The sequence below is a fragment of the Stomoxys calcitrans genome, chromosome 2 (assembly GCF_963082655.1).
Source record: "Stomoxys calcitrans chromosome 2, idStoCalc2.1, whole genome shotgun sequence".
Classification (NCBI taxonomy): domain Eukaryota; kingdom Metazoa; phylum Arthropoda; class Insecta; order Diptera; family Muscidae; genus Stomoxys; species Stomoxys calcitrans.
Window position 1 is genome coordinate 158,400,299 of NC_081553.1, and position 107,316 is coordinate 158,507,614.

The window sequence follows — 107,316 nt, forward strand, 5'->3', positions numbered from 1 at the left end:
ATTTCATATGATTTCTTATACTTATACAATTCAACATAATTCACAATATAATTCAATTTGTTTTACGATAAGTACTTAACTACTAAAATACTTAAATTAAAGGACAAATTCAAATTTGTCCAACCGTAACCAGACCAATACCTTCCTACGCCTTAGGTATTTGGTGGACTGCGTTGGAGAAAAAGTGCAGCGTAAGGATAATGCAACTGGTTCAGGGAACATGTTGTTTTGGCATAGGCGGAGCGATGAGGACCACGCCCACTTAGGCACTGGAGACTAATTTAGAAATCCTACCCATTGGCATACAGCTTAAGTGTGAGGCAGCCATTGCGGCTATGAGACTTAAGGCGATGGGAGAATAGATTGAAGATGGGAGCAGCTCATACCATCGCAATATAATCGAGGTGACGATAGGAAGCCGGGAAGGATGGGAGAGGTTTCCGATCGGATACCTGAGACGACACTTGAGGTCGAGTGGGAGGCACTGCTGCCTGCGGCACAGTCTTGGAATGACATTTGGAAGAGAATGTTACACGGATAGATCAAAGCTAGGGGACAGAGTGAGCCTAGGGGTCTACATTAAGAACCCAGGGACTGAGATCTGCAGGCAGAGATTAGGGCGATCACGTAATGCGTGAGGTGGTGTGGTAATAACGCGAGCACGGCGAGTGTGAACATCTTTACGGACAGTAATATGGCCATAAGCGCAATAACAACCAGGAAGGTAAGGTCACTAAGGCACTGGAGACTAATTTAGATATCCTACCCATTGACATACAGATTAAGTGTGAGGCAGCCATTGCGGCTATGAAACTTTAGGCGATGGGAGCTGTTTTGAGCAAACTATGTGTTCTCTCTTTATAATGCTCTGAAAACGACTCGATTTTCCTTTACAATTTATAAGGCCAAAACGACTCGTTTGCCACAAAAAGTACTCATAAGAAGAAGATTAACGCGTTCTCTGAGGATGGCATAATCCGCATCGGAATGAAAGGTCAGACGATTTGGCAGTAAAGTCCAGAGAACTGCCGTCAATAAACTTGGTTAAGGGCTTGGGCGACGACAAAATGCAACACTATCGAACAGCGAAACGTCGGTAGGACGGCGAAAATCTTATGGGGTGATCCAGATCGTGAGAAGACGAGACTGAAAAGAAATAACAAGGAGGTCAGTATTGCTTTTAGCATCATAGCTGGGCACATAGGTCTACGAGCTCACTTATGCAAAATCGGTGCGGTAAGTGATAGCATGTGGGGAAGACGATGAGGCGTTGCTGCATTTTGATGAAATTTTCGAGAAATGACGCAGTGTGATATTATACATTGTCTTTTTATACCCTCCACCATAGGATGGGGGGTATACTAATTTCATCATTCTGTTTGTAACTACTCTAAATATTCGTCTGAGACCCCATAAATTTTGGGTTGCCCAAAAAGTAATTGCGGATTTTTTAAAAGAAAGTAAATACATTTTTAATAAAACTTAGAATGAACTTTAATCAAATATACTTTTTTTACACTTTTTTTCTAAAGCAAGCTAAAAGTAGCAGCTGATAACTGACAGAAGAAAGAATGCAATTACAGAGTCACAAGCTGTGAAAAAATTTTTCAACGCCGACTATATGAAAAATCCGCAATTACTTTTTGGGCAACCTAATATATTCTTGATCGTCGCGACATTTTATGTCGATCTAGCCATGTCCGTCCATCTGTCTGTCGAAAGTACGCTAACTTCCGAAGGAGTAAAGCTAGCCGCTTGAAATTTTGCACAAATACTTTTTATTAGTGTTGGTATTGTAAATGGGCCATTTCGGTCCATGTTTTGATACAGCTCCCATATAAACCGATCTTGGGTCTTGACTTCTTGAGCATCTAGAGTGCGCAATTCTTATCCGATTAGGATGAATTTTGGCACGTAGTAGTTTGTTATGATTATGTTTATCCAACAACTGTGCCAATTATGGTTCAAATCGGTCCATAACCTGAAATAGCTGTCATATAAACCGATCTTGGGTCTTGACTTCTTGAGCCTCTAGAGTGCGCATTTCTTATCCGATTGGAATGAAATTTTGCAAGACGTATTTTATTCGTACTTTCAACAACTGTGTCAAATAAGGTTCAAATCGGTTTATAACCTGATATAGCTGCCATATAAACCGATCTGGGATTTTGACTTCTTGAGCCTCTAGAGGTCGCAATTATTATCCGATTTGGCTGAAATTTTGTACGACGAATTCTCTCATGACCATCAACATACGTGTTTATTATGGTCTGAATTGGTCTATAGCCCGATACAGCTCCCATATAAATCGATCTCTCTATTTTACTTCTTGAGCATTTCTTATTCGAATTGGCTGACATTTTACACAGGTCTCCAACATATAATTTAATTGTGGTCCAAACCGGACCATATCTTGATATCCCTCTAATAGCAGAGCTAATCTTTTCTTGTATCCTTGTTTTGCCTGCGAAGAGATGACGGGAAAAGAACTCGACAAATGCGATCCATGGTGGAGGGTATATAAGATCGGGCCCGGCCGAACTTAGCACGCTTTTACTTGTTATCTGTATGAACTTACTATTTCCCCTAGTTCAGTGGATTTTCACATTTAACCCCAATGTATAATACAAAAAAAAAACAAGTAAAAAGGCGTTAAGTTCGGATACCCGAACTTTGGATACCCACCACCTCGGGTATATATGTAAACCAACTTTCATAAAAATTCAGTGAAAATGTCACACTTTATACTCATATACCTCATACCGATCTGAACTATAGACGACACGGTTGTCGAAAAGCCGAACATAAGTCACTGTGTCAAATTTCAGTGAAATCGGATTATAAATGCGCCTTTTATGGGGCCAAGACATTAAATCGAGATATCGGTCTACATGGCAGCTATATCCAAATCTGGACCGATTTGGGCCAAGTTGCATAAACATGTCGAAAAGCCTAACACTAAGCACTGTCCCAAATTTCGGCGAAATCGGACAATAAATGCCTCTTTTATGGGCCCTAAAGCTGAAATCCAGAGATCGGTCTATATGGCAGCTATATTCAAATCTGGACTGATCTGGGCAAAATTGAAGAAGGACGTCGAAAAGCCTAACCAAACTCACTGTCTCAAATTTCAGCGACATCGGACAATAAATGCGTCTTTTATGGCCCCAAAACCTAAATCCTAGATATCGGTCTATATGGCAGCTATATCCAAATCTGGACCGATCTGTGCGATATTGCAGAAGTATGTCAAGGGGCTTAACTTAACTCACTGTTCCAAATTTCGGGGACATCGGGCAATAAATGAGCATTTTATGGGCCCAAAACCATAAATCAAGAAATCGGTCTATATGGCAGCTATATCCAAATTTGAACCGATCAGAACCAAATTGACGAAATATGTCAAAGGGCCTAACACATCTCACTGTCCCAAATTTCAGTAAAATCGGATAATGAATGTGGCTATTATGGGCTTTACACCATAAATCGGAGGATCGATCTATATGGCAGCTATATCCAAATCTGGACCGATCTGAGCCAAATTTACGAAGGATGTCGATGGGCCTTACACAATTCACTGCCCCGAATTTCATCAAATTCGGATAATAAATGTGGCTTTTGTGGGCCTAAGACCGTAAACCAGAGGATCGGTCTATATGGCAGCTATATCCAAATCTGAACCGATCTGGACCAAATTGAAGAATCAAGTCAAAGGGCTTAAGACAACTCACTATCCCAAATTTCAGCGAAATCGGACCATAAATGTGGCTTTTATGGGCCTTAGACCCTAAATCGGAGGATCGGTCTATATGGCAGCTATATCCAAATCTGGACCGATCTGAGCCAAATTGACAAAGGATGTCGAAGGGCCTAACACAACTCACTGTCCCAAATTTCAACAAAATCGGCAGATCGGTCTATATGGGGGCTATATCAAGTTATAGTCCGATATAGCCCATCTTCGAACTTAACCTGCTTATGGACAAAAAAAGAATCTGTGCAAAATTTCAGCTCAATAGCTCTATTTTTAAAGACTGTAGCGTGATTTCAACAGACAGACGGACGGACATGGCTAGATCGTCTTAGATTTTTACGCTGATCAAGAATATATATACTTTATAGGGTCGGAAATGGATATTTCGATGTGTTGCAAACGGAATGACAAAATGAATATACCCCCATCCTTCGGTGGTGGGTATAAAAACAATAAAATAACAAAAAAGTCTATGGCTTGGATTTGATGGAATATTTTGCCCTAGCTGATTTTCTTCATTAGAGCATGTGTAGCAGTCTCGCTCCATTGGAGGTTTATCTGGGTGACCTTAATCATTGGTCCTCCAATAAATGAGTTTATTGGGAGTGGGTGATGGTTTCATCGTCGGCTCCCTGTTCGGTAGGCTGCATTGAGATTTCCATAAATGCGCTGCCTGATGTTTCAATATTAGGATTTTTTACCTTTACTAGTTTTTCCAATAAATGGGTTTATTGGGAGTGGGTGATGGTCTCATCGTCGGCTCCCTGTTCGCTAGGCTGCATTAAGATTTCCGTAAATGCACTGCCTGATGCTTCAAATTAAGATTTTTACCTTTTCTAGTCTTTCCAATCTTTAAGTTAGTCGTTAAGCAGTCTTGGGTCTCTCTCCCCTGCACAACCTGTTGTTTTAATATTAAGATCTTAGCTTATCCTAGTTTTCTCAATATTGTCTCGTCGTAGGCCCCTGTTCGTTAGGTGATATTGAGTGAGCTGCAGCTCCACCGCCTGAGGATATTTGCATGTCCCAGTCTTCCTTATCATGAAAAAGACGGCCTTGGTCCCGTAGTACGCCATGCTTTAAGCCTTAGCCAAACTTGTCACGGAGACTTGATCAATGCCCACCACAAGGAGAGTTCCTTCTTCCTTCTCCTCCCTGTGGAAGACCTCCCATTTGTCCACGGCCAACTCTTCGTTTTGCTTGTTTCAGACTTCCATCATGCGTTCCGTAGCAAATACACCGCTCTCATCCTTGATGAAGACCGTTACCTTTGTGAGCTGGGGGATGTCCATTTTTCTTTGCAGGTCGTACTTTGCGCCACAGTGAGTGTAGATACTTCCGACGATCTTTTTGACGGTATCAATACATTCTGCTGACGCAAAGATGTCCCCTCTACACTCGCAGGTCATCATTTGTATGGATGGACCCTCTTCAGAGTTCCACTCATGTTCGAAAATCCGCTCATTAACCAGATCCTCCACTTGAGACCGATGATCTGGTGGAATCCTACCGGATGCACTGCCGATATTGATGGCTGCATAAGTCATCTCATCTCTGTTGTCCTTCTTTGCCTCTCTGGCGTAAGAAGGCGGCTCCTTGCCTTCTTCAGAGACCATCTTCCCCTTCCATGATGGCTGTGTAGTTCTTTTGGAAGTCACAGTGCTCCATAAAGACTCAGGGTCCGTGCGGGCATCATTCGTTGCTATTCCGCACTGACACTGTCTGGAATCTCCATTGCGTGAGGGCTGACTTGGTCTTCCCAGAGTACTTGAAAGCGGGGAGAGCTCTTCTTCTTTTGCAGCATTTTAGCAGTAATATGCTCTTCGGGATATCTCTTCCCAGCTTCCGAAGAAGTGCCTGGAACGTCAGATCTATCCCTCCCAGCATCCTGCACTTTCGCCCGATTGCATTGACACTGTCGAAGTCTGAATTGGAATCGAAAATACCACCTTTAAGTACGGTTTGAAGCCATCGCCACAGCTGTTAGGTCTTTAAAGACCATTTTGAGCCTACTCCTGAGAGGCTTTAAAATTGTTCGTAATAGGTACCTATTCCGAGATACGGATATTTTTTTCGAGGAGCGAATTGAAAACACGTACGCTCCACTAAACGGTTACTTTAAGAACAACAAGGACCATTAAAGCAACAGACAAATGGCTTCAGGCACACGAAAACACATCAGGAAATTTGTTGAGGCCGTAAATTGTTTGGTGTATACCAAAAATTGTGAAAACTACAACTCCCATAAATAATTTTTGCTTTACTTATAGCACAAGAAATAGAGCAGATCACAAAGCAATACAAAACCATAAGTTGTTCAAAAATGGATGAGAGGCTTAAAATTTAATTATGTATAATAACATCGAAAAAGAATCTAAACACGTGCTTAGATCGGCTAAGCCGAATCTTGAATACTCACCACCTTGGATTCCACCAAAAATTTGTTTTTATTAAATCAGTTCGTATTTGACTTATTTTACAACAATCAAATCGGGAATTGTTTGCGGCGGCAGCTATGGTCTCAAGTAGTCATATCGGGGAATTGGAATTTAAAGGGTCTACATTAGTATATAGACCGATACTTGACACGTAACGAACGTTGGAATTCATAGCAAAAGTATCTGTGTCTAATTTCCGCCAAATCAAATGAAAATTGAGGCCCCCAGGAATTCAAGATGTCGAATCCGAGTATCGTTTACAGAGGGCTTTATCAGTATACGGACCGATTCGGTGTTTGTGTCAAATTTTAGCCAAATCGGATGAATATTAAGGCTTCCAGAGGCTCAAAAAGTCAAACCCAGGAATCGGTTTATATGGTGGAATACCAGTGTATTGACCGATTCGGATCATACTCGGCACTGATATTGGCGGTCAAAACCCAAATCCTTTTGCCAAATTTCAGCTAAATCGGATGAAAATTGAGGTCTCTAGGAGCTCAAGAAGCTATATCCAAATCTGAACCCATATGACACATTTGCAAAATTTTGCAAAACTTCAAGCGGACATCTGTATTTGTTAGAACGCTTTCGTGATTTCAACAGACGGACAGACGGACATGGCTTGATCGACTCAGAATATCAAGATCAAGAATATATATATACTTTATAGCTCAGTTCAATATTTGGCGGTGTTACAATTGGAATGACTGCGTTAGCAATCATGCTAAGTTCGGCCGGCCGAAACTGAACCGATATGACACATTTGCAAAATTTTGCAAAACTTCAAGCGGACATCTGTATTTGTTAGAACGCTTTCGTGATTTCAACAGACGGACAGACGGACATGGCTTGATCGACTCAGAATATCAAGATCAAGAATATATATATACTTTATAGCTCAGTTCAATATTTGGCGGTGTTACATTTGGAATGACTGCATTAACAATCATGCTAAGTTCGGCCGGCCGAATCTTGGGAACCCACCAAACTGCTAAAATTTTACATAATGGGTTTGCACATTATGTACAAAATTTCAGCCCCATCGGATAAAAATTGAGGATTCCAGGGGCTTGAGATGTCAAATCAGGAGATCGATTTATATAGGAGCTACACCAGGTTATACACCCATTTGGACCATATTTGCCACGGTTCTCGGATGTAATGTAACGGAACACTATGTGCAAAATTTCATCTCAATCGGTTAATAACTGCAGCTCCTAGAAGCTCAAAAAGTCAAATCGAAGGACCACTTCATATGGGAGCTATATCCGAGACTGAACCGATATGGACCATTTGCAATCTCCAACGACCCAGCGGCTAAAAGAGGTGTGCAGCAAGCTTTTATAATGCTTGCAAAGAAATCTGGAGGCATTCCAAAGACATACGCGCTCGCTTCCAAATTTACTCGGCGTGTCATTGGTGAATAGGGCATCACCTTTCAGTTCTACTATTAGTACTTTATAAGGCCTGTTGAAAGAGTGCATAAATAATGCCTTCTAAAATACCTCTGAAATTAGGCCTCTATATCTTCATTTTTAAAATTTCAAAAATTACAAAAAAAAATTTACTCGGATTCTTTTTTTTTTGTTTATTTTGCATTTAATGTTGTTGTTTTTTATTAAACTCTTATTTTTTACCAATTTTCCATATAAGTGCTACATTTACCTATTGCCGCCAGTTTGGTGTGAACATGGGTCCTCCCATTTGCTAGTCAGATGCGCTCAACTCAGCCAAAAACTTGTTTATAATGTAAGCCGCTAAAGGCAAACAAAACAAATTGTCTTTTTTTTAGAACAAACAGCATCGTCCTTGCCTTATCCTGCCAAGTAGTTATGAATTTGGATTTACTCTCACTCTTTGTGTTTGGGTTGTACTTACATCCAACATATCCTTCATGTGAAGAGTATTGAACCCATGAAGAGTATTTTTTAACCGATTTCGATGAAATTTGAAACAGTGAGTTTTAGTAGATCTCTTCACCTTTTTGTTGAATGTGGTCCAGATCGGAACATATATGAATAAAGCTGCTGTATAGATCTATCTCCCGATATATGGTATTGAGCCCATAAAAGGAGCATTATTTATCCGATTTCGATGAAATTTAAAACAATGAGTTTTAGTAGACCTCTACACTTTTTTGTTTTGCCGTATATCCCGATATAGAGCGTTGAGTCTATAAAATTATTTTTCATGCGATTTCTATGATATTCGGCACAGTGTGCAAGCACAAAAATAAGAAAGAAATTCCAATTTTCTGAAAACGCAATTGAGTAAGAGTAAGAGTAAAAAGTCCTTAATCGACAAAGGAAAAAATAGCCCAAGATAGCAATTTTGCAAAGATGGTTGCCAAATCTCCATTTTTTTACTAAATTAATTGCGGAGGCTACAAATATTGTTTGGTTCCAAGAATATTTTGCATGAGTTTAGCGAACATATAAAGTAAAACATCATAACCCAAATCAGGGGTCTGGGCTTTGAGTTTTGAGAATTCGAGGGGGTTTTCCAATTTTTCATAAAAATAACTAAAATACACCAGTTAAAGTGATATTTTGTTTTTTTTTTTTTAATTTCACTTAAAACGAAAGTTGGATACCCACCAGCATGGATTCCGCTAACATTCTACCTTTACAAATTCATGTCATATTTGAATTATTTTGCAACAATTAAATCAGTAGTTGATTGCGATGTTTAGGGGGCTTATATCAGTATATAGAGCCATTCAGATTATACGTGGCACAGAGGATTAAAGTCTTAACATACTTGGCACAGAGGCCGGTAGTCTTTACCCAAATGAGGTGAAAATTGAGGCTGATCCGGGGTCGGTTAATAGTGGCTATATCAGTATACCGATACGGGTCATTTATGGCACAAATTTTGGAAGTCGGGACAGACGTCGTTGTGCCAAATTTCAACCAAGTCAGGTGAAAACTGAGGCTTCAAGGTGCTCAAGAAGTCAAATCCGTGGGTCGGTCAATATGGGGGCTACATCTGTATTAAGACCGATTTGAATCATACATGGCACAGATGTTGGAATTCAAAACAGGAGTACTTGTGCCAAATTTTTGACAAATCGGATGTAAATTGAGGACTCTAGGGGCTTAATATCTCAAAAATGGGGATCAGTCTATATGGGTGAACATTTTCAAGCGCTATCGTGATTTCGACAGACGGACATAGCTTAATCGAATCTGGAAATGATTCTAAGCCTATCAATGGTGTAGCTTATTAGAGTTGCATACAAATGCACAAAGTTAAAATACCCTTTACCACAGTGGTGTAGGGTATAAAAATCAAATTAAAGAGACTAATGTATTACATCTCATTCATTTAGCCATATTCTGAGCAGTTGTCACGGAATATGTATGTGTTAAAGCTCTCTTGTAAGGCCAACTTTGAATAGTATTTTAGAGAACGGCTACTGTCTTTCGCCGCTGGGAACCTACATCAATACTGAGGAAGAGTGGTTCGACAGCTTTCTCATCTGACCCTGGATGCGTACAAAAGCTCATCATGACAAGTTCTAACGAATCTTGTGAGGATGAACTCCTGGTGGAGTCAGAAGATGAGGCTAACACAATAGTGGTGAAAGTTCTGAATCCTGACTATGGTCCAGTTTCTACAAATAAATCTCCACGATTGTAAGGCCGCTTCGGCGTCACTAAAGGTCCTCCTGATAGCAGGGGAATTTTACGTGGTTCTTATACAGGAACCATGGTTGTGTAGAGGAATGGTTCGTGGACTAAGAATTCCGGGACTTAAACTTCTCTCAAGGGTATGGGGAATGGGAGACACAGACCTTGTATTCTTGCATGCATATAGTAAAGGCAATCCACTGAAATAGCGCTGCACTACCTAGTCGGCTACATAGAAGGTTCTTTCACTGTCAAGGAATATACAATGGTAGCATTTCTTGATATTGAAGGTGATTTCATTAATATAAAACCGACGTCAATCATGAAGGAATTGGAGTTTCTAGGCATCAAAGGGCAAGAAAGGCAACTCTTGCCTTATACAAGAGATCCATTAGCAAAAGTTGGGGGGTTTAGACAGCGAGACATGCATTGGGTATTTATTGCAGTTGTAAGACCTATAATGCTATATGGTGTTGCGGTCTGGTCGACGGCGCTTTAAAAGTCCACCTACTGCTCTATACTTAACCAGATCCAAAAAATGGCTTGTTTGTGCATCACAGCCGTACTGTGGACGACACAATCTGATGCACTGAATTTAATGATACATCTAATGCCTCTGGACATTGTGGTTGTCCAAATTGCAGCGAAAACTCATTGTTCATGTGGCGGCTATAGAAACTGTGCAATGGCGTATTCTATGTTCCAGGCAGTGTGGATTACACCTTACCTGAGCCGCTTTTTGATTGAGAGTACTGTACCACTATTCCTGATAGAACATCGACTTCTATACGGATGGTTACAAACTAAACGACCAGGTGGGCTTTGGGGTGTACTCTAAAGATCTAGAACTGGTCATATCGAAAAGGTTACCCGACCACTGTAGTATGTATCAATCGGAGATCCTTGTAATTAAGGAAGTGGTGGAATGGCTTAGATATTATGTCATAACGACGATTGGCATAAATATCTTCTCCGACAGCCAGAGAACGTATTTCTGAACACAAAACCTCTCTGGAGAACGTATTTCTGAACACAAAAACTGCCCTCGACTGTCGCAGATCTCTCAATGAGATGGCTGAACAGCTCGAAATTCAACTGGTCTGGGTACCGGGCCACAGAGATACCGCAGGGAATTGTTAAGCGGACGAGCTGGCGAGACTTGGAACTACCCTATACATTCCAGGGATACTGAAATCTGTGGGTATGCCTCTAGCGACATGTAAGCTATGTTTTCAGAATCAGGCCCGAAGGACAGCGAATGATAGATGGTCACTAAGAGGAGGCTGTGTGGCCTAATCTTGACTTGAAGAGGTCTACTGCTTTTCTGTCATTGGCTAGAAAAGACGTCTCAGCCATTGTGTCCGTCATGACAGGTCACTGTCTAATCGGAAAACATGCTGGCGGACTGAAGGCTGCCAGCAACGACTTTTTCAGAAGCTGTGAGGACATCGAAGGAGAAGAGACTATAGACTATGTGTGTGTCCCGCACTAGCAGTCAGAAGGAGTTCCACTTTAGGTTCTCATTTCTTTGAGAACTTGTCTGGTTTAGCGGATGTGAACATTCGCAAGTTATTGGGCTTCTTAAAGCGATCTGGATGGTTCAGCGGTAGGAACTAGAAGGTATCTTCCTTCTTCTGTTCCTGTGGTATCACAATGGACGAAAACGTCTAAGTGAGTCTGATCGCAGACTGCCACTTAAACCTAACCTAACCTAGTGAAAGCTTTGTCTACCAAAGGATTTTTTTACTTATTGAATATTGGTTTTGGTTTAGTCAAATTACTTTTCAAAGTTAAGTTTATAAACTATTTGCCAGAAACTTAAGAGTTGTAAAATTTATATAACACTTGCAATTTTTCCTTGTTTTATGCTAAATTTTTTCAAATTATATTAAAATTGACAACCTAAACGGAATTAATTTTTTAATTCATTTTATGAACTTATTCCATTAAATACAAGAGGCTTCGTTCACACATGATTCATTATATACTGATAAAAGTAACGAAGAGTATGGGAAGACAGTCTTATAGACAACCATTTTCAATAGGCTATAAAGAATAATTTATTTGATAATTCAGCATGAAATTGGATCATGTTATGTTAATAGCTTTCAGTATATGTTACGAAATCTAAATTGCAATGAGAAAGTTTTAGGAGGAAGTGCAATGCAGGCGGGAATAGTTTCAACAGAAGACAAATTGCACGAGCTTACATTGAATCTTTGCAGGATATTGGCAAGTAGAACAAAACCAAAGCCGCGTACTAAGCTTTGACCGATACATGTCCGTTTACCAATGCCGAATGGGAGAAAATGTGGAATGTTTTTTTTCAGTCGAGGCGTTCGTTTGCTTGAACTCATGTTACTTATTTGCGTGGATGAACGATGTTTTGTTGAATTCTTTTTAAAAACAGCCAAGTCCTCTTTATCGAACTCAATTCCAGAATCTGAGCCTTCCGAATTTCTTCTCTTTGCAACCATTTCTGATTTTTCAATGTTGGTATTCTCCAAAAACCTTTCCGGCTGGAAGAAATCTGGATTTTCCCAATATTGGGCAGACCTATTCAATTTATAATTGTTGATGATAACAATTGTATCCTTAGTGATTCCATAACCGGCGACAACTGTGTCTTCTGTAGCAACATGGGGTACAATTGGTGATGATGAAAATCTTAACACTTCAGATATAGTAGCCATTGTGTATGGCATTTTTTCCATGTCATAAATATTTATTATTCTTCTTCCGTGGGAGGATATTTCATCGGCTTCTGCTTGAATTTTTTTTGCAACATCTTGATTGTGAACAATGTGAGCAAAAGCTGCCATTAACAAGTTTCCAATCGCCGAATGTCCACCAATGAAGTCTTCCAGCATGTATATAATAGTATCCCTGGAAACACTTTTATCTTCTATCGAATTTTTAAGTAAAGCATCCGCAAAATCCTGCTCAGGTTCGCTCACATCAATCATGTGTTCACGTTGACTTATAATACGTTCGATAATAAATTTTCGTATTGCTGTAGACCAACCGACTATTGTATTTAGATGCTTTTTGTAAAACGGCGCCAACCATGGCAAAAAATCAAGTGCATATCCCTTGTTAATATCCCAGAATATTTCGTCGAAGCACTCCACAACTTTCTTAAAATCATTATCATTATAATCGAAACGAATTGAGCACATGTATTGAAGGAACATATTAGCGCTCGTTTGCTGTATAAGAGATTTGATTTCGCACTCACCGTGGGGGCTTAGTCTTTCTCGCAGTGCATTCATAAAAACGCAGACCTCGTAACATGCGACATTTGACATTTTTGTAAAAAGGAGCGAGGAATTTCTTGGGGAACAGTGTCGGCGAGCTAGATTTCGCCGTTTTTGTTGGAGAGAGGACCAATCGCTTAGTGCCAATGCTAGAAAATAAAACAAAATATAATAAAAGAAAACAAGATTGGAACAATATTCTGAACATTATTAATTAATAGAAAAGTTGTTAGCCACAAATATGATGTAATGAACGCATGCATGTAAGCAACTGCTTTGTACTTTTTATATTGAATATTAATGTGAATATCAACCTACTGTGTAAGTTTATCTCCCAGTGAATACTAACTAAAAGTACGTTCACATTGGCCACTAAATCCGGATTTATGGTCTTTTCGAGGTTTAAGTGCTAAATCCTGTGTTTTTTGCAGGTTTTACCATACAAAAATAAATCCCATTTTTGAAGGATTTATTTTTGAAATCCCAAATAAAGCCAATTTCATAGCTGAATAATCTATAAAAGTACCAAAATATACAACTGAAGTATTCATGCAGTGTCACGTGCCTCAATACGGCCTTACAAACAGGGGGCTGACGGCGACCCCATAGCTCGCTGTCTCAATAATGGGAAGACTAGGACAAGCGGAGATCCTAATACTAAAAAGTCAGGCAGTGCGAGAGACCCAACACAGCCTAACAAACAGGGACCCGACGACGGACCCATCACCGACTTCAAGATTCGGAATACTGGGATAGGTAAAGATCCTAATATTGAAATATTAGTCAGCGCATCGATAGGAGTCTCAATGCAGCCTAACGAATAGGGAGCCGATGATGGTACCATCATCTGCTACCAAGAACACCATTTACTTAAGATTTGGAAGGCTGAGATAGGCAAAGATCCTAGTATTGAAACATCAGGCAGTACAGGGAATGACAACTCAATACAGCCTAACGAACAGGGACCCGACGATGGAACAATTACCGACTTTATAAAGAGTCGAAAGACTTAGATAGGCAAAGAACCTAATACGACGACATTAGGCAATGCAGTGACAGGAAAGTCAATGCAGTCTAAAGAACAGGGAGCAGACGATGAGATCATCACCTACTCCAAAAATGCCCATTTACTGGTGGATAGGTAAAACTCCACCGGAGTGAGACTGCAACACACACTCTGATGAAGAAAATCAGCAAGGGCAAGATTCATATTGCCTTAATTCAGTAGCCATTGACTACCAGGAACAAAGTTTCTGGGCTGAACCATATCAACTAACAATTAATCTATGCTGAAACTGGTAGTCGGCCGAGGACCTGCGTCATTTGTCATACAAATTTGAATTATATATTTTCCCCAGAGTTGTCAACGTCGGATGCAACAGTGGTTAGATGGGGAGATGGTGGAGCATACCTGACATCACTTTATCTGCATTTCGACTATCCGACACCGCCACAAGTCGGAGCTGCAACCGCTTTTGGGGAAATAAAAACAGACAGGCAATGAGGTATTAATAGGGTGCGATGCTCACCACATTTCGTGGGGTAGTACCAACAATAATAAGCGGGGCCAAACCCTGGCAAAATTATTGAATACTAATGGCCTTATAACACTTAATATTGGCAACACAGCTACCTTTGTTAATTAGATAAGGGAAGAGGTATTATTGTAGATGTGACGATATGTTCGGAAAACCTAATCGATGAGGTTCAGGATTGGAGGGTCTCCATGGAACACTTTTTCTCTGATCATCGCTATAACCCGGCCAAGGCCTAATCCGATAAGCTTCCGGAAAAAGTTGAAAACCAACTGGACAAAATTCGGAAGCCCACTCAGAAGAAGACTTGGGCAAAATAATTTAGATTGTTTAAGCATAGAAAACATTGACGAAAATGTCAACAGGATTGCAACTGCACTGGTGCAGTCCTTAGAAGATAGTTGTCCCCTTCGGGAAAGGAAATCAGCCCAAGAAAAACCCTGGATGACCGGGGAGATTCGCAATATTGGGAAAGAGGTCCGAAGACTTTTTAACAAAGCACGTCGTAAAAAAGAGGAAGTTTTTGGGATGTGTATTACACACGGCTCAAGGAATACAGTAAGATTTCCAGAGCGGCAAAACGTGCCTCTTGGAAGCTTTTCTGCGAACAGGTCGATAGCGTTAATGACGCCGTCAAGATAAAAAGTTTCCCTCAAAAACCCCATGTCCAAACTGAAACTTTAGTAGAGGAGTAGAGTAGAGGACATGTTGAGGCTTTTAATGAAAACGCATTTTCCACAGGATACGACGGTACTCACGGAGACACCGGAATCTTGGAATAATGACGTTGATAGAAGCTGAATAATTACGGAATTTATGGTGAAGGTATCCTTGAGGAGCTTCAAACCATTTAAGATACCCATACCTGATGGAAAATTTCCGGCGTTGCTACAGAAAGAGGCACACTATCTGGCGTCTCACCTGGCCAGTATTCTCACAGCGTGCCCAGGACTTGCATATACTCCGAAAGCCTGGCAGGAGGCACGGGTGGTGTTTATACCTAAGCACGGCAAGGCAAGTTATGCGACATCAAAGGAAGAATCCTTCGATGACAAGACCTACACATTGCGGGTTTGCATTGACATCGAGGAGGCGTTTAACAATGTGCGCACCGACACATTGATCCAATCCTTAAAGACTGGATGAACCATATGCTAAGGAACAGGTAGATAAATTGGGAGGGAGAAAGTGACACAAGGCACGCCACAAGGGGGCATTTTATCGCCACTCTTATGGGTGACCACCATAAATGACCTACGATGGATGCTGACTGAGGAGGGATTTGAACCCGTCTGGTAAGGATCCGAACGAACCCAAAGAACACGATGAAGACGAAGGTGGGCCAATTTGACGCACCACGTTTCCTCAATAAAACGATTTCGAAAGCTGACAAGGTCAAATCACTCCTAAGGATCTTCGATAAGAAACTTAGTGGAAGTGTCACATTCAGGAGCGTACTGAGAAAGCTGACAGATGTTGGGCACTATGTAGACGGGCCGTAGGCTCGAAATGGGGCCTGAATCCGAGGATAGTCCACTGGGTCTACAGGAGCGTGATTAGACCAATACTTATTTACGCCTAAGTAGTTTGGTGGACTGCTATGGAGAAAAAGTGTAACATAAGGACCATACAACAGGTTCAGAGAACATGTTGAGGACCAAGCTCACTAGGGCACTGGAGACTGTGCTAGATATCCGACCCATTGTCGCACAGATTAAGTGTGAGGCGGCCACTGCGGCTATAAGACTTAAGGTGATGGGAGAATGGATTGAGGATGGGAACAGCTTATACCATCGCGGTATAATCGAGGCGACGATAGGAAACCTGGAAGGAAGTTAAGTGGTTTCCGATCGGATACCTAAGATGAACCTTGAAGTAGAGTACGAGGCACTGCTGCCATCGTATTGTCATCTGGAAGATAATGTTACACGGATGCATTAAAGCTAGAGGACAGAGTGGGCCTGAGATCTGCTTTAGACTTCCTGACCATAATACGGCCCTGCAGGCGGAGATCTGGGCGATCATGGAATGCGAGAAGTGGTGAACATCTTTACTGGCAGTAAAATTTCAATGAGGGCAGTAACAATCAGGACGGTAAGGTCACGAGCAGTGTAAGAAGGAGATTAACGCACGATCCGCATCGTTTGGGTTCCAAGCCATGGCGGAGTAACCGGGAATGAAAGGGCAGACGATTTGGCGGTGAAGGCCAGAGGACTGCCGTCAATAAACTTGGTTAACCTGGCTTTCGCGTCTAACAGATATCGGCATTTAGGTGGAGACGCAATACCAGACATGAACCAACTTGGGGGATTGTTATTGAAAACAATTAAGGATTTTGTAAGTAGCACGGAATTCCTTACTTAGATTCTCTTAGATTTTCTTTTACGAGGCTACTTTATAGTTTTTAGAGCGCACAACAAGCCTGTTACTGGCTTAGGTGTATGTCTATAGTGGTATTGGGCAAACTAATATATACGCCCTATTTTCAACCTGACCCATGTCGCTTAAATCCCCAAAAACGCAGTGCAGACGTGCTATTATATCTTAAGAGCTGGCAAACTATCGATTATTGCACCACTTGATATTTCTAACAATATCGATATTATCTTTAGTTTCTCACCACTTATATTGGTTGCCCAAAAAGTAATTGCGGATTTTTTAAAAGAAAGTAAATGCATTTTTAATAAAACTTAGAATGAACTTTAATCAAATATACTTTTTTTACACTTTTTTTCTAAAGCAAGCTAAAAGTAATAGCTGATAACTGACAGAATAAAGAAAGCAATTACAGAGTCACAAGCTGTGAAAAAATTTGTCAACGCCGACTATATGAAAAATCCGCAATTACTTTTTGGGCAACCCAATATATTTCAATACACACACCGAATAAAACCAAATTTAATAAAGTCAGTTGGAAGTCATGGGAGAAATCATTGAACAAAATAAAATATCGATAGCACCGATATTTTGAAAGCTCTATATAAGACCCTATAAAGTTAATATATTGTTGCTCGTTCTGACATTCCAAGTAGATTTAGCCAGAACCACCCGTCCGTCAGTTTACTCGCAAAAAAATAAATGGGACATTTTTACGTCAAACAAAGTACTTTTAATACGAAGATTTTCCTTTATTGTAACTGGGTAACGTTTCTCTTCAAAATATCGAGCATTAGCCATAAACGCAGCTTTATTGAACATAACTAACTTGGCTTTTTTAAACCAGTGTATAAATACTCACACTGTTACATATTATTGTGCATGTACACGAGAAAATAATCCAAAGCAAGCACATGCGCATGCACATACTTGCAATTGTGTGTTCGTCACTGATATAGGCACATTGTAATACACAAAAATATTTCCTTTTTTTGACCAAGCAAAAGGCAGTCAGTATGTTGAACAGCTCGGTCGAGTGCGGATGGTTAACTCGTAGAGTGAAGATCTTTAAAGTTTCGCCTTCAGTACAAAAATGCTGGTATGACCAATGAAAAAACTCATTAAAGCAACAGACAAATGGCTATCAGGTACAAGATACATAAGTACCGTGAAGGACGCAAAAATTGTTTCTGTTCATTTGACATCAGATGGTAACACCGATTGGCAACGTGTCAATACTATACGCAGAAAAAGTACATAATATTTATAAATGAAATTAGCAAATCACTTGAGGGCATAAAAGTCCAACACAAAATATACTAAGGTTTGTGCACGTACTTTTGCAAATTATAGCTTTAAAATTTAATTTACCATTCACAATAGAGTTATTTCTGCAGGTGGCCACACTAAATTGTGAAAAACATGACAGATGCTATACATAAGCCTGCACTGGTATGTTATCCAGAATTTCGTTGTACTGGATAGATGTCATTTCCACACAATTTCCGCGGCACTGCAGTATATAGTACTTTCATAAAAAAAAAGAGATATGGTTTGGTAATATTTACGCTACAAAGAAATATCCCTTCTAAAGAAGCATTTAAATGTGAGAAAACAACAACTCCCATAAGTAATTTTTTATTTTATTAATAGCATAATGAATACAGCAGATTATAGAACACAACCATAATGGGGTTTTGCGAAAATGGAAGGCTTTTTCAAGACCAATGTGTGTGATGGAAGGCTTTTTAATACAATTGTGTATCATAACATCGAAGTAAATCCAAATAAACTCTAAAAGAGGTCTGCTTATAATTGGAAAAGATTAGAGCTTGAATTGAGTTACGTAAAATATTAAATTGAACTTGGCATCCTTTTCCATATGCACAATCGAATTTATAATCAATAAGAATATATTGAAAATAACATCGAAAAAGAGAATCGAGGTCTGGAATCCTGTACTAATTACAAAATCCATGCCACATCCCTGAGTTGGTTCATGTCAGGTATTATGTCTCCACCTAAGAGCCGGTGTCTGTTAGCCAAAGTCTAATCATCCTCCCCACATGCTAACAATTCCCTCACAGATATTGCATAAGTGAACTCGTCCCTAAGGTCCCGTTTTGATACCGAAAGCTAGTTTGACCTCCGCCTTAATTCCTTTCAGTGACAATCACGCCTTCTCACAATCCAGATCTCATTTTTGTCGTTCTACCAACCGCTTCGCTATCCCACAGCGTTCGTCGCCCACGCTCCTAACTCAGAATGCGTTGACCCGAAAGGCTTCGGGACAACCAAGTTTATTACGGCACGTTGCCAAATCGAGCGTCTTTGTGAGCCAAGACTTTAAATCGAGAGATCGGTCTATATGGCAGCTATATCCAAACCTGGACCGATCTGGGTCCAGGTTCGAATCAGCAAAATCGGATAATAAATGTGGCTTTTATGGGCCTAAGACCTTAAATCGGCGGATCGGTCTATATGGGGGCTATATCAAGATGTAGTCCGATATAGCCCATCTTCGAACTTAACCTGCCTATGGACAAAAAAAGATTCTGTGCAAAATTTCTCTATTTTTAAAGACTGTAGATTGATTTCAACAGACAGACGGACGGACATGGCTAGATCGTCTTAGATTTTTACGACAATCAAGAATATATACATATATTCTTTATAGGTTCGGAAATGGATATTTCGCTGCGTTGCAAACGGAATGACACCTATCCTTCGGTGGTGGATATAAATATACTATTAAGAAACTGCGGGCAAAATTATCTCATACTCATGAGTGCCGTCCGTTACAAGTTTAAGCTCAATGATAAGGGACCTCCATTTTATTGGCGAGTTAATTAATTTTAATATTTTCTACGTCCCCACAAATCCGTTAATTGTTCCGCATGCTGTGGGCGTAATTTTAAAGAAACAAAAAATTTTAAAACCATTTTGCTGATCCGAGATTCTAACTCGGGACCTTTGTATTGCAAATCTTCTGATGTACGATCTGTGCCACAAAACTACTAAAATCACTCCCATGTGTTAGAATATTGTGTCTATAAATAAAATATGTCACACATAAATACAAAAGCATGGCCATCTTTGATAAAATAGAAATGAAGTTGTTAGCTAATATTGAAATGAGAAAATAGTGTCTTATTCAAAGAATAGTAATGTGGATGAATGCGTAGAGCGCCTGCTTTGAAAACGGAAGGTTCTTTTTTTCTTTTTTTTATTTACGTCCATAGATAATAAATACCCTTACAGACTAATAACAATATATTTACAAATGTATTAACCTAAGAATTTAAAAAGTAATATAATTTTCATTTTTTAACTTTCTCGATTCTCAGATAGATCTATTATATCTTTCAGTTGATTAAATTGATAACATAGGTGCCGAAAAGGATCATTATTGGCATAGTTGGTTTTATAATAAGAAATTTTCAAAAGATCAAAATATCTGGTAGGTCTGATAGGAACGTTAAAGAAAATTCCACTCAAAAGATCTATATTGGACCATGAATTAATTTAGTCAAAAACGTAATGTTTAGCATGGTTCTACGACTTTTTAATGTAGGAAGCTTTATAAGATTTAATCGGTACTCATACGAAGGTAATGAACTTCTGTCCCACGCATTTCGACGGAGACAAAATAGTAGAAATTGTTTTTGAACCGATTCTATCAAATCAGAATGAATATTGTAGTACAGATCCCATACCACTGAACCGTACTCGAGATTTCTTCCAACTAGCGACGTATATAAGTTTTTCGTTACAGAGAAATCGTTAAGTTCTTTACTCCAGCGTTTCATAAAGCCAAGAGCACTACGTGCTTTGTTTACAACCATTGAGATGTGTTGAAGGAAGTTTAAGCGTTGATCTAGAAGAAATCCAAGGTCTTTAATCTTTCAAGTTAATTGGAACCCAAAAAGTAGCTAGTTTTAAGAGAGGTTATTCTTTAAAATGATATATGTTTGCATTTGAAAATATTAAGTTGCATTAAGTTCTGGTTGCACCATTCGTAAAGAGTATCAAGGTCATACTGAAGATAACACTGTTCATCAGAGTCTCTCGTTGATCTGAAGATCTTTACATCATCTGCATACATCAAAATATTCGAGTGCTTTAAATTATAAGGGAGATCATTTATGAACAAACAAAACAGCACAGGGCCAAGATGGCTTCCCTGTGGAACACTTGAAGAGACAACAATTGATTTGGAAACTGCAGTACCCAATTTAACTCTTTGAGTACGTCCAGTCGTATATGATCAGATCCACTTTAGTAAAGATGGACTGAAACCAATAAGGTCTATTTTTCTTAACAGAAGGTTGTGGTTGACTTCATCATATGCTCTACTAAAATCGGTATATATAGTATCCGTTTGGTAGCGTTCCCTAAAGCCATCGTTGACCAAACAAGTAAATTCTAAAATATTTGTTATCGTCGATTTCGATTTCCGGAACCCCTGTTGGTAGGGAGACAATATAGAAGAGACTTGATGTGAAATAGTGTCAGTCAGAATTTTCTCTAATAGTTTCGGAATAGCATTCAAAATTGAAATGCTCCTGTAATTAGATACCTCATTGCGATTTCCAGCTTTAAATAACGGTCTTATATAAGATTGCTCCACAATTCCGGCAGATATCCAAGGTTTAAAGAACTGTTGAAAAGTGTACAAAGGGGATACGAAAGTTCGAGAGCGCAATGCTTTAAAATGTTCGATGGAATTCCATCTAGACCGGGATTAAAAATTATCTTCAGTGACCTTAAATTTTTAAGTACTACGTTTTCGCCAATCCCAGACACGTCTATAAAAGCTGAATTGTTGATTGTGTATGGATATGTTCCACATAAATCATAATAATTATCTGAGTAGGTAGTGCTAAAAAAGTCTGCAAAATGTCGGCAATGCCTGAATCATTATCAGCTACTTTAGCTTTATATCTAAGAAAGTTCTGTAAACTATTACAACGGCGCTTTGAATTCACAAATTTGTAGAAGGACTTAGGATTTGATTTCAATTGATTTCTAATTTTATTCAAATAACTACCATACGCCAATCTTGTTAATGAATACATCGAAAAGTCAGGCGTTGACCCTGAGCGTTTAAACCTTTTATATCATTTATTCTTCTTGTTCTTCAGCCTAGAAAGATTGGTTGTATTCCATGGAGGACCAGATGCGTTGCAAAAAGTAGTTTTAGGGACAAGAAATAAAGTCAAGTAGCACAGTATAAAAAGTTGAAATCGTTTCATTGATATCTTTAGATCTGAAAATTCCATTCCAATGAACAAATTAGAGTAGTGAGTTCAGTTTGATGTAATTCTTGGTTCAACTCTCGGCTGCGATGAAGGTAAAATTTTATTTTCATTTATAATTTGAATTATTCATACAAAATTTGTCTTCTTCAAAAAAACTGAGCATTGAGAACGTGGCGGTGGAATAGGCGAGAACATGTTTGAGTTTAAGTAGTTATTTTTTAGCAACGTTCAACTAAGATAATACGTCATTATTTTTTGACAACTATTGGGTTGCCCAAAAAGTAATTGCGGATTTTTCATATAGTCGGCGTTGACAAATTTTTTCACAGGTTGTGACTCTGTAATTGCATTTTTTCTTCTGTCAGTTATCAGCTGTTACTTTAAACTTGCTTTAGAAAAAAGTTTATTTGATTAAAGTTCATTCTAAGTTTTATAAAAAATGCACTTACTTTCTTTCAAAAAATCCGCAATTACTTTTTGGGTAACCCAATAGTATGCTTAGATATAAGTACTTGGTATGCTTGTGCGGAAGGTATGTCCTCCTAGGACAACGCCATGTAAAAGTAATTAGAAACGATGCCTAAAAATAAATAGTTATTAGTTTTTGAATGAGTTTACCTTTCTGGTTATTTAGCAATGAGAGTTTTTGCTGGGTAGCTACTCAAGCTCTTTATTTATTTTATACCCTCCACCATAGGATGGGGGTATACTAATTTCGTCATTCTGTTTGTAACACCTCGAAATATGCGTCTGAAACCCCATAAAGTATATATATTCATGATCGTCATGTCATTTTAAGTCGATCTAGCCATGCCCGTTCGTCTGTCCGTCCGTCCATCCGTCCGTTTGTCTGTCGAAAGCACTCTAACTTTCGAAGGAGTAAAGCTAGCCGCTTGAAATTTTGCACAAATACTTTTTATTAGTGTATGTCGGTTGGGAATGTAAATGGGCCAAAACGGTCCATGTTTAGATATAGCTGCCATATAAACCGATCTTGGGTCTTGACTTCTTGAGCCTCTAGAGGGCTCAATTCTCGTCCGATTTGATTGAAATTTTGCACGTAGTGTTTTGGTATCATTCTTAACAACTGCGCTAATTATGGTTCAAATTGGTCCATGTTTGGATATAGCTGCCATATAAACCGGTCTTGGGTCTTGATTTCTTGAGCCTCTAGAGGGTGCAATTCTCGTCCGATTGATTGAAGTTTTGCACGTGGTGTTTTGGTATTACTCCCAACAACTGCGCTAATTATGGTTCAAATCGGTCCATAACCTGATATAGCTGCCATATAAACCGATCTTGGGTCTTGATTTCTTGAGCCTCTAGAGAGTGCAATTCTCGTCCGATTTGATTAAAATTTTGCACGTGGTGTTCTGTTATGACTTTCAATAACTGTGCTAAGTATGGAGTACATCGGTATAGAACCTGATATAGCTGCCATATAAACCGATGTGGGAGGTAGGAGGGAGGGGCGCAATTCTCATCCGATTTGTACAACGGCTTCTCTCATGACCTTCAACATACGTGTCTAATATGGTCTAAATCGAGCAATAGCTTGATACAGCTCCCATATAAACCTATTTCCCGATTTTGCTTCTTGAGCCCCCGAATGAACTGGAATATTACACAATGACTTTTACAATGTTCAGCATTTATTTATAGTCGGGACTATACTATAACTTGGTATAGCTCCAATAGCATAACAGTTCTTATTCAATATTGTTCGTTTGCCTAAAAAGAGATACCGCGCATAGAACTCGACAAATGCGATCCATGGTAGAGGGTATCCATGGTAGATACCACGATCTTACTTGTTTTTTTATTTTATTTTATTCAAATAATTAAAATATCCTTTCAAATATATTTTCAAGCATGTATATACCCCTATACACCTGCAAGATAGCCATTGGCAAAAGTTGGGGGCTTAGACCGCGCGTCATGCATTGGGTATATACTGCAGTTGTCCGACCCCTAATGCTATTGTATATGGTGTTGTTGTGTGATGGACGGCGCTTCAAAAATCCACCTACTGCTCAATACTTTACCGGATCCAAAGGATGGCTTGTTTGTGCATCACAGCCGCACTGAGAACGACACCACCTGATGCATAGAATTTAACGCTATATCTAATGCCTCTGGACAATGTGGCTAGACAAATTGCTGCGAACACTGCCGTGGGGCTAAGCGAGTTTTCTCTTTGGTCATGTGGCGGCTGCGGACACTTTTTTATCCTTGATACAATGTCCGATGTTTCAACCAGTGTGGATTACACACCTACATGACAGAACCGATTGGAACTACGATATCCTTGGCAACAGAAGTTACATAGACTTCTATACGGATGGTTCCAAACTAAACGACCAGGTGGGCTTTGGGGTGTACTCTAAAGATCTAGAACTGGTCATATCGAAAAGGTTACAAACGGAGATCCTTGCAATTAATTAAGTGGTGGAATGGCTAAAATATAATGTCATAACGATTGGCATTTATATCTTCTGAGACAGCCAGGCAGCCATTAAATCTCTGGAGAACGTATTTCTGAGCATAAAAACCGCCCTCGACTGTCGCAGATCTCTCAACTTGATGTCTGAACAGTTAAAAATTCGCCTGTTCTGGGTGCAGGAACACAGAGATATTCCAGGGAATTGTAAAGCGGACGAGCTTGCGAGACAAGTAACTACCTAACACATTCCAGGGAAACTGGAATCTGTGGTCGTGCCTCTAGCGACATGTATGCTCAGTTTTCAGGAACAGGCCCTAAGGACAACGAATGATAGATGGTTACAAAGAGAGTGCTGTGATCATTTCAAAACTATGTGGCCTAATCTTGGCTTGAAGAGGTCTACCGCTTTGCTGTCACTGTTTAATCGGAAAACTTGACATCGAAAAAGAATAGACTATAGAACACATTCTGTGTGTGTGTCCCGCACTAGCAGTTAGAAGAAATTTCACTTTAGGTTCTCAATTCTTTGAGAACCTGTCTGATTTGAACTAGAAGGTATTTTCCTTCTGCTGTTCCTGTGGTATCACAACGGACGAAAGCGTCTAAGTGAGTCTGAAGGCAGACTGCCACTTTGACCTAACCTAACCATGTATATAGATGTAACTTTATCCCTTAATTTTATTCGCAATTTGCAAATCTCGGTTATAAAATTTCTCCAGAGATGTCATTTGCAGAAGAAGACATTTGTATACCGATCGTTATATATTATGCGCAGATTCAGATTGCTTACAAAATTTTTGACTTTTTCATCTTTTGATATTCCATTCTGCAGTCAAAAGTTATGTGGGATAGAAACCAAAAAAAAAATCAAAAAAAAATAAGAGTTGTGCGTGTAATACTGTTTGTTGCTTTATTGTGTGTGTTATCGCCATTTGCATGGACATCGAAAGCAAACACCTTTTACAATTTTTGGTTTCTAACCCGCAAACTATAGACTGAAGAATCGGATTTCGAAACACGATTCAGGAAAATTTTGGTGAATTTTGTAAGCAGTTTGTATCCCAAAATACAGGATTTTTAAATAAATCCGGATTTGAGAGTACTTAAGCAAAAATTCCAAATATGAATTATATACTTAGTGTAAAATCGAAAAAAAATTAAATATTTAAATGACGTATAAGTTTGAGCAGATGTAAAATCAGAACGCATAGAAAACTCATCATGATTTCTTGAAAGTTTATAGATCAAATGCTGCTTTTCGCTGCTTATGGATAAAATTGTGTTTTTTATTACTTTTGTGACCTTTTCAAGACACTAAAAAATAACCCCCAAACCCGAAAATTAAATAACCCCTAAATAAAATAAGGCATTTTTTAGTTGATGCACCATTATCAGTCGCTCCTGCCTGTGGTTAAAAGCAGTTGCTTAAACTCGTATTAAATTTTGAATATGGGAAATGTTTAAGTACTAAAATTATAAGAACTATGCAGGAATTAAAGGGCACATAAGAGAAAATTTAGAAGAAGCCTGTTGAAGTAAAAAGCGCCCCAGGCGAAAAATCGTCTTCAATTTAAAATTGCGAGCGCGATTCTACGCGCTTATTCCAAATTTTCTCTTTTGTTCCTCTTAATATCTGCATAATAATAGTTTATAATTTTTTTTATTAATTTTATATGCAACATTTTCGATTCATTAAACTATAACTGAATTTTATTAAATCATTTTGAAGAAAACAAAAATTTGCAATTTTCCACATACCACTCCCCTAAATTGGTTCATGTCTGGTATTGTGTCCCAACCTAAGTACCGGGTTTTTTTAACCGTGTAAGCCGGATAATGACATAAGAAATGCTCCAACGTCTCATCATCTTCCTCACATGCTATATATCACTTGCCGCACCGATTTTGCATAAGTGAGCTCGTAGTTCTATGTATCCAGTTATGATACCGAAAGCTATACTGACCTCCTTCTTACTTCCCATAGCCTCGTCCTCTCACGATCTGGATCACCCCATAGGATGCGAGTTCGTCGACTACACCCCTAAATCGGACTGCTTCGACCCGAAAGGCTTCGGGTTAACCAAGTTTATTGACAGGAATCCTCTGGCCTTCACTGCCAAATCGTCTGCCCTTTCATTCCCCCTTACTCCGTTATGACCCGGCACCCAAACGATGCGGATTGTGCCATCCTCAGAGGAAGCGTTAATCTCCTTCTCGATGTTCACACTGGACATCCTCACGCATTCCGTGATCACCCGGATCTCCGCCTCCAGGACCGTATTATGGTCAGGCAGTCTAAAACAGATCTCAGTCCCTGGGTTCTCAATGTAGACTCCCAGACCCATACTGTCCCCTAGCTTTGATCCATCCGTATAACATGATCTTCCAGATGGCAATACAAGGGTTCCGTCAGTCCAAGACTGTGCCGCTGGCAGCAGTTCCTCGCACTCGACCATGTATCCGATTGGAAACCTCTTCCCTTCCTTCCTGGTTTCCAATCGTCGCCTCGACAACACCGCGATGGTATGAGCTGCTGCCAACCTCAAACCACTCTCCCATCTTCAATCTATTCTCCCATCGCCATAGCAGTCTTCTTCTAAGTAGTCTTCCGAATTTTGGCCAGTTTGTTTTCAACTTATTACGAAAGGTCGTTAGTAGTTTTTAGGTTGTTCGTATTCAAGAATTCTGCCAGGGCTTGGCTCCGCTTATCAATGTTCACATCACACTCTATTAGTATCTCATTTCCTGTCTGTTGTGCTTTCCTCACCAACCGCTGCAGCTCCGACGTATGCGGCGGTGTCGGAGAGTCGAAAGGCAGATAAAGTGAAGCTAGGTATGCTCCACCGTCTCCCTGTCTCACCACTCATACATCCGACGTTGACAACTCTGGGAAAAATAAATAATTTAAATTTTTATGACAAATAAAGCAGGTCCTCAGTCGGCTAACACTGGTACCAGCATAGAGTAATGGGTAGTTGATATGGTTCAGTCCAGAATCATTGTTCCGGGTCCATGACACCGGAATTAAAGCAATATGAATCTTTGAGTAGCTGTCTCGCTCAGGTTGTTTCTGGATGACACAATCATTGGTCCTCCATTAGATAGGCTTCTTGGAAGTGCGTGATGGCCCCCTGTTCTTTAAGCTGCATTGAGTTTCCCGTCACTGCACTGCATGATGTTTTAATATTAGGATCTCTGCATATCCACTGTACTGCCTGATGTTTAAGCATTAGGATCTTCATCCATCCTAGTCTTCCTAATCTCGAGAAACTCGTTGATGGCTCCGTCGTCGGGTTCCTGAAATAGTAACCGTTGAGTGGAGAGGACGTGTTTTCATTTCGTTTCTTGAAAAAAAAAATCGTATCTCGGAATTGGAACCTATTACGAACAATTTTAAGCTTTTCAAGCTCAATAGTGGTGGCATCAGACCGTAGCATGTTGTTTTCCCCTCAAATAGATGTGGGTGTTTTGGCTTTTAAACTTTTCGAAAAGTTTAACATTTATATGCGTTTTTTGGACGACAAACAATAGATAATCGCTACATTGTTGTATTTTTGAACAAGTACGGCATTTAGTATCAAAATAAAAAAGGTGGAACACAAGTGGCATCGTCCAAAAAAAGTGCCAAATTTGATACTAAAATGCTGTATATAAGCGATACAACACCACAATTACTCCAATCTAATTAAAGAAAAAAACCAAAATGTGATTTGTAGCCGACAGCGTCAAACAAAATCAAAATTAATCAAGCTTAACGGGTGTTGTGCTTTCCACCATTGACATGTAAAAATTAGAACAGTGCCGTTCTTACACTGAACACACAAATGTAACAAAAATCATATGATTAATGAACAGTCGACTCTTAAGTCATAAGTCTCATAGCCGCAAAGCCTGCCTCAAGGCCCGTTTACATGGCACATCATGGTAAGCTTCTCATGAATACATGACCCACAGGCATGGCTGAAAAATCAAAATTTTTTTTTTGATTTTTATAACCTCCACCATAGGATGGGGGTATACTAATTTCGTCATTCTGTTTGTAATTCCTCGAAATATTCGTCTAAGACCCCATAAAGTATATATATTCCGTTCATCTGTCCGTCCGTCCATCTGTCTGTCGAAAGCACGCTAACTTTCGAAGGAGTGAAGCTAGCTGCTTGAAATTTACAACACATATACTTCTTATTAGTGTAGGTCGGTTGGAATTGTAAATGGGCTATATCGGTTCACGTCTTGATATAGCTGCCATATAAACCGATCTAGGATCTTGACTTTTTGAGCCGCTAGAGGGCATATCTTATCCGATTTGGCTGAAATGTTGCACGATGTGTTTTGTTATGACTTCTAACAACTGTGTTAAGAATAGTTCAAATCGGTCCATAACCTGATAAAGCTGCCATATAAATCGATCTGGGGTCTTGACTTCTTGAGCCTCTACAGGGAGCAATTCCTATCCGATTTGGCTGAAATATAGCATGACGTGTTTTGTTATGACTTCCAACAACTGTATTAAGAATGGTTCAAATCGGTTCATAACCTGATATAGCTGCCATATAAACCGATCTGGGGTCTTGACTTCATCAGCCACTAGAGGAAGTAATTATTATCCCATTTAGCTGAAATTGTGCATGAGGTGTTTTGTTTTGTTACAACTTTCAACCGATTTGAACTAAGAATAGTGCAAATCGGTCCACAACCTGATATAGCTGTCATATAAACCGATATGGGATCTTGACTTCTTGAGCCTCTAAAGGGCGCAAATATTATCCGATTTGGCTGAAATTGTGTACAACGGCTTCTCTCATGACCTTTAACATACTTATCGAATATGGCATGAATCGGTTTATAGCCTAATACAGCTCCCCTATAAACCGATCGACCTTTTTTTACTTCTTCAGCCCCTAAAGTGAACAATTCTTACTAGATTTGGCTGAAATTTTACACAATGACTTCTACTATGGTCTCCAATATTCAGTTCAATTATGTTCCGAATTGAACCATAACTTTATATTGTTCCAATAACATATCAATTCTTTTCTTTTATCCTTTGTTTGCCTAAAAAGAGATACCGTGGCAAGAGCTCGACAAATGCGATCCTTGGTGGAGGATCGATACTTGTTTTCGATGATTGGCGTCTATCGATTACCTTTTAGACAGTAATGTGCAGTCATTATTTGACAGATATTGAAAAACACATTATATATTCAAAGAAAAGAAAAAATCGATGTAGCGTTTTTGGCAAAAGATGAATACAACTAATAGCTAAAAGCTTCATTTAACTTAATTTCTATTTACATAAGTTTAATTATCTTATTGTTACTTCAATAAGATGTGTAATTTTTATACCCACCACCGAAGGATGGGGGTATATTCATTTTGCCATTCCGTTTGAAACACATCGAAATATCCATTTCCGACCCTATAAAGTATATACATATGTATATTCTTGATCAGCGTTAAAATCTAAGACGATCTAGCCATGTCCGTTCGTCTGTCTGTTGAAATCACGGTACAGTCGTTAAAAATAGAGATATTGAGCTGAAATTTTGCACACATTCTTTTTTTGTCCATAAGCAGGTTAAGTTCGAAGATGTGCTATATCGGACTATATCTTGATATAGCCCCCATATAGACCGATCCGCCGATTTAGGGTCTTAGGTCCATAAAAGCCACATTTATTATCCGATTTTGCTGAAATTTGGGACAGTGAGTTATGTTAGGCCCTTCGATATCCCCCTTCAATTTGGCCCACATTTGGATATAGCTGCCATATAGACCGATCCGCTGATTTAGGGTCTTAGGCCCATAAAAGCCACATTTATTATCCGATTTAGCTGAAATTTGGGACAGTGAGTTGTGTTAGGCCCTTCGACATCGTTCTTCAAATTGGTCCAGATCGGTGCTGATTTCGATATAGCTGCCATAGAGACCAATCTCTCGATTTGAGGTTTTGGGCCCATAAAAGGCGCATTTATTGTCCGATGTCGCCGAAATTTTGGACAGTAAGTTGAATTAGGCCCATTGATTTCATTCCTCAATTTGGCCCAGATCTGTCCAGATTTAAATATAGCTGTCATATAGACCGATCTCTCGATTTAAAGTTTTGGCCCATAAAAGGCTCATTTATAATCCGATTTCACTGAAATTTGACACAGTGACTTATGTAAGGCTTTTCGACATCCTTGTCGTATATGGTTCAGATCGGTTTATTTTTGCATATAGCTACTAAAAAGACCAATATTTTGTTATACACAATTGAACAATGACTTGTACTTATAAGTTTTTGGTCCAAATCGGAACATATTTCGATATAACTGCAATGGGACATAAGGTATGCAATTTTCACCGTTTGATGAAAGGTGGTTTACCTATATACCCGAGGTGGTGGGTATCTATAGTTCGGCCCGGCCGAAATTAACGCTTTTGTACTTGTTTGATTTTAATTTTAGACATTCTATCAAAACTCAAGTTAATGCATTGGGTTGCCCAAAAAGTAATTGCGGATTTTTTAATAGAAAGTAAATGCATTTTTAATAAAACTTAGAATGAACTTTAATCAAGTTAAAAGTAACAGCTGATAACTGACAGAAGAAAGAATGCAATTACAGAGTCACAAGCTGTGAAAAAATTTGTCAACGCCGACCATATGAAAAATCCGCAATTACTTTTTGGGCAACCCAATATATGATAAAAAGTGGCAATATACTTACAATATATATTACTAGCTGACCCGGGCCCTCTCCGCTGTGCCTTCTTTTACTTTATATGGAACAAAATTTTCCTTTGAATATTTATTTTCGACAATTAGAGAGCTTATAGTGAAATACAATGCTAAGCAAATAGCATATCGCTTGCCTAACAGTTGAACAATATAAATGTCTTTATCTGAATCCCATATGATCTTTATTGGTCTACGAATTTAAATTTGGATGTAAGGTAACTCCATTCTTAAAATACTTTATTTCATCCCGATATTCTCATTGTATCTGATTTGGGGGTGTCTTCGGGGGTCAGGTGGTCCCCCAGGCACTTGGCCCTGAAAAAATATCAGCATCGTGCTCTTCTTTCAAATACCATTTATTTAAACCCCATATTACCATTGGTTTAGGGGACTTTACATGATGAGGCGTCCCCCAAAATTGGTTATCAAATTTGTTTTCTTATCTCAAATGCCTTTTATTTGGACCACATTTTGGCATGGTCGAAAAATTTTTAACCTTTGGGGGTGTTTTGGGAAAGGGGTGATGCCCTAAATACATGGTCCTACATTTGGATATCAAATTCGTATTCTTCTCCCAAATACCTTTATTTGAGCTCCATATTGCGATGGTCAGTAGAAAATTGCTGTTTGTGGGGTATTTTTGGAAAAGGGGTAGACCCCAAGAAAATTGGTCCCGAAAGTGGGTATCAATTCTTGCTCTACCCCCCAATACCTTTCATTTAAGCTCCACATTGACATGGTCAGTAAATATGCCCGATTCAGGGGTGTTTTGGAGATTGGGGTGGTCCCCCAAACACTATTCTCACATAACCATGTCCCATTGGCCTCAAAATTGGATATCAAATTTGTTTTCTAATCTCATTTATTTAATGCAAAAGTCAGCAAATATGTCCGGTTTGGGGTATTGGCCCTAAAAACTATAAATATTTAGTTCCACTATCTTTCAGAGCCAAATTGTCTTGGTGAGCAAATACGTCCTATTTGGGGGTTGTTATGGTGGTGGGACGTTCCCTAAACAGTTGGTCCCTAATGTTGATATCAGATACGTGATCTACTCCCACATACCTTTAATTTGAGCCCCATATTTCCATAGTCGGCTAACATGACCGGTTTCGGGGGGGGTTTTAGGGGATGGGCGGCCACTCAGTGAGCTGGCCTTGAAATATATATCGGATTCGTGTTCTACTCTAAAAAACCTCTTATTTGAGCCTCATATTGCAATAGTCACCAAATACTTCCTATTTGGGTGGTGTTGTGGGTGTGGGGTGGCCCCATAGACACTTTTCCGAATATTAATATTAGATTCGTGCTTTACTCCCAAAGACCTTTCATTTGAGCCCCATATTGCTATGGTCGTAAATTTGTCCCATTGGGGGATGTTTTTGTGGAGAGCCGGGCCCCCAAACACTTGGTCCCATATTTGGATATTAGATTCGAATTCTATACTTTAATGCCTTTCATTTAAGCCCCATATTCCTATGGTCAGTGAATAAGTCCAGTTTGGGGGGTGTTTTGGGGAAGAGGTGGACCTCCAGAAACGTGGTTCCACATTTGGATATTAGATTCGTATTCTACTCGCAAATACCTTTCATTTGAGTCCCATATTGCCATGGTCGGTAAATATGTCCGATTTAGTGGTGTTTTGGGGGTTGGGGTGGTCCCCCTAACACTTGGTCCGACATTTGTATATCAGATACGTTTTCTTATCCTAAACATCTTTCACTTGAGTGTCATATTGTCGTGATTTATCTAAATATATGTTTGGTAGGTTTTAGCGTGGGGCGGCCCCCCTAGATACCCTGAATTCTGAATCAAAATTGTTCTAGCGCATCTTTGGGGTTTGTCTCTTTCCTCCTTTGGGCTGCATGCTATTCTACCGTAGTAGTTCCAGTCACGATTTTTTCTGCTCTTCCTGTGAAATTCCTGCCTCCTGCATCATTCCTAGTTCATTTATCTTCCTAATTTTGCTACATTTACTAAAGGGTGATTTTTAGCTATTATCTTTTTGGCTACACTGGTTTAAACAGCTCACACACGTTTCGTGTTTTGTTTCACTGTCAAACATCTTCAGTTTGGTTTTTTGCCCAAAATGAAAGAGCTTGACTTGCATGACATGTGGTTTCAACAAGACGGTGCCACATGTCACACATCACGAGTAACAATGAACTTATTGAGAGGCAAGTTCGGTGAATATCTTATTTCACATTCATATTTAACCCCTTAAGACTATTTTTTGTGGGACTATGTTGACCTATTGGAAGACAACATTGAAGCATTCATTTGTGAGATACCGGCCTGAAGAGTATGCCAAAATTGGGCTAAGTGGATGGACCATTTGAGGCGCAGTCACGGTCAACGTATGCATGAAATTATCTTCAAACATTAAAATATATGGAACTATTGATTTAAATAAAGATTTCATGCATTTTTCTGAATTTTATGTGTTTTTGTTTTTTTTTTTTGGAAAACTTTCCTATGGCTCCTAAAAAAATTACCATTTATAAATCACAATTTACCAGTTTTTATACCCATAATTTCCTTTGAATATTTATTTTCGACAATTAGAGAGCTTATAGTGAAATACAATGCTAAGCAAATAGCATATCGCTTGACTAACAGTTGAACAATATAAATGTCTTTATCTGAATCCCATATGATCTTTATTGGTCTACGAATTTAAATTTGGATGTAAGGCTACTCCATTCTTAAAATACTTTATTTCATCCCGATATTCTCATTGTATCTGATTTGGGGGTGTCTTCGGGGGTCAGGTGGTCCCCCAGGCACTTGGCCCTGAAAAAATATCAGCATCGTGCTCTTCTTTCAAATACCATTTATTTAAACCCCGTATTACCATTGGTTTAGGGGACTTGATGAGGCGTCCCCCAAACACATGGCCCCAAAATTGGTTATCAAATTTGTTTTCTTATCTCAAATTCCTTTTATTTGGACCACATTTTGGCATGGTCGAAAAATTTTTAACCTTTGGGGGTGTTTTGGGAAAGGGGTGATGCCCTAAATACATGGTCCTACATTAGGATATCAAATTCGTATTCTTCTCCCAAATACCTTTATTTGAGCTCCATATTGGGATGGTCAGTAGAAAATTGCTGTTTGTGGGGTATTTTTGGAAAAGGGGTAGACCCCAAGAAAATTGGTCCCGAAAGTGGGTATCAATTCTTGCCTACTCCCAATACCTTTCATTTAAGCTCCACATTGACATGGTCAGTAAATATACCCGATTCAGGGGTGTTTTGGAGATTGGGGTGGTCCCCCAAACACTATTCTCACATAACCATATTCCATTGGCCTCAAAATTGGATATCAAATTTGTTTTCTAATCTCATTTATTTAATGCAAAAGTCAGCAAATATGTCCGGTTTGGGAGTCAGATTTTGGGTAATTTGCAATAATGTTGTCATTTGTCAACCGTTTTAACATATTTGCTCGAAATTTAATACGGATTGTTTAATAACCCGTCTGAAAACATCCTCCGATGTCCATCAAAATTGGACCAGAATTGGATATAGCTCCCACATTGTACTTTTAGGGAAGGTGTAGGGTATTATACAGTGGGCACTGCCCTTCCTTGCTGGTTTTTGATAAATTTGTGCTCAAGTGCAAAAAGGGGAGACGCACAACCCTCCAATATGCACACAAGACCGAGTGGTGTTAACATTAGAAAAAATCAAGAAATGGAGGAAAAGTTTATGCAAGTCTTAAATTTATGTATAAAAAATGTTCGGGAAGAGACATAGGTACCTTCTGCATTACAGTTCTTCTACTGTCACCATATTCTACAAATGTCATCTCTCGCGATGTTTTTGCTCCAGTTTGATCGGACTTTCAATTTCCTGATTTTTAATACCTGATTCCTGATAATTCCTGTTCCTTTCTGAATCAAAATTGTTCTAGCGCATCTTTGGGGTTTGTCTCTTTCCTCCTTTGGGCTGCATGCTATTCTACCGTAGTAATTCCAGTCACGATTTTTTCTGCTCTTCCTGTGAAGTTCCTGCCTCCTGCATCATTCCTAGTTCATTTATCTTCCTAATTTTGCTACATTTACTAAAGGGTGATTTTTAGCTATTATCTTTTTGGCTACACTGGTTTAAACAGCTCACACACGTTTCGTGTTTTGTTTCACTGTCAAACATCTTCAGTTTGGTTTTTTGCCCAAAATGAAAGAGCTTGACTTGCATGACATGTGGTTTCAACAAGACGGTGCCACATGTCACACAGCACGAGTAACAATGAACTTATTGAGAGGCAAGTTCGGTGAATATCTTATTTCACATTCATATTTAACCCCTTAAGACTATTTTTTGTGGGACTATGTTGACCTATTGGAAGACAACATTGAAGCATTCATTTGTGAGATACCGGCCTGAAGAGTATGCCAAAATTGGGCTAAGTGGATGGACCATTTGAGGCGCAGTCACGGTCAACGTATGCATGAAATTATCTTCAAACATTAAAATATATGGAACTATTGATTTAAATAAAGATTTCATGCATTTTTCTGAATTTTATGTGTTTTTGTTTTTTTTTTTTTGGAAAACTTTCCTATGGCTCCTAAAAAATTACCATTTATAAATCACAATTTACCAGTTTTTATACCCACCACCATAGGATGGGGGTATACTAGTCCCATCTAGTCATTCCGTTTGTAGTACTTCGAAATATTGATCTAAGACCCCATAAAGTATATATATTCTTGATCGTCTTGATACTCCGAGTCGATCTACCCATGTGCGTCCGTACGATTGTCGAAATCACGATAGCGGTCGAACGCGTAAAGCTAGCCGCTTGAAATTTTACACAGATACTAACTATTGACGTAGGTCGTTGGGAATTGCAAATGGATCATATCGGCTCAGATTTGGATATAGCTCCCATACAAACCGATCTCCTGATTTGACTACTTGAGCCCCTGGAAACCCCAATTCTTGTTCGATTTGGCTAAATTTTGCACATATTGTTCTGTTACGACTTCCAACAACTACGCCAAGTACGGTAGAAATACGGCTGAAGTTGTTGTTTTATTTTGGATTGCAACGTGGTAGTTTTATTGTATAATACGATGCGTGTACAATAAGAAAAGCACCAAAAACAAGGAATACGTACTAATGAAATAACTAACTGTCCCCAACATAGAGACATTTATACCGGTGTTTTCACCGGTTTATTCTGCGAAAAGAAAAATGCCTCAAAGCAGCCACACAATGGACTAAAATGACTGGTGAAATGATCGGTAATTTATGTTAATAGTGGTGAATTTACCCCAACTTCCTGCAGGGAGTGTTTGTATTCAAACACATTTTGTAGGAATGACATGCAAAAAAGGTCGGTGCATGAAACAACAACGCATGTTCACAAAATCATCCACACTTGATGATTGCAGAATCTTTTATTAACAATGCGAATGTCTTTGTCCAACTAATTTTTTTTGTGCCCAAAATACATAGTCTAAACATTTTGCCAAAGGTATTGATTTACTTGTCATATTTTTTAACTCACGGAAGATTCGAACTGACCTAATGTATATCCAAATGAAAACTGATTCCAAATGCTGCGGTAAGCACAAAAACGAATCGGTATTTAGTGTGAGAATAATAAATGCTGACGAGCTGGCTTTAGTTGCCGTAGGAATTGGTGCGTAAATATATATGTTGGCTAGTCGCTAGAGAGACTCAAAAGATATTTCAGATATCAACAAAATGTGCCATTTAAATTTGTTATCACCAACATCAGTGTCCTTATACTGGTTATATGGCTATTTGGCGATTGTAAGTGGATGTGTGAGGCAACTTATAGTTGAAGTCGAAATTTTGGTCCTTACATATATCAGAAATGTTCTAACTGCAATACAAGACATGAACTTTTTTGATGTTTACAAATATAAGACAAAGCGTAAATGTGCTTCAGGTCCATCTCCTTGGCCGATACTGGGAAATCTTATTCACATTGCCAGTTACGATTCTCCATACAAAGGCTTTTCGGAAATGGCAAAAAAATTTGGTGGCTTGTACAATTTGAGTCTTGGTATGAGGCGCTGCGTAGTTGTGAGCAGTATGCAACTGATAAGTGAAGTATTGAATTCTAACGGAAAACATGTTGGCGGTCGACCGGACTTTATTCGATTTAATGTGCTTTTTGGTGGCAATAGAAGTAATTGTAAGTATTGTAGTATTGTCTACCGCTAAAGTCTCTTCGAATTATCGAATATTTTTACAATCTATGGAAGTGGCATAGATGTAAAGTTAAAGTTATTATTAAAACTTCTTTAAGCCAAGAACCACTAACTGGTGAAACTACAACAAACAGCTTAAACCTTAAAGCAGGTCTTTAAAAGTTGGTATCTAATGAAATCAGCGGTCTTCGAATTACTTACAGCTTAGGTATTGTTGTAGCCGCTTCCAAATACTGCAAAAGAGCAAACACATTAAGCAAAAAAAATTGATTTGAAGGACTTATATCTGGTATTTCCGGAAAATATTAAAATGGTAAATCGGCTAACTAATTATTTTGAAAACAACAACGGCAAAATTTTTTCTAGACGTTATTGTTTTTCTGTATGCCCCAAAAATCCAAAAAGATTCCGTCGGCTACACGGAAAGACGGAAACGGCTACATGATATAAAACAGTGATTCTGAATCGATCAGCACACTACATCACTACCACAGTAGTGATGCAGGGTATAAACCATATTCGCATTGTTTCGAACATATAAAATACCCATAAGGATCCGTTAACAAGTACTATATTCAACTTTAGGCACATGTTGTCATTAACCGATTATTTCGCTTCATAGAATGAAATGAAAAAATTAATGGCAAGTGTATCTCTACTTTATAGCTTTGGGCAATCTAATAGTCATGTAAGTATGATTGAATATATATGAATGACAGTGATTGCTGTCATCCGCAAATGATTAGGTAGGGTTCGAAGTCTGACTCAATAGATCGTCAATGAAAATAAGGAAAAGAGAGGGAGAAAGGGCAGAGTCTCGTATTTATCGGAAGAAAACCATCTACAATAACTCGTATAATGCGACCCTCAACAAAGCTCGATGTAAATCGAGCGAAATAAACACCGACATCAAAAGCCACAAGCTTTGATAGAAGTGCACCATTCTAGACTCTATCTAGTGCCTCGACCTAACTCTCACTAACTGGTGTATAGAGTGATCCCAACTTTCAGACAGAAACGCCATCAGGGGTCCCATAGAGCGATTTCTGCGGAAGCCATATTGTCGGTCACTAAGAAGGCCATTGGACTCTAGATACATCACAAGATGATGGTTAACCATACTCTCCTTTACCTTGGAAAGCTCTGAGCTTATCGTGATTGGTCGGTAACTGGTAGAATTAATCGCTTCACCTTTCTTGGGTGTCGGCTGAATGTTCGCAAATTTTCAACACGCTGGGAAGACTCCCGATCGATAAGCAAGGAAGAATACGTAGAACAAGTGCTGATATACCATCCGGGCCCGAGGATTTATTAACATCGAGATCGGCAAGAACCCTTTTGACTCCACGTGGTCAAAAAAAAAACCCGAGGCATCAAACTCGATACGTTTTCAATCGCTGGGAGTGGTTGATTGCTTTCCGGCAGGGAGAAGTTCCCAGCAAACATTTCAGCCTTATCAAGTACTAGCATTCTTATTCGAACGCCGATTGCGGAGGAAGCAGCGTGAAGATCGGAATACGAAAAAGAAGCGGAAAGAATGCAGTGATCGAAATTGCCAAGAAATGCAAGGACACTAATTTCATGCTTCTCAGGGTGTGAAGTTTGAAAAAGGTCAAGAATATTATTTTGCTGCCCTTGGATACACGAAATGTGTGTCGGTTCATTCACGACTTGCACCAGATCATTCTACCCAGCGAAGAGTTTAGCGTATTCGATCACCGGAGTCGTATGTCTCGAATGGGAAAGCCAGGAGGAATTGTGGACATTGAAATCTCCAGCTACAACGATTTGAGGTTGAAGACAAGAGGCGATTTATGGATGAGACACCCCCTGGACTTGCTGGCTGTAGCAGGGGACGCTATGGTATCCATCTTTATTGTTCCACTTGAGCATCGTCGGAATGTGAGATGCTGGGTACTGTTCTATTCTATTATTGGTATGTGTCCCACTGATATTGCAAATTGCAAATTTGCCCATGAGCATTCCAGGAGCAGGAGCAAACTTCCAGGAACAGGAGCAAACTTCTCGTATATCAATGAGTGCAGATCGATTAAAGTTTAGCTCAATGATAAGGGGGTTTTACATGGCATAGTACCTCACAAATGTTGCCAGCATTAGGAGGGGAAACCCACCGCTGAAAATTTTTTTCTGATGGTCTCGCCAGTTTTGTACACATATAAAACTTATTTATTTTGCTGAAATTCGAAACAGGAATATAGCTGCTATAGGTTCAGAATTGAGAATTTTTAACCAGATTTCAACAAAATGTATAGATATTTGGATATATCCGAGGTGGTTGGGATCCAAAGTTCGGTCCGAACGAACTGAATGCCTTTTAAATTATTTTTCTACTTAAAGCAAATTTTAAAACTTTCCGTTTTTATCAAACGCCAAATGGAACAGGCACAAGAGAAGTACTTTGTAAGCGAATCCTAAAAGAATTTTTAATTTCTGAGTAAAAGAGCCATCCTTTACGCAGCCGAAGTTCCTAAATATTTATCCTGCCTGTTCCATTTCCAGCAATATACTTTAGGATGTAATAGATGTTACTTTTGTGTCGAAGAATATGAATATGTAACTGGGAAGTCTTGGATAACAACAGCTTTCCCTTCATCGTTACATTAGCTTCAGCCATGATGAAAACACACGAGAAGTGGTTCCTTCCCTAATAAGAAGGAAGGTGGAAGGAAAATTCAGCACATACTCTACAGTGATATCCCTAGTAGACCTGAGAAGCAAGTGAAAACTGAGGAGGGCATTGATGTGATCGTGAAGCGGATCAATGATAGCCAGAACGACAGACGGACGGACTTGGATGAATGAGAATGCAGTGTTAGACTTACACTACACTGAAACAATTTTGGTCCTAATTATAAAGATTCGAGCCAAAGATTAGCAAACTTAATTTAAAGATGATACATTTTCCAACATTTTAAGGGAACATTCTTTTGGTTCAAAATATTTTCTTTTATATTAAGAACTAGCTGACCCAGGCCCGCTCCGCTGCGCCTTCTTTTACTTTATATGGAACAAAATTTTTCTTGGAATATTTATTTTTGACAATTAAAGAGCTTTTAGTGAAATACCATGCTACGAAAATATTATATCGCTGGACTAACAGTTTAAAAATATAAGTGTCTTTATCTAAATCCCATATGATCTTTATTGATCTACGAATTTGAGTTTGGGAGTAAGATGTACCCAGAAAATGGTTGCCAATTCTTGCTTTACCCCCCAATACCTTTCATTGAAGCTCCACATTGAAATGGTCGGTGAATATGCCCGATTTAGGGGTGTTTTGGGAATTCGGTTGGTCCCCCAAACACTAAGCCCGAGCAACGTGCTCTATTCTCATATATCTATATATGATTTATTTGAAGCCCATATTGCCATTGGCCTTAAAATTGGATATCAAATTCGTCTTCTAATCTCATTTAAACTCCCTATTGCAAACGTCAGCAAATATGTCCGGTTTGGGGTATTAGCCCTTAAAACTATGAATATTAAGTTCCCCTCTCTTTAAGACCCAAATTGTCTTGGTGAGCAAATACGTCCTATTTTGGGGTAATTATGGTGGTGGGACGTCCGCTAGACAGTTGGCCCCTAATGTTGATATCAGATACGTGGTCTACTCCCACATACCTTTAATTTGAGCCCCATATTTCCATAGTCGGCAAACATGACCGGCTTGGGGTGTTTTGTGGGATGGGCGGCCACTCAGTGAGTTGGCCTTGAAAATATATATCGGATTCGTGTTCCACTTTAAAACCGCTCTTATATGAGCCCCATATTGCAATAGTAAGAAAATACTTACTATTTGGGTGGTTTTGTGGGGGTGGCGTGGCCTCGTAGACACTTTTCCCGAATATTGATATTAAATTCGTGCTTTACTTCCAAACACCTTTCATTTGAGCCCATTTTGCTATGGTCGTAAATTTGTCCCCTTTGTGGGATGTTTTTGGAGAGAGGCAGCCCCCCAAACACTTGGTCCCATATTTGGATATCAGATTCGTATTCTATATTCAAATACCTTTTATTTAAGCCCCATACTCCCATGGTCAGTAAATAAGTCCTTTTTGGGGGGGTGTTTTGGGAAAGGGTGGACCCCAGAAACGTGGTCCCACATTTGGATATCAGATTCGTATTCTACTCGCAAATGCCTTTCATTTGAGTCCCATATTGCCATGGTAGGTAAATATGTCCGATTTAGGGTTTTTTTGGGGCTTGGGGTGGTCCCCCTAGCACTTGGTCCGACAATTGGATATAAGATACGTATTCTTATTCTAAATACCTTTCATTTGAGTCCCATATTGTCGTGATTGGTCTAAATATATCCTTAACTTTGGGTCTTGTTATTAAAAACAAAAATCTATAATGAAGGTCAAAATATTGATGAAAGTTAGGAAATTTACCTTAGGACAAGACAACAGTGAACCGTTGTTAAAGACGCAAAAAGCCTTACAAATAGGAGCGTCTTTGAATGTTTAATTTTTTTGGTTAAGATGTTAAATTTAAAAAAGAATTTAAAATAAAAATTTTAATTAGACAGTCATCTATGAGGTAAAATAAGTGTCAATCAGCGATCAAAATTAAATTAAACGGATGGTCATGTCCGTTAGTAAATTGGAAATTACATTTAAAGATGGCGTCTTATTTTAAAGTTTTGGTTCTTTGGCTCGTTTTCATCGCTAAAACCCTTCCAATAAGGAAAAATCTTAACTTTTGGCCCGACTTTTTTTCAGTGTATGATCAAGTGCATTAGCTTAACCGTAGTAATTTAATAAAATAATAAATAATAATAAATATTTCCAAATAAATTTTCAAAATTGACAATTTTATTTCGCTTGCATGTCAAAATCCGCATGTTTTCCTAAAGGACAACGAGAATCCGCCGATATATAACTAAATATAAACACATCGGCTCATATCAAGTTATATGACTGCATTTTGTGACGTTTTGACTGCATTCATTGTAAAAACAAGAAGACTAAATAAAAATATGTTACATTTTTATTTTCAGCTTTAGCTCTGTGCGATTGGTCGCAACTTCAACAAAAACGAAGAAATTTGGCCAGAAAATATTGCTCACCGCGCAATGGAAGCCATTTTCTCAAAAGCATAACTGACGTTGGCAGGTTTGAGGTCCACGAACTTCTTTTTCAAATGCATCGTTTGGTTGGTGAAAATAATGAGCCAATTATTTTAAAGCCATTAATTCAACGAGCATGTGCTAATATGTTCAGTAGCTACATGTGTTCTACAAGATTTGACTATAATGACATCGAGTTTCAAAATATTGTTCACTGTTTTGATGAAATATTTTGGGAAATTAATCAGGGTTACATAATTGACTTCTTGCCTTGGCTGGGCCCACTTTACTACAACCACTTGAAAAAAATTATCAAATGGTCTGAGGAAATCAGAACATTTATCTTAAAGAGAATTATTTTAAAAAAGGAAAATAACATCAAATCGTCTGTAACAGATAATGATTTTGCAGAAGCTATCCTCAAAAGCTTGTCGGCGGATGAGGGCATAACAAGAGAAAATGTCATATACATGCTTGAGGACTTCATCGGAGGACATTCGGCCATTGGCAACTTAATAATGCTGACATTAGCCTACATTGTGAAAAATCCTGAAATTGGAAAAAATATTCAGACAGAAATTGACAACACACTTGATAACTGCCCCAGGCTTATTACTCAAAAAGATGCAAGTGCAATGCCGTATACAATGAGTACAATTTACGAAGTTTTACGATTTTCTTCTTCGCCTATAGTACCACACGTTACAACAGCTGACATAGAAATTGGAGGTTACGATGTACCAAAAGGAACCATTGTTTTCCTAAACAACTATGACCTAAATACAAACCCAATATACTGGAACAATCCCGAAGAATTTGATCCAAAAAGATTTATTGTTTCGGAAGGAACTAAGTCCAATTTGAATGCATCCAATAATGAAACCGAGCGTATTAGAACATCGATACCGCACTTTTTGCCATTTAGTGTTGGCAAACGTACATGCATTGGCCAAAGTTTGGTTAAAGGGTTCTGCTTCATCATAATCGCAAATATAATGAATACTTTCAATGTATCTTCCAATGACGTTTCGCAAATAAAAACATATCCTGCATGCATTGCCCTACCTGTGGACACATTTTCGCTCACCGTTACCCCGCGAAATCCAACAGTAATGTAAGAGTGTTATTCCAATATCTATCTCTTCGCCAAGTGAACGCCAACCTGAATTTATATAATTCAATTTTCTATATGTACCAGATTTAAATGTATTTAAACCACATTATAAATGCCTGGTGCCAAATACAAAAATAATTAAAATAAAAAAAGCTTAAATTTGTCCACTGCTAAAAATTTAATTTATACAAAACTAAGCAAAAAATATAGATGTAAATATATATTAACACAAATATATATATATATATATATATATATATATATATATATATATATATATATATATATATATATATATATATATATATATATATATATATATATATATATATATATATATATATATATATATATATATATATATATATATAAGCTATATAATAAGCTATATAATTTGTTAATATCGGAAGGGGGTCGGACCCTCCCCTAACATCAAAACGACACCTAAAATCAAAAGTGAACCGAACGGGGCAATATGGGACTCAACTAAAAGGTATTTGGCAATAGAGTACGAAAATGATATTAACAAGTAAAAGCGTGCTAAGTTCGGCCGGGCCGAATCTTATATACCCTCCACCATGGATCGCATTTGTCGAGTTCTTTTGCCGGCATCTCTTTTTAGGCAAAAAAGGATATAAGAAAAGATTTGCACTGCTATTAGAGCGATATCAAGATATGGTCCGGTTTGGGCCACAATTAAATTATATGTTGGAGACCTGTGTAAAATGTCAGCCAATTCGAATAAGAATTGCTTGGCTCAAAAAGTAAAATAAAGAGATCGATTTATAAGAGAGCTGTATCGGGCTATAGACCGATTCAGTCCATAATAAACACGTGTGTTGATGGTCATGAGAGGATCCGTCGTAAAAAATTTCAGCCAAATCGGATAGGAATTGCGCCCTCTAGAAGCTCAAAAAGTCAAGTCCCCAGATCTGTTTATATGACAGCTATATCAGGTTATAAACCGATTTGAATCAAACTTGGCACAGTTGTTGGATAGCATAACAAAATATTTCGTGCAAAAATTCATTCAAATCGCATAAGAATTATGCACTCTAGAGGCTCAAGAAGTCAAGACCCAAGATCGGTTTATATAGCAGCTATATCAGGTTATGGACCGATTTGAACCATACTTGGCACAGTTTTTAGATATCATAACAAAACACGTGGTGCAAAATTTTATTCTAATCGGATAAGAATTGCGCACTCTAGAGGCTCAAGAATTCAAAACCCTAGATCGGTTTATATGGCAGCTATATCAAAACATGGACCGATATGGCACATTTACAATACCAACCGACCTACACTAAATTAGTAGTATTTGTGCAAAATTTCAAGCAGCTAGCTTTACTTCTTCGGAAGTTAGCGTGCTTTCGACAGCCAGACGGACGGACGGACGTACATGGCTAGATCGACATAAAATGTCGCGACGATCAAGAATATATATACTTTATGGGGTCTCAGAAGAATATTTCGAGAAGTTACAAACAAAATTAGTATACCCCCCATCCTATGGTGACGCTGAACGCCTGGATTCGAATCCTGGCGAGACCATCAGAAAAAATTTTCAGCGGTGGTTTTCCCCTCCTAATGCTGGCAAAATTTGTGAGGTATTATGCCTTGTAAAACTTCTCTCCAAAGAGGAGGTCCCTTGTCATTGAGCTTAGAAAAACTTAAATCGGACTGCACTCATTGATAAGTGAGAAGTTTGCCCCTGTTCCTTAGTGGAATGTTCATGGGCAAAATTTGCTATATGTATATATGAGAGCTATACCTAAATCTGAACCGTTTTCCATGAAATTCACCAGTTATATCTAAAGTAAAGAGAAAATCCTTCCTAACAAATTTCAAGAGAATCGGTTAACAAATGAACATTTTATTGCAATATTACTGCAAATCGGACGAACATATATATGGGAGCTATATCCAAATCTGAAGCGATTTTTTCCTATTTCAATAGGCTTCGTCTCTAGTCCGAAAAACACCAAATTTTAAGACAACCGGAAGAAAATTGCAACCTGTAGTTTGTACACAAATGAACATGGACAAACGAACAGATAGACAGGTGGACATAGCTAAATCGAATCAGGAATTGATTCTGAGTCGATCTGCAAACTTATCAATGAGTCTATCTCTCTTCCTTTTGGCTGTTACAAACTAATTCACTAAGTTATAATACTCTGTACCACAGTAGTGGTGTAGGGTATAATTAAACATATCTCACGAAAATTTAGCGTTTTTTTTTTATTCAAAGAAATTCCGTTAAAATGTGCTTTAGCGTTTTTTTTTTATTCAAAGAAATTCCGTTAAAATGTGCTTCCATTTGATCAATGGGTTGATCAAATCTGCAGTTTGGGTTTTAGTAGTATTTTGATCAAAATTTTTTACGACAAACAAAGTACTTTTTTCGCGAAGTTTTGCTTTTATTGTAACCGTGCAACGTTTCGCTTCAACATATCAAACGTTAGCCATAAACGTAGTATTATTGAACGTAATTAACTTGGATTATTGTAAGCCCTTTAACAGCATCGTCTACGGTAAAAGGACCTTCCTTTTGTTGCAAACGCAAAAACTCTTAAATTTTAAAAATGTTTCGATAGCCGCAAACAATTATTCGTGTAACGGACCAATAATCATTCTCTTGTATCTCTTCTACTAGGGAGAAAAGGTTAGTATTTGAGCGTATAGACTATTGGTTGCAGAAATACTCACTCTTTTGCACATTACTTTGTACGTTCACAAGAAAACAATCCCAAGCAGACCCATAGGCTTGCAAATAATTGCAATTGTGTGCTTATCACTGGTGTAGACACATTTTTACACACAACACTTTTTCCTTTTGTGTTTTGACTGAGCAAGTAGCAGTCAGTGTATTGAGCAGCTCGGACAAGTGCTGATGGTAAACTCGGAAAGTGTAAATTTTTAAAGTTTCGGTACGAAATGCTGCTATGTCTAATGACAAAAATCATTTGAGCAACACACAAATGGCTGCCAGGTACAGGAAAACACATGCATTGTTTGGTAACATTTACACGATAAAATCTGCTCACAAAGGAGTTTAATTTAAATGTGCGAAAACAACAACTATTTTTTATAGCATAACGAAATGGAAGGCTTTTAATATAATTGTATATCATCGAAATAAATTCAAATATACTCTGAAAGAGTTTGAATTGCCAACTGAGATCTTCTAATAATTCGTAAAAATTTGAGTTTGAATTGTGTTAAATTGAGCTTGACATCCTCTTAGATATACGCAATCCAATTTAAACGTTTGACGTAAAATGAATTTATAAATAAAGAAATACTAGTTGAAACCCCGAATAACACGTTTTATATATGCAAAGAATTAAAGGTATTGTCAGGGTAAAAAACAAAGGGACCAGGTTTTGGGTAACCCAAAGTCTTAGTTTGGCATAAGCCTGCCCGACAACAGTACTATTAAACTACTATAATGTATCCATGCCACTACTCAAGTAAATTTGTACATTGTGTGGTAAGCCATTAATATAGACCAAAAAAAGTAAAGTGCCAAGTGTGGACCCCTGGGGAACTCCTCCTCCTCCAATTGGAGAACGGTTTAAATGAAAAATTGGCTCATTTATATATCAAACCACTCCGCTATCTTAAAGCCAATATAGCCAATTTTTTTTTTACAAAATTTCAAAATTTTCCACATTTCTTTTTATTTTTTTCCCCTTTTACCTAATTAACCTTACCTAAGGTTAGATTAGGTTTAAGTGGCAGTCTGCTATCAGACTCACTTAGACGTTTTCGGCCATTGTGATACCACACGAACAGAAGAAGGAAGATGTCTTCTAGTTCCTACCGTTGAACCATCCAAATCGCCTTAAAAAGCCCAACAACTTGCGAATATTCACATCCCCTGAAAACTTAGCGTACATGTCGCTAGAGGCATACCCACAGATTCCAGATTCCCTCGTTAAGAGATCTGCGACAGTCGAGGACGATTTTGGTGTTCAGAAATACGTTCTTCAGATATTTAATGGCTGACTGGCTGTCTAAGAAGATATTTATGCCAATCGTCGTAATGACATTATATCTTAGCCATTCCATCACTTCCTTAATTGCAAGGATCTCCGCTTGATAGACACTGCAGTGGGCGGGTAACCTTTTCGATATGAACAGTTTAATGTAATCCACACTGCCTGGAACATCGGATATTGTATCAAGGATAACACAGTGTCCTTAGCCGCCACATGACCAATGAGAAAGCTCCCATAACCTCACGGCAGTGGTCGCTGCAATTTGGGTGGCCACAACGTTCAAAGGAATAAGATGAAGCATTAAATTCAGTGCATCAGATGGTGTCGTCCTCAGTGCGGCTGTGATGCGGTTAAGTATTGAGCAGTAGGTGGACTTTTGAAGCGTCAGACTACAACACCATATAGCATTATAGGTCTGACAACTGCAGTATATACCTAATGCATGACACGCGGTCTAAACCCCCAACTTTTACCAATGGCTTTCTTGCAAATGTATAGCGCAAGAGTGGCCTTTCTTGCCCTTTCCAAAATATTGAATTAGAAGTTCAATTTCCTGTCCAGCAAAACACCCAGGTATTTTGCGCTTTCTGTAAATGAAACATTCTCTCCACCCACGGAGACAGGTTCCACTGCAGGAAACTTGTATCTCCTGCTGAAAAGAACTACTTCTATTTTGCACGGATTTATACCCAGACCACTTTCAGTAGCCCACTTGGCTGTTGCACGTAAAGCTTCCTGAGTATATATCTTAGAGTGCAAGAAAACTTGACCCTAACCGCATTTGCCACGTCATTAGCATACGCTACCACTTTTACGCCTTTTACTTCCAGAGACAATAATATATTGTTATTGGCTGTATTCCAAAGTAGAGGAGACAGTACACCTCCTTGAGGTGGTTCTCTGCTGAGCCATCTTTTTAGATCCACATATTCCAAGGCTGCCGTAACGCATCCTTTAGTAAGTAAGTTATTAATAAACTTTCTTACGGTAGAGTTGATGACACAATGCTGACACAAGCGAGTCATTCAAGGCTTCGTGATCCGCTTGACCACTATGTCTATATCCTCCGTACTTTCCACTTCCTTTTCTGGTCTAGAAGTGATAGACGTTTTCTGTTTAGCCAAAGACCACTTCTGCAGTATTCTCCCTAAGGCTGAAACTAACATAACAACGGTCAGAGAAGCTGTGGTCATCCAACACTTCCCAGTCGCAAATTCTTCCTCTTATATCTTCCGATACAAAGTATTATCTAGTATCTCCTGCCTGTTCCTGGTAATAAAGGTTTGTTTATCCCCTTTATTACAAATCGCCAGATTGCAACTTATAATATATTCGATAAGCAGCTCACCCATTTCGTTGACATCCGAACTTCCCCATATCTGGTGATGTGAATTAGCATCACTTAAAGTTTGAAGGCGACATCTCTGAATCGTGCGCCATATATAGGGAAGCCAGTCAGTAAAGAAACATGTTTATTTCAAGGCTGGCTACAACTAAATCTTCAGTGCTTAGCGACGGAAGATGAAAAACATTTAGACTACCCTCCGAATCTGAATGTAGACTTGTAGTCTTTTGGGTACCCTGTGCAGCGAATTCCTGAGCCCAATTTAGGGAATCTCTCTCCCTATTAGTGAGAGTCTTAGGGTTATTCGCACCAAGCCTCTCAATAAACCTGAGAGCGATGCGTCTTCTATAGTTTCAACCTTTTAAAGAGCGTGTTGGTTCACCGGGAAAGGGCGATGGCCTAGGAAAATTATAGGCATACGAAGAAAGAGTTGGTTCGGCCTTGTCCTTAAGACACGAACCAGGTATCTTCGTCAAAAGCCTCTGTTGACCAGTCGTATGTCGGCTAGTGGAGCCTGGAGCAGCCGCTCCACCAGTCGAGGTTTCAGTAGCAGACAACATGCTGCCACCACTGTCCATGCCACCACTGTCCATTCTAAGCCTACTCCCGGGCTCTAGATCTGACGCTCCACTGGAAACAGACGCAGATCATCAACCGCCTAATCGATACCTCTATCGCAGCTATACTTGAGTGACTTAAATTTTTCTTTCAAAAAAATTTACCTATTACGATTTCTTGTGAAACGAAATAACAAAACTTCCTCGTCGTATATGATTCGGATCGGTCTATATTTGGATATGACTACCAAAAAGACCAATATTTTGTTCTACAAAATTGAACAATGACTTGTTCTTATTAGACCATTCAATATCCGTGTCGAATTTGGTTCAAATCGGACCATATTTCGAAAAAGCTGCTTTGGGGGCAAAAATTAAGCACTTTTCACCAGACTATGACGAAAGATGTTTTACATATATACCCGAGGTGATGGTTATCTAACGCTTAAAAAACCGAAGTTTACTGGGATGTGTACTACACACGGCTTAGGGATTCCAACAAGATTACCAGAGCAGCAAAACATGACTCCTGCGGACTCGTCGATAGCATTAATGACGCCACGAAGATGAAAAGGTTTCTCTCAAAAACCCATGTCCACACTGAAACATTAGTAGACGACATGGGAGTGAGAGCAGAGACGACGGAGGACATGTTGAGGCTTTTAATAAAAACCCATTTTCCACAGGATACGACGGGACTCACGGAGACAACGGAATCTTAGAATAATGAGGTCAAGGAAGCCTTGAGGAGCTTCAAACCATTTAAGTCACCCGGACCTGACGGAATATTTTCGGCGTTACTACAGAAGGAGACAGACTATCTGGCACCCAATCAGACCACTTTTTTCACAGCGTGCCTAAGACTTGCATATTCTCCGAAAGCCTGGCAGGAGGCAAGCCCGGCAAGGAAAGTGATGTGACACCAAAGGCCTACAGACTTATAATCCTTACGTCCTTTCTACTCAAAACCATGGAACGTATTGTGGATACCATGATAAAGAGTAGGACATCCAACGAACTGCTCAAATACAAACAGCATGCCTATGTCAAGGGAAGGTCGGTGGAGACTGCCCTGCACGACGAACACATTGGCTGTTTGCAGTGACATCGAGGGGCGTTTAACAATGTGCGGACCGACACACTGATCCAAACCTTAGACCAGTACCAAGTAGACGGGTTCTTAGAGACTGGGTAAACCATATGCTAAGGAACATGTGGGTCCCATGATATAAATTTAAGGGAGCACGCCACAGGGGTCATTTTATCGACACTCCTATGGGTGACCACCAAAAATAACCTATTACGGATGATGACTGGGAGGCATTTGAACCCTTCTACTACGCAGACGATGTTATAATACTTCTAAGGGGTAAGAATCCAAACCAGCTATGCAAAATGGCCGAAAGGGTCTTGCATATGGAATATGACAGGGCTAGACCCAGGGGTCTCAATGTTAACCCAGAGAAAACTGAAATATGTCTGTTCACGAGGAAGTCTAAGGTGGGCCAATTCGACACACCACGTTCATTCAATGAGACGATTTCGATATCTGACAAAGTCAAATACTTGGGAGTGATCTTGGACAGGAAACTTTATTGGAAACATTGAGAACCCAAGGACTGAGATCTGTTTTAGGCTGTCTGGCCATAATACGGTCCTGCCGGCGGAGGTCCGGGCGATCAAGCAATGCCTGATATTGTGTGGTGCTAACGCGAGGACGTCGAGTGTGAATATCTTTACTGACAGTAAAATGGCCATAAGGACAATATCAACCACTACGGTAAGGTCACGAACAGTCTTGCAGTGCGAGGAAATTAACGCCTTCTCTGAGGATGATCGATCCGCATCGTTTGGTTGCCGGGCCATAACGGAGTAAAGGGGAATGAATGGGCAGGCGATTTGGCGGTAAAGACCAGAGGACTGCTGCCAATAAACTTGGTTAACCCGAAGCCTTTCGGGTCGACGCAGTCCGAGATAAGGGCGTGGGCGACGATCGAACACTGTGGAACACCGAAGCAGCCGGTAGTACGGCCGAAATCCTATGGGGTTATCCGGATCGTGAGAGAACGAGGCTATTACTGAAAGGAAGTAAGAAGAAGGTCAGTACAGCTTTTGGTATCTTAACTGGACACATAGGACTACGAGCTCACTTATGCAAAATCGGTGCGGTAAGTGATAGCATGTAGGGCATGTGAGGAAAATGATGAGACGTTGGAGCATTTACTTTTCATTGCCCGGCTTTCACGGCTAAAAGACACCAGTACTTAGGTGGGAAAACAATACCAGACATGAACCAACTTAGGGGCGTGGCATAGAAAACAATTAAGGATTTTGTAAGTAGCACCGAATTGCGAACTTAGATTTTCATTTTGGATGTATCTTTTTTAATATTTAGAGCGCACAACAAGCCGAATTCTGGCTTAGGTGGCATGGGGCGGTTTAATATCCGCACCCTCTTTTCAACCTAACCAAACTTATGTTAAATTTTTTGCGAAAAGCGCACTACATAGGGCGTACCCTCGATTTCGATGCAACGTGGTTAACATATGTAAAAGTCCTGGAACACGAATTTGAGGTTTATGTTTGGGTTCATGATCACTCCTTGCATGCAAAAAGACATTTATCTACATTATGTTGTAATGATGCTTAAGACGCTGTTATGCCATTAAATTGCAAATTTGATCAAAAGTAAATTTTGAATAGCGTCTAAAAATTTTAAAAATGTAGTGGAAAGACTGTTTTTAGGTGAGTTTCCTGTATATCGAGAGTATGTATCAACATTTTGAGCGGCTAGACTATTTTAAAAAACGACAATCATCAGTGCTGTTGGGTCTAAAATAGTTTCCGCTTCTTTTTGTCACTCCATTCGTTCCCCAATTCAATGAAAACAGCTGTTTCCCTCTACAAAATCAGATGTTTTCAATGAATGATAAGAGAACTAAACGAGTGAAAAAAGGAAAAACTATTTTCGTTAGCTGTTATTTCTCCGTTTACTCCGTTTTATATATAAAATTTATAAGATTCAATTAAAAAAATGATTGAATCAATTAATTTTTTTTGTGAAAATAACAAAAATTTAATTCACAATCGTAATTGAAGAAATGTCAGATTCTCTTAATTGAAAAAATAAGCCAGATTCCATTAACAGACGATTGATTCAGTTCAGCTGTGAAAATGCATTCATGACACAACAAAGTAGTCTATGCATGATTTAAGAGTTGAACAAAGAAAAATATTTTTTTTATGCACAGGCAATATAGGTATTTTCGATACAAAACAAGGTATATTTGGTAATTTTTCCCCTTTTTGGTGTCAGATCAGAATTATAGGAATAAATTTAGTATGCCACGAATGTAGTAGTATAGCAGAAATTAGTTGTTATCGCTTTTATTTAGAATAGCCTAACATAGGTGTTAGGTTAGGTTAAAAAGAGGGTGCAGATATTAATCCGCCCCGTGCCACTATGGACATACATCTAAGCCAGTAATCGGCTTGTTGTGCGCTCTTAAAAACTAAAAAGTAACCTCGTAAAAGAAAACCTTAGTTAGGAATTCCGTGCTTCTTACAAAATCCTTAATTGTTTTCCATGCCACGCCCCTAAGTTGGTTCATGTCTGGTATTGTGTCGCCACCTAAGTGCCAGTTAGACGCGAAAGCCGGGCAAAGACAAAGTAAATGCTCCAAAGTTTCACCATCTTGCCCGCATGCCTCACACATGCTAACACTTGCCGCCCTCCATTAATAGCGTAGTTTTTTCGCGATCTGGATCCCCCCATAGGATTTTCGCCGTCCTACCGACAGTCACACTTTTCCACAGGGTTGCATGTGCATTCATCGCCCACTCCCTTAACTCGGATTGTGTCGATCGGAAAAGCTTCGCGTTACCAAGTTTAATGTCGGCAGTATTGAGTTCAAAGGTATTTTATTGACTGAAAAAAGTGTTTTTCATATACGAGTACACATAACAACACAACATAACAACGTACATAACAACACAACATAACAACGTAGTAAAGTAGATTTCAGGCTACTTATAAAACAACTTCAACACTTCCCCTTGTTTTATAAGTTAAAATAAATTAATTTTGGTACATAAGGCTTCCAAACGTGTCTTGGACAGTGGTTTTGTCATCATATCAGCTAATTGATTTTCTGTCGAAATTTTCGCAACTTCTATTTTGCCTTCAGAAACTTTTTCCCTGATAAAAAAGTGTTTGATAGAAATGTGTTTGGTTCTTCGGTGAAATTCCGGATTTTGTGTCAATCGTAATGCCGCATTATTATCTATATATAATACTGGCGTCTCCTTTAAATTTGAAATTTCATTGTACAACCGCCTAAGCCAAATTAATTCTTTGCAAGCTTCATTTGCAGCTATTATTTCGGCTTCTGTAGTTGATGTTGACACTATTCTTTGTCTTTGACTTAACCAAGATATGGCACCACCAGCATAGACAGCCACTACTCCTGACGTAGATCTTCCTGTCTCTATACAGCCTCCAAAGTCTGCATCACTGTAGCACTTCAAGCCATTTTCTTTTTGCTTCTCGTATTTGATGCCATAGCTTAGTGTTCCAGATATGTATCTGAGCACTCTTTTTAATTTGATAATGTCCTCCTGAGTTGGATTTTCCAGATGTCTTGATAAATAGCCAACACTATATGCTAAATCTGGTCTTGTTCCAATCATTAGATACATCAAAGCACCTACAGCTTGTCTATATGGAAAATCCGTAACAATATTTCCTCTTTTGCAATTGTCTTTGGATTTTTCCATAGGTGTAGAAACTGCTTTGCATTCGGAGAAGTTATATTTTTGTAATATGCGCTTTTCATATGCCGGTTGATTTATTTTGATACAATCTTGGGTTCTTTGAATTTCCAAGCCAAGGAAATAACTAGTTTCCTTTGCTGTTATCTTAAATTCTTTCTTCAAATTATCCATAAATTCTCGTAGTTGTTCCCTGTCTGTTGCTGCGACCAAGCCATCATCAACATACAGTGCAAGTATTAACTTATTTCCATTTTGCTCTCTTTTATATAAACAAGGATCAGCTGAACTTGCTTTCATTTTAACTTCATTTTCTAAGTATTTTCCCATTCTTCTGTTCCAACATCTAGGTGCTTGTTTCAGTCCATACAGGCTTCTATTTAGCTTACAAACACGTCCACTACCATCATTAAAGCCCTCAGGTTGATCCATGTAAATAACTTCATCCAGTTCACCATACAAAAATGCTGTTGATACATCGAACTGCATCATGCAGAGATTTTCGATTGCAACGATACTTAACAGTGATCTTATTGTATTCATTTTTGCTACTGGACTGAAGGTCTGATTATAATCAACGCCTTTTTCTTGTTTAAACCCTTTGATAACTAGTCTTGCTTTGAATTTATCTATACTACCATCAGCATTTAATTTTAGTCGATAAACCCATTTACCTGGCAAAGCTTTTCCACCTGGAGGCAACTCTATCAAATTCCATGTATGGTTTTCCTGTAGTGATTCAATTTCGGATTCCATTGCTTTGATCCATTCATTTTTTTCATGACAATTCAATGCTTGTTTATAAGTTTCTGGTATTTCAATGCTGCTTTCTACTTCCTGTACCATCATAACAAAATCCTTATACTTTTGATTTTGAATAAGAGACCTTTCTCGCAATCTTTTGTATATCGGCTCTTCATCTTCGGAATCAGTTTCTCTAAAACGTTTCGTCGATACAGTGTTCTCAGGAACCCTTTCGAATTCTTCTGAAGATGATTGATCTTCTTCAGATAATGCTGGTACAACAGGATTATTACTTTCAGCTTGATTCCTTTCTATTTGAAGTATGTCTGAACTATTTTCATTTTCTTCATTTATATCCTCGTCATATTCTGAACCTGGTTCTTTTGTAGGAGGCGCTGGAAGGCTTAATTCATTTGATGAACTGTAATTCAAATCCTTTGACATATCCTTTAAGTTCATATCCTTCTTCTCTATTGATACATCCTTCGATTCGTTTTTGTCGTCTATGAAATTTTTCTGACAATTTTGAATTTTTTCATCAAATTTTATGTCTCTTGAAAATTCTACACTTCTCTTTTCTGGTATATAAACCCTGTACCTCTCATCACCGTCGTAACCGACTAGGTACCCTTTCATGGCTTTCTTGTCCATCTTTGATCTTTTTTCTGTTGGAATATGCATATAGCATTTCGAACCAATTATGCGCAAATGGTTTATTCTGGGTTTCTTTTCAAACCAAACTTCATGAGGACTCATGCTGGATATGGAAAATTTCGATGTCCTATTCAAAACGTATATTGCAGTTTTTATTAGTTCTGCCCACATCGATTCTGGGAAATTTGCTTCTGAGTTTGCATATTTGAACGTTCTTGCCATTTCAACTATTGTTCTGTTGTCACGTTCGCATCGACCATTTTGCTCCGGGGTATAGGGTGCAGTTAATTTGTGAGTTATACCAAAACTTTTTAAAATTCCGTTTACGTATTTATTGTTGAATTCCTTCCCATTGTCGCTAAGAAAAGTTTTCACTGAATGACCTTGTGCTTTAGCGTGGGCTAGCATTTCCTTGAGTGTAATAGCCACGTCGGATTTTTCTTTAGCTATGTATCCATACCTGTATTTTGAAAAATCATCTTTATATAGTATGAGATACTTGTACCCTTGAAAAGATTTTTGGAAGGGACCGCAAATATCGGCTGAAATAAGTTCTCCACACGATGTTGCTGTTTCTCTATTTCCAAACGGTATTCTTGTAGATTTTCCATAAGCACATGGCTCACAAATTTCTCGTTTCATCTTAACTTGTATGCCAAATTCATGTTCCAACTTTTCTTTTATATGACGTATATCTTGATGTCCCCATCTTTCATGATAAAGTTGAAGCATAGAATTATCTGAAACTGCCATGCATATATTTTGTTTAACTTTTGGAATTATTGGTCGTATTGATGCTTGAACGACTTCCATGCAGTACCACTTGGTTATTCACTGACAACCAACACTCCTTCACTGTTGAATTAAAACTGCTTTTTGGATTTCTATCTTGTGCTGCAAGTACCGAAAACAAATTTCTTGAAATATCTAGTACATACCAAACATCCTCGAGTTTCATTTTTAATTTCATGCCTTTGACAAATGAAATTATTTCGATAGTTCCTTTACCATAAGCCTTTATTGATTCCTTTCCAGCTGCTTTTATAATTTGGGGCTCATTGAAATTGTTGAAGTCTGAAAACATCTCATATGAATTTGTTACGTGTTTCGTAGCTCCATTGTCAATCCACCAAATTTCACTGGAATTAAATGTGCAATCTGTATCACTTTCAATATTTAATGCAACATTAATATTTGTAGACGGCGACGACGCTAACGACTTCTTTGATGGTTTACCATCTTCAATCCATTTTCTGCATTCTTTTAGCCAATGCCCCTTCTTTTTGCAGTAATGACAAACGTCTTCCTTCTTTGAGGAATGTTTAACATTTTTTTGCTTTAATTTTTCTTTGCTTTTACCATTAAAGCTTCTTGATTGTTACCTGAATCTTCGAAATCTTTCCTAAAATTTCTTTCATAGAGACAAATTTGTAAAATTAGCTCATCTATGGATTTGTCTATATCTCTTGTCATCATCATCCAGTTACAGCGGAACATTTCATAAGACGGTGGAAGAATATGAAGGATTTTGCATACCAAGAGCATATCTGGCAATATATTTTCTCCTTTAGATCTCAATCCAGCATTTAATTCATCCCATAAACCTCTTAGTTTCGCAATATGTGTCGAAGCATCTTGATTATCTTGCCATCCAAAAGAAAACATGTCTGAACATATTTTAAACAATTGGTCTTTTGATGTAGCTTCATAAATGTTCTTTAACGCATTCCATGCTTCGTAGGCATTCTCTTTATCCATAATCTTCTGATATACTTCATCCGTGACCGTGTTGGTAATTATGCTCTTCGCATAACAATTTGCTTTACGGAAAAATTGCTCTATTTTCTTGTGTTCTTTAATTTGAGACTCGGTAGCTCCATCTTGCAAAGGAAGTGGTGCTTCAACTTTCTTGTCTATAACATCTAAAGCGCCTTCAAAGAAGTCTAGAATATCCCTTACTTTCCTTTTCCATATAGGCCAATCCGCAGGACCTGATAGCGGCTTCAAATTCTTGGTGAATTCCATATCTTTCTTTCTTGAAAAAAAAAAATCCAGAATTTTTCTTTTCTTGTGAAAAATATTTTTTTTTTTACGAGACTGGGCCCATAACCTATTGAGTTCAAAGGTATTTTATTGACTGAAAAAAGTGTTTTTCATATACGAGTACACATAACAACACAACATAACAACGTACATAACAACACAACATAACAACGTAGTAAAGTAGATTTCAGGCTACTTATAAAACACTTCAACAGGCAGTCCTCTGGCCTTCACCGCCAAATTTTCTGCCCTTTCATTCCCCATTACTCCGTTATGGCCCGGCACCCAAACGGTGCGGATTTTGCCATCCTCAGAGAAGGCGTTTCCTTCTTACACTGCAAGACTGTACGTAACCTTACCGATCTTGTTGTTATTGCCCTCATGGCAATTTTACTGTCGGTAAAGATGTTCACACTCGACGTCATCGCGTTAGCACCACACCACTTCACGCATTCCGTGATCGCCTGGATCTCCGCATGCAGCACCGTATTATGATCAGGTAGTCTAAAACAGATCTCAACATAAGCGTTAGAAATTAAAATTAATCTCCGTTATTTTACTGGCTTTTTTTTAATCATGTTTGCAGGAACTTTTAAATAAGAACTGTAAACTACAATATATTAAAATATATGGAGTGTTTTGATGCAGATGCTTTCAAAAAAGATCTATACTACAGATGCTTTCAAAAAAGATATATACTACTAAATACAGATGAACGGATTTATACTACTAATTATCACCTTTTTTTAAGCATTTGGACTCAAAATAATGTACGTTTTTCTCTGAATCTAAAAAAAATATTGTAGGTATGTCGTATGGGAACTACTATGACCATTGATATGGTGATATAGTGCTCATCCAATTACGATCTATTTATAATTGGGAATTTCTCCAAAGCCAATTGAGAACTTAAAGCAAACTATGTAAAAGGTGTTTTTTAAGAGCTATAGGTTTTTCAAAAAACAACTCATAAAATTCAGAAAATGCATGAAATCTTTATTTGAATCGATAGTACGACCCATATAATTTAATGTTTGAAGATTATTTCATGCAAATGTTGACCGTGACTGCGACTCAAATGGTCCATCCGCTTAGTCCAATTTTCGCATACTCTTTCAAACATATCGGCCAGTATCTCACGAATAAATGCTTCAATGTTGTCTTCTAATGCGTCATTTGAAGCTGGTTTGTCTGTATAGACATGCGTTTTAACATAGCCCCACAAAAAATAGTCTAAAGGCGGTAAAGCGCAATAAAACTCGCCTCTCAATAAGTCCATTGTTACGCATGCTTTGTGGCATGTGGCACCGTCTTGTTAAAACCACATGTCATGCAAGTCAAGCTCTTTCATTTTACCCAGTTGGATGTCATCTCACGATAGCGCTCACCAATCACAGTTACGTTACGATTCGCATTATCTTTGATGAAGTACAGTCCAATGATGGGCTGGTGGCCATAAACCCCACCAAAATGTGACTTTTTCTGGATGCATTGGTATGTCCATTCAAGTGGCTGATCTTCATTTCAAAATCAACAATTCTGCTTATTTACGTACCCATTGAGCCAAAAATGAACTTCGTCGTAAAATAGAAGAAGCGTGCGATGAGTTTTCTTAACAGAGCACGCATTTTAATAGTAAAATTCAATAATTTGCAAGCGTTGTTAGTTTGTTAGACGATTCATAGTTAAATTATAGACCAAACTGAAGATGTTTGACAGTGAAACATAACACGAAACGTGGGTGAGCTGTTTAATCCAGTATTAGTAAAAATATAATAGCTAAAAAATCACCCTTTATATATATACATTAATTATTTTGATATATTCGTTATTTTTATATTATACTAGCTGATCTGGGCCTGCTCCGCTGCGCCTTCTTTTATTTTATATGGAAGAAAATTTTCCTTGGAATATTTATTTTCGACAATTAAAGAGCTTTTAGTGAAATACCATGCTACGAAAATAGTATATCGCTTAACTAACAGTTTAACAATATAAGTACCTTTATCTGAATCCCATATGATCTTTATTGGTCTACGAATTTAAGTTTGGATGTAAGGTGTACCCCATTCTTAAAATACTTTATTTCAGCCCGCTACTCTCATGATATCTGATTTAGGGGTGTTTTCGGGGATGAGGTGGTCCCCCAGGCACTTGGCCCTGACAAAATATCAGCATCGTGCTCTTCTTTCAAATACCATTTATTTAAACCCCATATTGCTATTGGTTTAAGGGGGTTTACACGATGAGGCGTCCCCCAAACACATGGCCCCAAAATTGTTTATCAAATTCGTTTTCTAATCTTAAATACCACATATTGACATGGTCGAACATTTTTTAACCTTTGCGGGGTGTTTTGGGGAAGGAGTGATGCCCTTAATACATGGTCCTAAATTAGGATATCAAATTCGTATTCTTCTCACAAATACCTTTATTTAAGCCCCATATTGCGATGGTCACTAAAAAATTGCGGCTTGTGGGGTATTTTGGGAAAGGGGTTGACCCCCAGAAAAATGGTCCCGAAAGTGGGTATTAATTCTTGCTCTACCCCCAATAACTTTCATTTAATCTCCACATTGACATGGTCGGTAAATATGGCCGATTTAGGGGTGTTTTGGGGATAAGGGTGGTCCCCCAACCACTAAGCCCTTAAAATATATTAGCAACGTGCTCTATTCTTATATATGTATATATCATTTATTTGAACCCCATATTGCCATTGGCCTCAAAATTTTATATCAAATTCGTTTTTAATCTCATTTAAACTCCTTATTGCAAAAGTCAGGAAATATGTCCGGTTTGGGGTATTGGGCCTAAAAACAAAAAATATTTAGTTCCACTCTCTTTACGACCCATTTTGTCTTGGTGAGCAAATTCGTCCTATTTGGGGGTTGTTATGGTGGTGGGACGTCCCCAAGACAGTTGGTCAGTAATTTTGATATCAGATACGTAGTCTACTCCCAAATATCTTTAATTTGAGCACCATATTTCCATAGTCGGCAAACATGACAGGCTTGGGGGGTGTTTTGGGGGATGGGCGGCCACTCAATGAGTTGGTCTTGAATATATATATCGGATTCGTGTTCCACTCTAAAAACCCTCTTATTTGAGCCTCATATTGCAAAAGTCAGCAAATACTTATTATTTGGGTGTTGTTGTGGGGTTGTGGTGGCCCCATAGACACTTTTCCCAAATACTGATATCAGATTCGTGCTTTACTCCCTTTCATTTGAGCCCCATATTTCTATGGTCGTAAATTTGTACCCTTTGGGGATGTTTTTGGGGAGAGGCGGGCCCCCAAATACTTGGTCCCATATTTCGATATCAGATTCTAATTCTACACTCATGGTCAATTCCCATATTCCCATGGTCAGTAAATAAGTCCTGTTTGGGGGGTGTTTTGGGGAAGGGGTCCACCCCCCCAGAAACGTGGTCTCACATTTGGGTATCAGATTCGTATTCTACTCGCAAATACCTTTCATTTGAGTTCCATACTGCCATGATCGGTAAATATGTCCGATTTAGGGGTGTTTTGGGGGTTGGTGGTGTTGTGGGGGTAGGGTGGCCCCATAGACACTTTTCCCGAATATTGATATCAAATTCGTGCTTTACTGCCAAATACCTCTCATTTGAGCCCCATATAGCTATGGTCGTAAATTTGTTCCCTTTGGGGGATTTTTTTGGGGAGAGGCGGCCCCCCAAACACTTGGTCCCATATTTGGATATCAGATTCGTATTCTGCATTCAAATACCTTTTATATAAACCCCATATTCCCACGGTCAGTAAATAAGTCCTGTTTGGGGGTATTTTGGGAAAGGGGTGAACCCCCAGAAACGTGGTCCCCCATTTGGATATCAGATTCGTATTCTACTCGCAAATACCTTTCATTTGAGTCCCATATTGCCATGGTCGGTAAATATGTCCGATAGGGGTGTATTGGTGCTTGCGGTGGTCCCCCTAGCACATGGTCCGACAATTGGATATCAGATACGTTTTCTTATCCAAAATACCTTTCATTTGAGTCCCATATTGTCGTGATTGGTGGATTTTCGGGTGGGGCAGCCCCCCTAGGTACCCCATCCGAAATTTGAATACCAAATTTTTCTTAAATCGCAAAATTTCGCTTAAATCGCACCACCCATCTCAGAGATCTGGCGTTTCTGAAAAGTAGGGTAAGGGGGAGGGTCCGCACCCCTTCAGATATCAAAAAATGTAGTACCCTAATTTCACCACGGGGTCATTGTGTACCATCTATGAAAATTTCAAGAAAATCGGTTCTGCCGTTTCTGAGTCTATATGGAACACACAAACGTACAAACAAACACAAATTGATTTTTATATATAAGATATTTTAAATTATTTTCCCTTTAATCTTGGAATTATAAATGAGATTTTAAATGCAAATTTCATCTGTGCAAAGAAGCTTAATTAAGGCCTTTTCTTTTCCAACATAAAGGTTGGTATTTAGTATAGCTTTCACAGTGAAACTTCATTAAAAAAGCATGTGAAAAAATATGTGAAAACATTTTCATTTGCGGTTCTGAATTCTTCATTGAAAAACTAAAAGTGCCATCTTTGCTCAATTTGTGAGTAAGAACTGTGTCTGTAAAGAAATTCGAAAATACCTTAATCTGTTATTGCAATATTCCGGTCAGCCGTCAAATACAATGAACGACAGAAAAATTTAAATATTTGATATTTTAATAAATAAAAGCAGCAATATTTAATGAATACATGTGCAATTTTGAAAATATGCTCTTCCATTAGTTCTAAGAGTTGGGTAGTTCCGGATGGAACTAGTTCATTAGAACCTATCCAAGTAAGGAACTGCTGAAACTAGTTCCATCTCTTCTTTTTTTTATAGGTCCATGGATCTTTTTTATTAAATGTGCACTTTTCTTTTTCTCGATTTTGTTAATTAGTAGACCAGCTGATTCACATGCCATATTTTTTAGCTTCATACAACAACTGAATAAAAGCGTCTGCTTTTTTAATAGGCGACACTGCGTACGTTGCGATTTACAATACATTAAATGAATGTGGTTGCACAAATAAATAAACGTGGTAGCATCCACATATTATTTTTTTATTGTCAACAAATCTAAATTGTTTTGGTGCGCTTGTTTAAAACAGAGTACAAACAATGAATTTTAAACTCAATTGCTTATACAGTCTAAACATTTTTATCTATATGTACAAATCATTTTAAGGTTCAAAATAAAATTCAAAGCTTTTGTTTTGTTTTGTATGAAGGAAGCAAGAAATGGGATCGCAAATGAAAAAGGAATATGGTTAGGTTAGGTTGAAAAAAGAGTGCATCCTAAGAAAATCTAGGATGCGTGCTTTTTAGGTTAAGTTAGGTTGAAAAGAAGGTGCAGATATTCATCTTCCAAATGCCACTATAGACATACACCTATGCCAGAAATCGACTTGTTGTGCGTTCTAAAAATTAATAAGTAATCTCGAAAAAGAAAATCTATATTAGGAATTCCGTGCTACTTACAAAACCCTTAACTGTTTTCAATACCACGCCCTTAAGTTCGTTCCTGTTTTGGTTTGTGGCCCCACCTAAGTGTCGGTATCTGTTAGCCGCGAAAGCCGGTCAATGACGTAGGAAATGCTCCAACGTCTCATTATCTTCCCCGCATGCCCTGCACATTCTATCACTTGGCGCTCCAATTACGCATAAGTGAGCACGTAGTCCTGTCTCGTTATGATACCGAAAGATATCCTTCTTATTTCATTTCAGTTATAGCCTCGTCTTCTCACGATCTGGCTCTCCCCATAGCCGTAGTTTTCGCCGTCTTACCGACCGTTTCGCTGTTCCACAGTTACATGCGCATTCGTCGCCCATGCCCATAACTCAGACTGCGTCGACCAGAAAGGCTTCGGGTTAGCCAGTCCTTTGGCCTTCATTACCAAGTCCTCTGCCCTATCATTTCCCCTTACTCCGTTATGGCCCGGCATCCTCAGAGAAGGCGTTAATCTCCTTCTTACACTGCAGGACTGTCCGTGACCTTACAATCCTAGTTATTATTGCCCTTATGGCAATTTTACTGTCCTCGCGTTAGCACCACACCACTTCACGCATTCTGTCCTCTCTAGCTTTGATCCATCCGTGTAACATGATCTTCAAGACACTAGGGTTGCGGCAATCGATGACTGAACCACTGGCAGCAGTACCTCGCACTCGACCTCAAGCGTCGTCTCAGGTATCCGATCGGAAATATCTTCTCTTCCTTCCAGGTTTCCTAGCGCCGCCTTGATTATACCGCAATGGTATGAGCTGCTCCTATCCTCTATCCATTCTCCCATCGCCTTGAATCTCATAGCCGCTGTGGCTGCCTCGCACTTAATCTGTCTGTCTATGGGTAGTATATCTAGAATAGTCTCCAGTACCCTAGTGGGCGTGGTTCTCATCGCTCTCCCTATGCCAAGACAACATTTTCTCTGAACCTGTTGTATTTTCCTTATGTTGCACTTTTTCTCCATCGCAGTCCACCAAACTACTAAGGCGTAAGTTAGTATCAGTCTAATCACGCTCATTTAGAGCCAGTGGACTATCCTCGGATTCGGGCCCCATTTCGAGCATACTACCCGTCTACCTTGTGCCCAACATCTGTGAGCCTTCCCGGTACTCTCCTGAAAGTGACGCTTCCAATTAAGTTTCCTGTCCAAGATCACTCCTAAGTATTTGACGTTGTCAGATTTCGATTTCGATCGTACTATTGAGGATTCGTGGTGCGTCAAATTGGCCCACCTTCGTCTTTCACGTGAACAGGCAGATTTCATTATTCTCTGGGTTAAAATTGGGACCCCTGGGTCTAACCCAGTCGTACAATACACTTTCGGCCCTTCTGCATAGCTGATTGCGATCCTTACTTCTTAGAAATATTATTTATAACATCGTCTGCGTATTAAACGGTTTCAAATTCCTCCTCAATCACCATCCGTAATAGGTAATTTATGGTGGTCACCCGTAGGAGTGGCAATAAAATTATGTTATGCGTATATTTATGTTATGCGTTCCCAAATATGTCAACCTATGTCTTAATAGATTTTTTTTGAACTATTTTGTTGGGGAAACCGATCAAGGGTTCTGATAGATATAGCTTTCATATAAAGATAATAGCCGAAGTTGAATTATTTGGCTGTAGTGACTATAGGTTGAAAACTATAATTTGAAAAATTGGCAGAGACTTCTAGATGGGTTATACAATAAATTTCCCCCATAAAAATATCCACAAATATACTTGGGAATAACCAGATGGAAACACCCCTAATCAAATACGTACTTATCAGCAAACTCTTTCTAAGTTCGCTGATGGATGTGGAAGACGAGGAGCCGACATCGATAGTGACCATATGCTCCTAGTGGCCACTCTACGTCTACGCCCAGCCGTCGTGAAAAGGACTAAAACAAACAGCACAAAGTTCAAACTTTAAACCTAACGGACCCCGAAACACCGCCCGAATATATAGCAACATAGCAGCAGCATGTACGGAGACGGCCATCCCTATCATAGACATTGCTCAAGAGTAACTAAAACTAAAATCAAGCGCCTAGTTCGCAGAGATAAGCGAATATATTCCAACATGCTGGCAGAGCAAGGCGAAATACAGCAAATATTGGAAACATGCGTGGTGTCTACGAGTCAATAAACCAAAGAAGCGCCAACAATATAAGGCCAATGGCAATAATAAAAGATGAGGACGGACCGGAATTAACAACACCCGAACAGTCCCTGTGCACCGGAACCCACGCAGGAATATATCTACGGCCCGATCCACCAGCGAAGACATTGAGGCTGTTCTGGTCTCACTCAAAAACGGCAAGTCATACCTGATGAACTGTTGCGGTAGGGAGCCCACCCCATAGCTTAAGCGATCACCCCAAAGAAGGGTCACCTCACTTTATTTGTTGCTAAACGCAATGGCAAGTCTTCTTTTGCAGAGTATTTGCCTGCACCTGACAGCATTTTGAGGAAGTAGCAAGCAGGTTTTCGATCTGGACGTTTTTGTGCCGACCACATTAACTCTCTGCGCATAATCATTGAACAGTCTGCAGAACTTAGTACACACCTTTCATTCATCGAGGTCGAGCATGCGTTTGACACAGTTTCGCGAAGCTCAATGTGGAACACACTGTTGAAAAAGGTCATCCCTGAAAATATCGTGATACTAATTAGGGAGCTGTATAGGAATGCTGAAGTTTCAGTCCGTCTGAATGGAAAAGGGAGCCGACCTCTTGGTATCGACAAAGGAGTGAAGCAGGTTTGCATCCTGTCACCGAAGCTATTTTAATTTCATAAGACTCCGTATTAGAAGCAACTAATGCTGGGGCACCCAATGGCATACGCTGGGGTATTAACGACTTTCTCGGATACATCGACTACGCGGGCGATATAAGCCTCTTTGCGCATCGCTTCGAGCACATAAAGGTGAAAATGGTGCAACTGAATGAAAATACTGTCAAAGTAGGCCTGAGGATAAATACAGCAAAGACGATATTGAAGAGGATAGGAACATTAAATCTGACACCGCTCACTATAAACGACCATATCATTGAAGACGTTGACAACTTCTCCTATCTTGGCAGCAAAATAACAAAGACATACGCGTACGCATTAACAAGGCTAAAAGCGCTTTTCTTACACTCAAAAAGTTTGGAGATGCAGTGACATCTCACATAATGCAAAAGTCAGGATCTTCAACAGCAGTGTGAAATCAATTTTATTAATGGTTGTGCAACTTGGAGCTTGACACAAGTGACTTCCCGTAAAGTAAAAGTTTTCGTAAATAGTTGCCTAAGACAAATACTTCGAATTTTCTGGTCAAACCGTATTTAAAATGAAGAATAGCAAATAAGAACAAACACCTCCCCTGTCTATGTATATCATATCCGTAAGAGGAAATGGACTTGGTTTGATACGCAGACCGCGCGATGATCTAGCGAGAAATGTCCTAGACTGGAACCCGCAAGTACAGCGAGGAATGGGACGCCCGAAAAACACATGGATCCGGTGTACGAAGAGAGAGTTGGCATCAACCCAAATATCGTGGAATGAAACCAAATTTTTAACCAACGATAGAGCTCGATGGAGAGAATTTGTTGTGGCCTATGTTCACACTGAATAATTTCTATATATATATATATATATACATATATATATATATATATATATATATATATAAAGGTTGTCGAAACCTTTTTTATTAAAAAAGTACGCATGAATAATTTTTGTCGAGATTTATTGATAATTTTTGTCCTCTTAACAAGGGTTATTATTTAAATAATATACATTTCACATAAATGTATATTATTTAGGTCTGGGCTCTGTGGAGGCCATTTTAAAACATTTTTATTTTTTCTATTTAAGTAATCCTTTATTACTTTTGCCATGTTGGCGCATTGTTCTGTTGCGGAGGCCACCGTAGAGCAGAGGTTAGCACGTCCGCCTATGACGCTGAACGCCTGGGTTCGAATCCTGGCGAGTCCATCAGAAAAATTTTTCAGCGGTGGTTTTCCCCTCCTAATGCTGCCAATATTTGTGAGGTACTATGCCATGTAAAACTTCTCTCCAAAGAGTTGTCGCACTGCGGCACGCCGTTCGGACTCGGCTATAAAAAGGAGGCCCCTTATAATTGTGCATAAACTTTAATCGGACTGCACTCATTGATATGTGGAAAGTTTGCCCCTGTTCGTTAGTGGAATGTTCATGGGCAAAAATTGCATTGTCCTGTTGCAGGATAAAATATTGACCTATGAGTCACCTACCTTCTGGTACTAGAGTTTCTTCTAAGATTTTTAGGTACACTGCAGCATTTGCTTTCCCTTCAAGACGAACTATACTATCAGTAACATTTGCTGATAAGCATTCCCAAACCATTATTCCCTTTTCTAACGACTTAAATGTAGGTAGTGTTGTAGGAAAGCTGCTCTCTAGGGTTGCGCCATACATAAACCATGCCATGAGAATATTTAAGTCTTACCATAGATTCACCTGTCCAAAGAAAATTATTCCAAAAATTTTGAGGCTATAATACGTGTTACTCCTAAAATTCTCTTCTTTTTTGTTTGCTTTGCTTGCTTATGCACGGTATTAGCGGACAACACGACCATGTTTATTACGCTGGCGCAATCGGTTACGTATCGTGTGGACTGAAGGAGCCTCTTTGCCTTCGCTTAGCAATTGTGCTAATTTTTGGAACGGATCAGCGTTAGAAATCTCCAAAATTCTTCTATTGGTTCTTTCTGTGATTATTTTTGGACGTCCCGGGAGCATTTTTTCTACAAACTCGGCGTTCTGCTTTAAACTTTGATATTACTTTCCAATTTGCCGCCTGGCTTTTGTTAAATTTTTCGGAAATCTTGAAAAAAGACAGCCTTGGACACTTAATGCGTCAAGCCTTCAGTCTTAGCTAAACTAGTCACGAAGACTTGATCAATGTCAACCACAAGGAGAGTTCCTTCCTCCTTCTCCACCCTGCGGAAGACCTTCCACTTCTCTGCAACCAAACCTTGGTTTTGCTTGCCCAAGGATCCCAACATGCGTTCCGTCGCAAGTTTACTGCCCCCTCCCTGGACGAGGACCGTCGCCTTTGTGAGCTAGGGTATGTTCATTTTTCTCACCAGGTCGAGCTTTGCGCCCACCCAGGCAGCGTGGATACATCCGACGAGCTTTGTGACGATATCAATGAATTCTGCCGACGCAAAACGCAGTATAAAGATATCCCCTCTATACTCGCAGCTCATCATTTGTATGGGTAGACCCTCTTCAGAGTTCCACACATGTTCGAAAATCCGCTCGTTAACCAGATCCTACAGGATGCACCGCCGATATTGATGACTGCATATGTCAGCACATCTCCGTTGTGCTTCCTGGCGTAAGAGGTCGGCTCCTTACCTTTCTTAGCGACCATCTTCCCCTCCCGTGATGGTTATGGTGTTCTTTTGGAAGTCAGAGTCCTTCATGAGGACTCAAGGGCCGTGCGCTCTTCCTTCGTTGCTTTTCCGACTTTGTCTCCCTCCGCAGAACACTGTCTGGAGTCTCCATTCACTTGGTTTTCCCAGAGAACTTGAAAGCGGGGAGCTCTTTTCCTTCTTCATCATTTTGGCAGTGTTATGCTGTTCGGGAGATCTAATTCTTTTTCCAGCTTGCGTAGAAGTGCCTGGAATGTCAGTTTTACCCCTTCAGCATACTGCGCTCTCGCCCGATTGCGCTGTTGAAGGAGACAGAAGAGTATCTTCCGTTCGATGACTGTTTCATTGACACTGTCGTTGTCTGAGTCCAAATCGGAAATACCACCTTTATTTAAAGGCTGGGGACGAGCTTGAAATCCCTCTGGTTTATGCGTCCCCTCCTCACCTATAGGAGGGGGGACAACATGCTACGGTATGACGCCACCACCCCAGTTGTTGGGTCTTTGAAATCCATTTTGAGCCTACTCCAAAAAGGCTTTAAAACTTTTCGAATAGGCAGTACCTATTCCGAGATACGGATATTTTTCTTTTAGTAGCCACTCCACTCAACGGCTACAAAAAGGAACTAGTTCCTTTTGTGGAACGGAACCAAAAGGAGCGATCACTAAAAGGACCTAAAATGCCCACCTCTATTAGCTCTATATGTGTATGAAAATTGACTGTGGTGCATAGTATTTAATTGTTTGTCTTTCGGTAGATGATTTCAAGCTGTTGTTGTTATTGTAGCCACATGGCATGTGGCGGTTGCGATCATCGTTAAGCTTCTAAATAAGAGTAAGCTCGTTCTGGTCCATAGCAATATCTGCCTTGTACAATATATCCGCCAGTGTGTACCTTCTCCGGACATTCCAGGTGCAGATCCGCAGATCATAGTATTTTTCGTTTGCGTGGGTCTACAACGTTAGGGCAGTCCGTTTTTACTATTATTTTGTTTCTCAGAGTAATCTGAGGCCTTCAGCCGCCCCTAGCCTGAAAACAGTCGCTGATGTTAGCCATTGGTAATTTGAAGGCGCCAATAACTCCCCTTAGCATTCAGTATTTAAGTAAAAGTCTGCGCTTTTGATCCCAAAAAGCAAAATATGAAATATCATGGCGATCGGTTAACAATAACCCGTGCCGCCAAGACGTCCAAAGTTGAATTTAATGCTTTCTAAGGAATCTAGTTGAGCATTTTACGTCCTAGCATGAAATCGATAAACTGACTATGCTTATTGGGGTCAAAAGAAAAAATGAAGTGTATGCGTTCAAAAAATAGTTTGGGTTTTTTAGGACATCAAGTGGAAGCGACCGATAGCTTTTGGCTAAGCTTTTCTTGATAATGATGAACACCACATATGTCGGAGCTCAAAGTTTCAGTCAGTGTGGTGCCCACAGTTATCCCGTATTTACCGGGGGTTCTTGGTTTGGAGTAGCTTTTTTGAGTATAGACGGGGTTGACTAAATCAAATAAAGAAGTGACTGTAAGCTGATAGATGGTACTTTTTGTTGTCCACTTTTGTTAATGTTATAAGCCCTTTTAGTTCCAAATACATAGGCTTACCTTTTCACTTTAGCAGTAGAGTTGAACCTCGATTATCCGCGCCTCTATTAATCGGTTACACCTGTTAACCGGCATGCCGTGCTTTGGTTTTTGAACCTCTATTAACCGTGCTTTACCTCTATTATCCGTGCGTCAATAATGCTCCCTCTATTAACAGTGCTTACCTCTATTAACCGTGCACCACACACATAATTGTTAGATGTATAATTCTGGGATTCCCCTTTTTATTTTTAGTTTAAGGTGAATATTAAATCAAATTCAGTCGCTAATTGAAAATTGACCAGCTAAGGTGTTTGTTCGAAAATGGCTCCAACAACAAAGAACAAACAACAGCAAAAACCCTCGCTGGACTCGTCCATGTCGATAATGTCTCTGTTGAAGTTTTTTATTACTCTCTTTATTGACTGCTGATTTCCTCGTTGTCGTCTTCTCACTCGGATCCTGAAATATTATCAGCATCGTGCTAGAACACGATTTTGTTTGAAACTCATAATGTCACGCATTTTGAAGGTGCCGATCAAGATATTTAGGGCTAAAGGTATCGTTCAGATCCCCCTTATTAATTTGTTTTGTATTGGTTATTTACATTCATGGTCATATTTTAAAGCTACCACTTGGGATACCACATTTCTAAAGATCCGCTGGTCCTCCTGTGTCTATCCCAACTTGAGGGCAAAAAGTGTACTCTACTACCAAAGACCTTTTATTGTTTTCCTATTCTATCCTGATCGGTTTTCATGTATTATTTTTAATGCAGTTTTTCGGGTCGGATTGTGGGAGGGAGATTACCCTCTGGCACGTACTTGTATTTAAGTAAAATATATTCTCGGTCGTTGGTGTTGTTTTTATTGGGAAGAGAGGGTCCCCCCGACGCTAAGACCAGGCAAATTATTTGTGTCCTTTATTGTCGTGATCTACATGTCTTGTTGAACGAAAAGACGTGACCCAGATACTTGAACCCTTATATCATTATTGGATTCGAACTTTGTCTCAGAAGTGTATACCAGATTCGTTGTCAACTCCCAAAGACCTTCCATTTGATACCCTTTTTGTGACGTTGGACATTTATGACTGTTTTGGGGGTTTTTGGATTTACCCCAACCATTCGAACCAAATTCTAATAACATATGTTTACTCAACTTCCAAAAATCTTTCATTTGATACCCATATTGCACAAAGCGTTGTAGTGTCCTGTTAGGGGGTATTTTGGGGGTGGGGGACCCCCCGGACATTTTAGTTGAAATTTGTATACCAAGTTCGTACTCCACTCTTAAATAACTTTCATTTGATACCCATATTGCCCAAAGTGTCGTGTTTCCAAAGCGGTGAAAGTGTCCTGTTGGGGGGTTTTGGTGACCATAGGGTGGCATACAAAATTTCGCTTAAATCGGTGCACCCATTTCCCGGGTCTGCCCCCACATTGGGATATCAAAAAAATTATTTTCACCAGGGGCTCAAACTCTACCATCTGTGAAAATTTCATGAAAATCGGCTCAGGCGTTTTTGAGTCTATACGGAACATACAAACAAACTTACAAACAAAATCACAAACAAACAAAGAACAACAATTTCATTTTTATATAATAGACTAGCTGAGCCCGACCCGCTCTTCTTACGCTTAAATCACCCTACCCATCTCCGATTTTTTTGAAAATAATTGTTAAGGCCCGTCTAAGAGTGGGAAAGTTAAAAAGTAATACCGCAAACAAACGCAACGAAGTCATAACGAAGATAATCACTGTATGATAAATTTTGAACACTCTGCCCTTTTTTTGTTCATGTTAGCTTCTCTAAATTAGCACCATTTACTGACGGTTTAATCCATTTGAAAACAGCCGGTAGATGGCGCTACCTTAAATGTTAGTGCTACTACTCGCTTGAAGTGGCATTGATCATCATGTGGTAGTTGTCTATAAATGACTATATGACTACCTATTAAATAGACTTCATTTAGTCTTTTTTTTAATCAAATCAAGTTGCCATATTAAACGATTTTCTGTGGTAAAGAACTAATTTGCCAGTCTATATGTTTGGTGCGTTTGGTCTTGTCTATCGATGAGTTGCAAACTTAACGTTAAGGTTTGCAACTCCTCCTATCACGCTGAACGTCATAATTTTTGGTGTATGGCGGCCTATATTTATTTGTGTCCCCACAAATTATTTTAATCACCACACTCCATCTGCCACTTGAGCACATATTTGAATGACGCGCTCTACGCACACTCCATAATCAACTCCCGAATACCTTTCATTTGGGTTCTATATACCTATGATCGAGTAAAATTACCTTTTGGGGGTGGGCCGACCCGCAAATACTTAGGCATAATTTTTTATGTCATATTCGTAATCTTCTCCCAAATACCTTTCATTTAAGTCCCCAGTCTAATATGATTGTTTGGAGAACTTTTGCAGTTGGAGAAGCGCCTGGGTTGCTTGGACCCAATATATAATACTATATTCGTATTCTACTCTCCAATACCTTTCATTTGATACCCATATTGTCCCGATCGGTCAACCTTGATTTTGGGTGGTGTTTTTGGGGTAACGGGGGAGGGTCCGCCCCTTCCAATATCAACAAATTATATAGCCTATTCCTCCTTCCTGACCATATTCGCAATCTACTCCAGAATACCTTTCATTCGAGTCCCATTTCGTCATTATCTTCTATATATGCCGATTTGGAGGGGTTTTGGGGTCGGGGAAGTCCCTTGGTACTTGAACCCAAATTTTGATATCAAGTTTGTATTCTACTACTGAATACCTTTCATTTGAGTCCCATATTGCCCCAATCGGTCCACTTTTATTTTTTGGATAGTACTTTTGGGGTAAGGGGGAGGGTCCGCCCCCTTTATGATAATAAAAAAATTCCGGACCTTCCGGACCACTCCCCACGATATGTGAAAATTTGAAAGAAATCGGTTCAGCCGTTTTTGAATCTATACGGAACAAACAAATTTACAAACCCACAAACAAACACAAATTCATTTTTACATATATGGATGGATAGATAGATAGATTTAAGTAACAACATCATCGAAGCTATAAGTTTAATACAAGAGGAGCAAATCTCATGGAAAAAGAAGGTACCCATTAGGTAATTCCAGAATTTTATGTCTGTTATTTGAAAAAGATGCGAGCGAAATCAAAAATCCAAAGCTACTATATAGTTACAAAAAATAAATTTTTCTTGTAAAATAATAGATGGCAAAATCAAAATTTGCTCATTACTTATACTCACAGTTATTGCGATCTCCTCCGAAAAGTTTGTGATAGCGCAGAAAATTTGGGCGACCTCCAAAGAATTTCCCTTTTTGATTAAGAACTTCACGTATTAGATTCAAACTGCTAACAACCAAACAGCGCCGCGTACCAAGGGTTAATGAGTATATATCTCCTAATTCTTCGGATAACTGTGTCAGCCCTTGGAGTGGAACTTTAAATTTGCTTAATAACGCCAGGTTGCCTATGAATGGCCAAGGTATTGGCCCTGGAGCTTGTTTATATTCCTTTAGATTTTCATTTTTGTCACCTTCACTTCCATCGTTTATATAAACTCTTCGTATGCAATTGTAAATGGTATTTGTGTAAATGCCAACAACAAGAAAAATGAGAGTACATAAAAGTCCGAGGAAACCGGTAATCATTGTTGAATAGTTTTAATCAAAATCCTAATTTGTCACTTTTTAACAACCCTGCGGAACCTCGATGAACTCATGAAATATCAGTAGCAAACTGACTGGTAATAAAATTGTTCCCGTAAACTTGTTTCTTGTCCTTTAGATTTTTTCAGCGCTTTCCGAAATAGAAATGTCTGGTTCAATTGCTAGCTGCTAAAGGCATTCAAAAGTGAAGAAACTGTCCTCCAACAACTGATTTTGAATACATTCTAATGTATGTGCATACATTTATTGTTTCAAGTTACATACGAATATGGAAATTCTTGAAACAAATGGTATGCTGGAGGCCCTGTATGCGGCAGGCCTTTCAATAGATTTATTTTTCCTCTGGTTCTATTAGTGTTGTTGTTCTGGTACTAGTGTTGTCACTTTAATCACTGCCAAAATAATACGGTTGGGCGGCGCCATCTACATATATAATAATATACACCTACCCTGTAAATGTAAAATAGGCGGTATCAAAATATGGATGCTACATCTATATTTCATACGATTTAGATTTAGGTGTTCACATGGATAATTAAACATTCTATATCAAATTTTGTAGAAAATCCGTGGAAGTTTGTAATATCTTCAGATCTATAAATGCAAATCGAGCGATGCGTACAAACTTTACTTTACTTTAATTGATTATGACAGAACATTTGTCCCATTAGCCTAACGTAGAATAGCGTTCCAAGTGCCTCGATTTTCTGCGGCTATTTTAAAATTTCTGACATCACGTTGCGAGGTGTCTCCCACCACCTGACCTTTCTATTGTCCCGGTTTGCGTGTACCACCATGATTGCTTTCAGAAGACTTCTTTGTTGGAGCTTCTTCATCCATTCTGACAACATGGCCTAGCCAACGCAACCGTTGTATTTTGATACGTGTAACTATGCTATCGTCGTCATACAGCTCACACAGCTCGTGATTCATACGATGCCTATATTCTCCACTAACGCAAACTGGTAGAATCAGTGTCTTGTATGGTGTTATCTTCGTCTGTTGATAGATTGTCATGTTTCTAAACTGTCTACTTAATCCAATGTAGCATCTATTTGCCAGTATTATTCTTCGCTTTATTTCAAAACTGGTGTCGCTCGTTTCGGTTAGGCCGGTGCCGAGGATACTGACTATCTCAAAGTTGTGGCTCCCAACTTTCTCCAATTTCTTTATCTGATCGGTTGTACAAGGCGTTTTGGGAGTTGAACCATCCATTTCGTTTTATCTCCATTTACAGCCAGACCGGTTTTCACTGACACTCTTTCGATTCTCTTAAAGGCAGCAGTTACTATTTCCGGTGACCGACCTATGATGTTGATTTCGTCGGCATAGGCGAGTAGGATGTGTTCTCTTGTGATTACTGTGCCATATATATTCACATTTGCATCTCGTATAATCTTCTACAGGATATTAAAGAGATCACACGATAGGCAATACCGCCTAACGGACTGGAGCCGACGACGAGACCATCACCAACTCTCGCAACATTGGGAAGACTAGGATAAGTAAATATACTAATACTAAAAAACATCTGGCAGTGTAGGGGCGAGAGACCCAACACAGTCTAACGCACAGGGACCCAACGACGGAACCGTCGACGACTTTCTCGAGACAAGGACGAGTAGGATGGATAAAGATCCTAATGCTGAAACATCAGGCAGTGCAGTGACAGAGATCTCAATGCCGCCTAAACCACAGGGGGCCGTCGATGAGACCATGACCTTCGCCCAAGAAGCTAATTTACTCAAGATTTGGAAGACTAGCAGAGGCAAAGATCGTAATATTGGCACATCAGGCAGTGCAGTAACGTGAAACTCAATGCAGACTAAAGAACAGGGAGCAGACGATGGGACAATCATCCGCCCAAGAGGCCCATCTGATGGAGGATCATCCAGATAAGCCTACACCGGAGCGAGACAGCTACTCATGCTCTAATGGAGAAAATCAGCAAGGGCAAGATTCTAATAGCCTCAATTCAGTAGCAATGGATGATCCGGAACAAAGTTTCTGCCAATTATTCTATGCTAATACTGGTACTCGGCCGGCCAACTGCAACGTCTGGTAAGGAAAGCAAAACAGACAGAAAATTAGGAATTAATTGGTTGCGATGCGAATTCTAACCACATTTCGTGGAGTAGTACCAACATTAATAAATGGAGCCAAGCCCTGGCAGCATTGTTGAATACTAACGACCTAGTAACACTTAATATTGGTAACACAGCTACCTTTGTTAATGGGATTAGGGAGGAGATTTAAGATGTGACAAGATGGTTGTCCTCTTCAAGAAAGGAAATCAGCCCAAGAAAAACCCTGGATGACCGGGGAGATTCGTAACATTGGGAAAGAGCTCCGCAGACTTTTTAACAGAGCACGTCGTAAAAAAGCTGAAGTGTATTAGGATGTGTATTCCATACAATAAGATTACCAGAGCGGCAAAACGCGCCTCCAGCAAACAGGTCGATAACATTAATGACGCCGCCAAGATATAAAAGGGTTTTTCTCAAAAACCCCTGTCCAAACTGGAACTTTAGTAGACGACATGGGAGTGAGAGCAGAGACAACGAAGAACATGTTGAGGCTTTTGATGAAAACGCATTTTCAACCGAATACGACGGGACTCACGGAGACAACGGAATCTTGGTATAATCTTTGACTTGTAATCTTGGACTCATATCAAAAAGAGACAGACTATCACCCCACCTGACCACTATTTTCGCAGCGTGCCTAAGACTTGCATATTCTCCGAAAGCCTGGCAGAAGGCAAGGGTGGTATTATACCCAAGCCCGGCAAGGTAAGTTATGTGACACCAAATGTCTACAGACCCATAAGACTTACATCCTTTCTACTCAAAACCATGGAACGTATTGTGGCTACCATGATAAAGCGTAGTACAGTAGTACATCCAGCGAACTGTTCAAATACAAACAGCATGCCTATGTCAAGGGAAGGTCGGTGGAGACTTCCCTCTTTCGATGCCAAAACGCACACATCGCCAGTTTGCATTGAGATCGAGGGGCGTTTAACATCCCACACTTTGATCCAAACCTTGGACCAGTACCGGGTGGACCAGGTCCTTAGAGACTGGAAAAAGTATATGCCAAGAAACAGGTGGATAAATTGTGGGTCCCATGACATAAATACAAGGGAGGAAGTGGCACAAGGCACACCACAGGTAGGGATTTTATCGCCACTCCTATGGGTGACCACCATAAATGACCTATTACGGATGCTGACTGAGGAGGGATTTAAACCTGTCTATTACGCAGACGATGTTATAATACTTCTAAGGGGTAAGGAGCCGAAAGGGTCTTGCATATGGCATATGTCTGGGCTAGACCCAGAGGTCTCAATGTTAACCCAGAGAAGACTGAATTATGCCGGTTCACGAGGAAGACGAAGGTGGGCCAATTTAACGCACCACGTTTCCTCAATAAGACGATTTCGATATCTGACAAGGTCAAATACTTAGGTGTGATCTTGGACAGGAAACTGAATTGGAAGTGTCACATTCAGGAGCGTACTGGGCCGTTGGCTCGAAATGGGGCCGGAATCCGAAGATAGTCCACTGGCTATACAAGAGCGTGATTAGACCAATACTTACTTACGCCTCACTAGTTTGGTGGACTGCTGTGAAGAAAAAGTGCAACATAAGGACCATACAACAGGTTCAGAGAACATGTTGTCTTGGCATATGCGGAGCGATGAGGACCACGCCAACTAGGGCACTGGAGACTATTCTAGATATCCGACCCATTGACATACAGATTAAGCGTGAGGCAGCCACTGCGGCTATGAGACTTAAGGCGATGGGAGAATGGATTGAGGATGGGAGCAGCTTAACCCATCGCGGTAAAATCGAGGAGACGATAGGAAACATGGAAGGAAGGGAAGAGGTTTCCGATCGGATACCTGAGATTAACCTTGAAGTCGAGTGCGAGGCACTGCTGCCATCGGCACAGTCTTGGATTGACGGATCCCAAGTATTGCCATCTAGAAGATCATGTTACACGGATGGATCAAAGCTAGAGGAGAGAGTGGGCTGGGGGTATACATTGAGAACCCAGGGACTGAGATATGTTTTAGACTGCCTGACCATAATACGGTCCTGCAGGCGGAGATCCGAGCGATCACGGAATGCGTGAAGTGGTGTGCTGCTAACGGGAGGACGTCGAGTGTGAACATCTTTACTGACTGTAAAATTGCCATAAGTCTTGCAGTGTAAGAAGGAGATTAACGCCTTCTCTGAGGATGGCAAAATCCGCATCGTTTGGATGCCGGGCCATAACGGAGTAAGGGGGAATGAATAGGCGGACAATTTAGCGGTGAAGGCCAGAGGACTGCCGTCAATAAACTTGGTTAACCCTAAGCCTTTCGGGTCGACTCAGTCAGAGTTAAGGGAGTGGGCGACGAATGTAACACTGTGGAACAGCGAAACAGTCGGTAGGACGGCGAAATCCTATGGGGGGGATCCAGATCGTGAGAAGAAGAGGCTATAACTGAAAGGAAGTAAGAAGGAGGTCATTATACCTATTGGTATCATAACGGGACACATAGGACTACGAGCTCACTTATGTAAAATCGGTGCGGCATGTGATAGCATGTGTTGGGCATGCGGTGAGGATGATGAGGATGGGATAAGGAGGGGACACAATACCAGACATGAACCAACTTAGGGGAGTGGTATTGAAAACAATTAAGGATTTTGTAAGTAGCACGGAATTCATAACTTAAAATTTTCTTTTTAGAGGTTACTTTATATTGTAGTTTTTAGAGCGCACAACAAGCCAATGACTTGGGTGTATGTCCATAGTGCCATGGAGCGGATTAATATATGCACCCTCTTTTCAACCTAACCTAACCTACTTAATCCTCAGTAGTTTGGTGGACTGCTATGGAGAAAAAGTGCAATATAAGGACCATACAACAGGTTCAGAGAACATGTTGTCTTGGCATAGGCACTGGAGACTTTCTAGATATCCGACCCATTAACATACGAATTATTTGTGAGGCAGCCACTGCGGCTATGAGACGTAAAGCGATGGGAGAATAGATTGAGGATGGGAGCAGCTCATACCATCGCAGTGTAATCGATACGACGATAGGAAACCTGGAAGGAAGGAAGAGGTTTCCGATCGGATACCTGAGACGACACTAGAGGTCTAGCGTGAAGCACTGCTGCCAGCGGCACACCCTTCGACTGACGGAACCCTAGCTAGAGAACAGCGCGGGCCTGGAGGTCTACTTTGAACCCAAGAACTGACATCTGTTTTAGGCTGCTTGTCCATAATACTGTCCTGCATGCGCAGATCCTGGCGATCACGGAATGCGGGATGTGGTGTGGTGCTAACGCGAAGACGTCGAGTGTGAAAATCTTTACGTACAGTAAAATGGCCATAACAGCAATAACAACCAGGACACTAACAGCCTTGCAGTGCAAGAAGGAGATTAACGCCTGCTCTGAGGATGGTACGATAAGCATCGTTTGGGTGCCAGGCCATACAGGATGTAAGGGGAAATGAATGGGCAGACGATTTGGCGGTGAAAGCAGGAATTTGACGGCAATTGACCAATTTATTGCCTCAAAACTTGAAGTCTGGAGATCGGTATATATATCGGCTATATAACTAAATTCCGATTTTATAGGTGAGAAAGTCAGGTTTATATACAAAGAATACGAAATTATCAAAAATTGTTTTTATACCCAAGATATCTGCAAAATTAAAAATACCCAGCATTTGGGTATATATGGGTAAATACCTCTTGGGTATTTACCCATCGCCCATCCACGTTTAAATTTTCGTCACCATATCTCTATGGCAATTGATGAAGTAGAGAATTTAATGATACTTATTTAATAAACAATTTATAATCTTCTTTAGTATGTTGCGACCTAGAATACGGAACTATAGTTTGGGATCCTTACTATACTCTTCACTTTAACTTGATCGAATCTGTTCAAAAACAATTGCTACTGTTTTGCCTCCGAGAACGTTGATGGGATCGGGATGGATATCTTAGAATCGAGAAATATTAAAAATAAATATTATTGCATTTAAACAGTTTCATACTAGGTTAGCTTTAAATGGCAGTCTGCCGTCAGATTCACTTAGACGTTTTCGTCCATTGTGATACCACAGGAATAGGAGAAGAAAGATGCCTTCTATTTTCTACCCTTAAACCATTCACATCGCTTTAACAAGCCTAACAACATGCGAATGTTCACATCTGCTAAATCAGATAAATTCTCAAAGAAATAGGAACCTAAAGTGTAACTCCTTCTCACTACCACTGCGGAACACACACACACAGCAGATGTTCTATAGTCTCTTTTTTCTCGACTTCCTCACTGCTTCGGCTAAAGTCGGTTCTGGCAACCTTCAGTCTGTCCACTTGCTTTCCGATCAAACAGTGACGTGTCATTGTGATCATCTATCATTCGTTGCCCTTCGGGCCTGATCCTGACGACTTAGTTTACATGTCGCTAGAGGCATTCCCACATGTCGCTAGAGGCATTCACACCTACTCCAATTCCCCTTTAAAAAAGAACTAAATACTTCTTTCTTGCACGGATTTACGCCTAGACCACTTTCGGTAGCCAACTTCACTGTCGCACGTAGAGCTTCCTGAAGTATATCTTGAAGAGTGCTGGGAAGCTTTCCCCTTAGCGCAGTATCCACGTATTCAGAGCCGAGTATGCTTCGCAATTTTACACCTTTTTTTCCAGAGACAATAATATTTTGTTGATAGCTATGTATGTTCCAAAAGACACAATTTCAGACATGAACCAACTTAGGGGAGTGGTATTGAAATAAGTAGCACGGAATTCCTAACTTAAAATTTTCTTTTTAGAGCTTACTTTATAGTTTTTAGAGCGCACAACAAGTCGATTTGCTTCTTTAGCCGCTTCTGATAAAGAAATGTACTCAGCCTCTCATGTTGAAGATGCTACAAGTGGACTAACAGTTTAACAATATAAGTGCCTTTATCTGAATCCCATATGATCTTTATTGGTATATGAATTTAAGTTTGAATATAAGGTGCACTCCATTCTTAAAATACTTCATTTCAACCCGATATTCTCATGATGTCTGATTTAGTGGTAGTTGTAAAATATCAGCATCGTGCTCTTCTCTCAAATACCAATTATTTAAACCCCATATTGCCATTGGCTTAAGAGGAGTTTACAGGATGAGGCGTCCCCAAACACATGGCCCCAAAATAGGTTATCAAATTCGTTTTCTAATCTTAAATATATTTCATTTGAACCACATATTGGCATGATTGAAAAATTTTTTCCCTTTGGGGGTGTTTTGGGAAAGGGGTGATGCCCTAAATACATGGTCCTAAATTTGGATATCAAATACATATTCTACTCCCAAATACCTTTATTTGAGCCCCATATTGTGATGGTCACTAAAAAATTGGTGTTTGTGGGGTATTTTGGGAAAGAGGTAGACACCCAGAAAATTGGTCCCGAAAATGGTCCACATTGACATGGTCGGTAAATATGCCCGATTTAGGGGTGTTTTGGGGATTGGGGTGGTCCCCCAAACACTAAGCCCGGAAAATATATCAGCAACGTGCTCTATTCTCATTAATTTGAAACCCATATTGCCATTGCCCTTAATATTGGAATATTTAGTTCCACTGTCTTTAAGACCCAAATTGTCTTGGTGAACAAATACGTCCTACTTGAGGGTTGTTATGGTGGTGGGACGTCCGCTAGACAGTTGGCCCCTAATGTTGATATCAGATACGTGGTCTACTCCCACATACCTTTAATTTGAGCCCCATATTTCCATAGTCGGCAAACATGACCGGCTTGGGGTGTTTTGTGGGATGGGCGGCCACTCAGTGAGTTGGCCTTGAAAATATGTATCGGATTCGTGTTCCACTTTAAAAACCCTCTTATTTGAGCCTCATATTGCAATTGTCAGCAACTACTTACTATTTGGGTGGTGTTGTGGGTGTGGGGTGGCCCCATACACACTTTTCCCGAATATTGATATTAAATTCGTGGTTAATGTTTTTGGTGAGAGGTGGCCCTCCAAACACTTGGTCTCATATTTGGATACCAGATTCGTATTCTACATTCAAATACCTTTCATTTAAGCCCCATATTCCCATGGTCAGTAAATAAGTCCTTTTTGGGGGGTGTTTTGGGAAAGGGGTGGACCGCCAGAAACGTGGTCCCACATTTGCCCATATTGCCATTGCCCTTAATATTGGAATATTTAGTTCCACTGTCTTTAAGACCCAGATTGTCTTGGTGAACAAATACGTCCTACTTGAGGGTTGTTATGGTGGTGGGACGTCCGCTAGACAGTTGGCCCCTAATGTTGATATCAGATACGTGGTCTACTCCCACATACCTTTAATTTGAGCCCCATATTTCCATAGTCGGCAAACATGACCGGCTTGGGGTGTTTTGTGGGATGGGCGGCCACTCAGTGAGTTGGCCTTGAAAATATGTGTCGGATTCGTGTTCCACTTTAAAAACCCTCTTATTTGAGCCTCATATTGCAATTGTCAGCAACTACTTACTATTTGGGTGGTGTTGTGGGTGTGGGGTGGCCCCATACACACTTTTCCCGAATATTGATATTAAATTCGTGGTTAATGTTTTTGGTGAGAGGCGGCCCTCCAAACACTTGGTCTCATATTTGGATACCAGATTCGTATTCTACATTCAAATACCTTTCATTTAAGCCCCATATTCCCATGGTCAGTAAATAAGTCCTTTTTGGGGGGTGTTTTGGGAAAGGGGTGGACCGCCAGAAACGTGGTCCCACATTTGGATAAAAGATTCGTATTCTACTCGCAAATACCTTTCATTTGAGTCCCATATTGCCATGGTCGGTAAATATGTCCGATTTAGGGGTGTTTTGGGGGTTGGGGTGGTCCCCCTAACACTTGGTCCGACAATCGGATATCAGATATATTTTCTTATCTTAAGTACCATTTGAGTCCCATATTGTCGTGATGGGTCTAAATATATGTTTGGTAGGTTTTAGGGTGGGGCAGCCCTCCTAGGTACCCTATCCGAAATTTGGATACGAAATTTTTATTTTTAGGGTACTATATGAGAGCACGCAAAATTTCGCTTAAATCGCACCACCCATCTCAGAGATCTGGCGTTTCTGAAAATTAGCTTAAGGGGAAAGGTCCGCCCCCCTACAGATATCAAAAAATTTAGTACCCTATTTTCACCACGGGGTCATTATGCACCATATGTAAAAATTTCAAGAAAATCGGTTCTGCCGTTTCTAAGTCTATAAGGAACACACAAACATACAAACAAACAAACCTACAAACAAACACAAATTGATTTTTATATATAAGAATATTCCATTATATAAACATACCACTATTGGATTTTCTCCCAGTTCTTCCTTTCACCCAATTTGCATCAGCATATCTAACGAGACCTTGTTCATTTTCTTCATTGCTTAATTTTAGTTTTATTTGCGAAGTAGACTTAAGATACTTCAAAACTCTTTTACACCGAGACCAATTTTCCATTGTTTGTTTAGCTTTCCATTTAAAAGTGCAGTTTTGACATCAAAATGATTTACAATCATTTTTTTCTTTCCAGCAATTGACAGCGGTATTCGAAACGAGGTATGTGTCGCAAACGGTGCAAGAACTTCATCGTAATCAACACCGTGAAAACCCTTGAGTTGAGCCTTGAATCTATTTACTTGACCATTAAAATTGCGTTTATTTTTAATACCCATTTACTTCCAATTGCTGTTCTTCCTTCTGAGAGTGAAAAGAGGATTGAAGTGATTCTAATTCGTCTTGCGTAGCTTCCATCCATTGTGCACTTTCTGCACTGCTAACAGCTTCTTCGTATGATTTCGGCTCCTTAGTCCCATTTGTTGTCCCTATTTCATCAGTGAATCTCCTCGCCGGAAGGCCTTTAGTGGATCTGTTTGATGTTCTTATTTCATTTTGTTTCTCAGAAATATTTACATCTTCTATTGAGCGGCTGCCTTCAGTTGAAATATTGATTGCATTTTCTTCCGTAATATTTTCTCTTGTATCATTTTCTTCTGTGCCGTTTCTTCTGGAATCTCCTCCTCAATCATTAATCTATTATCTCTTGGATTCAATGAAATTGAGCCTTCACCATCTTGATTCTTTATAACATCTGCGAATATCACATCACGGCTAATACAGACTTTCTTAGCATTCTAATTGTAGCAGCGAAAAGCCTAAGACTTCTCATCATAACCCAGAAAATTCATTTCAACTGCTTTGTCATCCAGCTTACGTCTTTTATCAGATGGAATATGTACCAAACATTTTAAACCAAAAACGCAAAACTTCTCTAGACTTGGTTTTATTCCGAACCACAATTAATATATTCCTTGCAATTTCAATCAAATTCCTGTTCTTTCGTTAGGCGTTTCCATTTTGTTGTAGAGAATATGGAGCAGTTAATTGGCAGTCAATACCTTTAAACTTTAGAAACTCCTCAAATGCTTTTCCAGTGTACTCTCAACCCCTGTCGGATCGAATTTTCTTTGGAATGCGATCTAATGTGGTGCGGCACAATGAAGGTTAAGTTGAAAAGCGGGTGCAGATATTAATCCGCCCCATGCCACTATAGACATACACCTAAGCCAGTAATCGGCTTGTTGTGCGCTCTAAAAACAAAAAAGTAACCTCGAAAAAGAAAATCCAAGTTAGGAATTCCGCGCTACTTAAAAAATCCTTAACTGTTTTCGATGCCACTCCCCTAATTTGGTTAATGTCTGGTATTGCGTCCCCACCTAAGTGCCGATTTCACATATGTGAGCTCTTAGTCCTACGTGTCCCGTTATGAAACTAATAGCGGTACTAACCTCCATCTTACTTCCTTTCAGTAATAGCCTCGTCTTCTCACGATATGGATCCCCCATAGAATTTTCGCCATCCTACCGACTGTTTCGCTGGAAGTTTGCCCCTGTTCCTTTGTGGAATGTTCATGGGAAAATTTTGAAAATTTGCATTAACCGACTGTTTCGCTGTTCCACAGGGACTTTTCGGACTGCGTCGACCCGAAAGGCTCAGGTTAGAGAAGGCGTTAATCTCCTTCTTACACTGCAAGACTGTTCGTGGCCTTACCGTCCTGGTTGTTATTGCTCTGATGGCAGTTTTACTGTCCGTAAAGATGTTTACACTTGACGTCCTCGCGTTAGCACCACACCGCCTCACGCATTCCGTGATCGCACGGATCTGCCCCTGCAGGACCGTATTATGGTCAGGCAGTCTAAACAGATCTTAGTCCCCGGGTTCTCAATATAGTCCCCCAGGCCCACTCTGATCCATCCGTGTAGCATGATCTTCCAAATGGCAATACTAGGGTCCCGTTAATCCAAGACTGTGCCGATGGCATCAGAGCCTCGCACACGGCCTCAAGGTTCATTTCAGGTATCCGATCGGAAACCTCTTCCCTTCCTTCCAGGTTTCCTATCGTCGCCTTGATTATACCGCGATGGTATACGCTGCTCCCATCCTCATTCTCACATCGCCTTAAGTCTCATAGTCGGAGTAGCTACCACACAATGTCAATGGGTCGGATATCTAAAAAGTCTTCAGTGCCCTAGTGGGCGTGGTCTTCATCGCTCCGTCTATGCCAAGACAAAATGTTCTCTGAACCTGTTGTATGGTCCTTATGTTCCACTTTTTCTCCATAGCAGTCCACCAAACTACTGAAGCGTAAGTAAGTATTGGTTTAATCATGCTCCTGTAAAACTAGGAGACTATCCTCGGATTCAGGCCCCATTTCGAGCCTACTGCCTGTCTACATAGTGCTTAACATCTGTGAGCCTTCTTAGAACGCTCCTGAACGTGACACTACCAAATCAGTTTCCTGTCCACGATCACACCTAAGTATTTGACCTTGTCAGATATCTAAATCGTTTGGTTGAGGAAACGAGATGCATTAAATACTCCTACCTTCGTCTTCCTCGTGAACCGGCATATTTCAGTCTTCTCTGGGTTAACATTGAGACCTCTTGGTCTATCCCAATCGTATGCCATCTGCAAGACCCTTTCGGCTCCACAATACGTTCCATGGTTTTGGGTAGAAAAGACGTTAGTCTTATAGGTCTGTAGGCCTTTGGTGTCGCATAACTTGCGTTATTAACGCTATCGACCTGTTCGCAGAAAAGAGTCCAGGAGGCACGTTTTGCCGCTCTGGTAATCTTATTGTATTCCTTGAGTCGTGTGTAATACACATCCCAATAAACTTCCACTTTTTTCGACGTGCTCTGTTAAAAAAGTCTGCGGACCTCTTTCCCAATATTGCAAATGTCCCCGGTCATCCAGGGTTTTTCTTGGGCTGATTTCCTTTCTCGAAGAGGACAACTATCTTCAAAAGACCTCACCAGTGCAGTCGTAATGCTGTTTACATTTTCGTCAATGTCTTCTATGCTTAGAAAATAAATATAAGTTATCTTGCTTTAGTATTCTTATGAGTAGGCTTCCGAATTTTGTCCAGTTGATTTTCAACTTATTACGGCACTGGCCTCGCTATTCTAAACCTAATGTAGCGATGGTCAGAGAAAGAGTGTTTCATGGAGACCCTCCAATCCTGAACCTCATTGATTAGATTTTCCGAACTTATCTTCACATCTAATACCTCTTCCCTAATCCAATTAACAAAGGTACCTGTGTTACCAATATTAAGTGTTATAAGGCCATTAGTATTCAATAATTCTGCCAGGGCTTGGCCCCGCTTATCATTGTTGGTACTACCCCACGAAATGTGGTGGGGTAGTAGCAAACGCAAAAGCGTTTGCAGCTCCGACGTGTGGCGGTGTCGGAGAGTCGAAATGCAGATAAAGTGATGTCAGGTATGCTCCACCTTCTAACCACTCTTGCATCCGACTTTGACAACTCTGGGGAAAATATATAATTCAAACTTTTATGACAAATAACGCAGGCCTCGGCCAAGTACCAGTGTTAGCATAGAACAATTGGTATTTGATATGGTTTGTTCCGGGTCATCCATGACTCCTGAATTATGACAATATGAATCTTCCCTGGCTAATTTTCTCCATCAAAGCGTGTATAGCAGTGTCGCTCCGGTGCATGTTTATCTGGATTACCTCAATCATTGGTCCTCCAGTAAATGGGCATATAGGGAGTAGGTGATGATCTTATCGTCTGCTCCCTGTTATTAAGATCAATATTAGGATCTTCACCTATCCAAGTCTTCCGAATCTTGAATAAAATAGCCATCGTTAATACGAATTGATTACATAATACACATTAGTTCATTATCTTTACTCACGTTTGATTGATCTCAATCATTGGTCCTCCCGTAAACGGGCTTCTTGGGTATGGGTGATGATCTCATCGTCCGCTCCCTGTTCTTAAGACTGCATTGAGTTTCCTGTCACTGCACTGCCTGATGTTTTCGTATTAGGATCTTTGTCTATCATAGTCTTCCGAATCTTGAGAATGTCGGCAATGATTTGAAACTAATTATATTGAGTTTCCCGTCCCTGTACTGCCCAATGTTTCAATACTAGGATCTTTGCCTAACTTAGTCTTCCAAATCTTAAGTAAATGGGCTTTTTGGGAGTAGGCGATGGTACCATCGTCGGCTCCCTGTTCGTTGTGGTACATTAACACTTTCTTCTTAAACTTTCTTGATAAATATTCTCCCACTTGCTGTGTGTCATGTAGCATCGGATTCGACAAGCCAAGAAAACTTCTTATTTTTGCAAAATTAAAAAAAAAATCTTCGCTCTTGGATGACTGGATCCCTTTTCTTCAGCCGAATTGATTAGTATTCTTTCCGAAATTTACCTTACTTTTCCAGTTTTTATACTTTATACAGTTCTTCTTTTGATGTCTTGACTTCTTACAGAAATAGCATACACTACTATTACCAGCCACTGCTTACGAAACGAAATCACCTCGTCACTGGTAGCGTGTTACCGTCTTTCGTATTCTGCAATAACTCTTTGTTGCATAAAAGCGAATGTTCCTCTTCCTTCTTGCGGGATTCTAAGGATGTAATGAGAGTGTCGCATCCTTCGAGCAAGCTACTCAAAAGCTTAGCAGCACACCATTTATCCGACTAACTTTCTTCACCAACAACCCGTAGTTTCGTAAATAAATCATTCTTTGCATTTATGTGAGCAACTGCATCACCTCCTTCTTGAAGTTTTAAGCTACATGTGTCAAGAGTCTTCAGCATGAAGGGTGGCGGACTAATAAGGCGATTATCTTTTGCTTTGGTATGGGACGGTTTTCCTGATTTGGAATGAAATTACCTTTGTGTTCCTCCATCCCGCAGGTATATATGACATTCTGATACAAGTAGAGTATATCCCCCTAGTCTATCAGACACAACTTATAATTCAACCGGTGATACATCATCGGGGCCTGGCGGCTTAAAGGAGTCGATACTTCTTATCGCCCAAAAGATTTTCGACTCAGACACAATTTCCCCAATAACCTCTGACGAATGCATATCAGTGACAACCTCTTCTAGAGCCACGTTATTCGTTGGAGAGTTTCCCAGAAAATGTATGTCAACGAGTAGTTCTAGTGTTTCCTCACTACACATTGTCCATGCATTCTCTGACTTCTGTATATATCCCACCGTAATAGGACTGGTGGATCGCATCTTTCTTAGCCTAGAGGCCTCAGATGTATACTCCACGGAGCAGCAGAACTCTACCCAGGATTTGTTCTGAGCCTTTCTCAGTTCGCCCTTGTGTTTTCTTAGCTCAGGCTTATAGACGTCCCAATCGTGTTGTACCCTTGTAGCTTTCGCTATGTTTAAAAGTTTTCTACAGGCTTTCCTTCGACTAACCAGTTCTGGGATTCACTATAGCGGCCTCTGTTTGCCTCTTGGTTTGGAACTGGGGCATGCAGACACAAGGCAGTCATTCAGGGCCATCGTGATCCGTTTGACCACAATGTCTATATTCTCCGTAGTTTCCACTTCCATTTCTGGTATAGAAGGAATAGTCGCGCGGAAATGTGTGCCGAAATCTATCCCAATCCGCCTTTTCTCTGTTTAGCCGAGGGACCACTTTTGCAGCATCCTCTCCAATTCGGAAAGTAATATAACGATGATTGGAGAAACTGTTGTCATCCAACACTTACCAGTCGCATATCCTTCCGCTTATATCCTCGGATAAAAAGGTAACATCTAGTAGTTCCTATTCCTGGTAATAAAAGCCGGTTTATTCCCTTTTTACAAATCGCCAAATTGCAAATTATAATATATTCAATAAGCAGCTCACCCATTTCGTTGACATCCGAACTTCCCCATATCTGGTGATGTGAATTAGCATCACTTCCTACAATGAGGCTCTTGTTCCCTACAGAAGCGGTTTCAATCAGCAACTTAAGGCTTGAAGGCGGCATTTTTGAATCGTGTGCCATATAGGAAAGCCAGCCAGTAATGAGACTTGTTTATTTCAAGATTGGCTACTTCTGAATCTTCAGTGCTTAGTGACGGAAGAAGGAAAACATTTAGACTACTCTTTGCAAGAATATAGGCTCTGTGTTTCTCATTCCCCGTACCCTTGAGTAGTTTAAATCCCGGAATTCCTAGTCTATGAACCATTCCTCCGCACACCCATGGCTCCTGAATAACAACCACGTCAAATCCTCCTACCATCAGAAGGCCTTAAGTGCCGCCGTAGCGGCCTTACAATGATGGAGTTTTATCTGAAGAAACCGCACCATAGTCAGGATTCAGAATTTCCATCACTGTTGGGTTAGCCTCCTCTTTTGAGCCAGCCAGGAGTTGATCCTCACAAGATTCGTTCGATCTTGTCATGATGGGTTTACTTACGCATCCAGGGGCAGTGGAACCACTCTTCCGCAGGTTCCGACGCCTTCCTCTCCTGTTCCGATCGTGACAGGGGGACTTACAGCCTCCTGCAATCATCCAGACTTTAAAGATGAGGTCGATAGTTTCTCACACAAGTGTGCATTGGCTAACCCCAACGCTTCTATACACCTTCAGTTTCAACTATGGTGCGGTTTCTACAAATAAATCTCCATCATTGTAAGTCCGCTTCAGCGGCACTTAAGGTCCTTCTGATGACAGGATAATTTGACATGGTTCTTATTCAGGAGCCGTGGGTGTGCAGAGGATTAGTTCGTAGACTAGAAATTCCTGGATTTAAACTACACAAGGGTACGGGGAATGGGAGACACAATGGCTGTATTCTTGCAAAGATTAGTCTAAATGTTTTTCTTCTTCCGTCGCTAAGCACTGAAGATACAGTAGTAGCCAGCTTTGAAAGCTTTTAGTTGCTGGTTGAATCCGCTTCTGCAGGGAAAAAGAGCCTCATTGTAGGAAGTGATACTAATGCACATAACCAAATATAGGAAAGTTAGGAAATAAACGAAAGTGATGAGCTGCTTATCGAATATATTATAAGTTGCAACTTATATATATAGCGATTTGTAATAAAGAGTATAAACCCTCCTTTATTACCAGGAACAGGCTGGAGATTCTAGATGTTACTTTTGTATCGGCAGATCTAAGCGGGAAGGATATGTGACTGGGAAGTGTTGGATGACCACAGCTTCTCTGATCATCGGTATATTAGTTTCAGACTTGGGGGAAATACTGTAGAAGTGATCCCTCGGCTAAACAGAAGAAAGGCGGATTGGGATAGATTTCGGCACACATTCTGCGCGTCTATTCCTTCTACACCAAAAATGGAAGTGGAAACTGCGAAGGATATAGACATAATGGTCAAGCGGATCACGATGTCCCTGAATGACTCGCTTGTGTCAGCATGTTCTAGTGCCAAACCAAGGGGCAAACAGAGCCCGCTATGGTGGATCCCGGAACTGGTTAGTCAAAGGAAAGCCTGTAAAAAACTCTTAAACAGTACGAAAGTGACGCACTATGAGCAATTTTGTCCAACACCACATACGGCTACTCTATATACTCGCCCAACATCCTTTGATGTTGTATGAACTTTCTAAATAAAAGCCATCTTAACGAGATATATACTAGCACTACGACTTCCTATAGCACGTTGCTATAAAATCACTAGTATGTTCCTACACATTTACGCATCGAAGTGCGCGTCAAGGAAAAGAACTGTTTCGCTTGATGGTTTGGAAGGAACTCAATTTATTGTAATTAGAAACAAACCTCAAAACCTAATGCATACTAAAAATCCAACAATCTATACAATGCTTAATAACAACAATGCAAAACACATGCAGCCTTTTTCCACAGACAGGGTATTTCACACAGTCAACTAAGTACCTGCATTAAGGCTAGTACAACGTTTTTTTGGGGAAAAATTTCCCTAAATCGTTCTTTCGGTGTTTTGACAAGGTTACCACGTTTGATTTGTTTGGGTTTCTTTGGCCAAAATGTTGTCATTTACATATAAAAATTAATATGGCAACAATCAATTTAACAGCTGTTCATGGGTGTTTATGCCAAAATACCATAAACAAATCCTCATACCTAAATCCCTAAAACTTCGTTCAAAAAAAAAATCCCCAAATACAATTAATATATCTAAGACGTTGCCACAAGTTTATGCTACAACGGCTGTAGCAACAACTTAACGAATAATTTTGACAATCGTACTAAGACGACTTCCGATAGAATTTCGTTAGCATACCTTCTTGTTCACTTGCAACCGTTGTACTGGTAAGACTACGAAAATAAATCCCCTTAAATCAATCCAATCCTAATTCGTTTCAATTTTCCTATTTCTTGTCTTCCATATTGCACTGGAGCAACCAAGTCTCATCTACTCTAACCATTTGAGATTTTGAATTGTTTTCGGCTCATGTGATGTCTCATTTCTCCTCCAAGTAGACTTCAGCTGTTCCATCTCAACAGTTGGTCCTTCGAACCGGATACCTACGTATATTTGGAGACATTTGCTCTTGGGAGACACTCACTGGGATTTCCTACTCCAATCCAAATCTCTACACTACTCATCATCTCAACAGGTTAGTTTACATTTCTTGTTGTACTCCCATTCAGTTGCGAATATAGTGCGAAAGTGATCTTTAACAAGTGTTTTTACGGCAAAATTATTTTGCGTTAATTTGGTGAAAAAGCGCGCCAAAAATACTACAAGTTCCAATAAATCGAATACCAGCCAAAACACATATATTCCTGTCCATATATGATGATCCAACGACAGTTCCGTTTGGTCCAGCTATAACTATAAGCTCGAGTGGAAATAACCAAGGAAATATAAATTAATTTGCTGCCCAACGCATAATTAAACTCCAACATTAAAGAGGGAATACCCATTAAAAGGCATATAGAAACAAGTGGATAGTGGTGTCCAAGATCTACAGTGAGTTTTTTCATATTTTTTTTGGTTAATATAATTCCCTTTGAAAAAAACCACGTGTGATACAACAGTCAAAGAGTTCCCTTCAAATTCGCCATAAGGGGATAGTATTAGCACCGTCCGTCCGTCCATTAAATGCGGTTTCTTTTGTTTCTTTACTATACATGTGTTATCCACCAAGAGTGCGGGGATCGATGTTAAAACATCCCAGCACAATAGATTGCTGTTGTAATGCTTCCCACTCGTATATTATTATGCTATGAGAATCGACCTTCTCTTTGAGTGTAATCGAAGGTACATATCTTCTACCTTTTACTTACATGTTCTCTTGAGTGATCATAGCAGTGGGAGTGTTGGAACAGGTTCCTAGTTACAAGTGTGTAAGCGGCTCTTTTATGTCTCCCCATTTTTTGTCGACATAACCTCGCCCCCCACTCACTTCGGTTGCTCTACTGATTTTTTGTATGCGGTATTCTGATAGAGTTGCCGAAATATCTTATTGACACCTATTAATTTATTATCCTGAGGAACGTTGGAAGATATTTTTTATGCGAGGCTGTGAGATCTTCTTTGGGTTCATTGTAAAAAAAAAAAAAAAAAAAAAAAAACTCCGTGACATGCACTTGCGTTGGTCTTAGAGGATTTTTATTAGATTGACATCAAAACTGTTCTTTACTGGGGAAATGCCCTGAGACACAGATTGAATGGTTAGAGACCCCGTAGTACAATTTGCTATTTTCGTTCTAGTATATAAACTCGAAGTTGTCCATTTCCCATCGAATTTGCACAATCCGTGAACGATTTAAGAAGAAAAGTTATTTGGCATCCCTGCCTTCTTTTGCATGCGGGTGGTCTCACTCAATTTATCTCGTCTCATTTAATTTGTTGACGCCCCCACCTTATGGAGCTAACTCTCTGTTTGCCGCAGCCGTGTACCTTGCCGAGAGAGAGAAAGAGTTTGGTGTTCTATTTAGTCCCATTTTGTTTCCCTGGTTCTCTGAATAGGGAAGAAAAGAAAAGATAGGTCAACGACCTCGTCAGCTGTTTGCTTGCTTTCACCTCAATTGGAATTTTATGAATTTAGCACGTAATCCCAGCGAACCCTGTGAAAGTATAGAGACGGAATATACGATTTCAGCGCTATATACCTGAAAGTTTTCGATAGCTGAATCCTTTGAGTTATTTTTTAAATATAATATCATATATTTCTTTAAATTTTATTTATTTTTTATATTTTTTGTTTTTTTATCTACATTTTTTATTGATTGCTATTGCTAAAAGTGAGTTCGTTCCGAAGCATTTTATTATGTCATATATTTTATTAAAATTCGATACATTTCAAGAGACTGAAATTTCTAAAATATTTTTCCATTTGTATTTGTTGTTTAAATAACTATTTTTCTTCACTCGGTTGAAATTATTTTCTCAGTTTTTCAATATATTCTGAATTGAATCTTCTCAGCTTTCTAACTTTTTAACTTAAATTTTTCGTGCTATAAACCCAATTTCCATTAAATATTTATCTAGTTTAAAATCGAATATTTATTTTTGCTGTATGCTTCTTTTATCGTTAAATTATCTAATCTTTTGAGTATATAGTGTGTCCAGTGTTGCTAATATTGGCAGGACAGCAGCTTCTAGAAGTACTTTGAGGAATTTGCTAAATTTATTGCCTTGTGCCAGTATTCGCTAAAGATTTAAATTTCCATAATTGATTCTGTCCGATAATTACACTTTCCAAATTTGCATACGCAGTTCGGGTTCAATATGTCATTGGACAAATTTATCCGGTTGGCTGATAACCTTGTCGTCTTCGAGGCGAGCTTGAATGACAAGGACTTCCCTATGACATCTGTTCATTCGCTAGAGGTTCACAAGGAAGAGTTGACCTCAATTTGGGAGAGGCTCAGGTATTCATATGAGCAATGTCTGTCTGATATGGCTAGTGAGGAACAGGAAGACGATGAGGGTAAGACGGATGATTTGGAATTGGGTACCGTGCGACACAAATATACCAGTGCCTATGTCACTTACTGTCGTTGTAATACACGACTCCGTGAGCTTATCGAAGAGCTCTCTGCCCCAATTCAGGCTCCTAGATCGGAGACGACGTCAGGTTTTGGTTTCAAGCTGCCGCCATGTGAAATTCCCATTTTCGATGGTAATTACTCATCGTGGCCCACTTTCCGGGATATATTCGAGGCAGTTTGTATTAGAAATCCAAGGTTGAGTTCAGTGGAGAGACTTTTTCACTTGAGCCAGAAGACGAGGGGTGAAGCGAACGACATTGTGGGTAAAGTGCCTCTGACGAATGAGAATTTCAAGGTGGCATGGGCAAACCTCTGTTCGCGATACGAGAACAGGAGGGTCCTAATAAATATTCAATTGAAGAGACTTTTCGGACTTACTGTCATTACGGATGAAACGGCAGTGGCACTCAAGGCTTTGCAGAGGGATATTAATTCTTGCATCGAATTGTTGAGACTCTACGAGGTAGAGGTGGAGGAGTGGGATGCAATATTCATTTTCATATGTTCCAATTGCTTACCTAACTCGACACTTACATTGTGGGAGCAGACCTTATGTGATAAGACCATAATTCCGAAGTGGTCAAAATTGGATAAGTTTCTGACGGACCGACATAGGACACTTGAATCCGTGTCTGAGATAAGGCGACAATCTGATTCGGTTGCTTCTACTTCTAGGCAGAATCAGAGAGGGCCTTCAAGGCCCACTGGGGTGCGAAATGGTGGTAATGTCTGTGCATTTCAAACTAAGGTCGGTACTGGCAAATGTCATCTTTGCCCCAAAGAGTCCCACGTCATTCGCAAATGTCCGAAGTTCTTGCAGATGTCTCAGAGTCAGAGATACGATGCGATAAAGAAAAATAATTTATGCATAAATTGTTTTTCGAAGGTCCATACCCTTAGAAATTGCACTAGCAAATTCTCCTGCTACAAGTGCAATAAGAAGCACAACACACTCCTCCATAAGGAGGGTTTGCCTTCGAATTCATCCACACATAGTTCAACCCCACCTCCAAGTCCTAGTAACTCATCCCAGCCAGGCACTTCGAATTCAATACAGTCCACTGAATCTTCTTCAGGTAATATCATCCAGTCATGTTTTTCATCGAATTCTAGGGGTGTTTTATTGGGCACGGCCCTGGTTACTGTATGCCATGGGGGTCTGGAGTTCGCCGCGAGGGCTTTGGTCGATTCGGGTTCTGAGGGCACTCTCATATCCGAGAGACTTTTTAATGTTATGGGACTTCCGTTCAGGCGCACAAGTGCCCAGATTTCTGGCTTGAATAACTCCATTTCAGCGTCTGTGCGAAAAGAATGTACGTTTACTCTACGTTCTACTTTAAACGGTGAGTTCGAGCTATCGGCGTCGGCTTTGGTAGTGCCCCACCTAGCGGGTGGTCTACCATCAAGGACTTTGGATCCGGGACTACTTTCTTCCCTTCCTGATATTCCTCTTGCAGACCCATATTTCTTCCGGAGTTCTAAGGTGGACTTGTTATTGGGTGGAGATCTGCTTCCTTCGATAATGCTATCAGGAATTCGGAGTCCGGTTTGTGGCTCCTTGATGGCACAGGAGACAGTGTTTGGCTGGATTCTCACAGGTCCGGTACCTGTCCAGTCAACGGGCTCCTTTTCCACTATTGTTTCGTATTTCTGTGAAATCTCTTTAGATAAAGAGATTTCACGTTTTTGGGAGGTGGAGGAACTTCCCCGGAGGAGATTCTTGTCTCCCTCGGATCAATTTTGTGAGGATCTATTCCTTCGTACCACCACACGTTCTGACGATGGTCGATACGTGGTTTCTCTTCCCTTTAAGGAGGAATTTCCGAGTAAGGTCCACATTGGGGAATCCAGAAATGGTTCCATGGCACAATTTTATAAGAATGAAGCCCGGCTTCTTCGAACTCCCGAGTTCAAGGCGGAATATGACGATGTCCTTGAAGAATATGTTCGCCTTGATCATATGAGGATGGTTCCCCCTCCCTGTTCTAGGGATTCCACAAGGTTTTATTATCTTCCCCACCATGCGGTTATAAAACCAGAAAGTACGACTACGAAGGTGAGAGTCGTATTTAATGCTTCATCCTCCACTTCCAATGGGACGAGTCTTAATGACGTTCTATATCCGGGGCCGGTTCTACAGAAGGATCTTACTATCCTGATTTTGAAATGGAGATTTTTTCAATTTGTATTCAATGGCGACATCTCGAAGATGTATCGCCAGATTCTTGTGAATCCATCGCACGCTTCATTTCAACGTATTCTTTTCCGGAGAAGTCCAGATCTACCTATCCAGGATTATGAGCTTAGGACAGTTACATTCGGTGTTAACTGTGCCCCTTATTTGGCAATCCGAACGCTTCTGCAATTAGCAGAAGACGTTCAATCCATTTATCCTCTCGCAAGCGATATACTTCGCAATTCAATGTACGTGGATGATGCTTTGGTAGGAGCACATTCGGTTTCAGATGCTATTGGCGCACGGCTTCAGCTTGTTCAGGCTTTGAAATCAGCAGGTTTTCAGATGCGAAAGTGGACCTCGAATTCCAGAGACATTTTATCCGACATTCCTTCCGAGGATCTACTACGCGATGATTTCCTTCAGTTTGATGATCGGAGCACCGCCAAGACGTTGGGCATTCGCTGGAATGCGATGTCTGACTGTTTTTACTTTTCCATACAGCCATTTCCGGCTACAAATGCCTTTTCTAAACGCGAGGTTCTATCCCAAATCTCCAAACTTTTCGACCCAGCAGGATGGCTTTCGCCATGCATTATTATTGCAAAAATAATTATGCAACAAATCTGGATGGAAAAGACTGACTGGGACGAAATTATTTCTCCATCGACTCTGTCCCAATGGAGGTTGTTTCAGGACAATTATCTGTTAATCAACCAGATAAGAGTTCCTCGGTGGTTCCAATATATTCCGAATTCTAAGATCCAATTCCATGGGTTCTGCGATGCCTCTGAAAAGGCATATGCAGCTGTTCTTTACGTTCGTATTGAGGTGAACGATTCCATTGCCACCAATCTGGTGTTATCCAAGACCAGAGTTGCGCCAATCAAAACCCTTTCTATCCCACGCTTAGAATTGTGTGGTGCAGCATTACTCGCCGATATGATTGACGGCATTATACCCCAGTTGAATGTCGATTCGTATTCTATATACTGTTGGACGGACTCCACAATCGTGCTTTCGTGGCTGTCCAAACCTCCATGCTATTGGGCGACGTTTGTGGCCAATCGGGTATCCAAAATTGTCGAGGTTATTAGTCCTTCCAATTGGAGTCATGTGACCTCCGAATGTAACCCAGCCGATTTGGCAAGCAGGGGTGTATATCCTAGGGATCTGCTTGAAAGCCGATTATGGTGGAAGGGGCCGCAGTGGCTGATGGAATCATGCGATTCATGGCCCGTGACGGGCCATGTGCCCTCAGAGATTATTGAGATCGAGAGGAAATCTCTGAAGGTTAATTTTACCTATTTTAACCACTTTGAGGATATTCTAGACAGATTTTCTTCTTTCTCTAGAGCCTTACGAGTCGTGTCATACATATACCGTTTTTATTTTAGGACACACTCGAAGTACCGCTCAGATTTTCGTGCTGATTCCAGAGTTTTATCAAATTCCGAGGTAACAATGACTCGGGACCGATTGATTGCCATGAGTCAGAAGGCATTCTATCCAAGGGAATACTTGTCCTTGTCATTAAAAAATCCCATTTTGAAATCAAGTTCGCTTTTGAATTTAAATCCATTTTGCGATTCTGAAGGTGTTTTACGGATTTGTGGTCGGCTTACTTCTTCTCCATTCTTAACGTATAATGAAAGACATCCGGTTATACTGCCATATAATTGTCAATTCTCCCGTCTATTGGTTCGTTTTGTCCACGAAATTTCCCTCCATGGCGGCAATCAACTGGTTCTAAGGTTGATCCGTATGCAGTATTGGATTCCAAAAGTTAAGAACTTGATAAAGACGGTTATAAACAAATGTAAGCCTTGTATCCTCTATAGGCGTAGATGTCAGACCCAACTCATGTCAGCTCTCCCTCCAGAGAGAGCTGAAATTTCACGTCCATTTGTTCACACAGGCCTGGACTTTGCCGGACCATTCGACATTAAATATTATGGAGGAAGAGGTTGCCGCATGACCAAGGGTTATGTATGTGTGTTTGTCTGCTTTTCCACCAAGGCAATACACCTTGAAGCCACTTCAGACCTCTCCACATCTGCCTTTCTAGCTGCCTTCAGTCGTTTCATTGCTCGTAGGGGATGTCCCTTACACATTCATTCTGATAACGGCACAACGTTTGTTGGCGCCTCGAGATCCTTGGCTAAGGAATTTATCCGATCTTCCCAAGAAGCAATCCTATCGGGCTATGCCCACCAGAATATATCCTGGCATTTTATTCCACCTGGGGCCCCCCATATGGGAGGCCTTTGGGAAGCTGGAGTAAAAAGTTTTAAACTTCACTTCCGGAAAGTTGCTGGAAACGTAAAATACACTTTCGAGGAATTCCAAACGCTTTTGTCCAAAATAGAATCTTGCCTCAATTCTCGTCCACTGTCGCCTATGTCCCAAAGTCCATCCGACTTTGACGCTCTTACGCCAGGACACTTTCTTATAGGTTCGCCCATTTTGGCACCTATAGATCCGAATGTTCGTGAAGCTCCTATGTCTTTGCTAAATCGTTGGCAGAGACTCCAATCAATTCATCAGCACTTTTGTGCCCGATGGAAAGATGAGTATTTAAAAGAGCTTCATAAACGCCACAAGTGGCAACGGCCGACAGAGAATTTAGAAGAAAACATGTTGGTAGTCGTAAGAGACGAAAACACACCGCCAAACACTTGGCGTCTAGGCAGGATTTCGAAGATATATTTTGGTAGCGATCGTAGAGTCCGCGTTGCCGATGTAGTCACTGAAAAGGGCGTTATTACAAGACCGATTACAAAATTGGTTATCCTTCCATCGGAAAGCACTTAAGATCACTTTACGCTCTTCCTACTCCGATTTCAAGGATTCAACTTACCAGAAATTATATCTACACATACCTTATAGTTCATTATGCGCAATAACGGAAAGAAAAATAAACAAGATAAGTTCAAAGGAAATCGACAGTTTATGTGCAGAATCTGCCGCCATCCACATGCTCTAAGAAAATGCCGACGTTTCCTTGGCCTTAATATAACGCAAAGAAGAGACATCGTGAAGAAATATGGTTATTGTGAAAATTGTTTGGCTCACAGCCACTCAGATGGGGCCTGCTTCACGAAGACCGGTTGCAGGATTTGCCATAAAAACCACCACACTCTTCTTCATGCTCATCCTAGAATTCAGGCCAGAAAACCTTTACCAGATACGCCTACTACAAAGCCGTCCACATCTAAGATGGCTTGCGACACGCAGGCAAAAGGCACCTCGCAATCCTCCACATCTACCAATGAGACATCTTTGACATCCATACTCAAACAAGATGCTATTACGCTGCTACCAACCATCATTGCCAAGGTCGATACGAAAAACGGAAGAAGCATTGTGAGATGTTTATTGGATTCTGGTGCAAGAACAAGCTGTATCTCTTCAAAAACTGTAGATAAGCTTAATTTGATGACACTAGCACTAGATGAAGAAACCATTTGTCCAATAACGTTGTTATCCATTCACGACGAAAATGTGAGCATCAAAACAGTCCTCAAAATGACCAATAGAGTGACCATATCCACCCCAAGTAACTCCATATCCAAATCCATAAGACAGAAATTCCATAACTTCATATTGGCTGATGTTGAATTCTTCAAACCAGCTCCAATAGACATCATATTCGGTGTCGACATATACGCCAAAATATTAAGCGAAGGAATTCTTTGTCGGTCGGGACTCCCAACGGCACAGAATACCATTTTTGGGTGGTCTATCTATGGTCTTTGCTCCAAATAATTTCCTATGAATTTCTATCCGATACGCCAATTTATCCAAATATTACACATTTTTCGCACTATCATTGGAAGTACAAATAAGAACATGTAAACTACCAACTGAAAATTTATCTATATATACATATATATATATATATATATATATATATATATATATATATATATTCATATTTATATTACCTAGTCTCATAAGCACTTTAATGAAATATCCTTGAATTGAATATGAATTTTTGAATTTAAAGCATAACTGAATTTTTTTACAAATAGAAAATTATAATATGATAGGAAGCATCTGAAGTACGATTGTAGCCTCATTTTTTATTGCAGCCGTACTGCAAGGCGGGCGGCATGTTTATGCCAAAATACCATAAACAAATCCTCATACCTAAATCCCTAAAACTTCGTTCAAAAAAAAAATCCCCAAATACAATTAATATATCTAAGACGTTGCCACAAGTTTATGCTACAACGGCTGTAGCAACAACTTAACGAATAATTTTGACAATCGTACTAAGACGACTTCCGATAGAATTTCGTTAGCATACCTTCTTGTTCACTTGCAACCGTTGTACTGGTAAGACTACGAAAATAAATCCCCTTAAATCAATCCAATCCTAATTCGTTTCAATTTTCCTATTTCTTGTCTTCCATATTGCACTGGAGCAACCAAGTCTCATCTACTCTAACCATTTGAGATTTTGAATTGTTTTCGGCTCATGTGATGTCTCATTTCTCCTCCAAGTAGACTTCAGCTGTTCCATCTCATCAATGGGAGTGTGTGAACCCTTCTCAAATTCAAATATGTGTTGTAATTTCAACCAAAACCCACCCCTTCAAAATTAATACATAATGAAAAACAAAACTATTTTAAAAGAAACTAATGCAGCTTTTATTTGTTAATATAACTACATTTTGTAGCCTTTGCCAGCATCTTCTATTTGTTTTAAAATAATGAATTACAACAGCAAGACTAAAGGCACAACACTATCTTTCGGAATCGTTATCACTTATTGCAATAGCTTGCTATGAAAGAAAACGAGCGCAGCGACTGTGGTTGTGCACATTTGGGGCGTCGTGAAATGCAATTTTTCCCTAGATTAAAAAACAAGTTATAGCGAAATGAATACTTTTCATCAATATTTTCCGCTAATTTTTTTTTTACGGAGTTGCAATGCACCAATTCCACAGAAGCAACAAAGAAAAGATAAAAATTTCAATTTGAAGCATGAGAGCGAGCTGCCACACGTGAAGTAGTGTTTTTAGTCGTCAAAGCTAAAAATTGTTCAGCTTTTGCGATTTGATTTTTTGAAATTGATTTGCAGAGTTGCATTTTTCAACGCGACGCTCCTCAACGCGCCCATTCTGTTAGACCTTTATGACGATGGGAGAATGATAAATACAATGATTTCAACAAGTTTTCATTTAAATAGAACAATAATTGGTACAAAATATTTAACAATTTGAGCAAAGTTACTGATACAATATTTAAGTTAAAATAAAAAGTTTAAACAAAATAAAAAAAGAAGAACAAGTAAAAGCGTGCTAAGTTCGGCCGGGCCGAATCTTATATACCCTCCACCATGGATCGCATTTGTCGAGTTCTTTTCCCGGCATCTCTTCTTAGGCAAAAAAGGATATAAGAAAAGAGTTGCTCTGCTATTAAAATGATATCAAGATATGGTCCGGTTGGGACCACAATTAAATTATATGTGGGAGACCTGTGTAAAATTTCAGCCAATTCGTATAAGAATTGCGTCCATTGGGGCTCACGAAGTAAAATAGAGAGAACGATTTATATGGGATCTGTATCGGGCTATAGACCGATTCAGACCATAATAAAAAGGTTTTTTGATGGTCATGAGAGGATCCATCGTTCAAAATTTCAGGCATATCGGATAATAATTGCGACCTCTAGGGGTCAAGAAGTTAAGATCCCAGATCGGTTTATATGGCAGCTATATCAGGTTATGCACAGATTTGAACCTTATTTGACACAGTTGTTGAAAGTAAAAATAAAATACGTCATGCAAAATTTCAGCCAAATCGGATAGGAATTGCGCCCTCTAGAAGCTCAAGAAGTCAAATCCCCAGATCTGTTTATATGACAGCTATATCAGGTTATGGACCGATTTCAACCGTACTTGGCACATTTGTTGGATATTATAACGAAATACTTCGTGCAAAAATTCATTCAAATCGGATAAGAATTGTGCCCTCTAGAGGCTCAAGAAGTCAAGACCCAAGATCGGTTTATATGGCAGCTATATCAGGTTATGGACCGATTTGAACCATACTAGGCACAGTTGTTGGATATAATAACGAAACACGTCGTGCCAAAATTCAGTCAAATCGGATAAGAACTGCGCACTCTAGAGGCTCAAGAAGTCAAGACCCAAGATCGGTTTATATGGCAGCTATATCAAAACATGGACCGATATGGCCCATTTACAATACCAACCGACCTACACTAATAAGAAGTATTTGTGCAAAATTTCAAGCGGATAGCTTTACTCCTTCGGAAGTTAGCGTGCTTTCGACAGACAGACGGACGGACGGACGGACATGGCTAGATCGACATAAAATTTCACGACGATCAAGAATATATATACTTTATGGGGTCTCAGACGAATATTTCGAGTAGTTACAATCAGAATGACGAAATCTTATGGTGGAGGGTATAAAAAGGAACTTTAAAGAAAGTTTAACAATTTAATCAAAGTTACTAATAAAATAAATTGAAAAATAGTTATAAAAAAAAAACAAAACAAATAATTAATTAAAATGATTATAAATCAAAGATTTAAACTGTCGTTCATTACTTATAATTTGAATACTATTGGGAAGATTATTCCAGAGACGTATAGCATTACCAAAGAACTGTTGTTCAGATACACGATATTGATGACGTATTTGTATTACTTGTTTACCTCTTGTAGAGTTGGCAAAACGCAATTCAGAAGTCAGATATGACGGTTCATTGGTATAAATTATCTTGTGGATCATTTGCAACAAGCGTATCTTAAGGAACGAGTTAAAAGAGACACCATATACTTGTCTGGCAAAGTCAGATATCCGGTCTCTTCTACGCAAACCAAAAATGTATCTAACGACATCGTTAAAGGCCACGTGCAATTTATTCCTATGAGTTACATCACAACCGTAAAAAACCTCGCAAGAGTATAATAGTTTCGGCTGAATAAATGTCCTAGCCAAAAGCATTCTTATTGACAAAGGGGTATACTGTCGACTCATATATAAGTTTCGTAAAACGCCGTAGGTCCTGCCCACTGTCATACTGACATGATTCTTCCATGAAAGTCTATCATTAAACTCCAAACCAAGGTTTCTTGCAGATGAAACAATCTCAATTTCCATGTATTCTTGTGATCAAGGTAAAGGTCGGATTTGTTGTCCGATTGCCATAAAATTTTGCACAACTCATATTTTTGATCCAAGGACGAACGCTATTGAATTTGAACAAAATCGATTCAGATTTTGATATAGCTCTCATATATATCTTTCATCCGATGTTGCCATATTTCGACACAATTTCGGTTCGATCTTTACAAAATTTTGCGTGAGATCTTTCATTTGACGTTTGGACATGTGTGCAAAATTTTATTAAAATCGGTTCAGATGTAGATACAGCACCTTTTGTCTTTCGTCGCATATGAACTTCTGAGGCTGTAGAAGCCACAATGTTGGTCCGGTCTTAATAAAATTTTGCGTGAGGTGTTTTCCTTGGCGTCCCAGAATGTGTGCTAAAATTCGTCAAAAACGGTAGAGATTAAGATGTAGCTCCCTATATATCTTTCATCCGATATGGTCTGTTAAGACAAAATTTGGCCCAGGAGGGCCCCCTTATAAGTTAGTTTTCTAAGGACAAAATTTGAGTGAAATTATCTCTCATGATAACCTTTCAATACAATTTTTTCTAAGGACAAAATTTTAATGAACATTTTTTATTGACAAAACTTTTTTGAAGGCAAAATTTCAATGAAAAGTTTTCTAAAGACAACTTTTTTAATGAAGTTGTCTTTTTCTGAAAAAAAAATATCAATTAGTATTTTCTCCTAAGATTTCGTAGGACAGAATTTCATTGGCTATTTCTATTAAGCAAAATTTGGTCCAGGCGGGCCCCCTTTTGAATTATTTTTTATATACAAAATTTCAATAAAATTATTTGTTCAGACAAAATTTCAATAGAATTTATTTTAAAGGCAAAATTTCAATGAAATTTTTCAAACAACAAAATTTTATGGATTTTATTTTGAAGAAAAGATTTCAATGAAAAGCAATATATAATGATATTTTATCGAAAGACAAAATGAAAAGACAATGAATATACTTCTATTATTATTTGACCTAAAGAAATTTGGCCTAGACCCGTCTTGAAATTACCACAAAAATCAACTAATGTTTTTCTATATATCCATAAACTTTTTTTCTAAAGATAAAAATTCAGGATTTTTTTTTGGTGTTTTTCTCCAAAAATTAGGACTTACGAAGATATGATGCTAAATATGGGCATATTGAACAAAAGTTGTATGAAATTGTTATCCCATATTCTGTATATCGAAAATGGGATTTTCTTTCAGTTTTAATGAAGTTCGAAGGAGAATTTGTGCACGTCATTTGAGGAGAATATAGATATTTGTTTATAAAAATTAGTCAAAAAAAGTTTGTTTTCATTATATATACATATAGTGGAAATAAATTACATTTAAACCCGATTTAAGAGATCGGGAAAAAATCCTGTTGAAATCATACATCAAAATAAAAATTTTTTGCAACCTGTATTTGAAAAAAATTGAAAATCATCATCAAATTACTGAAGCCAATACGCTGAAAATTTTTAAAAATAATCTAATAGACCAATCTGATTCGTTCAATGAATAGTGTTTTGGCAAGCAATACTAAGTATAGCTCATGTTTTATGACCAAATGTAAAAGCTGATGGGTCCACTCCTCGGTCCAAGAATGAACCCAGTAGCGACTAAAATTTTCCATGAAAAAATTTAAAGTTAATTTATTCATTTCACAATTAGAGAAAGTTTTGAGATTTTCTCGAAAAGCGGTCAAAATCGAAAAAAAAATTTTTACTCGTAGACGTAACAAAAATGTCGTTAGAATTAAAATAATAAAATATAAAATGTTATTTATTAAAATTTTTTTAGGCAATAATTTTATTAATATGTTTCATCCAGGAAAAATTTCATTAAAATCTTGTCTAAAGCAAACATTTTCTAAATTGTTGTCTTAACAAAACATTTCAGTAGAATTTGGTCTTATGAAATAATTTCATTAAAATTTTGTCTCAAAGAAAAGCTTTGTTAATTGAATATGAATAAACTTGGTTAACCCGAAGCATTTCGGGTCGACACAGTCCGAGTTAAAGGAGTGGGCGACGAATGCGCATGCAACATTGTGGAACAGAGAAACAGTCGATAGGACCCCGAAAATCCTATGGGGGGATCCAAATCGTGAGAGACGAGGCTAATACTGGAAGGAGGTCAGTATAGCTGTTGGTATCATAACGGGACTACGAGCTCACTTATGTAAGGCATGCGGGGAAGATAATGAGACGTTGGAGCATTTCCTTTGTCATTGCCCGGCTCGCACGTCTAACAGATACCGGCACTAAGGTGGAGACACAATACCAGACATAAACAAATTAAGGTGAGTGGCATAGAGAACAATTAAGGTTTTTGTAAGCACCATGGAATTCCTAACTTAAAATTTTCTTTTTAGAGTTTACTTTATAGTTTTTATTTAGATCGCACAACAAGCCTATTACTGGCTTAGGTGTATGTCCATAGTGGCATGGGGCGGATTAATATATGCACCCTCTTTTCAACCTAACCTTATTGAAATTTTGTCTTTAAAAAATTTTAAGAAAAATATCAATTAAAATGTTGTCTATAACAATTTTAACAAGAAATTTTGTATTAAAAATTCGTCTTTAAAAAAGATTTCATTAAAAACTTCTCTTGAAAATTGCGTTAACATTTTGCGTAAAAATGGCTTCATTAAAATTTTGTGTTTAGAAAAATGGCAATAAAATTTAGTTTGAAAAATTTCATTGGAATTGTGTCTTAAGAGAAAATTTTTTTTTTGAAATATTGTCTTAAAAAATGTCTTTGAAATTTTGTGATTAGAAAAGCTATTAGTAAAAATTTGTCGTTAAAAAAATCCTTTGAGAAATCTTAAAAAAACTTAAGTTTTGATGAATTTTAATCTGTTTAAAAAATTTAGTTTTTATATATTGGAGAAACGGTATTAAAAATTTTGAATTTTCATATTCATTAGGTGAGATTGGACTAAAATCGGGCAAAGCCGACGCCAAATTAAAATTTGCTTCAATCATATGTAGAATTTCGACTTAAATCCTAAATATTTTTGGAGTCATAGAAATCGTTGTGGAAAATGTTAATAACCTCGGTTGATAAATGCGTGTGCCCTTAAAGTGAAAATCGGAGGACACATATTATGGGAGCTATATCCGAATCTGGACCGAGTTCTATAAAATTGATCAGTGATCGGATGAGTCATAGCAAAATCTTAAAAGTTACGATGAAGTTTTACAGAACTGAACCCTTAAATTATCTGAAGACCACAGCCAAGTCAGAAACATTTCTCAAACGGATAACAGCCTCAAGGACAAGTTAGTTACTTGTATTACAAGTTAAAGGACTTGTTAATACAGACTACCTTGTTCTTAAAAAAGAGATTTCGACCGTCCAACTGGTTACTCATTTAAGCTTCGTAAAGGGTGATTTTTTGAGGTTAGGATTTTCATGCATTAGTATTTGACAGATCACGTGGGATTTCAGACATGGTGTCAAAGAGAAAGATGCTCAGTATGCTTTGACATTTCATCATGAATAGACTTACTAACGAGCAACGCTTGCAAATCA

At 39.4% G+C, this 107,316-nt stretch overlaps 3 protein-coding genes across 3 annotated transcripts; 2 read left to right on the top strand and 1 right to left on the bottom strand.

The window, feature by feature from the left end:
- Window positions 1-11,929: 11,929 nt before the first annotated feature.
- Window positions 11,930-74,237, bottom strand: LOC106084242 (cytochrome P450 307a1). Its single transcript, XM_013247803.2, has 2 exons — window positions 73,691-74,237; window positions 11,930-13,227 (listed from the first exon to the last, which is right to left on the bottom strand). Exons 1-2 carry the CDS (start codon window positions 74,094-74,096, stop codon window positions 11,930-11,932), a joined length of 1,704 nt encoding a protein of 567 aa, XP_013103257.1. The 5' UTR covers window positions 74,097-74,237.
- LOC106084243 (cytochrome P450 307a1) lies at window positions 37,074-44,016 on the top strand. Its single transcript, XM_013247804.2, has 2 exons — window positions 37,074-37,588; window positions 42,625-44,016. Exons 1-2 carry the CDS (start codon window positions 37,132-37,134, stop codon window positions 43,809-43,811), a joined length of 1,644 nt encoding a protein of 547 aa, XP_013103258.1. The 5' UTR covers window positions 37,074-37,131; the 3' UTR covers window positions 43,812-44,016.
- Window positions 74,238-92,005: 17,768 nt separating the features above from the next.
- Window positions 92,006-100,400, top strand: LOC131994786 (uncharacterized). The gene is made up of 2 exons (XM_059361669.1): window positions 92,006-92,073; window positions 99,522-100,400. The coding sequence occupies exon 2, from the start codon at window positions 99,528-99,530 to the stop codon at window positions 100,398-100,400; it is 873 nt and encodes a 290-aa protein (XP_059217652.1). The 5' UTR covers window positions 92,006-92,073; window positions 99,522-99,527.
- Window positions 100,401-107,316: the final 6,916 nt, after the last annotated feature.

What these genes read in the sequence shown, in the direction of transcription:
- LOC106084243 (XM_013247804.2), top strand. Translation starts at nt 37,132, where the DNA reads ATGTGCCATTTAAATTTGTTATCACCAACATCAGTGTCCTTATACTGG. An exon ending in TGGTGGCAATAGAAGTAATT is followed by an intron (nt 37,589 to 42,624) that starts GTAAGTATTGTA and finishes TTTTATTTTCAG; the next exon opens with CTTTAGCTCTGTGCGATTGG.
- LOC106084242 (XM_013247803.2), bottom strand. Translation starts at nt 74,096, where the DNA reads ATGATTACCGGTTTCCTCGGACTTTTATGTACTCTCATTTTTCTTGTT. An exon ending in CGGAGGAGATCGCAATAACT is followed by an intron (nt 13,228 to 73,690) that starts GTGAGTATAAGT and finishes TTTATTTTCTAG; the next exon opens with CATTGGCACTAAGCGATTGG.
- LOC131994786 (XM_059361669.1), top strand. Translation starts at nt 99,528, where the DNA reads ATGCGCAATAACGGAAAGAAAAATAAACAAGATAAGTTCAAAGGAAAT.